Raw genomic sequence first — 144179 nt, forward strand, 5'->3', positions numbered from 1 at the left:
ACCCAGATTCTGTTATCTCAGGTCGTACATTCCTGGAGGAGACTCTCTCCCCTGGCCATGCAGAAAGAGACACATAGAGAGAACAGAGGATTTTCACATGGCAAACTCCTAAATCCCCAAAATTAGGATTTGATACAAAATGTCCACTTGTGAGGAGGTGGGACTGGTCTGTGGACACTTAAGGGACGGGTATGACGAGTGTTTAATTTGGTGACCTCAGAGAGGACAGAAAACACATAACTATATCTCGGAATATGTAAATTTCACAATTATGGGGTTTGCATCTAATTCTTGTATAAAATGAATGAGTAAAGATTAAACTATTTGTGAAATGATGTAATGTACCTTCGTCCACCAAGCCGTCATATTGGCTTAGCCCACTAAGGAACCTCCCCTATCATTTCCTTGTAACCATATCTACTGTGTTGTTTGCTTATGCATTTCTGTGATTATTTAGTTAGTAAATAAATGATTAAGACAATTGATGTATTGATGATTCATAGTAAAGGTTGGGTTTGTGCAGATAATCAACAATTCACGACGTTTGGAATGAGACTAACGTGAGGTAAAGAATAATTCATTAATTAGAAGACTAATTGATCAGATATTAAAATATCTGAAGAGTTATATTAGGAAAATTATAACTTTGTAATCTGAAGATTTTCCTTGGTGCCCCGACTTCCTAGTTAATTACATTTACATGATTTGTTTAATCACATAATAATAATTACAGAGAATTGATCTGATAAAATAACAGTCTTCACGTTAATGATGCCAAAGACACGACAGCACTGTACTAGCTACAGTAGATAGCTAACATTGTTGTTTTTAGCAGATCAAGCATTCTTTACTCTTCATACAGGCAATGCAGCCCGCTGCGATTCTTCTTTGGGAAATCTATCAACTTTCATTTTCAAAAATAGATTTGTCCCTGGATGTAAGGACCATCCCCGTGAATACTATTATCAAGGCGAGACCCAGACACAGACACAGGAGGCAGATGGTTGGAGTCTTACAATGTTTATTCATCCAAAAAGGGGTAGGCAAGAGAATGGTCGTGTAGAGGCAAAAGGTCAGAACCAGTTCAGAGTCCAATAGGTACCGAAGATTCAAGGTCAGATTCAAGGTCAGGGCAGGCAGGATGATCAAGCAGGCAGGAAAGTAGTCCAGAGTCAGGCAGTGGATAAAACCGTGAAGACTAGCAAAAGAGAATAGAAAAGGAGTACGGGGAAAACCACAATGGTTGACTTGACTAAAAATACAAGGCGAACTGGCACCGAGAGACAGGAAACACAGGGATAAATACACTGGGGAAAATAAGCGACACCTGGAGGGGGTGGAGACAATCACAGGGACAGGTGAAACAGATCAGGGCATGACAACTATGGTCTATGAGAAAACAACTACACTAAATTAGCTAGCTTAGTAACTAGCTGTTTACAGCCACAACAGAACCGCTGTTGTTATGGAGGCAGGTAGCCTAGCGGTTAAGAGCGTTGGGCCAGTAACCGAAAGATCACTTGTTTGAATCTCCAAGGTGGAAATATTTGCTATTCTGCAAGGCAGCAAGGCTTTTAACCCTCAACAACAACTGCTCCCCAGGTGCTGATGATGTCGATTAAAGTAGCCCCTGAACCTCTGAGTGGTTGGGTTAAACATGGTACACACAATTCAATTGTGCAACTGACTATTTTTTCAAATGCACCGGAAGTTTTTTGGGGTTCCAGGGTTCACTTCCGCTCCTCCTCAAAAAGCCATAAAAAAAATTATATAATAGATAGGTTAGCTGACAATGTCACAAAAACGATGTGCACGCTTCAATGGGGCATAAGTCCGTGAGTTGTTGTGATTCTGGATGGCCAGATAGCTACCAACAATGACAAACTGTCATGTGGGGAAACGTAAGTGACTCATTTCAGCTAGTTTCATCTTGTTCGATTGCATGTCAACGCTAATATGGCTAAAATTCGCTAGCTAACCAACAACTGTAACAATGCATTTGATAGACAACTAGTACTCATTGTGCAAATGTATTTATGTTTTCAATAAACATTGAAGATGAAATATAGTTTACATGTTGTTAACAATCTAAGCCAACCCTGTCTGTGTTGCCCCATAGTTGCGCACGTGTTGATTTTGTTGCTAAACAACAAACCCATCTTTATATAAGGGAATTCACTAGGGAGTTACGACAAGCAGCTGTTTTATTTGGAAGCTCAAGCCCGCCACCCCCAAAAAAATTATACAATGAAATGCCTCATGATTTGTCAAATCATGCACACTTAATCTGCACTTCAGTTTGATCTACTGCAGCCTATAACAACCACAGCTGCCTGGTCAGGGGAAACCTAGTGGTAATTTAATGTATTTAAATTCTTAGCTATGTATTTGTAGCCTAATATAGGCCCATTTATTTGTGTTCTGAGAAAATGTGAATGGGATCAAATTTGGTTTATATTCAAACTTCAGGTGGCTAACTTGTCCTTTTTAATCCTAAATAATTATTAACTGCAATTAATCAATCAACACAGTGGTGATGACATACTGGCTGTGTCTGAATATCCATACTTACGTCCTAAATAGTAGTATATTTGAGTATGCGGGGAAAAAAGAAAGTTTAATAGTATGTGAGATTTTGAAAATCAATTGTACTTTAAATGTCCGGATGTCATACGCATTTTGGCTTTGACAACAGCTGATGAATTAGATATGGGGACGTGCTACCAAAATCAACGAATAGCGGGAAACAATGCAATCGCTCGTGATGCATTCTCTGTATGCGAAAAATCTATATGCTTTAAATGCCAATATGTTATACTCATTTTGGCTTTTCATTCATTAGAATTCGCTGCACACTTTTGGGGAATTTCACAGCCGCAATGCATTGGAGGGGGGGGGGGGGCTACGAGTTGTGATAGATCTCTTCAATGAAACAACTTGGAAGATGGCGAATAGCGAAGATTCTGCGGTGGTGTTCAAATGTAAGTCATTTTTGTTCTCCTTAAAATGATCACTACTATTTAATCATAACGTTACAACTTTGAAAACAGATCTACAGCCTGCTGCCTTTAGCTAGCTAAGTGCTTTAGAAGGACTAGAAGTTATAACTGTTTGAACAGTAATGTTAGATACAGTGTTACTTGCATGCTGTTGAGCGACAACTTCATGTACTGAACAAAAATATAAACGCAACATGTAAAGTGCTGGTGCTGTGTTTCATGAGCTGAAATAAAAGATCCCAGAAATGTTCTGTAAGCACAAAAAGCGTATTGCTCTCCAATTTTGTGCACACATTTGTTTACATCCCTGTTAATGAGCATTTCTCATTTGCCAAGATAATCCATCCACCTGACTGGTGTGGCATATCAAAAAGCTGATTAAACAGCATGATCATTATACAGGTGCACCTTGTGTTGGGGACAGTAAAAGGACACACAACACATTGCCACAGATGTCTCAAGTTTTGAGAGAGCCTGCTATTGGCATGCTGACTGCAGGAATCTCCACCAGAGCTGTTGCCAGATAATTTAATGTTAATTTCTCTACCATAAGCCGTTTTAGGGAATTTGGCAGTACGTCCAACCGGCCTCAAATCTGCAAACCACGTGTAACCACGCCAGCCCAGGACCTCCACACCTCCACCTGTGGGATTGTCTGAGACCAGCCACTCGGAAAGCTGATGAAACGGAGGAGTATTTCTGTCTGTAATAAAGCCCCTTTGTGGGGAAAAACCCGCTCTGATTGGCTGAGCCTGGCTCCCCAGTGGGTGGGCTTGAATTCCAAGTGGGTGGGCCTGTGCCCTCCCCTCTGTGCCCCTACCCAGTCATGTGAAATCCATAGATTAGGGCATAATTTATTTATTTCAATTGACTGATTTCCTTATATGAACTGTAACTCAATAAAATTGTTGAAATTGCTGCAAGTTGCATTTATATTTTTGTTCAGTATAGTTAACATTAGCCTAGTTAGCTAGCTAGCTAGCTAGCTAGCTACTTGTAAATACTAGGGCTGTCACACCCTGATCTGTTTCACCTGTCTTGTGCTTGTCTCAACCCCCCTCCAGGTGTCGCCCATTTACCCCATTATCCCCTGTGCATTTATACCTGTGTTTTCTGTTTGTCTGTGGCTAGTTCGTCTTGTCTCGTCAAGCCTACCAACATGTTTTTCCGTACTCCTGTTCTCTTTAGTCCCTGTTTTCTAGTTATTCCGGTTTTGACCATTTTGCCTGCCCTGACCCTGAGCCTGCCTGCCGTTCTGTACTTTACGGACTCTGCCCTGGATTACGGACCTCTGCCTGATTTTGACCTGTCGTTTGCCTGCCCCATGTTTGTAAATAAAACTTATGTGATTCGAACTGTCTGCATCTGGGTCTTATCCTGAGTTCTGATAGTATGAACTGGCCATGACTGATCCAGCAGACTCGGACCAGCTCCGCAATGCCGTCTCCTCCAATGAAGCCACCATTGGAAACACGGGGAGTTACTTCGAGGTCTTATGGAAGGATTCCAGACCTTGGCAGAACACCATGACCATGCCTTGAATACATTGCTGGAGCAATTCCGCAGATTGTCTGTTAGGCAGCCAGCCATGACAGTAACCTCCCAGCGATCAGTAACCCCGCTGTCAGCAGCGTGTCTCTCCAGGCCTCCCCGGCTTCCCGAGAACCCCACTCACCTCCTCCGGAACGCTTAGCTGGAGAGTCAGGAACCTGTCGAGTATTTCTCTCCTAGTGTTCCCTCATCTTCAAGCTGCAGCCCTCGTCCTTTCCCTCGGACCATCTGTAAATAGTCCACCCAACTACCTCATCCCCATATTGTTATTTATTTTTTGCTCCTTCGCACCCCAGTATCTCTACTTGCACATTCATCTTCTGCACATCAATCACTCCAGTGTTTAATTGCTAAATTGTAATTATTTCGCAACTATGGCCTATTTATTGCCTTCACCTCCCTAATCTCACTAGATTTGCACACACTGTATATAGACTTTTCTATTGTGTTATTGACTGTACGTTTGTTTATCCCATGTGTAACTCTGTGTTGTTTGTGTTGCACTGCTTTGCTTTATCTTGGCCAGGTCACAGTTGTAAATGAGAACTTGTTCTCAACTGACCTACCTGGTTAAATAAAAAAATTATAAAAAGACCAGGTTCATCAGTAGGTACGAGTACTCTGGTGGGCCATACGGATAATTTTCCTTCTCCCCTTACTCGTATCCCTCTCCATGCCATCCTGCGGTGGGATGACCAGTCAAAATCTCTCCGTGTACTCATTGACTCTGGGGCCGATGAGAGTTTCATGGACACTCCCTGGTGTCAGAGCTGGGCATCCCCACTCAGCCCCTCTTCATTCCCATGAACATTAGAGCGCTGGATGGGCGCTCTATAGGCAGAGTCACCCAAAGTACAACTCCTATCAACCTGCAAGTGTCAGGGAACCAAAGTGAGACTATGCAATTCATGCTCATCAAGTCTCCTCAGTTACCCGTGGTATTGGAGTTATCATGGCTCCAGCATCACAATGCCCTCATCGACTGGACTGCTGGTGCTATCATTGGCTGGAGCCCGTTCTGCCATGCTCATTGCGTGAAGTCCGCAGCCTGCCCCGTGACGTCTTCCTGTAGGCTCAGAAGAAGCCTTGAACCTCTCCACCGTTCCCATGGAGGACCAGGACCTCCGGGAGGTTTTCAGCAAGGCCCGGGCCACTTCGCTTCCTCCACATCGACCCTATGACTGCATGATCGACCTTCTCCCGGGCACCACACCACCCCGGGGAGGGCTGTATTCACTGTCGGGTCCGGAGACCAAGGCTATGGAAATGTACATCGAGGACTACCTGGCTGCAGGGTGTATCCGTCCTTCTGCCTCCCCCGCTGGGTTCTTCTTTGTGGAGAAGAGGGACAAAACCCTCCACCCGTGCATCGACTACTGGGGCCTCAATGACATCACGGTTAAGAACCGCTACCCGCTACCACTCATCACCTCGGTTTTCGAGCCGCTCCAGGCGGCCACCATTTTCTTTAAGTTGGACCTCCGGATTGCCTACCATCTGGTGCGGATACGGGAGGGTGACGAATGGAAGACAGCCTTCAACACGGCTAGCGGACACAATGAATACCTGGTGATGCCATTTGGTCTGACCAACGCTCCTGCTGCGTTCCAGGCCCTGGTTAATGACGTTCTCCGCGACATGTTGAACCGGTTCGTGTTCGTCTACCTTGACGACATCCTCTTCTTTTCCTGCTCAGCTCAAGAACACGTTCTCCACATCCGACAAGTCGTCCAGCATCTCCTGGACAACCAGCTTTTTGTGAAAGCAGAAAAATATGAATTCCATCGCTCCTCCCTCTCCTCCCTTGGAAACATAATCGCTGCTGGTAATGTGCAGATGGATCCCGGAAAGGTGAGAGCGGTGGTGGATTGGCCCCAACCCACATCCAGAGTGTAGCTGCAACACTTCCTGAGATTTTCCCATTTCTATCGCCATTTTATCCGGGGTTACAGCACCCTGGCTTCCCCCTTTCAGCACTCACCTCTCCCAACATCCCATTCATGTGGTCCCCAGCTGCTGATTGGGCGTTCCTGGCCCTTAAGCACCGCTTCATCACAGCTCCCATATTAATCCATTCAGACCCGTCCCGTCAGTTCGTGGTGGAGGTCGACGCTTTGGAAGTCGGAGTCGTGGCTGTCCTGTCCCAGTGTTCTGCCCAGGACCTTAAGTTGCATCCCTGCACCTTCTTCGTCTTAACACCACAGTGAAGAATTACGATATGATAAATCGAGAACTACTAGCAGTGAAGATGGCGTTGGAGGAATGGAGGCACTGGTTAGAGGGGGCGGAACATCCATTCATTGTGTGGACGGATCGCAAGAACCTGGAATATCTCTGCACCGCCAAGCGTCTCAACTCCAGGCAAGCTCGATGGGCCCTGCTTTCACTCGGTTCAACTTTACCGTATCCTACCACCCGGGGTCCAAGAATGTTAAGCCAGATGTGCTTAAACACCGCTATAGTCCCGCTACACTCATCTGGGGAATAGAGAACCAGGTCCGTGATGCGCAGCGTTCGGGGGGGCCCGGCTAACCACATGTTTGTTCCAGACACTGCCCACTCCCCGTTCCTGGAATGGGCTCATTCTTCCACTCTTGCCTATGACCCTGGCTCCCATCGGACCCTAGCCTTTGTTCGACAATGCTTTTGTTGGCCCACCATGGTCCCTGACATCTCCACGTTCATCGCCGCCTGCACGGTCAGCGCTCAGAATAAGACTCCTCTGCAAGCTCCGACTGGCCTCCTTCAACCACTTCCTGGCCCTCACTGTCCCTGGTCACATATCAGGGACAGTGAGAACTTCGTCACTGGTCTCCCTCCGTCTGATGACAACACCACTATCCTTACGATGGTGGACAGGTTTTCCAAAGCTTCCCTTTTCATTCCCCTCCCCAAGCTACCCTCAGCCAAGGAGACATCCTAGCTCATGGTGCAGCATGTCTTGGATCCTTCGACTTCCGGTGGACATGGTCTCTGACCGTGGTCCTCAGTTCTCGTCCTGGTTTTGGAAGACGTTCTTCACATTTATTGGGTCATCAGCCAGCCTGTTCTCTGGGTTTCACCCCCAGTGTAAGGGCCAGTCGGAGTGAGCCAATCAGGACCTGGAGACGACTCTTCGCATCCTCGTCTTTGCCAACCCCACCACCTGGAGCCAGCAACTTGTGTGGGTGGAATACTCCCGCAACACCCTCTCCTGCTCAGCCACTGGTCTCTCGCCTTTCGAGTATTTTCGATGTGTTATCAGCTCCCGCTCTTCCCTGAGCAAGAGGAAGAGGTGAACATACCCTTGGCCCAGATGTTTGTCCGCCGCTGTCGCCGTACCTGGAAGAGAGCCCAGTCTGCTCTTCTCAAGACCACCTCCAGGTATAGACGGCAGGCAGACCGCCACCGGACACCGGCTCCCCGCTATCATCTCGGGCAGAGAGTATGGCTGTCCACTCGGGATCTGCCCCTCCTGGTGGAGTCCTGCAAATTTTCCCCCCGTTTTATCTGCCCTTTCCCCATCTCTAAGATTCTTATCCCCTCTGCTGTTCGTCTTCTATTTCCCCGCACCCTCCGTATGCATCCCACTTTTAATGTATCAAGGATTAAACCTGTCTCACAGCCCTCTGTCTCCTCTTTCTGTCTGCATCTGGGTCTTATCCTGAGTTCTGATAAGGGCTTGTGTTCAAACTGTTACAGGGTCTGATGACAATACCAGGCATTTAATTCAGTGGTGAACACGGCAGGAGAAATGCCACAAACAAAGGTTTTGAATAAGTCATGTAGTTAGTGAGCTCTCTTGACACTGCACTATGCACTGCCACTAGCTATAGCTAACGTAAGTAATGGTAGCCTACTGTTACATTCCTATTTTCCACAGCGGTGCTGGTCCCAATACTTCTCTTTTCTTCTAGTACTCCTGATTTGTCAAGTTGGTTTATCTGTGTTGTAATGTTCATGCTATGCAATATTAGTTTCTATCTCAACGGTTACAGCCTGACCGGGTCTAGGCTAGGTAGCTACAGTGTGCACATAACCTGTTGGTGAAAGTAATGGTAAGCTGCACTCGTTACTGTTTCACCTTGGCACTCCAAGATGAAATAAAGGATGTGGCAGTCTAGCTCTCTAGAGAAAGTTCACACAACTCTACTTTGCTCATGTTTTGGTGAATGCTCCTGTAATGTGGAATTTCTTATGTTTTTTCAGGATCTACTTGAAGGTGTGTGAGCTGGAAGGGCAGCTATCACCCGCATGGTTGATAAATAAGTGGGAGAACCGTAAGCAAAAATACACGGTACGCTACTGTATGTTATCTTGACATTTATTGCTGTGCTGTACTTGGCTAATAAAGTTCCCCTTTTATCTGAGAGCAACAATACTTTCCCATCTATTTCCTATGGTTCATTGGCACATTCAAGTGTGAAGATATACATGTCAGAAAGGTGCAAGTATTCCAGAGAAGTATACTGCAATTGGCATAATACCTTTTACAGGCCTTTACATGTAGCTAGTATGTTTGATGCTGAAAGCTATCCTTTTCCATATTTTTCAGGAGTTGAAAGCTCCCCCCACCGGAGTCAGCACAGAGGGAGGGGAGCCCACAGCCACTCCATTACCCCACCTGTCATCTCCTCCCTCCCAGAAGGGTCCAGATGTGGAGACGGGAGAAGGGGTGATTGCCAGGGAGGCACGCCTTATGTCCATTTTAGAGGCCCTGATTAAGAAGTAGTACTATGTATTTTGTATGTAGCTATTCAGTTATTTTTATACTGTTTTTGATTAAGTCCTTTTTTTTATCCCAAAGTGGATTTCTGTTTTCTCATTGAAAAGTGTTTATTGTTTGTAATAAACATTTACTGTTGGTGTGTTTTACTTTCAACATTTCAACATTCAAAAATGTACTCGCAAATCTGAGCTATGTTGTTGCAGGTGCATGGTAACAATGAGATAAGTTGAAAGAAAAAATAAACCTGCACACTGCTCTTGCTAGTATCACTTTTTTATTGAAGCTTACGTGTCGACTTCTTGGCCTTCGTCAGAGCTTTTTGCTCTACTAATATAAATAAACCATATTTTTATAATAATAATTTATTACATTTCTGTAGCGCTTTTCATAACAATCTCAAAGTGCATCAAAAGCAAAAAACAAACAAGCAATACATCATCAGTAGCCTAGTTGGCTAGGTCAACCAATAGAGGCCAGGTCTTTTGAGTGCATGCACTCTCCAAAGATGCGTGGCTCCCGAGAGGCACAGCGGTCTAAGGCACTGCATCTCTGTGCTAGAGGCATCACTACAGACCCTGGTTTGATACCGGGCTGTATCACAACCGGCCGTGATCGGGAGTCCCATAGGGTGGCGCACAATTGGCCCAGCGTCGTCCGGGTTAGGGGAGGGTTTGGCCGAGGTAGGCCGTCATTGTAAATAAGAATTTGTTCTTAACTGACTTGCCTAATTAAATAAAGGTAAAAAAAAGATGGAGAGGGACAGTTCATGGCTTGATCAGAGGAAGGCGGTTTGGGAAATGGTTGATGAAGATGAAGTCTGGTGACCTTGTAGAGGGCTAGCTACTCTGGGGACCAGCCCGAGTCATGTAGCCACTGGACTTTTCAGCTGTGTAGTGGCTGATTCAAATCATCTGCAAAAAAACATGCTCCAACTAGGAATTACAAGTCAAGAAACTTGGGCTTCATCCTAGAGCTCCAATATCTTTGACCTGAAGATTACAGACATTATGATTTTTCCCAATCTGAGCTCATTTTGTTTCCAAATTCCCAGTTGTAATGTTAAAAACATATTCGTTTTGTATGATCTACTATCAACATTGTAAATTTTTTTTGGTGGTGGGGATGGGCTTCCATAGTTTTACTTGGCTCAGTGCAGCCGGCAATTTCAGAATGTAACAGGCTGTTACTGCAACTTAAAGTAAAAATTCAATAAAACAAGTCTCTAATATTAGGAAAATGTCTGTACATTGTCTTTGATCTGCTATTACCATACTGTCGGAGTGTTGGGCCGAATGAGACAATTCTGTTCTCACTGCCCTGCTCGGAGGGGGGCAACTGTCGGAAGCATGTCAAGCCCTACTTCCGGAGGTAGCGGTAGAGACATAACAAGTTCGCAAGTTCACATTATTAAAAAAAGGGATAGCTGAGGGTATTCTCTCGAAACTTCTAGAGAATCTGTGTGAAAAAGGTCATAGTTCCTGACCAACAGGAGTCAGAGAGAAAAGAAAGTGAGAGAGAGACAGAAAAAAAGACAAACAGTGAAACCTAGAGAGAGGTAGATAAGTTAAGTCAAACCCCATGACTTCCAGTGAGTATGCAGCAGACTGGTCTAATTGGCTGAATCAGTTGTCTAGGTCACATTTTGGTTTTTGCCCAAGCACTACACAGCTGTTTCAAATAATCTAAGCTTGATGATGAGTTGGTTATTTTAATCAGCTGTGTAGTGCTTGGACAAAAAACAAAACGTGCACCCGGGGACTGCCACGCAGAAGAAATATCAGCACGTGCAGAGAAGCATGAGATTGAACTTCACTCAACTTTGTAGCGTTTTCCCCATTAGTTAACACTATCAACGTTTCCCTTTACTGTGGGAATTGTGATCGAATCAACGCAATATTAGCCACTTTCAATACAACATACTGAAACAAAAAGAACTATGCAAGACTTAGTATTCAAAACTAATTATATAAGAGATTTTGTTGTAGGCAGAACGCATCGGAGTAGGATTCTATTGCATTGACAGGCACGACTCAAGCACCTACTCTACAAAGACCGGTGCACCATAACCAATCAGAGTTCCAGTAGACCTATATGCACATAGACCATTGTATGGATATGCCATTCACTTTGAACTGAACTGTTTTTACAGCATCAGCGGTCGCTTGTTTTGAGATCAAAGCGAGAGCTACATGTAGTGACGTGTGCACGTTTGTACATTTGTTCATATCCTCTGCTAGTTAGTGAGTTATTAGCCCAGTTATAGATACTTTGTAGTCAGCAATAGGGGAGTGATTGATTCCTACAAGAGAACAAAACGTGTGCAAGTCAGTAAAGAGCTTTTTTTTGTCTTCAAAGGGCAGTGTTGTATTTTAAGACAGGCTTGCATGCAGAGGGTAGTATGCTTTGTCTGATTCTCTGTAATAATGGTATGGGAATAATAATGCATTTTATTTTGTAAAGTATTTATTTTGCATCAAACAACACAACATTTCAGTCACCTCGTTGTCTGAAGGACAGGTGGATAAACAGGTTAATGTCAAGCCCTGCATGCTTTTGGAATGTAGGCCTACATTGAATATGACACATTGGCTGCTACTGCAGGTTGAAAAATAGAACAGCTATTTCCATGTTAAAATGTTATTGGATGCATTTTCTCCATTGTTTTTGATGGTAGGCCACTCTGTTAGGCCTACATTACAATAAAATTGCCACAGTAGCCTACTTGACCACTGTTAAAACTAACTTAAAGCGGGTACAGCCTCAGTGTTCACAGTGAACGTGTGCCAGAAGTTTGCACTCAGCAGACCTGAAATTTGCTCAGTGATGAAAACAATTACAGGGAACATTGCTTCAAGGCATTTCTATTAAACTAAACTAACTCACCTCTAGCCTCATAGCTGAAATACTGACCTTTCTTAGTTAGCCAGCTGGAAACTTGACACCATAGAGATAAAAGTTTATATCTGACCGCAACCTTACCTTGGGGAGGTGGCAGGCATTGTGTGAGGGGTGGTCGGGGGGCTGTGTGAGGGAGATTTGGGCTGTGACTGACGAAGTGTTTACGAGCAACATTACTACACCAAATATGTTCTCTACATCTTCTTCTCCCTGTGATGCAATAATTATGGAAAAGTACCCATCCCAAGTCTCAGATGTCCAAGTGTACTTAAGGTTGTATTAATAGTAACTATTAATAACCAATATATTACCTATTCGTTCTGCTTTTCTAATAACCAATAAATGGCACATTCACATATAGTTGTACATTTGAATACATTTTATAATCCTCTGTGCATTTTCAGTAAACCCAAAACATGTCATAAAGAAAATGAGCACTTCTGGAACCAGTAGAGTGTGTAGCTTCACCCAGGTTTATTTACATGCGCACCATTTGTTATACAAACTAGATTACAATTCAAAATGGAATACACAGGAAAAATACCCACTAACATCAACATCGTCGAGAAGAAGCGAGTGTACTACAGGGGTCAAAGAGCAGAGGTCATAGGTGACAGCATGGCAGGTGAGGGGTGGGGCTAACGATGTGCAGAAGGTTCTAGGATCAAGAAGAGCTGTCATGACTAAAAGAGTAACTAGTGGCACTTCTGACTTTTTTTTCTGGACATGGGGGTAATTATTATTATTATTATATTTAACCTTTATTTAACTAGGCAAGTCAGTTAAGAACAAATTCTTATTTACAATGACGGCCTACCCCGGCCAAATGAGGACGACGCGGTGCCAATTGTGCGCCGCTCCATGTGACTCCCAATCACGGCCGGATGTGATACAGCCTGGTAATACTGTGTGTGTCTGTGTGTGGATGGCATGTGCCATCATTATGGGGCTAAACACAGTAGCAAAGAATGAATTTGTGGAACATCTGTTGTGGGCTGACTGGGTTCTTTCTCCCCTTCTCTGTCTGTCTGTATACTATAATACAGGGGCATTTCTATAAGTGGTAAGGTACAATGAAGAGTCATAGAAGTTCTAGGTTTGTTGGAAGTCACAGGTTCCAGAAAACAATGGGGTTAGAAGATTTCAAGTTTAGGGGATCTACTGGGACTCATAGAGATTCTCGACATTCCGAGAGAGCTGAGTGCACCACTGGTGTAGAACTTTAGGGGTTGGGGGTCATGCACTAAATTTCAGGTAGCACTGCTACAGTAGATTACCTACCCAGCCATGCACAAACACTCCTCTGCCTCAGCCTCCGGGTGACGGACATACATACACACGTTTGTTTGCACACTATTTTACAGGACAGACAGGCCAGGGCAACCCTCTGAGTAACTACCCCAGACACAGAAGGGGTACCAGCGGCCCAGATGCTGCTACAATAATGGTTTCCTGGTTCTCTATCTGCTTCAACAAAAGCATTGCTAATACTAGCGTAGTGTCTTCCCTCCCACCCGGCAAGTAATGTAAAGTTCTTTCTTCAACTCTACCTTCCGAGGCATCACAAAAAAACAAGGGTCAAGTACTACATGAGTATATAAGGACATAGACTGAGTATATATATATGCATTTCACACAATTCATAATGCATAAATACAGTACATGCATACAGAGGGGGGTGCTGTATGCGCCTTGAAGGATAACGAAGGATAACATATCCTTGTGAGATAAAATCAATAATTGAGATAAACGTCCACAGTCACACACACACGAACACACACTCAGGAGATACAGGAGAGACCTGTAGGAGCACCAGGTGTGTCTGTGAGGGGTGTGGGTGTGTGCGCATCATGAATTCCACATGAGAAGAAAAAACTATGATGACAAAAAATGAAACGAAAGGACCAAGTGAAGATTTTCCTCTTCTTCTTGAAAGGTCATAGTTCACAGGTTACAGGTTCACGACACAAGCATGACTTTTTTGCCAACAAAGGACATGTTGTTGTGTGTCCTACCATGGAGATGTGATCTAGGGTAATGTTAGGTATGGGCTAGCTCCCTCTTCCCCCTGAGTGATGGTATATGCAGATAATAACATGCCCCTCAAGCCCACAACGAAACAACAAGCGGAGTTAAAACACATATCCCTGCTCTTATTTTTCGCTATGTGTGTGTGCATGTGTGTGTGTTGTGAATTTGGCTGCCAGCATCACCTACATGTACATGTTTCAAGTAATTTGGCAATATACACAGATAGCTTATTGTTTTGCTCTAGAAAAACAAAATGGCTGCCAGAGGGGGTGGAGCCTGACTGTACAACCTCCTGGCCTCTCAGCGCCACCCTGCTGTTGCTACTTCTACGGCTACGGCTCAGCAGGCTGCGTAGGTAAAACGCACGGATTGCTAGGGCCTGGACTCAAACACTGTTTACATCAAAGCACCTTTTATGGTGTGTAAATGTACACAACGCAAGAACATAGGTATTCATTTTGGCTACATATGCTATACTACACGTCCTGGATGCAACCTTCCAATTAGCTAAGTAATAATGGCTAAACTCCCCCCTTCTCCTCGGCTCTTCCGTTAACTTGACTTTACATAGATCCATGACAGATTACTTTCCCCCCCTTTTTTTACAGTTACAGTCAAAGTCGGAAGTTTACATACACTTAGGTTAGAGTCATTAAAACTTGTTTTTCAACCAGGACGGTAAGTTGGTGGTTGGAGACATCCCTCTAGTGGTGTGGGGGCTGTGCTTTGGCAAAGTGGGTGGGGTTATATCCTGCCTGTTTGGCCCTGTCTGGGGGTATCATCGGATGGGGCCACAGTGTCTTCTGATCCCTCCTGTCTCAGCCTCCAGTATTTATGCTGCAGTAGTTTATGTGTCGGGGGGCTAGGGTCAGTCTGTTACATCTGGAGTATTTCTCTTGTCTTATCCGGTGTCCTGTGTGAATTTAAATATGCTCTCTCTAATTCTCTCTTTCTCTCTTTCTGTCTTTCTCTCGGAGGACCTGAGCCCTAGGACCATGCCTCAGGACTACCTGGTATGATGACTCCTTGCTGTCCCCAGTCCACTTGGCCGTGCTGCTGCTCCAGTTTCAACTGTTCTGCCTGCGGCTATGGAACCCTGACCTGTTCACCGGACGTGCTTGTTGCACCCTCGACAACTACTATGATTATTATTATTTGACCATGCTGGTCATTTATGAACATTTTAACATCTTGACCATGTTCTGTTATAATATCCACCCTGCACAGCCAGAAGAGGACTGGCCACCCCTCATAGCCTGGTTCCTCTCTAGGTTTCTTCCTAGGTTTTTGGCCTTTCTAGGGAGTTTTTCCAAGGGAGTTTTTCCTAGCCACCGTGCTTCTTTCACATGCATTGCTTGCTGTTTGGGGTTTTAGGCTGGGTTTCTGTACAGCACTTTGAGATATCAGCTGATGTACGAAGGGCTATATAAATACATTTGATTTGATTTGATTTGAATCACTCCACAAATTTCTTGTTAACAAACTACAGTTTTGGCAAGTCGGTTAGGACATCAACTTTGTGCATGACACAAGTAATTTTTCCAACAATTATTTACAGACAAATTATTCCACTTATAATTCACTGTATCACAATTCCAGTGGGTCAGAAGTGTACATACACTAAGTTGACTGTGCCTTTAAACAGCTTGGAAAATTCCAGAAAAAAATGTCATGGCTTTAGAAGCTTCTGATAGGCTAATTGACATAATTTGAGTCAATTGGAGGTGTACCTGTGGATGTATTTCAAGGCCTACCTTCAAACTCAGTTCCTCTTTGCTTGGGGAAATCAAAAGAAATCAGCCAAGACCTCAGAAAAAAAATTATAGACCTCCACAACTCTGGTTCATCCTTGGGAGCAATTTCCAAATGCCTGAAGGTACCACATTCATCTGTGCAAACAATAGTACGCAGTATAAACACCATGGGACCACGCAGCTGTCATACCGCTCAGGAAGGAGATGCGTTCTGTCTCCTAGAGATGAAGGTACATTGGTGTGAAAAGTGCAAATCAATCCCAGAACAACAGCAAAGGACCTTGTGAAGATGCCGGAGGAAACAGGTACAAAAGTATCTATATCCACAGTAAAACAAGTCCTATATTAACATAACCTGAAAGGTCGCTCAGAAATGAAGAAGCCACTGCTCCAAAACCACCATAAAAAAAGCCAGACTACGGTTTGCAACTGCACACGGGGACGAAGATTGTACATTTTGGAGAAATGTCCTCTGGTCTGATGAAACAAAAATAGAACTGTTTGGCCATAATGACCATCGTTATGTTTGGAGGAAAAAGGGGGAGGCTTGCAAGCCAAAGAACAACATCCCAACCGTGAAGCACGGGGGTGGCAGCATTATGTTGTGGGGGTGCTTTGCTGCAGGAGGGACTGGCGCACTTCACAAAATGGATGGCATCATGAGGAAGGGAAATTATGTGGATGTATTGAAGCTACATCTCAAGACATCAGTCAGGAAGTTAAAGCATGGTCGCAAATGGGTCTTCCAAATGGACAGTGACCCCAAGCATACTTCCAAAGTTGTGGCAAAATGGCTTAAGGACAACAAAGTCAAGGTATTGGAGTGGCCATCACAAAGCCCTGACCTCAATCCTATAGAACATTATTATTTATTTTTTTAACCATTATTTAACTAGGTAAGTCAGTTAATAACAAATTCTTATTTTCAATGACGTCCTAGGAACAGTTTTTGGGCAGAACTGAAAAAACGTGTGATAGCAAGAAGGCCTACAAACCTGACTCAGTTACACCAGATCTGTCAGGAGGAATGGGCCAAAATTCACCCAACTTATTGTGAGAAGCTTGTGGAAGGCTACCCGAAACATTTGACCCAAGTTAAACAATTTAAAGGCAATGCTACCAAATACTAATTGAGTGTATGTACGTTTCTGACCCACTGGGAAAGTGATGAAAGAAATAAAAGCCATTTCCCTCATTAAAATGCAAATCAATTTATAACATTTTTGACATGGGTTTTTCTGGATTTTTTTGTTGTTGTTATTCTGTCTCTCACTGTTCAAATAAACCTACAATTAAAATTATAGACTGATCATTTCTTTGTCAGTGGGCAAACGTACAAAATCAGCAGGGGATCAAATACTTTTTTCCCTCACTGTAAATAATTCGCTCTACTATTATTCTGACATTTCACATTCTTAAAATACAGTGGTGATCCTAACTGACCTAAAACAGGGAATTTTTACTAGGATTAAATGTCAGGAATTGTGAAAAACTGAGTTTAAATGTATTTGCCTAAGGTCTATGTAAACTTCCGACTTCAACTGTAGATACACACAAACGATACCAATCTCTCTGTATAGTATTTGGCTAAGGATAATTGTACATCATTATTATTTTTATTATAAGTAATTTTAAAACTGGGACTAATCAATCAAACTCATGTAAAATGAAAACAACAAAACCTGAAGTGCATAGCGTTATGTTTATGTCATCATCGCTCCTAAGGGGCTATGGAGTCTTGTCATTTTGGGAGGTGTGCGTGCGTAACGTGTGTGTGTTGTCACTATTTTAAATGCAGATATTGTCTCCTTCCTTCAGTTGAATCAATACTTTTTTTACACAAACAGGTGTGGTGCAGATACAGTGATGATGATAAAACAGGAATTTAAAACAAACATTAAACATTTAAAATCACTGAGTGAAAACAGAGGGAAGATGTTCAAGGTAACTCACCCCAGAAACCACTGTATTAGATTTCACACAACATTACTTTTGTTTTTGTTTATCTTTTTTCATTTTTCAAACAGGAATTAGTTCACTGTACATTACAACCTTGCTTGCCACATTTCCTGGTTTCCCATCCCAAAACCCCTTCAAATAAACAAAACACAGTCTCTCTCTCTCTCTCTCTGAAATCTTTACAATTAATTTTGTCCGGACTGGTATTTTCTCAAAGGAAGATTGCATAATTCTGAGATGAGCTTCTTGTGAAGATTTCACATAGTTTTTATTTTATTTGTTTGTTTTGCAGGAGGCTTTGAGTAACTGACAGCAGCGTCTTGTGAGTCTGTGTCTTTGAAATCATTCATGGTTGGTCAGAGTGGGAGCAAAGGTAGGTTTCTCTAGAGGAGGTCTTGTGTAAACAGAGGGTTTTTATTCCATGTTGTGCTGATGGCAGGTTTGGCAAAAAGGACATTTTGTGTCTGATCTTCTCATGCTTTACAGTTGGGACCTGGAGAGAGGGAGATACGGGAAATGACGTCAGATCTGAGTGAATGGGATGAATTTATAATCATAATTCAATATCAGACTATTACCCAGCAAAAATGTCCACATTGGCACTATGTGGGCCCAAATATTGTCCCCATGTAAATTTCTTGTGGACAGACTATGTAAACATAAATGGTACCGTAGATAAAGGGTGGTGTAAAGAGAGAGAGTGGAGCTTTTCGTTCCAGTTCCGATACTTATTCTATCTCTTCTCTTAACACGTATGGACCCAGAACTTAATTGAGTGTCTGACCAATTACGCAAGACTTCCCACATTGGGCCAATGCGCCTTTGCTCATTGGCTCCATGTTGGCCCCCAAGGCATTTGCCCAGTGAGGCCCAGTGTGGGTGGCCCATATCTAGTGAAGGCACTCCTCACTTTGCCTGAAGTAAGCCCATCTGTTCCCAGAAAACATGTCTAAATTGGCACAATGTGGGCCCAATGCAGGCATAAATATTGGGCTTCCAATGCACTTTTTCTATTTAAAAGAAATTCATTAAATTATAATTTATTTATTACAATTTAATAACTGTGTGGGCTAGCCTGTGTTGGGCTGGTGTAGGCTAGCCCATGTAGGGCTGGTGTGGGCTAGCCCATGTTTGGTTTGGTGAGGGCTGGCCCGTGTTGGGCTGGTGTGGGCTAGCCTGTGTTGGGCTGGTGTAGGCTAGTCCGTTTTGGGCTGGTGTGGGCATTGTGTGGTCTAGCCTGTTCCCACCTTGCCCACCGAATACCCTGGGCCAATGGGGTGGTTTTTTCTGGGTCATAGCTGACTAACAGTAATCCAAGTGACACAGTCCAAAATTACTTTCAAGGAACATGACAAATCAATAAACATGCTTTCACTATTCTCTGCTAGACAGCTAGAAACAGACAGAAAATCACATATTCCCAGTCCCGGTCCCGTGTGGCTCAGTTGGTAGAGCATGGTGTTTGCAACGCCAGGGTTGTGGGTTCGATTCCCGCGGGGGACCAGTACGGGGGAAAAAAAAATGTATGAAATGTATGCATTCACTACTGTAAGTCGCTCTGGATAAGAGCGTCTGCTAAATGGTAAAAATGTAAATGTAATATTCTCTCTCTCTTTGGCACTAATGGCAGTCCCAGATGTACACAGACAGTGACATGGACTCTGACCTGCTCTGCCACCTCCAGAGCGTGTCCTCCCTCTCAGCCAGGGACCCAGTTCTGAGGTCCCTGCTTGGTGCTGGTGAAGCTGCCAAGGTTGGCTCCGTTCAGGTTGGCCAGAGACTCAAAGTTAAAGTCCAGGCCATCTGCGTCCATCAGCTCATTTCTGATGATGGACTCCATGTCACACTCCAGGCTCCCGTTAAACATGTCCAAGTCTAGGTCAGTGGGAAAGCGGTCGGGGCCTAGTGAGCACATCCCACCACTGCCACCAGCGCTCCCATTCAGGAAGAGAGACGAATCAATCTGCATCATAGAGGATCCGTTGGAACCAAGTCTCAGTGGAGAGTGCAGGAGCTGCTGCTTTACGTTGGCCTCGTTGTTCAGGCTCAGACTCCCGTTCAGGGTCCTCAGGGAGCCGTGGGGGTGTAAGTGACCTCCCTGCCCTCCCTGTCCAGCAACCGTGGTCCCAAAGGTCATCATGGGGTCGCTGCAGAGCATGAGGCCTCGCCGGGAGTTCTGGGAGATGACGGCAGCGGCGCTGGCCTGTGACATCAGCGGATCGGACTGGGTCATCATGACGTCGCTGTGGCTGTGGCCCTCTGAGTTGAGCAAGTCCTGCAAGGTCTGGCTGCCAAAGCGGGAGATGCAGGAGAAGGACGTCTGCTTATTCTCCTGGATGGTCTGCATGGGGGCGGGCCGCAGGGAGGAACCCGCTGCGAGGGGCCCGAAGATGGAATTATTGTAGCCGCCGCTGCTTGCACCATTAGAGGGGGATGCAGCGGAGGGAGAGGCGGCTGAGGAGGTAGAGCCCAGCCCGGCAGGCTTGGAGCCAAAGCTGAACCCGGTGGATCCTCTCTGGGTGGTCGGTCCGGTTGGGTTGGGGGCCAGAGTAATATTATCCAGCAGCTCATCCATCAGGTCATCCGCCAGCCCGTTGTTCAGGTTCATGGTTCCTGCCAGGTCTGCCAGGCGAGGCAGCTCTGCGGGCACTGCCTTCCCATTGGGCGTGGGGGCGTTCCCGGGCGACAGCGCCCTGCCAGGGCTGGAGTATAGCATGGGCGACAGTGGCGGTTCATCGTCCGGCACCTCGTCCAGCTCTGGGTTGGCCAGGATGGGCGAGAGGCGCCCACTCAGCGTGCTGGCGTTGGAGTTGGTGCGTGAGCGGAAGTCTGTCCAGGCATCCAGGTCCTCACTGCTCCGTGATGTGGGGCTGCCCGGCCACTTGGAAAGCCCTGAGGGGCTGTCTCCGCCCCCCTCGCCAGCTGCCTGGAGGGCCGCCTTCTTCTTGGCTGCGCGGCCGCGGGCAGACTTGGTGTACTTGTTGCTGTTGTCCATGGAGACAGCACGGCGCCGGGGGGCCTTCCCACCTTTTCCTCCCTCCGGGTTTATCATCCACCAGGAACTCTTTCCCGTTCCCTCGTTCTGGACACGGATGAAACGACTGTGGAGGGAGAGGTTGTGCCGGATGGAGTTCTGTCAGAGAGATAGAAAAGAAAGAGAGAAAGAGAGAGTGTTAGAGAGTCCACTACAGTGCTCAAAATCATTGAAAAGTAATTAAGCAAACAATGCATGTAATCAGTATTGAGTATTCATATTATTTTTCATTTTCCAATCAATGATTGTATGAATCATGTTCATTAAGTCTAGGAACATTGATTTATAAACCACCCATTGAGTTTGTACTCAATGTTCTTTGAGACTAGCACTGCTAGAAGAATAAAGCTTTGACTGTTCATTCCCTGCTGAATGGAACACCACAGATAGCAACACATGAATAACATGCAGCAACAATTAGCGTTGATGTTCCTATTGTTCCCATTGTAGTGTGTGTATGTATTGTAGTGTGTGTATGTGTGTGTGACTTAGTGTGCTCTATTATTAATCACACACACACACACACACACACACACACACACACACACACACACACACACACACACACACACACACACACACACACACACACAAAGGGACCCCCGCCACGACAATACGTAACAGGCAGGTTTTGAAGTGTGTGTGTGTACTTTGCAGGGGGATTGTGAGTCATTGCTGGTGTGTATTGATCTGAGACAAGCTCCTTCATGTTCAGAACAGAGTTGGGAGACACACAGCAGGTTGTGCTTATTCATCATCAAATACTCAAACAGTTTGAGTTCTGGGAACTCAGTCGGGGTCTCAACTTACTGTTGAAAGTTAGAATAATAGAATACACAAGGTGCAATTCAAATGTTGGTTGTGCACTTAATTAGATCATATTAGCAAACTTTTTTAGATTGGTAAGTTAGTCTAGCGGCAAGCTATCTAAACTTGTAGTAAGCATGGTTCGAATTACTGACCGGGGTGGGGCCCATTGATCATCAGCTATCATATTAAAAACGGCAAACATTTTCCTACACCCTATGGCAAAATATGTAGAATTGCAGGAAATTAGCTGTAAAACTGCAACATTTTCTCTCCACCCCATGGAAAAATGAGTAGAATTACATGAAATTAACTTTAAAAATGTAAATGTTCTATGCTGCCATGAGGGGGGCCGCTAAAATGTTTTGCTCACAAGATTATGATTTCATAATGGTACCAATAAAATTAAAGGCACTATAATACCCTACCACTCACAGCGTCCACATGTCCATCGCGCCACACACACACACACAGAAGATAACACCCATCTATCCGTGGCCATGTGGATGCTTCAGCTGACATGCTTTCATATACAGTACCATGGCCCATTTATGATGGAGTAATGAACACACACTCTCTAACCTCACATATCATCACCGGACAAGGGAAGACTGTGCAAGAACAAAGCTCCAGACTCTACTGGTCTATTGGATACATCCTCTACTCACAGGATGAATGAACATAACTACTTAATGATGTGTGTTATGTGTGGCTTACACATAGAGTGATGGCTGTGCATGGTTACTCCACAAACAGTAAGTTTTATACCAAACATGTTTCAACACACAAAAATCTAGGTAATTTTACTGATTATAAATAGGGAGGCAACCCAAAAGAACTGAACACATTGAGGTACTGCAATGGATATTCATCCATGCCTCTTTCCAGTTTCTTTCCAAACATATGGTTCTCTATGGGCCCTGAGAGACACTGGGGTTTTGATATGTGACCCGTTTCAGGAAACTAGGCGTATGTCGCAAGTCACGACTTCACAGGAGAGCCATTTGAACGTTTACATTTTAATTTTAAATCAAAATGCGTTTTTTGGCAGAAATGCCTTCTGGAACATGTGAACTTTCATGTGCCTTAATAACAAACTTGCCACCTGTAAATACGAATACAATTGTTAAATTACGAGCGTAGTTAGTTTAGCCACAGAAAAAGCCAGCAACCTTCCCGCTAGCCATGATTGGCTGAGATAATGAGTGGGCTGGACATGCCGAGAGAGGAGTTCAGATTGGTCTGCCATATAGAAGGCTTCTGTCTATGTGAGCTCGTCAGTCTGTGTTGGTAATCCTGTCGAACACGGCTTTTTAAAACATGTATAGTGTAGTGGAGCTGCATGAGGAATTAGAGTATGATAGCTAAAGAGATGGACAAAACACCTGTCTCCGGATTACTTCTTCAAACTAAGGGCAACCGTGACATGGCTTCCGTGACAGGGAGACGCGTCCATCATGCATGATGATGTATATGGGTAAGATAGCTAGCTACATTTTCAGATATTACACATTTCTAATTTTGACAGAAAGTGGTTTAATTTCAAGCTAAATTGAACTGTTAGCTAGCTAGCTGGCTCCCTAGCTAACGTTACGTTTATGACGTTATCATTCGTATCCCAGAACCGTTTGCTTTGCTAGTTAGATCCTAATGTTGGCTAGCTACATGTCTTAAGCTAAAGTGTACAACACCCGATGAATATGGCCGGTGTCAGTAAACGTCGGCAAAAAAGCATAATGAAATTGTTGCCAGCAGAGCTTGTTAGGCTGTTTTCATGTTATCCAGTGTTAAACAAATCATCGGTCAGAGCGTCAAGTGTGTGCTCCAAGAGCGAAACGAGATGGGAGGGGCTAAAGCTTAAGAGGCTGTGAACGATGCTGAATGGTTGTAGACAAAGAAGAGCTCTTCACTAGATACCAAACATTCAAAGGCCATTTTCTCAAAAGTGAGTTTACAAGTTTATCAATTTCAAAGCAGAATTACTTTCCCATTGTTCCTCAAAAATGCAGTGCAAAATATACCATTTTGTAGCCGTGAGTCTCTACTTTTATCCAATGTAAAAAAACATTTCAAATTTTACTACATAATACCGAATCCAGGTGGTGAGTCACATATATAGATATAAACAACCTGAACACCATCCAAAACATATAATATGAAAGAAATGTATCTTTGCATGTTCTTTCTCTGCCCCAAAACAGAACAGATTATTGGGTTTGAAATCAGAGAGAGCCAAAGTCGTTTGTTTTTTTCTGGGAATCCAAATATTGTTTTTCCCAACCAATCTCCTCTTTTCCCTTCCTCTCTTACAGTACACTGACAACGTGGATTGGATTGTTATTCTGTTTGGAAAAATGTGTAACGTTGTGTGTAATGTTGCCTTTGAGAGTTGTGTGTGAGGGCAATAGCGGTACTGAGTATGCTTTAAATGCCAGGATGTCATATTAATTTCGGCTTTTCATCTAGTAGAATGCATTGCACACTATTGAGGAAGATAATTGTCTTTTCACACCCACGTGTTTTTGACAAACAAACGAATAGCAGGGAACAAGCACAATTGCGCATTAGATGATGCCTTCTCAGTATGGATGAGTGGCATGTTGACATTTGTTGCTTACTGCATACATTTTTACTAAACGGTAAGTTCTCAATAGTATGTACTATTAGTACACAGTATGTTGTTTTACAAAGTAGTAGGCAAGACTTCAGCCACGGTGTGTATATGTGTATGTGCGTGTAGGTCTGTCCTATGAAGTAAGATGAGGACAGATACCAAGGAAACCAGTGTTTACAGCCAACCAGCCAGCCAGGCAGCATCTCTAGAGGCATGACGTAAGGTAGCTTTATTACAGCAGCTAAAAACAAACAGCCCCAGAACATACACACTCCCACACTAAGTGTTTACAGCTGCTACGAGCTAAATGAATGAAGGAAGAACGCTTAAAAAATTATTGAAATAACTAGATACATGAATTTATTAAGAGGGTGGGGGTGTGAGCAGAGAGGGGGATAACATCTATGGAGGGAGCGAGAGGGAGAGGGAGCAAGTGAGGGAGGAAAAGAGAGGGAACAGAGTGAATGTAATCTCTGAGGTTCTCTCCCCCTGTAAACATATATCTACCAGCTCCTGACACTTAATACATTCTCACTCCTTCTCTCCCTTCTTTCCTCGCAACACTGGAACTCTTTAATATTTCCTCTATCCCCCCTCTCTTTTCTGTACCACTAAAAAGTAATTGTTAAGAGAGGGTGTAATGTGTGTATGTAAGTGTGTGGTTTGTGTGTGTGTCTGTGTGCTTGTGACACTGCAGTGAGAGTACAGTATACTTACTACACTTGCTCCTCTGGGTTATTCACAAAGCCCATTAAGAAAAATGAGACAGTAGCTCTGATTCATATCTCTCTCTCTCTAACTCTGTCTCTCTCTCTCATACACACGTACAAACACACACACCTAAACTAACTACACAAATACACCCGTTATCCGTACTACTGACACGACGCATAAATACAATGTATGACTGCACATGTATATACAATGCTAACAAATGCTCATGGCCTTGAACACACACACAGCCCTCTACAACATCTCCTCAGTTGTCATCTCATCCCAGGGATAGCTACACCGTTATTCCTCTCCTATCACGCCTGCTCCATACCTAATGTTTTAACTGACAGATTCTTATGTATGTACGTACATGTACATATATATGTACACATGTCTTGTCGTGTCCCATGTATATATATATTTACATATTTTCTTCGCATATCTTTTTATATATTTATTTTCTAAAAACTCAACCTCAAAACACTCTCCTGCAACCCGCCTCATCAATTAAAAAAAAAAGTATTATTTACCTCAAATCTGAAATTTGAAATCCTCAACAGAAGCTAGCCAGAGGTTAGCCAGAGGTTGGCCAGTTCACTGGCTAACGTTGGAGTTCAGCTGGCCACGGTTGGCGGTCATCAGCTATCCCTTAGCTCGAAAAGCTATCGCCAGTTTTGTACAGCGCAACTCTGACCAGAGCATACCGGACCTATTTTCTCTCCATATCCCCGGATTTCTACCGCAGGCTCTGGACATCTACACCTGGATCTTGCAGCTAGCTAGCTGGTACCCGAGTGACTATTGGCTAACGTCGGTCCCGGAGCTAACATCAATTATTCCGGAGCTAGCCAGCTGAAGAGTTCCATCAGCCACTCCTGGGCTACAATCACCTATCCGGAGCCGTTTTACTGCCGATGCGGAGCCCCATCGGGCCTTCACGACTGGACTACCGACATTATCTGCCCGAGGGAGTTATCCAACTGGCCCCTCCATCGCGACGTACCCTGAACGCCCATCTGCGGCCTGCTAATCGTTAGCTGTCTTATCGGCTGCTATCTGAATAGGTCTATCGGACAATTTTCTTGGACCACTATAACTATAACTATTTTGCCAATTGGACTGGTCCCCCCCTACCACATGGAACCCCACTAATCTACAGACAGAAACGCACTAGGTGGCTAAAAACAGACCTCCCTCCCTCCATCTTCTGCCAGCTTGCTACCTATGGCCCGGCTAGCTGTCTGAATCTCACTTGGACATTTATGATCACTCGGCTAAGCATGCCTCTCCTTAATGTCAATATGCCTTGTCCAAGGCTCTTCTGGTTAGTGTTTATTGGCTTATTTCACTGTAGAGCTTCTAGCCCTGCTCATTATACCTTATCCAACCATTCAGTTCCACCACCCACACATGCTATGACATCTTCTGGTTTCAATGATGTTTCTAGAGACAATATCTCTCTCATCATCACTCAATGCCTAGGTTTATCTCCACTGTATTCACATCCAACCATACCTTTGTCTGTACATTATACCTTGAAGCTATTTTATCGCCCCCAGAAACCTGCTCCTTTTACTCTCTATTCTGGACGTCATAGACGACCAATTCTCATAGTTTTTAGCCGTACCCTTATCCTACTCCTCCTCTGTTCCTCTGGTGATGTAGAGGGGAATCCAGGCCCTGCAGTGCCTAGCTCCACCCCTAATCCCCAGGCGCTCTCTTTTGATGACTTCTGTAACCGTAATAGCCTTGGTTTCATGCATGTTAATATTAGAAGCCTTCTCCCTAAGTTTGTTTTATTCACAGCTTTAGCACACTCTGCCAACCCGGATGTCCTAGCCGTGTCTGAATCCTGGCTTAGGAAGTCCACCAAAAACTCTGAAATCTTCATCCCTAACTACAGCATTTTCAGACAAGATAGAACGGCCAAAGGGGGCGGTGTTGCAATCTACTGCAGACATAGCCTGCAGAGTTCTGGCCTTACTATCCAGGTCTGTACCCAAACAATTTGAACTTCTACTTTTAAAAATCCAACTCTCTAAAAACAAGTCTCTCACCGTTGTCACCTGCTATAGACCACCCTCTGCCCCCAGCTGTGCTCTGGACACCATATGTGAACTGATTGCCCCCCATGTATCTTCAGAGCTCGTGCTGATGGGTGACCTAAACTGGGACATGCTTAACACCCCAGCCATCCTACAATTTAAGCTTGATGCCCTGAATCTCACACAAATTATCAATTAACCTACCAGGTACCACCCCAAAGCCGTAAACACGGGCACCCTCATAGATATCATCCTAACCAACTTGCCCTCTAAATACACCTCTGCTGTTTTCAACCAAGATCTCAGCGATCACTGCCTCATTGCCTGCATCCGTAATGGACCAGCGGTCAAACGACCTCCACTCATCACAGTCAAACGCTCCCTGAAACATTTCAGGGAGCAAGCCTTTCTAATCGATCTGGCCCGGGTATCCTGGAAGGATATTGACCTCATCCCGTCAGTAAAGGATGCCTGGTTATTTTTTTTAAATGCCTTACTCACCATCTTAAATAAGCATGCCCCATTCAAGAAATTTAGAACCAGGAACAGATATAGCCCTTGGTTCTCTCCAGACGTGACTGCCCTTAACCAACACAAAAACATCCTGTGGCGTTCTGCATTAGCATCGAACAGCCCCCGTGATATGCAACTTTTCAGGGAAGTTAGAAACCAATATACAGAGGCAGTTAGAAAAGCCAAGGCTAGCTTTTTCAAGCAGAAATTTGCTTCCTGCAACACAAACTCAAAAAAGTTCTGGGACACTGTAAAGTCCATGGAGAATAAGAACACCTCCTCCCAGCTGCCCACTGCACTGAGGATAGGAAACTCTGTCACCTCCGATAAATCCACTATAATTGAGAATTTCAATAAGCATTTTTCTACGGCTGGCCATGCTTTCCACCTGGCTACCCCTACCGTGGTCAACAGCACTGCACCCCCCACAGCTACTCGCCCAAGCCTTCCCCATTTCTCCTTCTCCCAAATCCAGTCAGCTGATGTTCTGAAAGAGCTGCAAAATCTGGACCCCTACAAATCAGCCGTGCTAGACAATCTGGACCCTTTCTTTCTAAAATTATCTGCCGAAATTGTTGCAACCCCTATTACTAGCCTGTTCAACCTCTCTTTCGTGTCGTCTGAGATTCCAAAAGATTGGAAAGCAGCTGCTGTCATCCCCCTCTTCAAAGGAGGGGACAATCTTGTCCCAAACTGCTACAGACCTATATGTATCCTACCCTGCCTTTCTAAGGTCTTCGAAAGCCAAGTCAACAAACAAATTACCGACCAGTTCGAATCCCACCGCACCTTCTCCGCTATGCAATCTGGTTTCAGAGCTGGTCATGGGTGCACCTCAGCCACGCTCAAGGTCCTAAACGATATCGTAACCGCCATCGATAAGAAACAATACTGTGCTGCCGTATTCATTGACCTGGCCAAGGCTTTCGACTCTGTCAATCACCACATCCTCATCGGCAGACTCAATAGCCTTGGTTACTCAAATGATTGCCTCGCCTGGTTCACCAACTACTTCTCTGATAGAGTTCAATGTGTCAAATCGGATGGCCTGTTGTCCGGGCCTCTGGTAGTCTCTATCGGGGTGCCACAGGGTTCAATTCTTGGGCCAACCCTTTTCTCTGTATACATCAATGATGTCGCTCTTGCTGCTGGTGAGTCTCTGATCCACCTCTACGCAGACGACACCATTATGTATACTTCTGGCCCTTCTTGGACACTGTGTTAACAACCCTCCAGACGAGCTTCAATACCATACAACTCTCCTTCCATGGCCTCCAACTGCTCTTAAATACAAGTAAAACTAAATGCATGCTCTTCAACCGATCGCTGCCCGCACCTGCCCGCCCGTCCAGCATCACTACTCTGGACGGTTCTTACTTAGAATATGTGGACAACTACAAATATCTAGGTGTCTGGTTAGACTGTAAACTCTCCTTCCAGACTCACATCAAACATCTCCAATCCAAAGTAAAATCTAGAATTGGTTTCCTATTTCGCAACAAAGCATCCTTCACTCATGCTGCCAAACATACCCTCGTAAAACTGACCATCCTACCGATCTTCGACTTCGGCGATGTAATTTACAAAATAGCCTCCAATACCCTACTCAATAAACTGGATGCAGTCTATCACAGTGCCATCCGTTTTGTCACCAACGCCCCATATACTACCCACCACTGCGACCTGTACGCTCTCGTTGGCTGGCCCTCGCTTCATACTCGTCGCCAAACCCACTGGCTCCAGGTCATCTACAAGACCCTGCTAGGTAAAGTCCCCCCTTATCTCAGCTCACTGGTCACCATAGCAGCACCCACTTGTAGCACGCGCTCCAGCAGGTATATCTCTCTGGTCACCCCCAAAGCCAATTCCTCCTTTGGCCGTCTCTCCTTCCAGTTCTCTGCTGCCAATGACTGGAACGAATTACAAAAATCTCTGAAACTGCAAACACTTATCTCCCTCACTAGCTTTAAGCACCAGCTGTCAGAGCAGCTCACAGATCACTGCACCTGTACATAGCCCATCTATAATTTAGCCCAAACAACTACCTCTTCCCCTACTGCATTTATTTATTTTGCTCCTTTGCACCCCATTATTTCTATTTTTACTTTGCACTTTCTTCCACTACAAATCTACCATTCCAGTGTTTTACTTGCAATATTGTATTTACTTTGACACCATGGCCTTTTTTGCCTTTACCTCTCTTATCTCACCTCATTTGCTCACATAGTATATAGACTTATTTTTCTATTGTATTATTGACTGTATGTTTGTTTTACTCCATGTGTAACTCTGTGTTGTTGTATGTGTCGAACGGCTTTGCTTTATCTTGGCCAGGTCGCAATTGTAAATGAGAACTTGTTCTCAACTTGCCTACCTGGTTAAATAAAGGTGAAATAAATAAAAATAAAGAAATAGACATATGTATGTATGTGTGTGTGTGGACACCAGTTGCAGCCAGAGCTCTGGAGCACAGAGGACTTTTTGTCCATCAGCAACATGTGGGAACAATTCATCACTGTCAGCAACTACGCTAGGAATCTCACACACACACACACACACACACACACACACACACACACACACACACACACACACACACACACACACACACACACACACACACACACACACACACACACACACACACACACACACACACACCATTTTTAAGAGGCTTGTATGAGATAGTAATATTCTAGTAATACTGAGCTCTACAGTATCTATCACTAGGAGTTGTTTAAGTTGTTTTCATCACCCAGCTAAGCCTCATATATCACTCTGGTCTGACAGGATAGCCTGGGTCATTCTGGCCTCATCTGTGACTTGGAAGAAAAGGTTGAGCGGTCTGTCCTGTCCTAAATCTCTCTGCCGGCCTCCAATCTCTCTACACCTCCCCGCCTATCCACTATTCTAACCCGCCCCACCTTCCCTTCTCCTCCCCTGCTTTACTGGTTCAAGCCAAGCCTGAACCATGCCTTCAGCCACAGGGGGTAGTGCTATCTCTTTCCTAAAAGACCTGCCCTACCCTCCGAGGTTATGTAACCCATGCACACACACACACACACACACACACAGAGACTGAGCGCTCTTCACACCCTGTATAACAGGAAGTGTCCAGGTCGTGAGGTGAACATCAGGCTGGGAGGCTGGGCGGGGTCAAAGGTGAGAGTGCACTGAGGTCGTTGGTAACTCCTCTTACACCATTACTCCGCCTCCAGACCTGCTCTGTCAGCACTGATTGCTTGGGTTCAGTGACCTGAGCCTCATACCTCTGGGTGTACTTTACCTCCCTTGCGTCACTTTACAGACAGACAGACAGACAGACAGACAGACAGACAGACAGACAGACAGACAGACAGACAGACAGACAGACAGACAGACAGACAGACAGACAGACAGACAGACAGACAGACAGACAGACAGACAGACAGACAGACAGACAGACAGACAGACAGACAGACAGACAGACAGACAGACAGACAGACAGACAGACAGACAGACAGGAGAGAGAGACTCCCATGTAAACCATATCTAATCTGAGTCATTGACCACTGTTGGGACAAACACACATACTGTACTTAAGTAATAAAACAGTAACAATCACGCTACAGTCGTGGCCAAAAGTTTTGAGAATGACACAAATATTAATTTTCAAAGTCTGCTGCCTCAGTTTGTATGATGGCAATTTGTAAATACGCCAGAATGTTATGAAGAGTGATCAGATGAATTGCAATTAATTGCAAAGTCCCTCTTTGCCATGCAAATGAACTGACCGTCTCCTAAAGTTGATTCAGCTGCGGGATCGGGGCACCACCAGTACAGAGCTTGCTCAGGAATGGCAGCAGGCAGGTGTGAGTGCATCTGCATGCACAGTGAGGCGAAGACTTTTGGAGGATGGCCTGGTGTCAAGAAGGGCAGCATAGAAGCCACTTCTCTCCAGGAAAAACATAAGGGACAGACTGATATTCTGCAAAAGGTACAGGGACTCAGCATTGGACTGCTGAGGACTGGGGTAAAGTCATTTTCTCTGATGAATCCCCTTTCCGATTGTTTGGGGCATCCGGAAATAAGCTTGTCCGGAGAAGACAAGGTGAGCGCTACCATCAGTCCTGTGTCATGCCAACAGTAAAGCATCCTGAGACCATTCATGTGTGGGGTTGCTTCTCAGCCAAGGGAGTGGGCTCACTCACAATTTTGCCTAAGAACACAGCCATGAATAAAGAATGGTACCAACACATCCTCCGAGAGCAACTTCTCCCAACCATCCAGGAACAGTTTGGTGACGAACAATGACTTTTCCAGTATGATGGAGCACCTTGCCATAAGGCAAAAGTGATAACTAAGTGGCTCGGGGAACAAAACATCGATATTTTGGTCCATGGCCAGGAAACTCCCCAGACCTTAATCCCATTGAGAACTTGTGGTCAATCCTCAAGAGGCGGGTGGACAAACAAAAACCCACAAATTCTGACAAACTCCAAGCATTGATTATGCAAGAGTGGGCTGCCATCAGTCAGGATGTGCCCCAGAAGTTAATTGACAGCATGCCAGGGCAGATTGCAGAGGTCTTGAAAAAGAAGGGTCAACACTGCAAATATTGACTCTTTGCATCAACTTTATGTAACTGTCAATAAAAGCCTTTGACACTTATGAAATGCTGTAATTATACTTCAGTATTCCATAGTAACATCTGACAAAAATATGTAAAGACACTGAAGCTGCAAATTTTGTGGAAATTAATATCTGTATCATTCTCAAAACTTTTGGCCACGACTGTATAATGAGAGAGAGATACAGGACTGGTCCTCTTAGGTCTGCAGGCTAACAACAAAAGGTGTCACCAACAACAGGTAACACACACACACACACACACACACACACACACACACACACACACACACACACACACACACACACACACACACACACACACACACACACACACACACACACACACACACACACACACACACACACACACACACACGATTCCTCACAAAGACCAGTCAAAAAAAAGCCCATGATTTGGGGGATTTTCACAAAATGTAATCCATAGAATAGTCCTTTGGAGGAAGCATTGTTGACATATAGTTGACATTTGTATCTAAAAGAGTTGTGCAAAAGAGGGATTAAGGAAAATAATGTTTGCGAGAAAGAGGAGAGATACATGCTTTTTATGAGTGTTTTATTGAATTTTCTGGTGTATTTCCTATGTGTAATTTGTGTAATTGTAAGATGCAGGGCTCGCTTGCAAATGAGACCTTGGTCTCAATGGGACTCCCTGTTAAAATCAAAGTAAATAATAATAACATAGAGAGAAGGTGCGAGAGAGACAGAAAGAGGGAGAGAGGGCTAACTGTACGTTTTTGACACGAGGTGGATTATAAATAAACTACAGACCAGGCGCTGATACAGAGGACAGGAGAGTTACGACAAAGTTATTTATATTGTAACCCTCCATGCACACGCACACACACACACACACACACACACACACACACACACACACACACACACACACAAACACTACACACACTACACACACCTCACACACTACACACACTACACACACTACTCCCAATTCCAGCTGCCCTGAGTTCTGGAGAGTGAAGAGAACATTCCATTCCATTCAACCAAATGTGCTCTTTCCCGACCTGGGCTGGGCATCACTCCACTTATTTGTGTGTGTTTAGGTTGTGTGTGTGTGTGTAAACTGGACAGACATCAAGAGGTCAGGATTGTGAAAGTGGTCACACTCCTCTATTATGGCTTTCTCCTCATTTTCTCTCTCTCCCTCTCGCTCGTTCTCTGTCTCTGCACATTGCATTTACATTTTACTAATATATTACATTCACACAACAATAGTCCAACCCACAAATAAGCCCACATGAAATAATGTACACATGAACAGGAAACTCTCAAACTGTCCACAGGTCTCTGTCACTCCAACAGGTTGGGCCCCTTTCTCTTTTCACAGTCCACAGGACATGATCCTTTAAGAATCATGGATCATTCTCCTGCCACTAAGAGGCCTGGCTAATGTGTGGGTCACACACAGGCATACATGCACACGCACACAGACACACACCCACTTTCCCGCCATTCATCCCGTCCTGAGCTCAGTTTTGCATAAGGCCACATGCTCAAAGACCTCTGTGTTTACCCTCCGTTTCCTCCAATCAGGACTGCCCTGAGAGGGGGTGTTGGCTGATCAAGCCCACCTTATCTAACCAATCAGAGCCCTAAAAATCAGGCATGGTCTGTCACATTGTCCTGGTGGCCCTCCTGTAGGTCAGTGTGTTTCATGATCCCAGTCACCTCGTTGCTGAAAACGTGCTTGACTTATGCTGTGGTGCGTTACTGCACACACCCACACATCCATTTACATTTCCATTACATTTTAGTCATTTAGCAGATGCTCTTATCCAGAGCGACTTACAGTAGTGAGTGCATACATTTCAATTAATGCAAAAAAATTAATTAAAAAAAAATATTAAAAGTGTTATTTTTTTTATCCATAAACAGAAATATCAACAGTGTGTGAATGTGTTCACAACATCCACAGCACAGTAAACATACACACAGACCGTATGAAACAAAAAGCTCCCTTACTTTAGATTCCTTCTGTATAGCACAGAGTCTCAAATATACCCAAAGCTGAGAGAGTCAGCTCCTCTCAGCAGTAGAGAACATAACGCACGGTATCCTGTGCGTTCATTAGTGTACGGTTCAGTATAGTTCACTACGGGACGTTACAGTTGGCCTTGCTGTGCTTTACCACCAGAGTTCCCGTACAGAATGTCCCACAGCCAAGGCCCTACCACACTTGCCAAGAACACACACAAGCAAGCATGCACTGATGGACGCACACACGCATGCACGCACTCACACACACACACAAACAAAGCCTGCAGATCATCTCCACAGATATAGAGAGAGACAGAGAGAAAGAGAGAGGGGAGAGAGAGAGAGCAAAGCGAGAGAGGGGAAAGAAAGACAGACAGAGAGGCAAACCAACAGACACGTGCACCAAAACAAACAGATGGCTTGCTTCAGATGTAGAAAGACTTGAACAAAGATATATTTATTCTGTCTCTGGAACAGTATGTTTCTATTATGAGGCTCATCCAACAGTTCTCTGAGCAAGATCTGCTCAGTGGCCATCCACAACTCCCACAGTGTTTAAATAAGTCAATATCGAGAGCGGTATTTAAAGCCTGTTAACTTCTGATGTGTGCGGGGTGTGCCACCTCCAGACCTAGCACCATGATGTGAGCTGGTGGTGTGAGTATACAGCCTGTCCTGTTTACTGACCACCACACCATCTATTTAAACATTTCACATCCAAAAATAGAGAGCTCGATCAGAGTGCAAATCAGCCTGGGTAATCATGTGATGGCCCTGGCCTATGAGTGAACTAAGAACACACACACACACACACACACACACACACACACACACACACACACACACACACACACACACACACACACACACACACACACACACACACACAGCACACACACATGTGTAATGGGACTTTTCAACATGGATAGTTGATTAATGAGATCTGTGGAGAGTGTTTATGTGTGTGTGTGTGTGTGTGTGTGTGTGTGTGTGTGTGTGTGTGTGTGTGTGTGTGTGCTCTGCAGATTCAGAGAAGCATGATTACTGTCCCATATGAGAGAGGGAGATGTAGATAGAGGGGAGAGAAGGAGAGCACTTCATATTAGGAGAAAAAGGGGGTGAGGTTTCTGAAAGGAAGGAGGGAGGGAGAGGAAGGGGAGAGAGAGGAAGTCCTACAGCACATCTCCGGGGGAGAGGGAGAGAAAAGAAGAGGAGGAGAGAGTTGTACAGTTTGTATAGTCAGGAGAGAGGGCCTCTACCATTTGGAGGGAGAAAATGAAGGTGGAAGAATATAGAGGGAGAAGTGAGGAAATGTAGCAGGGAATGCAGGAGGTCAAAGAAGCGAGTCAGTCTGTGGGAGGGTAGGAAGGAGGGAGGGTGTGTTTTTTTTAATGTGTTTAGAGGTTTACTACCACTATAAACACGGCTCTGCCCTGGCTGTTTCACACGTCTGTGTGCGCCCCATCCCTAAATACCGACCACCCTCCTTTCCCTGTACCCCCGCACTGCTTCTGATTTACTAACCGCTTCCCGAAAACGACAGCATTCCACCCCCCTCTGTGTCCTCTCATTTCTTCAACCATTCCCGGATATTAGGCCTTGCTAATGCCATCTCCCCCACCCACACACACATACTAAAACATACACAGCCACACACACAGTTAAAATATACAGCCTCAGTCACACACACACACACGTACACACACACACACATTGTTCAGCAACAGTGCCATTCTCTGACCCCCTCTCTGCGTTTCAGCACGTCCTCTCCATTCATCTTCATTATGTCACCCTCCCTGATTTATCCCTCCCTGTGTGTGTTTGTGGTCTTGTTCTTCTATCCTTGTGGGGACCTGAAATCCCCAAAAGTTGCATAAAAAATAGAAGAGCAAGGAAAATTCTCTCTCGTGGGGCCATTCCCCCCCCCCCCCCCCCCCCCACAAGGATAGAAAAACAAGTGTGTGTGACATTGAGGTGTACGGACTCTTTGATCGTGTGTTTCCGTAACACACTCTCCTCTCACCTACATCAGGTGCTTTCTTTGTCCAGGTCAGATGGAAGGGTAGCAACAGCTGAAGTAAGGTATGCTGATGTTTGGTTCAGTTCAGTTCAATGACCTATATAACCTCCAGTTAGCTAGTACTGGAGGCAGTAGGCCAGAACGCCTCAGTTTAGTTGTCTCTGTATTTAAAACATGAATAAATCTCTATGCACAACAGTATGTATTTGACTGGTGGTAAGTGTAGCTCCAGTGTGTAGGAGGATGCAGTCTTTGACGTAACATGTAGTGTATGCGTTTGACTGATAGCGGTATAGTGTGTGTGTTTAGGGGCTTGGGGTGCGTTCCTCTGATGCTTTAGCCGTGCTGGAGGCTGGAGGACCAGCTCATCTGGTAGAGATTAGTCTGGGGGCCCCTAGCTAGCTATCCTCCTGGGGCTCCGCTCTACTGTTACTGGGCCTGGTTCAGTCTAAAAACAGCCTGGACGTACAGAGTACACGAGCTAGAGCGACACACACACAAACTGAGAGATACGCACAGCTTTTTCAGGAACATGGTAAAGACATTATATTAATGAGAGGTTACCATAACTAAAAAAGTGTTGTCCTTGTTATCTGGTCATTTTCATTCTTGCCCACACCTAATGGCTCATAGAATAATTATCTATGTGAATGAGTTTCATCACATCTCTTTGAAAGATGGTTTATTTGATGCACACTCAGGTTTGACTGGTCTGAGGCTTTCTCTGTACATGTGAAATGTCACAGCTGTAATGTTAAAGGGATACTGCTAGCAGATACCCATAGACTTCCAGTCATTACACTAATGCTAGTTAGCATTGGCTCACGAATCTACCTCTTTCTTCATACTGGATACAGACATAAAAATGGTATCCACGAGTTCATCTGACTCTGGGGAAGAGTTGAACAAAGATATTGCCAAAGCCAGGAAAAAAATCCCTTTAAGTGTCAGTAAGGGTCACTGATGGCTGACTGGTTCAGTTTATCTCAAACATGCCTGACCCTGACCTACATTCACCCCCTGCACAATAACTTTCTGCTCCGTTTCTGTGTGTGTGTGTGTGTGTGTGTGTGTGTGTGTGTGTGTGTGTGTGTGTGTGTGTGTGTGTGTGTGTGTGTGTGTGTGTGTGTGTGTGTGTGTGTGTGTGTGTGTGTGTCTGCAAAGGCTCAATGTGTGCTGAGCTCAGCACTTTCAGGCCTGTCAGTTTCATTCCTCCCCCACACACACCAGCTGAGCAGCTGCAGGGGAGAGGGAAAACTTTGCAACAGCAAGCCTTTATCAGCAACACCCACGCACACATACAGCATTGTACATCCACGGCATTGTACATGCACACACACACATATATCCCGTTGCTGTCCCAGCAACAGTGGGCCTTTTCCTTAGTTCCTAGGCTACACCCTTCTGGAGAGGGTCACATGATTTCCTGTTCTACTGTGACTGAGTGCCGCGAGGTGAGGTGACTGTGGCTACTCTATTCCTTTTCCAAATTCCTCACCCCCTTTATCTCCATCTATCTTCATCCAACCCCCCTATTTTCTCCTCTCTCCCACCTATCTCCCTATCACTCACTTCCTTCCCCCTCTGTTCCATTCATTCCCTCTCCTCCATCCTAACTCCTCTCTTCTCCTCCCTCCCTCTCTCCTGTGGCTATGTGACTGAATCGGTTGGAGATGAAAGACAAGCTTCTCTCTCTGAGACCCAGTCTTAGAACCAAAGCTATTGTTCCATGACTCCATGACCTACTTCAGTACTACATACAGTGTGTATGCATATGTGTGTATGTGTATGCGTGTAGGCCACAAGGATCCATTTGCGTGTGAGCATATGTCTGTGTGTGTGTGTATGTGTGTGAGAGTCTTAGCTAAGCTTATTAATCACTGCCACATGACAGCAGAGAAAGCCATGTATTCCTGTTGTCGCTCCACTCTGCTAAGTCAGCTTATATCTGCAGGTCTCTCCGTTTATCTATCCATCCCGCACTTCTGAACTCTCTCTTTTTATATCACTCCACTTCTACAGCCCACACAGATGCTACTGGACTCCATATTTATTGTTACTGCACAATGTCTATTTATTTTTGCACTATCTATTGCACAATCCCCCGGCACGTGTAAATATCCTATTTTTATTCATTGAGCTTTTATTGTTATTTCATTGCACTGTGTACTCCATGTATATCATGTGTATATGACAAATAAACAAACTTGAACTTGATGTGTGTGAGTTTGTTTGAGAAAGGGTGCGTGTGTGTTAGTGTGTATCCCAAGAGAACTGTATGAACTGTATTTGTCCCTCTTCACCCACACACTGAACTTAATAACCCTTTGGTAGAAGGGCTAAATGATGGGGTATTCTGTCTCTCTATTCCCCAGGATTGAGAGGCTTAACCGAGGACACGGGAGGCCCTCTCCTCCATCCCTCTCTTTGTCCCTGCTCTCTCAGGCACTCACAGCTTAGTGACACTCTGCATCATTCAAGACAAAACAGACATGCAGATGCAGACACACACAACACACACACACACACACACTACATACTGTTCACGGTTATTATGAAACCCCGGCACATACATACACACACCACATATGGCTACACTTGCGTTCCTGAGCACACAGGCCCACACACATTGCTTCCCCCTTCCTCCCTCCAGTAGAGCTCTTTTCCCCACACACAGCACTTTGTCTTTATATTGGCCCACTATTAATAGACTGTATGGATCACACTGCCACTGGCAGCTTCCCTACTACCCCTCCTTTCCTCTACTCCAATCTGCATCCATCGTCCATAGCAAACAGGGCAGGTATTAAGGGTGTGAAAGTTTTATTTTCTGTTAAATAAAAAACATATTTTTATTAAACATTGACCTGTGTGTGATCCTTACCTCTCTCTCTCTCTCTCTCTCAAACACACACACACACACACACACACACACACACACACACACACACACACACACACACACACACACACACACACACACACACACACACACACACACACACACACACACACACACACACACACACACACACACACACAGAGAGATAGAGAGAGGTGACTGAAAAGCTTTGAGGCTCAGTGAATCTCAAAGAGATGTGTGCGAAGGCCTTGTAAACCGGAGACTAAAAAGAAAGACTGTAAAAAGAGAGAAAGAAAGCGCTGACAAGCTTTTTGACTGAGAGAAGGCTTTACAGACAACAGCTTCTGATGTGTAAGAGCATTGGGCCAGTAACCGAAAGGTTGCTGGATCGAATCCCTGAGCTGACAAGGTAAAAATCTGCCCCTGAGCAGGGCGCTGATGACATGGATGTCGATTTAGGCATCCCCCCGCACCTCTGATTCAGAGGGGTTGGGTTAAATGCAGAAGACGCATTTCAGTTGAATGGATTCAGTTGTACAACTGACTAGGTATCCCCCTTTCAACATAGACTTTGTTGCTGGAATGGTAACCCCTGAGTAAACTTTTGGTTGTCCAGACTGGGTTATCTCTTTTGTTCTATTTTGCTTTGTTTTCCTACAGTCAGACAGATAGAGCCTCAGAGTAAAAGGTTGCCATCAGGCCCTTTTGTATTTTACAGTAAACTGGGTCACTCTCTGGCTGACTAACACACTGAGTGTGTAAAGTCAGGATAAAGTTACCCGGTGCTAAGTGTGTGTGTGCCTGCCAGCCTACTGAAAAATACAACACCAGCCACACTGGGGGAGGGGTCTGTAGTGTGTGTGTGTGTGTGTGTGTGTGTGTGTGTGTGTGTGTGTGTGTGTGTGTGTGTGTGTGTGTGTGTGTGTGTGTGTGTGTGTGTGTGTGTGTGTGTGTGTGTGTGTGTGTGTCTTGGGTAGAAGGAGTAGAGGTAGCAAGGAGAATTTGGGTTAGTGTAAATAATTCAGCTCCCAAAGCTTAGCAGTACAGCAGGCAGCAGCCATGAACAGTCTGTCTACCAACTCCTTCTCAGGCACTTCACAAGAGGAGGGGGCTGTGCCATAAGGGGGACTGGGAGTAAGAACGCCATGAAAGCCATCTGGATGTTGCTGATTGGAGGAGGCAAAAGAGATCCCTGTGTACGGAATGTGGGAGAATGGATGTTTTTTTTTAATTTAATCTTTATTTAACTAGGCAAGTCAGCTAAAAACACATTCTTATTTACAATGACTGCCTACCAAAAGGCCTCCTGCGGGGGAGACTGGGATTAAAAATAAAACATATATAAAATATAAATATATGACAAAACACACATCACGACAAGAGAGACAGCACAACACAGCACAACACAATACATAAAGGCAGCAACACATGACAACACAGCATGGTAGCAACACAACAGAACAACAACATGGTAGCAACACAACATGGTAGCAGCACAAAACATGGTACAAACATTATTGGGCACAGACAACAGCACAAAGGGCAAGAAGGTAGAGACAACAATACATCACACAAAGCAGCCACAACTGTCAGTAAGTGTGTGCATGATTAAGATTTGAATGAAGAGATTGAGATAAAACTGTCCAGTTTGAGTGTTTGTTGCAGTTCGTTCCAGTCGCTAGCTGCAGCGAACTGAAAAGACGAGCGACCCAGGGATGTGTGTACTTTGGGGATCTTTAACAGAATGTGACTGGCAGAACAGGTGTTATATGTGGAGGATGAAGGCTGCAGTAGATATCTCAGATGGGGGGAGTGAGGGCTTAGAGGGTTTTACAAATAAGCATCAACCAGTGGCTCTTGCGACATGTATACAGAGATGACCAGTTTACAGAGGAGTATAGAATGCAGTGATGTGTCCTATAAGGAGCATTGGTGGCAAATCTGATGGCCGAATGGTAAAGAACATCTAGCCGCTCGAGAGCACCTTCACCTACCGATCTATAAATTATGTCTCCGTAATCTAGTATGGATAGATGGTCATCTGAATCAGGGTTAGATTGGCAGCTGAGGTGAAAGAGGAGCGATTACGATAGAGGACACCAAGTCTAGATTTAACTTTAGCCTGCAGCTTTTATATGTGCTGAGAGAAGGACAGTGCACTGTCTAGCCATACTCCCAAGTACTTGTATGAGGTGACTACCTCAAGCTCTAAACCCTCAGAGGTAGTAATCACACCTGTGGGGAGAGGGGCATTCTTCTTACCAAACCACATGACCTTTGTTTTGGAGGTGTTCAGAACAAGGTTAAGGGTAGAGAAAGCTTGTTGGACACTCGAAAGCTATGTTGTAGAGCATTTAACACAAAATTCAGGGAGGGGCCAGCTGAGTATAAGACTGTATCATCTGCATATAAATGGATGAGAGAGCTTCCTACTGCCTGAGCTATGATGTTGACGTAAATTGAGAAGAGCGTGGGGCCTAGGATCAAGCCTTAGGGTACGCCCTTGGTGACAGGCAGTGGCTGAGACAGCAGATTTTCTGACTTTATACACTGCACTCTTAGACACAACATTGCTTAGAATCAAGGGCAATGGTTACATCATTGAGGACCTTTAAGGTTGCAGTGACACATCCATAACCTGAGCGGAAACCAGATTGCATACCCCAGAGAATACTATAGAGATCACGAAAGCCAGTCAGTTGATTATTTTCCAACACTTTTGATAAACAGGGCAAAATAGAAATAGGCCTATAATAGTTGGATCAGCTTGAGCTCCCCCTTTAAATAAAGGAAGAACCGTGACTGCCCTCCAAGCAATGGCAACCTCCCCAGAAAGGAGAGACAGGTTAAAAAGGTCAGAGATAGGCTTGGCGATGATAGGGGCAGCAACCTTAAAGAAGAAAGGGTCTAAACCATCTGACCCAGATGTTTTTTTGGGGTCAAGTTTATGGAGCTCCTTTAGCACCTCAGACTCAGTGACTGCCTGCAGGAAGAAACTTTGTAGCGGGGCGGGGAAAGAGAGGAGAAGCATCGGGGATAGTCACATTAGAAGGGGTGGGAGATGAGGAAATGTTGGAAGGGCAAGGAGGCATGGCTGAGTCAAATAGGAATCCTGACTTAATGAAGTGGTGATTAAAGAGCTCATCCAGGTGCTTCTTGTCCGTAACAACCACATCATCAACATTAAGGGACATGGACAGCTGTGAGGAGGAGGGTTTATTCTCCAGGTCTTTAACCGTTTTCTAGAACTTCTTGGGATTAGACCCACAGAGAGAGAACTGCTCCTTAAAGTAACTAACTTTGGACTTCCGGATAGCCTGAGTGCACTTGTTTCTAAATTGCCTGAACGAGAGCCAGTCAGCCTGAGTATGCGTGTGCCGAGCCTTTTGCCAAATACAATTCTTGAGGTGGAGAAACTCTGCAAGATCACGGTCAAACCAGGGGCTAAACCTGTTTTTAATTCTAATTTTCTTTATGGGGGCGTGTTTGTTAACAATACCACTGAAAATATTAAAAAAGAATGTCCAGGCGTCTTCGACAGAGCTGATTCTATACCAATTTACAGAGGCCAGGTCATGAAGAAAGGCTTGCTCATTCAAGTTTTTTAGCAAGCATCTATGACAAATCAGGACAGGTCGTTTCACTGAGCAGCCATTACAAACACAGGCTGTAAAACAGTGATCTCTAAGGTCATTACAGAAAACACCAGACTGATACCTTTCAAGATTATTTGTGAGGATAACATCGAGGAGAGTACCCTTTTCTGGGTGTTTGGAGTCGTTCCTTATGGGATTGGTAATAATCTGAGAAAGATTTAGGGAGTCCCATTGCTTTAGGATTTGGTCAGGTGGTTTAAGCATGTCCAAGTTTAGGTCACCTAGCAGGACAAATTCAGACTTTGTGTAAGGGGCCAGGAGAGAGCTTAGGGCAGTTAGGGTACAGGCCGGTGCTGATGAAGGACGATACCACCCAGCAACAATCAACAAAGAGCTATTTGAAAGTGTAACGCTTAAAACCAGTAAATCAAATTGTTTGCGGACAGACTTGGTGGAGACAACCAAGCACTGAAGGTGATCATTGGTAAAGATTGCTACTCCCCCAACTTTGGAAGATCTGTCTTGCCGAAAAAGGTTATAACCAGATAGGTTGACATCAGTATTCAAAACACTCTTCCTTAAGCATGTCTCAGTAATGACCAACACATCTGGATTGAAGCTGTGAACCGACACTTTCAATTGATCCATTTTAGGTTACGAGAGCAGAAATCAGTGAAGCAACGATCAGAGCACAAGTCGGAATTGGGGCTAGCAACAGTACATGGGCCAGAGTGTACATGCACATTTCCAGATATCATCGACAGTAATACAATCAAGGCACGGCATAGGACAGTGAGAGCTCTGCAGTGCTGATTTATGACATCTGAATGTAGTTGTGGCCAAAAGTTTTGAGAATTACACAAACATTAATTTCCACAAAGTTTGCTGCTTCAGTGTCTTTAGATATTTTTGTCAGATGTTACTATGGAATACTGAAGTATAATTACAAGCATTTCATAAGTGTCAAAGGCTTTTATTGACAATTACATGAAGTTGATGCAGAGTCAATATTTGCAGTGTTGACCCTTCTTTTTCAAGACCTCTGCAAAGCCACCCTGGCATGCTGTCAATTAACTTCTGGGCCACATCCTGCCTGATGGCAGCCCACTCTTGCATAATCAATGCTTGGAGTTTGTCAGAATTATTGTGTTTTTGTTTGTCCACCCGCCTCTTCAGGATTGACCACAAGTTCTCAATGGGATTAAGGTCTGGGGAGTTTCCTGGCCATGGACCCAAACTATTCATCTTTTGTTCCCCGAGCCACTTAGTTATCACTTTTGCCAAATGGCAAGGTGCTCCATCATGCTGGAAAAGGCATTGTTCGTCACCACACTATTTCTGGATGGTTGGGAGAAGTTGCTCTCGGAGGATGTGTTGGTACCATTCTTTATTCATGGCTGTGTTCTTAGACAAAATTGTGAGTGAGCCCACTCCCTTGGCTGAGAAGCAACCCCACACATGAATGGTCTCAGGATGCGCTCACCTTGTCTTCTCCGGATGCCCCAAACAATTGGAAAGGGGATTCATTAAAGAAAATGACTTTACCCCAGTCCTCAGCAGTCCAATGCTGGGTCCCTGTACCTTTTGCAGAATATCAGTCTGTCCCTGATGTTTTTCCTGGAGAGAAGTGGCTTCTATGCTGCCCTTCTTGACACCAGGCCATCCTCCAAAAGTCTTCGCCTCACTGTGCGTGCAGATGCACTCACACCTGCCTGCTGCCATTCCTGAGCAACCTCTGTACTGGTGGTGCCCCGATCCCGCAGCTGAATCAACTTTAGGAGACGTCCTGGCGCTTGCTGGACTTTCTTGGCTGCCCCGAAACCTTCTTCACAACAATTGAACCACTCTCCTTGAAGTTCTTGATGATCCGATAAATGGTTGATTTAGGTGCAATCTTACTGGCAGCAATATCCTTGCCAGTCAAGCCCTTTTTGTGCAAAGCAATGATGACGGCACGTGTTTCCTTGCAGGTAACCATGGTTGACAGAGGAAGAACAATGATTCCAAGCACCACCCTCCTTTTGAAGCTTCCAGTCTGTTATTTGAACTCAATCAGCATGACAGAGTGATCTCCAGCCTTGTTCCTCGTCAACACTCACACCTGTGTTAACGAGAGAATCACTGACATGATGTCAGCTGGTCCTTTTGTGGCAGGGCTGAAATGCAGTGGAAATGTTTTTGGGGGATTCAGTTCATTTGCATGGCAAAGAGGAACGTTGCAATTAATTGCCATTCATCTGATCACTCTTCATAACATTCTGGACTATATGTAAATTGCCATCATACAAACTGAGGCAGCAGATTTGTGAAAATGTATATTTGTGTCATTCTCAAAACCTTTGGCCACGGCTGTACATCAGATGGCAACAAGATCATATTGTACAGCAATTTCATCAGGTAACATAAATACAAAGCCGGGGAGAGGTGGTTAGAATAGGATAGGAGGCCAAAAGTCTGTAGGATGTAGAGTTTTCAAGGAAAAAGAACAAGCTCCTCTCCCTCTCTCTCTCTCCTTCTGCTCTCTCCATTCTCAAAGGTCTCTCATTCTATGCCCCTCTGCTTTCCTCTTTCAAGGACTGCCCTTCTCCTCTACCCCTCTCCCACTCTGACAGACAGAGAACGTCCACTGCAGTTCCTATAGTGGTAAACAGTCTATAGTTTTCTCCAGTGATGTTCAGATTGCTGTGTGTGTGACTGAGACTGACTGACACACTGTACTATTGCACCCAGCAGTGCAGCAGGGCACAGCACATTGTGTCATTCCCCTCCCCCACCTTCCCTTACTTCACTCTCCTCCTCCTTCCTCTCTTCTCTTTAACCCCCTTCTTCTTTCCCCCTTTCCTCCTTTTGCCTCAGTCTCTCTTAACTCAGTTTAAAAAACGGAGAAGCTGTAACGCAGCCAATTAACACAACAGGCCAGTTCACAGAGCCGTGCAGAGGAATGGAGGAAGGGAAGAGAGAGAGGGAACGAGAGAGAAGCAGAGCTTACATAGCTACACACTGACCTACATACGTTTCTACCCAGCTGATTGAGTCTTACGCTGAGGCCTCCGGCCAATCATGGGCGGGGAGAGTGTGCCAGCCAGCCAATTGCGTGGGCCGCCCTCCACGGAGCTCTCACTGTCTCCGGAGTCTGTACAGTTTTCAGTAATCACACACGGAGAAAGAGTGAGAGAGTGCGAAGGAGAAATCTACAGATGAAAGAGGCAGGAAAAGAAAGGGAGTGAGGGGAGGGAGAGAGAGAGGTGGACAGAGAGGGGGAAAAAAAGACCTGGGAAGCTCAATGTAGCCCAGACAAACAAATATAAATGGATATTCCTCTCTCTTTCCCTCTCTCCCTCTCTCTCCTACGGCAGTAGTGCGACTGGCTGCAGACAGACAGATGAGGGCTAATTTGAGCTAATGCTAAAGAGTGGATTTACCACCCTATATCTGTCCCTGTTCCTTTCCCTGCCCACAGACTAAGCTAAGGCTAGCCTTTTCTGGCCTAGCACAGTCTGTGCCCTGCCCTCCCTGGGTCTTAGAGCTTTAACGTGGGCCTTGAAGATCATTAAGCCACACCAAAAATATCAACTATTAACAGAGTGAGCCAAGAATAGTTTGGGCTCTCATTAAAAACAGCTAGTTTAAATGGGTTCATGTACACTATGATGACAAAGTGGTTTGGTAGGTTCCAATCCGTACACATACCATACATTGGTTTCTCCATATCTATTCCTGGCATCTAGACCTTACTGACTGTGCGTATGAGTGTTTGTGTATATCTGTGTACAGCCCATGGGTACAGTAAACAGGTTATGGTGTGTGCGTGCAGACTGTATGCAGCCAGCTTGTTACATGACAAGGCTGTCTGTGTTTGGTGTTCAAAGTAAGCTGAGACTGACAACAGAAACTTCTGACTCATCTCACTGTGCACACATAGAGAGAGAGAGAGAGAAAGAGAGAGAGAGAGAGAGAGAGAGAGAGAGAGAGTTGCAGACAGACACACTGTACACAGATCAGTCAGCATAGAGGACACATCAAACAGCATGCTGGCTTGTCTCTGGATGGCATGGCACACTCTCTACACAGTACCCACACACACTCCTCAATGTTGTGAAACCACCACAAGACAGACTGGTATGGACGGTACTCAAAAGTCACACTGGGGCCCATAAGAGGTGGCACTATCACCTAATAACATCACTTCATTCAGTTTGTCTCTCTTTCTCTAGGCTATTTCCCTCTTTCCTTTGCCATGCCATCCCTCTTTCTGCCATTGTACAAATGTTTCTCTCTTACATGCTCTCCATCTCTTTCCCAAGCAAAATATTTCATTTTTATTTATTAAAACCTTGAATAACACTAAAACCAACATCCCTTTAAGCAGAGGCATCCTGTAATTGAAGCTGAATGAGATTGCAGATAAATAAAGAGAACCATCACAATGATAGAGAGTGAAGGACAGGACCAACAGTTTGTTGATGAAGCCAGTGTGCTGCTAGTTGAATAGGAGAGGTTTCATCTGGCTAGGCAGGGCAGGGGCTCCTCTGGCACGATATCTTGTTCTGTTCCCTTTTCTATTTACAAAGAAAAAAACAGGCATCTTTCTGCTGCGGCTACAAAAAAAGGCACAAAAGTCGGATAAGAAAAGGGTAAGAAAAACAAACAGAAGGAAGGGGAGGAGGGAGGGAGGGAGGGAGGGAGGGAGGGAGGGAGGGAGGGAGGGAGGGAGGGAGGGAGGGAGGGAGGGCAAAAGACACACTAACCCATATTTAAAAAGAGACTACACTAACTGTTGCACGTAAGAGCTCTCCATCAGGACTGACAACAATACACAATGCCACTGTGAAAGGGCAATCCTCTGCAACTGTAATGCACTACTACCGTAGAAGTGCCACTTTGCAAGTGCCAGCTTCTGTATCATGGTAAAAAACATCACGACAGACAGACAGACAGACAGACAGACAGAATAGAAACAGCTGGTCCCATCTGAGTCCATTAGAGAAGCCTTGGTATTACCGGGACAGTAGACAAGCTGGCCTAACAACAGGCTCCGTGTCTGGGTAGAACAACGTCCAATGTGCCTTGAGGCTCTGGAGCGATTTCATGCCCCCATAAGCAATGAACCCACACACACACACACACACACACACACACACACACACACACACACACACACACACACACACACACACACACACACACACACACACACACACACACACACACACACACACACACAGAGAGAGAGAGAGAGACAGACCCCTCTCTCCTTTCTCCCTGGAAGGGCTCTAAAATTGTTTTATTCATTGGTAGCACTGGTGCTCTCAACTTCAAAAAGTTAAGATCACCACATGAAATTTAGGAGACCCAGAAATAATTGTTTTAATTAATTGAGATACAGCCTATATTGGGCCTATAGGAATTCTATCTACTTTTGAAGCACATGTTGTGCCCTAGAAACTGTCTCTTTAAAAACATCAGGTTTGTGATGAGGACATGCAAGAGGACTGAATGACATGAGATGAGGACATGTCATTCATTCATTTCTATGATCATTGATTTCCTGAAGAAGCTATCCCTTTTTCCTTTATTTCTGTGCCTCCAAATGTTTAAATATATTGGTAAAGTTACCAGGTTGTTAGCTAGCTAGCCAATGAGGTAACATGACTGAACAAAGTTTAAACAAACGGTTAACGACGTCGACGTGCAAGTTTTTTAGATCTGCCCACAGCATGGTTTATGCAGTAGCGGTGCATGGGTAAAATCATTGGGGAAGCCAAGCTAGGGAAAAAAAGCCACATTTTAACCTGTGTGTTGTGATAATTGCATTGTTTGCTTTGTAACCTGTTAGTTCATATTCCTTGCCACCGTGATATATAGGCCTATGGCCGAGACAATAAGAAGACACAATGGCAGAATAAATTCAAACACACCTTTGTTTCATCACAGAGCAACATCTGTCCAGTGGAGTCCACAAAGCATGTAACAAACAGTTACATGACCTACAGCATGGTCAATCAAGTTAATGTTTCCAACATTTTAGGACTACTAAACAACTATTGATTAAGCCTACCGGAGAGTTACTGCAAGTCGCGAAGAAAACAGCTGCCTACACTATTCCAGCACCATTTCAACTTCAACATGTCAACATCATTAAATGACCTATGCTTAGTGACAACTAAAAGATTACAAAAACAATTTAGTCCAATCAACGTAAGCTAAATATCATGTGGCTGTCCATGGTACTGATTTATGTGTGTGTGTGTAAGTCTAAAAAACATGTTGACTCACCCTTCTTGTAGAGAAATGCCAATGCCATCCTCCTCTCTTTCATGTTGCCAAAACAGCCAACATTTGCCTACTACATCTAATTACATATTGAACATCCATCCTCTCAGACCAGATGCACAATATATGAATTCATGGTTGGATCAGAGTCGCGTTAAATCATTGGCCAGTACAGAGAATTAAGTAAAACAACAAGTCCAAATCCCTATCTCCGTCCATGGCTAATTTAGGAAAGGGACAATTTTAGCTAGCTAGCTAGCCACCCGAGGACAACAACACAACGAGATGCAACAATTAAAGTTTTTTTCTGTCAATGACATGTGATGTGATTGTTGTGAAGCCAAATCCAAACTGGCTTCCCCTTTTCTTGGTACGCCAGGACCATTTACAGTTGAGCTCACACAGTTTAGCTCAACGCAGATTGGCTATTATTGCATTTTTCTTTTTTATCAAGGGGGCCAACTACTCGCTGGCTTCCCTTGCATTCAATGCTACTGACAGCAACAATATCATACTCTTTTTGACCAGACAGCATCAGATAGATGGGCTACACATACATTTACATTTTTTTACATTTTTAGTCATTTAGCATACGCTCTTATCCAGAGCGACTTACAGTAGTGAATGCATACATTTCATACATTTTATTTCATACATTTTTTTATGTGCTGTTTCGCTCGCTCAGATGCTTTCTGTGTTGAGATACATTCAACCTCTTACAAATTTAAGGACAATTATGAAACACAGAGAGATGAAAGATAAATTATTTTATGTTTTATTTTCATTTTGGGGGGAAATCAATCATCCCTTGGCATCCATGAATACACGCCACTGGGTTTATGAATGTGAAATGCTGTCCCGGTGATCCGCTATAGGAAGATGAAAATGTTGCGCCGGTAATATGGGTCAGATCTTTTGACCTGGTTGCGCTAGAGGCAAGCCATGTTCACTGTAGTTAGTAATTGTGCAACCATGACGCTAACGAATCCCCACTCGTTTCTCTACGGCGCTCGGGAACAATGGTACAGCGAAGCCATAATTACAACAACTATTACCTGTGAGTTTTCTCATAGTCGCACAGTGCTCCAAAAATAAAACTCCTGTTCGCACGGAAAAAGTGTGACCTAATTGGTCAGAGCCCTGATTACTTTAGAGCCCTGATAAATTAATGAACATCCACCTGTGAAACGGTCGTTAAGAACGTTCCACAGCTCATCTGCGTGAACGTGCCTTAGGCATGCTGCAAGGAGGCATGAGGACTGCAGATGTGGCCAGGGCAATAAATTGCAATATCCATACTGTGAGACGCCTAAGACAGCGCTACAGGGAGACAGGACGAACAGCTGATCATCCTCGCAGTGGCAGACCACATGTAACAACACCTGCACAGGACCGGTACATCCGAACATCACACCTGCGGGACAGGTACAGGATGGCAACAACAACTGCACAAGTTACATCAGGAACGCACAATCCCTCCATCAGTGCTCAGACTGTCCGCAATAGGCTGTAGGAGGCTGGACTGAGGGCTTGTAGGCCTGTTGTAAGGCAGGTCCTCACCAGACATCACATCACCGGCAACAACGTCACCTATGGGCACAAACCCACCGTCGCTGGACCAGACAGGACTGGGAGAAAGTACTCTTCACTGACGAGTCTCTGTTTTGTCTAACCAGGGGTGATGGTCGAATTCACGTTTATCATCGAAAGAATGAGTGTTACACCGAGGCCTGTACTCTGGAGCGGGATCGATTTGGAGGTGGAGGGTCGTCATGGTCTGGGGCAGTGTGTCACAGCATCATCGGACTGAGCTTGTTGTCATTGCAGGCAATCTCAACGCTGTGCGTTACAGGGAAGACATCCTCCTCCCTCATGTGGTACCCTTCCTGCAGGCTCATCCTGACCTGACCCTCCAGCATGACAATGCCACCAGCCATACTGCTCATTCTGTGAGTGATTTCCTGCAAGACAGGAATGTCAGTGTTCTGTCAAATGAAAAACCAAAACCTTTTCCTGGGTTTGTGCAATGTCAGTAAACCCAGTCAGGCAACCAACCTCACATGGCTCATTATATTGCTGGCTCATGTCTCCTCTCCTCTCTCTCCAGGCATCATACTGTATCTCGCTGACCCATACTTGTGCAAACACACAGGTGCACTGAGGGCTCATAAGGATTAAGAATGACAACACTGCTCCTCTTCAGCTCTGGGGCATAGGAATATGACCTCTTCACCTGGACGGACCTACATGGTTTGGTAAAATTATGAGAAGCATGAATCCATATCCACAGGTTGAAGCCAATTTTGCAAGAGTAAAATAAAGATTCTGTCAGTTGATAATACTGTGAGCTAATTCAGAAGAAGTGAGGTGGGAAGGAGTGCTGATTGGTAGTCTTTCCGATTTTGTCTGGATCTCAATTTGCTTGTGGCTACATTGAACCACACAGCGATACATGGAATGCACTGAAGCATGTCAACATTGGAAACCCCAAACCTCCTCTCTGTTTTAGTGTTCAATGGCTGAGCACGGTTTCACAATGGCCCTCCTTCATCCCTTGAGCCCCCCACTGTCACCTACCACCCTCTCTACCTCCATCTCCACCCCCCAGCCCAGCACAATATCCTGGGACACTGTGGTTATTTCATGAAGAGAGGGGATTAGTGGTTAGAGCCTAGTGGGCCAGCCGTAAGACAATGCCTACAGAGCAGGCCCAATCAGTCTGTAGCTAACCCTGACTCTGACCCCCTGACTCCCAACCAAACAACCAGAGGGTCTGAGGAGAACCAAAACAACTCAAGACAGAGTACTACACTACTGGAGCTGTCTGAAAATCAGAACCAGAAAGTCGATGACATCATCATTCTACTGTTTTAACAACAGATATTAGCTAACTCTGGACCACGACCCAGACCTCCTTTAGAGATTATTAGTGTCATAAACATTTCACAAATAAACAGAACCTCTACTAAAAACAATCTCCCAATTTGAGGACATTACTATGTCTAGGTGACAAGCAGGTTAACTTGGTTTTAAAGGTCAGACCCAAACCTTGCGTATTGTCCTTGAGGTAGAAGTGGCCAGAGCCCTGATTACACAGATCTAGGATCATATTACCGTAAATTCCGGACTATAAGCCGCAACTTTTTTCCCACGCTTTGAACCTCGCGGCTTAAACAATGACGCGGCTAATATATGGATTTTTCCCGCTTTCACATAAAAAAAAAAAAAAAAAACATTCTGTGACGTGCTCAGTTTTTTGGCGGCATGAAGCTTTCATTAGACCAATGAAATTGCCGAACGGGTTAAGGTCAAACAGTGACGAGAGCGCCAATGAAAACGATCCAATATCGGATGAAGCAATTCTGAGGCTATTCAACTCCGACACCGAAGGAGATGACTTCAGTGGTTTCAGTGCACAGGAGGAGGAAGATAGTGACCAATGACTTTCTTGGTAGGCTACTGTTTACTGCAAAAAAATTTTTTTTTGTTACAAGCCGTGTTTCGTTAAAGCCTATTTATTTTTGTAACAAGCCGTGCTTCGTTAAAGCCTATTTATTTTTGTTACAAGCCGTGTTTCGTTAAAGCCTATTTATTTTTGTTACAAGCCGTGTTTCGTTAAAGCCTGTGTAAAGTTAATTTGTTTCAATGTACCGGTAGGCACCTGCGGCTTATAGACATGTGCGGCTTATTTATGTTCAAAAAAAAAAATAATATTAAATTCAGTGGGTGCGGCTTATATTCAGGTGCGCTCAATAGTCCGGAAATTACGGTACCCTACCGCCCCAATCCTAACTGCAAAATGAGTGGAACAAAACAATAATATTTGACCCTGTATCAGTGGTTAGAGCTAACTTCTGCCTAAACAGCCCTTAGCAAATCTGGGAGTGTGTCCACTGCTGTTCATTCAAAGGATGGATTTATATGGTCAGAGACAAAGTTATTTACATGTAGATGCAGACTTTGGCATGCACACACACACATCCAAGCGCACACATACACATACACCATAAATGGGAGGGTTGGCTCCATTTAGCGCCAGCCATGGCTTCCCACATGGAGGACACAAACAGTTATTCTAGCATAATCAAATTTTTGGAATTCTAATCAATCTGGAAAATCCTGAGCTGAGGATGGATGAGTGAAGGTCGTTCGGGGGAATGGAAACGGCAAGGGGCGCACCTCCATCACTCTTGTCTCCTGACCCACATGAATCACGGCAGCATTGGGGAACAACAGATACCCTCATCAGATCACACACAGCATTGTAACCCTACGCTGCTGCCAGAGAGAGGAGGGTGAGAGTGAGGGAGTGAGACAAAGCAATTATTTTCTGTGATTAGATGGCAGCAAAGCCATGTCTCCTGTCATTAAAGTATATTTTACCCTCGCACTCTGTCTCTCTCTCACACACTCTCCCTTCCCTTTCTCTCCCTTGGCTGGGTAATGGCAGCTAGGTGGACTGGTGTAATACGGAAAGACAGGCTCGGAAGAAAACAAATAAGCGTTTAAAAACCCAGGCTCATAGTGGCAAGACAAATTCTAAAATGGTAACTTAAATTGACTCAAGGACTAGGGATTGCTGGAACGTCGGAGTGTGAGTATGTGCCTGTGTCGGGGGGGGGGGGGGGGGGGTGTGTGTGTGTGTGTGGTGTGTGTGTGTGTGTGGTGTGTGTGTGTGTGTGTGTGTGTGTGTACCAGGGGGCTATTTGGGGCCCAAGCAGTAAGTGCCACTATTGGGTTAAACTCCAGATATTAAGCCCACCCTATACTAGTGTTAAGTTTGCCAACAAAAAAAGTGACAAATATTAATCAAACAACTATTTTTCTTTGGCAATTGATGAGATGATAACTGATTAAATAGACACAGGAAAAAAGAAACATTTGGTTGACGGAAACGAGACCAGACAAAATTATCTCTGTGACTAAAATCTAACTAGTAAGTGAACTGGACAATATGTTTTGAGAGATTTTCTGTGTTATTCGTTTGGTCCAATCAAAAGCATACATGACATTAGCAGAATTGTAAGGCTTTCTCATTGCAATGTTGGTATTGGTGGAAAATAAATTCCATGCCCAGGTCATTCACAACTCACGAGTCCCCTCTCTTCCCGGCAACCATTCTCCAATCTACTCTCCCGGTGGTACAAACTCCAGGTACAAAAAGGGCCTACGTGACGTTTGGAGCCACTTTACCTATAGTGTCGATTCAAACAAGACCGAATGCAACGTTTCCACAGGAGATGACAGTGTTTGTACCCACAAGATGACGGGGAAAATATTACCTACCTCAAGAGACATCTGAAAGCACATCATCCCAATATACAGTGCATTCGGAAAGTATTCAGACCCCTTGACTCTTTCCACATTTTGTTGCGTTACAGCCTAATTCATCAATCTACACACAATACCCAATAATGACAAAGCAAAAACAGGTTTAGACATTTTTGCAAATCTATAAAAAATTAAAAACTTATATCATATTTACATAATTATTCAGACCCTTTACTCAGTACTTTGTTCAAAATCAAATCAAATTTTATTGGTCACATACACATGGTTAGCAGATGTTAATGCGAGTGTAGAGAAATGCTTGTGCTTCTAGTTCCAACAGTGCAGTAATATTTAACAAGTAATCTAACAAATTCACAACGACTACCTTATACACACAAATGTAAAGGGATGAATAAGAATATGTACATATAAATATATGGATGAGCGATGGCCGTGCGGCATAGGCAAGATGCAATAGATGGTATAGCATACAGTATATACATGTGAGATGAGTAATGTAGGATATGTAAACATTATTAAAGTGGCATTTTTTAAAGTGATTAGTGATACCTTTATTAAATCCATTTTTTAAAGTGGCCAGAGATTTGAGTCTGTATGTTGGCAGCAGCCTTTCTATGTTAGTGATGGCTGTTTAACAGTCTGATGGCCTTGAGATAGAAGCTGTTTTTCAGTCTCTTGGGTCCCAGCTTTGATGCACCTGTACTGACCTCGCCTTCTGGATGATAGCGGGGTGAACAGGCAGTGGCTCGGGTGGTTGTTGTCCTTGATGATCTTTTTGGCCTTCCTGTGACATCGGGTGCTGTAGGTGCCCTGGAGGGCAGGTAGGCTGTGTTGGGCAGCGATTACAGCCTCGAGTCTTCTTGGGTATGACGCTACAAGCTTGGCACACCTGTATTTGGGGAGTTTCTCCCATTCTTCTCTGCATATCCTCTCAAGCTCTGTCAGGTTGGTTGGGGAGCGTCGCTGCACAGCTATCTTCAGGTCTCTCCAGAGATGTTCGATCGGCCTCTGGCTGGGCCACTCAAGGACATTAGAGACTTGCCCTGCAGCCATTCCTGTGTTGTCTTGGCTGTGTGCTTAGGGTCGTTGTCCTGTTGGAAGTTGAACCTTCGCCCTAGTCGGAAGTCCTCAGCACTCTGGAGCAGGTATTCATCAAGGATCTCTCTGTACTTTGCTCCTTTCAAATTTCCCTTGATCCTGACTAGTCTCCCAGTCCCTGCCGCTGAAAAACATCCCCACTGCATGATGGTGCTACCATCATTACACGACAAGTTGGAAATCTCAAATTCAACGAGTGGTTTGGAAGGAATCAGTGACAGTGGCTGTGTGGTCCCAAATCTGGGACTAAGGGGCTCTTTTCCAAATGTAAAATGATAAACATTCAACATTGGACCTGCTGTGAATGAAGCATGATTTGGTTATAATAGTTATATTGACTAACGTTAAGTCTGTCCTAGCTTGCTCATTGTCTTAATCGAAACAACGCATTGCCTCTTATCCACTTGTCGTCCCCTTATGCCGTAGTTTGTACATCTCAATATTCATTAGAAACCACATTTGTTTAACCTGTTAGGGCTAGGGGGCAGTATTGACACGGCCGGATAAAAAACGTACCCGATTTAATCTGGTTACTACTCCTGCCCAGTAACTAGAATATGCATATAATTATTGGCTTTGGATAGAAAACACCCTAAAGTTTCTAAAACTGTTTGAATGGTGTCTGTGAGTATAACAGAACTCATATGGCAGGCCAAAACCTGAGAAGATTCCATGCAGGAAGTGGCCTGTCTGACAAATTGTGTTTCATCTTGGCTCTTTTTATTGAAGACTGAGGATCTTTGAAATAACGTGACACTTTCTACGGCTCCCATAGGCTCTCAGAGCCCGGGAAAAAGCTGAACGATATCGAGGCAGCCTCTGGCTGAAACACATTATCGCTTTTGGCAAGTGGCCGATCAGAGTACTATGGGCTTAGGCGCGTGCCCGAGTCGACCGAATGCTTTATTTTCTTTCGTCTGTTTACCTAAACGCAGATTCCCGGTCGGAATATTATCGCTTTTTTACGAGAAAAATGGCATAAAAATTGATTTTAAACAGCGGTTGACATGCTTCGAAGTACGGTAATGGAATATTTCGAATTTTTTTGTCACGAATTGCGCCATGCTCGTCACCCTTATTTACCCTTTCGGATAGTGTCTTGAACGCACGAACAAAACGCCGCTGTTTGGATATAAGTATGGATTATTTTGAACCAAACCAACATTTGTTATTGAAGTAGAAGTCCTGGGAGTGCATTCTGACGAAGACAGCAAAGGTAATAACATTTTTCTTATAGTAAATCTGACTTTGATGAGTGCTAAACTTGCTGGGTGTCTAAATAGCTAGCCCTGTGATGCCGGGCTATCTACTGACAATATTGCAAAATGTGCTTTCACCGAAAAGCTATTTTAAAATCGGACATATCGAGTGCATAGAGGAGTTCTGTATCTATAATTCTTAAAATAATTGTTATGCTTTTTGTGAACGTTTATCGTGAGTAATTTAGTAAATTCACCGGCAGTGTTCGGTGGGAATGCTAGTCACATGCTAGTCACATGCTAATGTAAAAAGCTGTTTTTTGATATAAATATGAACTTGATTGAACAAAACATGCATGTATTGTATAACATAATGTCCTAGGGTTGTCATCTGATGAAGATCATCAAAGGTTAGTGCTACATTTAGCTGTGGTTTGGGTTTATGTGACATTATATGCTAGCTTGAAAAATGGGTGTCTGATTATTTCTGGCTGGGTACTCTGCTGACATAATCTAATCTTTTGCTTTCGTTGTAAAGCCTTTTTGAAATCGGACAGTGTGGTTAGATTAACGAGAGTCTTATCTTTAAAATGGTGTAAAATAGTCATATGTTTGAAAAATTGAAGTTTTGCATTTTTGAGGAATTTGAATAACGCGCCACGGGATTACACTGGCTGTTGAGTAGGTGGGACGCAAGCGTCCCACCTAGCCCATAGAGGTTAAGCAAGTCAGGCATATCAGCTATGTTTTTTACAAGGCAGTAAATGAGACTGAATGAACTGTTTCGCTGCCAGACAAGGCTCCGCTGATAGCCTGGTGTAGCAGTGGTAAGATGTTGGGACTGCTGTTGAGACAGCTTTATGTAGGCCCTAACAGTTTGTGGTCATTGTTTGTCACCGTTATAGTGCAATTAATGTACTGTTTAGTGTTGTGTTGTGGCTTTGCTGGCATGCATTCCACTTGTTTTTTTTGCCCCACCAAGATTTACATGCTTAAATCACCACTGGATTACAGTATAGCTACAGTATGTCAAGGGGTGTGTTTTTTTAATCTGCTGCAGAGTAATGTGTTCTTCTGCCAACTTGGCTGTTAGGAAGAGAAACATGCGATAGGATTTTATGCAGAAACACATGCTGGTAGGACACGTGCACATGGAAGTCAGTGATTTCTGTTTACTATAGGTTAATGAGGCAACTGAAAAATGTGATGTGACGGGCCTCCCGAGTGACTGCATCACAGTGTTGCGGCATCACTACAGCCTGGGGTTCGACCGTAATGAGCTACAGAGGGTAGTGCGTACGGCCCAGTACATCACTGGGGCCAACCTTCCTGCCATCCAGGACCTATATACTAGGTAGTGTCAGAGGAAAGCCCCAAAAATTGTCAAGACTCCAGACACCCAAGTCATAGACTGTTCTCACTGCTACCGCACGGCAAGCGGTACCGGAGCGCCATGTCTAGGACCAAATGGCTCCTTAACAGCTTCTACCCTCAAGCCATAAGACTGCTGAACAATTAATCAAATGGCCACCCGGACTATTTACATTGACCCCCCCTTTGTTTTTACACTGCTGCTACTCGCTGTTTATTATCTATGCATAGTCACTTTACCCATACCTACATGTACAAATTACCACAACTAACCGGTACCCCCTGTATATTGCCTTGTTATTGTTACTTTTTATAATTTTTTACTTTAGTTTATTTGGTCAATATTTTCTTAACTCTTTCTTGAACTGCATTGTTGGTTAAGGACTTGTATGTAAGCATTTCACGGTAAGGTCTACAACCTGTTGTATTCGGCGCATGTGACAAATAAAGTTTCATTTGAATTGATCCCAGACTGTGTCAAAACTGTCTGTGACCAGGAGTCCCATAAGCTGGCGCACAATTGGCCCAGCGCCGTCCGGGTTTGGCCCGGGGGCTTTACTTGGCTCATCGCGCCTGCAGGCTGACTTCGGTCGTCAGTAGAACGTTTTTTCATCCGACACATTGGTGCAGCTGGCTTCCGGGTTAAGCGAGTGGGTGTTAAGAAGCGCGGCTTGGCGGGTCATGTTTCGGAGCCTCTCGTGAGCCTGTTGGGGAGTTGCAGTGACGAGACAAGATCATTATCACAAAATTTGGGGAGAAAAAGGGGGTAAAAATGACAACAACAAAAACAAAAAATGGTGATGTGACTAAAATGTAAGGGTATTTAGTTGACTAAAATGGCCGACAGTTTTTGTCACTTTGACAATAACTAGACTAAATCCTTATACAAATGAAGACTTAATGATATTTCAGTCAAAATGACTAAGACTAAATCTAAAAATAGTTCAATAATTAACACTGCCCTATACCCATGCCAAACCATTCATTCTACACCCCATATTCCCCCTCCTCCAAACCCCTTTTAAACACCAGCACCCACCAGCCTGTGTGTAATTAATCAAATATGAGAATATGCTTGTCTAAGTGAAGCACTGGGGTGAGGACCACAGGAGTGTACCAGGGAAGTAGAGGAGCGGAGCAGAGTCGACCTCAGCATTGCGTGACTTGTGCACATCACACTGCAGAGCGTTACATCACTCACAGATCAGGGATTTAAAATGACACATTATTCAGACCTTCACCATGGCGCCACAGACTCACATTGCACAGACGCTACTTAGAGGACTGGGAGGGAAGGAGGGAGGCAAAAGAGGGAGAGAGAGAGAGAGATCATATCCAGAGCTTGCGTGAAAACACAACAGAGTGTGCATGCAAACACAAACACACACACACAGTGACAGGTTCAGAGGGGAAGGTAGTAATTTGAGGGTCATTAAAGGAGCCTGTGCTTCTCCTCACGGTAGGCCATGGTCTCTATTCTGCTCCTGCCCAGTAACACTTCCTGTTAAGCACTGCTTATTTCCTGTTTCATATAAACAAACCAGCTATAACTAGGAGGGGTGGACTGTATAGACTCCAAGACATATGTAAACAGGGTGAATTGAGACTCACTTGTTGAAACTGTTTGAGATGCACCATTTTTACAATTGGGCCTAAATACGGCAGCACAGTGATACGTCTCTGCTTGTTAAACCATGCTTGTTACTATGATTAAATGAATTAGAATAGATTGGACACACTGTAAGACCATGTGTCGTACATAGAGGGAGTGCAACAAGACACACACACACACACACACACACACACAGCTAGCCCCCTCATTTGGCTAGATGTAAAACAGTGAAGTGAGCAAAACAAGTTGTCCACCATAGCACTTCTCCTCACTACAAGCAGAGCCCTTGAAGTCTGCTGCAGCCTCTAATAAATGAAGATAAATCTCCTACAACTCTCTGTCTTTGCACTACTCTCCCATTGTTAATCTCCGTGACTCTCTTCCATCTTTTTGTTGTTGTTGCTATCGACCAAAATTAAGATGCATTCCAAAAATGGATGACAATAGTGTGTCTCCACACACACACAGAGTAAGGTTTTCCACCTGCGCGTGCCAGTCTAACCACATCCCTGTCTTTAGTGTAATCAGTGTGTGAGACATGATGGGAGTGATTGTTAGTGAGACCCTATCTGAAGCTTGGCTCCTTCACAGAGCACACAGATGGAACACACACACTATTGTCATCCATTTTTGGAATGCATCTTCATTTTGGTCGATAGCAACAACAACAAAAAGATGGAATCGAGTCATGAAGATTAACAATGGAAGAGTAGTGCAAAGACAGAGAGTTGTAGGAGATTTATCTTCATTTATTAGAGGAGAGAGTGAAAGTGAATGATTGAGAAGCAGCTTTGAACAGAGCAGATCAGAAGAGTGTGACATGGGTTAGAGTAGAGAGGATCGGGAACATTGGCCTGACGACTCACACTAAATTATTCATCTGTTCTGTCATTTGCTACATACTTTAGTCTGAGACTACCATCATTGAAATCATTTGTGGTGACGAGGGGTACGAGGGGCGTTGTACAAAACAAAGTCATCAGCAATTGGATCGTCTCTAACCAATGATGACATTTCAAACCACCGCTTTACCCACGTGTGTTCTGGCCCAACCCATCAGTTTCTTGACCAATCAGACGGCCCCGAATGTGTTCGCATTTGTTGAAGGGTCGGGGAGGTACTGTCACGGCTGTTGTAAGAGACGGACCAAGGCACAGCGTTTGTTGAGTTCCACATATTTATTTAAAGTGAAACTTCTTAACCAAAACAATAAACAAGCAACATAACGTGACTACGTGGTAACACAAGCACCAACACAAACAACATCCCACAAACACAAGTGGGAGAAATGGCTACCTAAATATGATCCCCAATTAGAGGCAACGATTACCAGCTGCCTCTAATTGGGAACCATACAAAACACCCACATAGAAATGTTGAACTAGAACACCCCCTAGTCATGCCCTGACCTACTACACCATAGAGAACCAAGGGCTCTCTATGGTCAGGGCATGACAGGTACTCAGCTCCAGACACATTGTGGAGAATAAACTAACGTACGAGGGTGTGGTGTTTGGCTGGAGAAAGGAGTCTGGGTAACCAGGCAAGGAAAAATTACTGCAGTAAAAATTATCCTTTTTAATGTGCCCTTGTCAGTCAGTTCAAATTGCAACAAACGGAGGGGGGGGGGGGGGGGGGGGAGACGACGACTCACATGCACTGTACACAAACGGTCAGCTCTGTAAATGTCAAGCCCTCTCACTACCTGACCTGTCAATAAGAACTCATCATCAGTAAGATCATTGTCCCTGCCCCTCTTCAGCCATACACCATCACGACAACACAATGACATTATAGGCCTACTCTGCTACAGAAACAACAGTCATTAACATAGATGTAAACTGTCAAATGGTAATGTAACATACAGCTTGTCCCTGGGGCAGACAATTAGATGGCACCATTGATTATAATGTGAAATAGAAAGTGGGTCTGTAATGTAGATGCAGGTACACTGTTCAGTGTGAAACTACTCAGAGGAGAAGGAGAAAGAAGCCCTGGAGCAATTAGTTCCTATAAACGAGTGCCCCTAACCCCCTCACCCCCAAAACACCCAGAGTCCCTTGTATTGGGGGTCATTGCCAAAGGGCAGCTGTAATACAGCAATTTGGAACAAAGGTTGTTAAATTTACTCTCTCCTCTCCCTCCTCCTTTATTTAATTTTGCTTTAAGGAGTCTTTACAGAGTTTCGTGGATTTCGCTCCCTCAGCCAGGGCGCACGCGCAAATCCTAATTGTTTCAAACTAGTGGTTGGTTACATTTTTCTTACAACCTCGTTATACCTATACTAGCGTCCCATATCATTGGTGGTTCTATGCTGCTGGTCTTATAGAAGCCATGACAATATGCTATCAACCTGTCACATTGCTAAATTACCACAGTGGCATTGCATTTCAATGCCTTTCTATAGAATAGACATTCATTGTTATTGCCTGTCTCTATGACTCCAGACTGAAAGCCATCAGCTTGTCTTTTGTACACAAACACTGACAGCAGAGGGGTGCTGTCAGCACCATAACAACCTCTCCAAAGCATACTCCCGTCCCATCTTCACAGAAAGACATCTGATAAAGGCCTAATGGCTTTTGTTCATCCCCTGCTTCAATTTTTCTCCCTCCCTCGATCCCTCCCTCCCCAAGTGGCATCCTCCCCCGTCTTGATAGGAGCACTAATAATTTTGGGGCTGGAGAATAAACACATACACCATAGAGAGGGAAGGGAAGTCCATTAAAATGATAATCACCATCTATCTCTGCTAGTTTATTAGGGTACGTTTTCATATACTGAATGCCCCCTGACCAAATGGAGGTTGGAGGTGAGGTTTGATGCAGTCTAGGACAGACATTACTGCAACTACTGCAATAACACAGTAATAAATGACTTCGTGACAAATGAATGGATGAGTTATAGTTTAATTGTACTTCAAGAATGATGTCCCCTCCAGCTTAATACAGCATACACACAACCCACACACACACACACACACACACACACACACACACACACACACACACACACACACACACACACGAATCCTAGAAAGTGGAAACTAGGTGAGTGTGTGTTTTCAAGATAATTAACATGTGTCTGGAATGTACTACACAGTGCATATGTAAGAACTGCAACATTGGGGGGATTTCCTTCAAATACATTTGTGTGTATATGTGAGTTTTTATGCGTGTTTTTATTTAGCAACAGTGTATGTACAGTGGCTTGCGAAAGTATTCACCCCCTTGGCATTTTTCCTATTTTGTTGCCTTACAACTTGAAATTAAAATGGATTTTGGGGGGGGTTGTATCATTTGGATTTACACAACATGCCTACCACTTTGAAGATGCAAAATATTTGTATTGTGAAACAAACAAGAAATAAGACAAAATAACTGAAAACTTGAGCGTGCATAACTAGTCACCCCCCCCCCCCCCCCACCACCAAAGTCAATACTTTGGTAGAGCCACCTTTTGCAGCAATTACAGCTGCAAGTCTCTTGGGGTATGTTTCTATAAGCTTGGCACATCTAGTCACTGGGATTTTTGCCCATTCTTCAAGGCAAAACTGCTCCAGCTCCTTCAAGTTTGATGGGTTCTGCTGGTGTACAGCAGTCTTTAAGTCATACCACAGATTCTCAATTGGATTGGGTCTGGGCTTTGACTAGGCCATTCCAAGACATTTAAAAGTTTCCCCTTAAACCACTCGGGTGTTGTTTCAGCAGTATACTTAGGGTCATTTTCCTGCTGGAAGGTGAACCTCCGTCCCAGTCTCAAATCTCTGGAAGACAAACAGGTTTCTCTCAAGAATTTCCCTGTATTTAGCATCATCCATCATTCCTTAAATTCTGACCAGTTTCCCAGTCTCTGCCGATGAAAAACATCCCCACAACATGATGCTGCCACCACCATGCTTCACTGGGATGGTATTCTCGGGGTGATGAGAGGTGTTGGGTTTGTGCTAGACATAGTGTTTTTCCTTGATGGCCAAAAAGCTCAATTTTCGTCTCATCTGACCAGACTCCTTTCTTCCATATGTTTGGGGAGTCTCTCACATGCCTTTTGGCGAACACCAAACATGTTTGGAGTATCTGTCCTATGGAGAGATACTGTCCTATGGACAGATACTCCAATGTCCGCTGTGGAGCTTTGCAGCTCCTTCTGGGTTATCTTTGGTCTCTTTGTTGCCTCTCTGATTAATGCCCTCCTTGCCTGGTCCGTGAGTTTCGGTGGGCGGCCCTCTCTTGGCAGGTTTGTTGTGGTGCCATATTATTTCCATTTTTTAATAATGGATTTAATGGTGCTCCGTGGGATGTTCAAAGTTTTGGGATATTTCTTTATAACCCAACCCTGATCTGTACTTATCCACAACTTTGTCCCTGGCCTGTTTGGAGAGCTCCTTGGTCTTCATGGTGCCGCTTGCTTGGTGGTGCCCCTTACTTAAAGGTGTTGTAGACTCTGGGGCTTTTCAGAACAGGTGTATATATACACTGAGATCATGTGACAAATCATGTGACACTTAGATTGCACACAGATAGACTTTATTGAACTAATTATGTTACTTCTGAAGTTAATTGATGCACCAGATGTTATTTAGGGGCTTCATAGTAAAGGGGGTGAATGCATATGCACACACCACTTGTCCATTATTTTTTATTTTTTAAACAAGTGTTTTTTCTTTCTTCATTTCACTTCACCAATTTTGACTATTTTGTGTATGTCCATTACATGAAATTCAAATAAAAATCTATTTAAATTACAGGTTGTAATGCAACAAAATAGGAAAAACGCCAAGGGGGATGAATACTTTTGCAAGGCACTGTATGTATGTGTGTGTTTGTTTAACTCCCTGCTCCACATAAATGACATAACTGAGCCTGAGAATGGACCTCTGCTCTGGAGCTGTTGAGGGGGTCTGAGCTGCCTGACTGCTTGTTGCATCAGGCTTAAGTAACACAGGGGACCAAAGTTCACTGGAGCAGCTCTAGGAACACAGACACACACACCTTAACCATACACACACCTTAACCACACACACACAAAGTCATATGCGCACGCACCCACACACACACACACACACACACACACACACACACACATACAGAGAGAGAGAAAAAGGCACACGCACACACACTTACCTGTGTTTCAGGCATTTTTACAGGCCCTATTTTGGTCTCTCTCGCTCTCCCTTTGTTCTGCCATACCATAGCTACACTTAGCACACATTTCAAGAGCAGCTCCAAACTTTGTGACGTACCTCAACTCCTCCATGGAGTTGAACAGAGACTAGAGATTTTGAAATTAAACTCCGACTTGCTATGCATGATACATCAAAAATGTACATTCTTAAACCTTTACTGTCCTCTATTGTTGCGTGCCTTTCTTTGTTTGCTGAAATCCATACTTTATCAAATACAACCACCAACTGTTTCCTTGTTGAGATTCAATTGGCACATGCACATTCGTGCTGAGTTGACATTTTAGAGCAACAACAATGAAGAAACAGTCAGTGGTTGTATTTGATTAACATTTTTTTTAAGTATGGATTTCAGCACAGCGACTTGAAGGAGTCAGAGGTTCATTTAAAAAACTCTAGTCTGCGATCAACTCCATGGAGGAGTTGAGGTATTTGGCAACTCCAAACTAGACCTCTCCCTCCAGACAGGAGTCAAGCTGTTACATTCCCTGTGGAGCAACCATAGTTTACCCTGGAATTGTTAGCAAGAAAGACTGACTTTCAGTGGCGTTTTTAGCAAGAAAATTTTGGTGGGGCAAACTCCCAAAAAATATATTTGGGATACATGCCAGCAAAGCGACTACACAACACAAAACTAAACAATACATGAATTGCACTATAACGGTGACAAACGGTGCATAAAGCTGTCCCAACAGCAGAGCTTTCTTTTCAGCACCATGGAGTGAATGCTTACCACCACTACACCTGGTTATCAGCGGAGCCTAGGCTGGGAGCAAAACAGTTCATTCAGCCTCATTTACCTCTATAGCTGATATGGCTGACTTGCTTAAAACTTCTTCAGGGTTGGTGGGTCCCCTGCGGGACGGTTGAGCTAACATGGGCTAATGCGATTAGCATGAGGATGTATGTAACAAAAAAAATTCCCAGGACATAGACATATCTGATATTAGCTAAAAGCTTAAATTCTTGTAAATCTAACCGCACTGTCTAATTTACAGTAGCTATTACGGTGAATAACATGCTATTGTTTGAGGAGAGTGCCGAGTTTTGAACATGAATTGTTAATAATAAACAAATTAGGCACGTTTGGGTAGTCTTGATGCAACATTTTGAACAGAAATGCAATGGTTCATTGGATCAGTATAAAACTTTGCACATAGACTACTGCCATCTAGTGCCCCAAATCTAAATTGCACCTGGGATGGAATAATACATTATGGCCTTTCTCTTGCACTTCAAAGATGGTACAAAAAAAAAACAAAAAAAAAACGGTTGTTTTTTTCTTTGTATTATCTTTTACCAGATCTAATGTGTACAAATGTGGTTTCTACTGACAATTGAGATGTACAAACTATGACATAAGGGAATGATAAGAGGATAAGTGGCAATCCTTAATTTCGATTAAGACATTAATGAGCAAGCTAAGACTGACATAGTCAATATAACTATTTGTTCAGCACATTTGAAATGTACAGCGACAGAAATCAGAACATGGGTCGTTCTTACAGTATTCTCCCTGTACACCAAGTCAGTACCGAAGGATAAATAAAGGGAGCATATAAGCAGACAATGAAAGCTCTTACTATATTCAATGATGACATTTCTCTAAAACAGGCTATAGGCTACATGTGCACCACCAAGTCAGAACAGTAGGCTGAATTATGCGGGGGAAAGGGACCAAATGGGCTACTAACAGCTTACTACATGACATACACTTAGTATTACTTGCTTAGCTACAGTATACACATGTCCCTGGCATATTACATCATTAATGCAGCAGCATACAATACATTTTTGGTGAGACAAAACCGCGACTCGTCAATGAAAGTACTTTTTGACAGTCCTGTCTGGTCCAGCGACGGTGGGTTTGTGCCCATAGGCGACGTTGTTGCCGGTGATGTCTGGTGAGGATCTGCCTTACAACAGGCCTACAAGGCCTCAGTCCAGCCTCTCTCAGCATATTGGGGAGAGTCTGAGCGCTGGTGGAGGGATTGTGCGTTCTTGGTGTAACTCGGGCAGTTGTTGTTGCCATCCTGTACCTGTCCCGCAGGTGTGATGTTCGGATGTACCGATCCTGTGCAGATGTTGTTACACGTGGTCTGCCACTGCGAGTACGATCAGCTGTCCGTCCTGTCTCCCTGTAGTGCTGTCTTAGGCGTCTCACAGTATGGATATTGAAATGTATTGCCCTGGCCACATCTGCAGTCCTCATGCCTCCTTGCAGCATGCCTAAGGCACATTCACGCAGATGACCAGGGACCCCGGGCATCTTTCTTTTGGTGTTTTTCCAGAGTCAGTAGAAAGGCCTCTTTAGAGTCCTACGTTTTCATAACTGTGACCCGTCTGTAAGCTGTTAGTGTCTTAACGACCGTTCCAGAGGTGCATATTCATTAATTGTTTATGGTTCATTGAACAAGCATGAGAAACAGTGTTTAAACTCTATACAATGAAGATCTGTGAAGTTATTTGGATTTTTACAAATTATCTTTGAAAGACAGGGTCCTGAAAAAGGGACATTTCTTTTTTTGCTGAGTTTATACATTTTTCTATTGTTTGCAAACTGATTTGTGACACGTATTGATGCTAAAATAGCATGCAAAACAGGCAACAGGTGGGGCTCAAAACATGACTGATTGGTCATCATTGCTGAATTTTTACATTTCCCAACTCACTAATAACTGTGGTCAATGACAGATGGATGATCTACATGACTGCACTAAATGTGATTGATTATCTACATCAGGAGTCTCCAACAGGTCAACCACGAGCTACCAGTAGCTCGCAGCTCACCTATGAGTAGCTCGCCAAACAATTCCAAAAGTACATGCAATTTGTCATGTGTTCCATGCCAAACTGTCATAAACAAATCTCAAAAGTAAGCTCTCCACAATGAATTTCAATAGAAAACTTGTAAAAATAGACAAGATCCTGGAGAGGTAAATACCTGTCTATTTATGGAAAAATTTCCCTGATTAACTCCTTAGTCATATCTCAGTTTACTCACTTACTTATGGCGCTGCCTACTCCTGATGATTCGTTTTTCAAATCATATACGAGCAAAACATATTTTGCTTTATCTTGGACGCTAAACCAGACAAAATAAAGCGTGCCTATCTATATAATGAATATGAATTGGGTGGGTTGAGATTATTAAATATAAAAGCACTAAACCTCTCTCTAAAAGCTTCATTTATTCAAAAGTTTTACTTGAACCCTAAATGGTTCTCAAGTAGATTACTAAGAAAAGCTCATCCAGATTGCCATGTCTCATTTGATTAATTGAAAATTATACTTTTTTCAAAGTATCACTCTTTTAAAACAAGCAGACAATTTCAATTTTATCCCCCTGAAAAGATAAAACAAATATTACAACAAATATAATGGCTGAAGTCAAATGTGCTGGTTGATAAAATACCTTTATTTATGGGAATGATGTTTGAAAAGGGTATTTTGTTCTTAAATTATATTGTAAATTGGAATGGTAGAGTTATGTCCTTCATGGAGTTATCAGAATTGTACGGGAAGGTCTGATCAATCCAAGAGCACAACCAATTGATTAAAGCATTACCCCAAAAATGGAGGAGGCAGGTGGCAGCGGGAGGAGGTAGGGACCTGGTCTGTCTGCCCAATATAAAGGATCAAAACTTGCGGAGAAATAAAAATAGCATAAATAGGAAAGCATTCCAGTTTCATTTGAGGACAAGGATGTTGACAACTGTGCCATACAGATTGCAAAATAGTTGGGAAGGGATTTTTGATGTACCGATTCCATGGTACAGGGTGTATGAGTTGATATATAAAACAACATAAGATTCAAGACTTCGTGCTTTTCAGCTAAAATGATTATATAGAATTCGTGCCACCAACAAAATGTTGAATATTTGGGGCATAAAATCATCGAAGCTCTGCAGATTTTGTTGTGAGGATACAGAATCAATAGACCATTTATTTTGGTATTGCCCTCAGGTAGCCTGTTTCTGGTCTCAGGTTCAGGAATGGCTGAAAATGCATAGCATTGACCTAAAATTGACCCTAGAAATAGTACTGCTAGGAGATCTGGAGAGACTGGGTGGGTCAATTACTAATATACTAATACTCTTAGTAAAAGTATTTATCTTCAACTCGCAATCTGTGGATTCTATTCGATTAGATAGAAATTGTACGTTAAACATCACAGCATAGTTGAAAGATATATGTTGCGTAGAAACATGAAGTGGGTGGCCAGCAGAGATAGGTGGGATGGGCTGAGGGAAGCTGAGGGTTGGGATGTGGAATTGGAGACAAGTGGGAGTGGAGTTGCTGTGCGGGAGATAGAATGATGTTCAAAGATAAAAGTAAAAAATAAATCAAAATAAAACATAATAAAAAGTACATTGGAATGACACTGAGGCAGTGTTTTTACAGCTAATGCTGGTTTGCTTGAGGCTGATGCCATGCAGGTGTTTGTACACATACATATACACACACTATCATTCAAATAAACGCATACAAGAACACACACATACATGTAATAGTGCCAGACATGCACACAAACATATACAGTTGGCATTGCGGTTATAATTTTAGTTGTCCTTGATGTCCTTTGTTTTCTTTTTATATATTTTTTTTTTGCATTGTTGTTTGCTGTTTTCTCCTGTCTTTTTCTTTTTTCTCTTTAGTTCATTCTATTGGTTGTTGGTGCATTGGGGGTTCTTGGGGTGGGGAATGGAATTCATTGTATCTTATTTTTTTTCTTCTTCTTGGGGGTGGGGGGATGTGGGAGGGGTCTCGTATGGTTGAGGGACAGCTATTGGGGAACTGTGGGGGGGATCTTGGAGGGTTCAGGTTAATGTTTTTTGGCCTGGTGTGAGATCTGTCAACGTGCCCTTGAGCAGGGCATTGACCCTGGATGCTTCTGTGTGTCGCTCTGAATGGGAGTCTGTTGGATGACTGGTGTGATGTAGTTGTTGAGCGGCTTCACTGCAAGTATATTTTATGTTTTGGATATTCAATTCAAAAAAAGTCCAAAACAATCTCACAAGTATCCAACACCGCAAGCTCCCAGCTACTAGCTAATCAAAACAACTGACATTATACCACCCCTGCTTAGCCACTATTGGCTTAAATAGCCAAACCTAACACAATATCTGCCAATTAATTTCCAGCAATATCGCCCGCCTGTATGTGTGGTGTGCGCATTTGTCTATCACTCCGTGTGTAGCCAGTTGATGTGATAACAGTCTTGTGGGTTGACAGAAATACTTTCCCCAAAACCTTCTCAATTAAATGTTAACTGCAAAGTAGGCTTACCAGGCAGAAGTACTGTATTAATGAGTAAGTATATAATTTGTATCTATTATTTGCTATTAGCAAACTTTGCCGTGACATGAGCAGCAGCAGTACAGAACAATCGCTAGACCAGCACATTCCTCACTCCCTAGACACACAATTAAATGGCCAGATGCATAATTAAAGGGGAATTACACTGATAAATAAATATGTTTGTTTTCTGTCAGACCAGCACATTCCTAAATAGATACCACCTAAAACAAAATATATTCTGATCTGATTTAACCATTGACACAGAATTTTGTTCTTTCTCTATGAACAATTGTAATTTTGAGAGTGAAAAAAAAATACAAACAAACAATCTAAAACCAGAAAAAATTAAACTGAGAAAACAGAATTTGGGAAAATATAAATCCCCCAAAAATCACAGATTTTAAATGGGCCCCCTTAGAGTTGTTTATTAACCATTATTTTTTACCAGGTATATTGACAGAAAACACTACTTTCTCTTGTACACAAAGGATCCGGGGAAGAGTTGCAAGGGAGAAGAAAAGAGAAGAATGTGCCTACTTGAAAGCTAGAAAAAAATGTGCAGCTTGTTACATACACTTTTTTTTAAAGTAGCTCTCATGCTAGAAAATGTTGGAGACCCCTGACATACATAATGCAAGTATGTTTTTTGGTACTCTATATGCCTATGCATGTGTCAAGAGCCTTGAATGGGAAAAATGTATCATTGATATCCTTCATCATAAGACATGACCCAGAGTCTGCTGAGTGACGTCATTCAGTGAGAGGAGAGAAACCAACAGGGATTATTAGGATCTGCTGAGCAAATCTACTAAACAAAGCTAGCTCTCCCGTCTGACCTGTATGAAACCTAAGATGACAAACTAACCACTCTGTCCTGGGCCCAAACTGACAGTGAAATCACAAACTGAAAGAGGGTGAAAACACGACGGTTGCCTTGTGAACACCTCCCACTAAAGCTGGGCTTTAGTTTCATTGGATGTTTTCCTAATGCCAGTAGCCATTCCATGTTGATACCTTAAAGCTGGTGTCGTTGGTTGTCTTATATTGAACTGTATTGGCCTGGCCGGCTGATTGATCTGTGTGATCGAAACGCAAGATTACAGAACTATAAAAGGCATAGCCATGGGGGATCATGTAGTAACGCCATCTATGTCCATGCATCCTGACTCTTCCAGTTTTTTTTAATGTCCACTGAAACATAAGCAACCTAACCGCCAGGCCCTCCATGCCCAAAATTCCATGAGCGGCACATAGGCCTACTCCAGCTGTAGCCTTTGCCGCCTGAGCACAGATAACTCATCCCCTCGTGAGAATATATGGTCTTTTTCGGCCAACGAGACAAGTTCCACGGGACCCTGACACAGTGAGTTTCGATCCATGACATCATGTGTCCCATCCCTCGGCACTTTGCGACCATAGCGTCCCCATTGAAGGTAGTCTTACCCCAGGCTGTTCACCCGAGCTCGCAGCATTCCAAGTCGTTATGTAATTCCCCAACAGCAGTTTTAACAACATTGGCAGTAGACCTACAGAAGCCTACTTGACCCAGAAGATCGTAGGCATTAGCCTAAGATGTACAAAACAAATATATAACTATAATTTTGAACTGACTGGCTGGCTGGAGCTGGTGCCATTGACGTTGATGGCCATGGAAGTGGCATGTTGTTCCTCTTCGTCGTCCTCTTCCTCGGGTATAATGTCAGTGTCGTTGCTCTCTGGTTACCCAGCATTGGACTTGGGTCGGGGCAATGGTCAGGTGCACAATCATGTTTTGTTCTTTACTCTTAAATGTTGATGAATTAATTGATTGATTGATTGATTGATTGATTGATTGATTGATTGATTTATGTAGCCTAATTGTATCAATCTCTGTGCGTCGTAAACTCATTTGGTTAAAGTCTTTCTAAATAAGCTACAGACAGTCCAGACTGCTTGCTGATACAAAGTTTCGTATTGTTTTTTGTTTTTCTCAATTCCAAATGCGGGAAATAGAGAGAGAGAGAGAGAGAGAGAGAGAGAGAGAGAGAGAGAGAGAGAGAGAGAGAGAGAGAGAGAGAGAGAGAGAGAGAGAGAGAGAGTGTATGTTTATAAACAAAGCCAGGGAACATCCAAAAGCACAAACTCTCTAGACATGTGTTTCTTGTTATTGTTTTGATGACAGGGGAAGGGAGGTGATGATTGAGGAGATGAGGAAAACGTTTGTGCTTACCTTCCACCCAGCTGAGCTGTTACTGTCACCTTTGTCTTTGAAGTATGGCACACATCTCACCATCCACTCATAAATCTGAGACAGAGTCAATCTCTTGTCTGGCGTGCTGCTTATGGCTTTGGTTATCAGGTCAGCATATGAGAGATTCCCCCACGCGTTTCTGCGCGACGAGGACTTCCGTGCAGTCTGCGCCCCCGGGCTGCTGGTGCTGAGTGTGCCAGAAGTGGCCGTGGGGGACTGGGAGGGGAGCGGGGAGCCACCATTTTCCTGTCTGGACAGCAGTCCTTCGGCCGTAGGGCTGTTGCTGTTCTGGTCGTCTGCTCCCAGGCTGGAGCTGGTGCCATTGACGTTGATGGCCATGGAAGTGGCATGTTGTTCCTCTTCGTCATCCTCTTCCTCGGGTATAATGTCAGTGTCGTTGCTCTCTGGTTTCCCTGAATTGGACTCGGGTCGGGGCAACGGCCATGTGCACGATCGTGGCCGTTTTTGTGGCTCGAAGTCTGGGTCTATGGCCACGTCCAACTCAGTGTGAATGCTGGGGGCTGGAACCTCGGCCATCTCTCCTTCAGTCACTCGCACGTCCCTGCTGCCCGCTGATAAGGTCAGTAGATAAGTAGTGGAGAGTTGTCAAATTCGCATTCCATGAATGCGCGCCCCCGCCTTTGTTGCTATTCCAGACCAGCCAGTCCCCAGGGTCACTATCAACTCCGCGTGAATTGAGAAAATCCTATAGTAGCAAAAAAAAAGCACCGCTATGCTGATCAGGATATATTTTAAACGTAGTACTCGTGGACTATTATAAATGTCTTAGTACCATAACTAATAAACGATAACTATTCTCCCTGGTTCCATATGCAAGCCACAGCGACTTTACATTTGACAATCGCAACAGTTCAAAACGGGTTGCTGCATATTCGTCGTATTTCTCCTCGCCTGCATATTCGTCGTATTTCTCCTCGCCTGGAGCAATGTTAATAACAACAGTACAGTGACTACAGTTCGTTCACGAGTAATCTACTGTGTAGCACGAGTTCGTTCATCAATGAGCGGATTACACACTCCTACCTTGCGCGTTCAAGATCAAATCCCGCATTGATGCAAGGCAACTGAATACACCAATTTGAACCTCCTTGTCAATAGCCACGGAGAACCTGGTAAAACGTCATCACACTGAAGCTGTCTGCCACGGATAAAAGCGTACAGTCACTGCGTGCTATGGTGATGGTAGCGATTCATTCCTGCATAGTCCTATCTCTCCTGTCATTGCTGCCATCTTGCCAAATTCCCTTTCACTCTCAAGTCCTTTTTAAAATTAGACTGGATACAGGAACGCTGCGTATTGTTCTCGGTGTGGCTAGAGAAAGGAAAAGGAACGGAAAGTGTGAATAATATCTCCGTTTCTCAAAAGTCGCCTTTACTGACGAACGCAGCTCAGTTGGTATGGAAAACGAAACGCCACATCATACTCTCGGTTACAGTAGGCCCGATCTCTTCTGCTGCACACATACACATATCTATCTACTTAGCACATTCCGTCATGTGACAGCCCTCAACAAGCTCAAAGTTATACAGCAACAGCAGCAATAGTGGTGGCTAGATAAGACTAACGTTACCACTGTAAAGGCCACCCCTTTCGCCTTTTAAAGAGACACCCTCCAAGATACAGTAGCCTATGTGCGCACAGGCATATCTAGGAAAGCAGTTTGTGGAAGGGACACATGTCTTGGCATGTAGAGGGATCCAGAAATAGACAGACAGATCATAAAAATAGTATTGTACAATGATAAGAACACAAAGAAATTCAACGGTGGATAGAGGACATTTACATTGAATTCCAAATAATTATATTGCTCCTTTTGGAAATATAATTCATAGGCTAATGACAAAGGCTACATTATGACAATAGTTGTTAAGGTATGGTTGACATATGTATCATTATTTCCACTTCCGCTGTGGTGCACTGTTACAATGTAACAACTGACATAGGCCTACACATGTGTAACAATTTAGGCATATGCAAGTAGGAGTTTATTTTCTTTGTGTTGGGTATTAGCCTATACTTCATTGATAACCTAAATAACATACATTCTACCAAATATTATAATAAAATAGTCTTTAAGTCAAGTTAAGTCATGTTATTTTAATGACAGTATCTTTAAAGTTTAGATCGCTTGTCCCTTTAATCCGTGAGCATGGGTGTCAATCAATGTGGACAGCGCGCGCAGAACACGCCCCCTTCAAACCAGATCGACCTCTTCAAACACATGACGTCATTAATTTTATAATCAAGAGAAAAGGGAAGAAATGCTATGGTTATCTGTCCTGTATGTGATACTTCGGAGTGGTTGCCCCTCCCCTCCCACCTCCCGCCTCCAAGACTGTACCAAAACACCAGCATTAGTCAGCCTACATCTTTGTTCCAGAGAAGATGTTGTGTAAGGTGCGCGTCCGCCTTGCAGGGATACGCGCTCTCGATTTATGTATAGGAATGCGCGCATTCCACCTGTGCGCAGTATTCATCAATGAATTCTTGGAACGGGTGGCATTGATTAGAAATGGATAACAATCCTATATACTAAATCAGACAAAACACACACATCCTGCAAGGCATTGGTTGTGTTATGGCTTTGAATTTTACATGGAAAACATCAACACCATTTCATGTATTATTATAACAAACGAAGTAGATACAAATGCATGTATACTGACTATTTCAATTGACTGACTTTCTTCTATGAACTCAATAAAATCTTTCAAATTGTTGCATGTTGCGTTTATAGTTTTGTTCAGTATACAAAAGTAACACAAGAACGAATGCACAAATGCACGTGTGCTCACATATAAACATGCTCCTCTTTGTTCCTCCTGTCCCAGCTATGTATATAAAGAGGAATGGCTGATACAGCAGTTTGGTGCCTGCAGTTAGCTACTGCAGTGGAAGGTTAAAGACACACTCCAGCTATATTTCAACCTTTCCTGTTGAAAAACAATATCCCAAGTATAAATACAGTAATGTACAACCACTTAAGGGTAAGAAAAATACATTTGAAGCAAAATAGTGTTTTTTTAGACAACTGCAAACTTCAAGGAGTTAGTCTTATGCTCTTATGTCATCGGCCTCCCCCCTTGCTTGCGAGAAGGGCTCTGACCCAACTTGGTACAATGTCTTTGGGCATCAGAGAGAGGAAAGGGACACAGGAGGTGGATGAATGAATGCTTCTGTAGGCTGTTCTTAGAGAAGAGAGAGAGAAAGAGAAAGAAAACAGGTGGAGAGATAGGTCAACACAGGTGGAGAGATAGGTCAGTGACAGTGTTGCCCACCCGGGGTGCATTCAAAATGATCACATCACAGCAATGTCAGATGTGTTGCCTATTAATGTGAGGCTGTGTCATTCATCTCAGGCCAAGGACATGTATACTGTAGCTGTTTTAAGTACGTAGTTCCATTGTCTCCTGTCACTTCTATCCCCCTTCACCTGAGATGCATTCAACAAGGCTCGCGGCTCGCTGCGAAGGCTCGCGGCAAACTGTTTGTTTTCAACAGAGTTGGTTCAACGTTTTTAACTGACATTACTCACCACATCACAAAGACCTCCATTCAGTGCCCCTAAGAGAGCGAACACACCAACAAGATTGTCGGTCTACAGAGTAGGGGGCCGTTTGTTTAAGTGCTCTCTGCGCTGTGTGTTATAGGGGTCACATACTGTCGGTCTATAGCAGGAACTTTGATGTGGGTGGGGGCCACAAAAAAACGGAACTCATCACGGGGGGGCCGCAGTGGCTCGTGGGTCCCCCACCTTGCGAGCAAAACATTTTAGTGGTCCCCCTCATGATTTCCTGCAATAGGGTGGAGGCAAATTATTTCAGTTTTTAATATGATAACTGATGATCAATGGGCCCCACCGCGGTCGATAAATCGACCATCCTTACTCTAAGATTAGATAGCTGGCCGCTAGACTAACTTACCAATTAGCTGACATGGGAAATTGCACCTTGTGTATTCTAACTCTCAACAGTAAATTGAGGCCCCTACTGACTTCTCAAAAAAAAAACTATTTTTTAAAGTTGGTCCGCAGGCCAACAAAATAGGGGCCGCGGGCCACAAGTTGCCCACCCCTGGTCTACAGGGTCACATACTGTAGGTGTACAGCAGGGGCCTACGCACTTAAAACAGCTATATTAGTGACTCTTTCTCCACCCCTGTGTGACATCCACCCCTTTATCTTGTCCCCTACTACAACCAGTCAGTGGCTAGTGTAATGTGGCTAGTGTAATGTTGCATACACAAAAGAGGGCCACCATTTATGTTTCTGCCTGATGTTTTCCCAAACATTGTAATGCTCTGATTGGATTAGAGCCCTCGGAATAGACCGTGATTGATTTTCCCTTAATTGAGAGTTATGGTGGAATAGACAGCTAACAAATGGACAGTAACACACCAAGACACAAACACATGCACGCAGAAGGGGCATGCACACACACACATTTACACAATTCCAGTGGCCTCTAGATATGTACCAGGGAGCTGGCACAAATACGATGATCATATGATCATAACATACCCAAACACTACACAGTACACACACTTTAAAACTCAATTTACTATACTGCATTAATACTGTGACATTGATTGCACACAATCTTATGCCAGGTGGCTCAGACTACAGGAGTCTTGAGGGCAGGAAGCCAAAATTGCATATGGTTCTGTAGGTGTACTGGGCACTTCACTGATACTGCTTCACTAAGACAGGGTAGGTTGGCCCATGCTGGACAGGCTATTGTGCACTAACAGGCTGACGTCATTAGAAGCGTTAACAACTAATCTTTGTCATCACTTACCCATCATTTGCTGCCATCTTGTGGCATAAATGTTTAAAGTCAGCCCAGCATTTCAGTCGGTTTCTCTCTTCAGCTCGTTCAAGCCATGCCTGCCATTTGAATGAACCTGGAGGCATCCAACACATCTAACATAAGAAAAAAAGTCAGGGGCATAGCCAGAAATGTGTTGGTGGGTGGGCCTGCAGAAATGTGCATGTCATTTTTTTATTTTAGTCATTTAGCAGATGCTCTTATCCAGAGCGACTTACAGTTAGTGCATTCATCTTAAGATAGCTAGGTGGGACAACATATCACAGGCATAGAAAATACATTTCTTCTCATTAAAGTAGCTATCAGTAGAGTCAGAGCTAGAAGGGGGGGGGGGGGGGGGGGTCAAGATGAGGAAGAGGATTATTTAAGATAATGTTTGATGAGGTAGTAATAAAAAATGTATCATTTAATTATTTGTTTTGGCTCAATCTGATTGAGTGGGCCTGGCAGGGCATTCCTATGTTCCTGAGTTAAGTAATACCATGTTTTGCCTTTGCAGTTTCATCCCTAAAAAGGCACAAGACCCCTTTCTTTTCACCTTTAGTTTATTAAACAGTAGGCGCAAATAAATCAAATTTAGCATTTTTACAGGGCAGATGGCTGGTTACATAAAGTATCAGCACACACAGTAAGTACATTGTTTATTTTCCAGTGGCACAATTCAATACCAACCACAAGGTGGTGGTAGTTATCCACTAAGAAATGCACTTTTCCGTCCTTTCAGCTCTCACCGATGTGGGTTGGCCCTTATCCTGTTCAGCTTAGCTAAATATACCTCCCTCTGTTTTAGGAAGATTAATATTGGGCTTGAATGAGTTTCTCGTTTCCCTGTCAGTTCCTTTTTAGGTACGTGAGGGGGATGTCAATAATAAAAACCAATTTATGGTCATTCTGGCTTCTGCTTTGCCGTACGACATTTACTGTGATGTGGCCTCTGCATCATACTTCTTGTGCTTCGCGGAGCAGGGCTGTTGTGAAGGAAATTGTCAAGGAAGTGAGTTTCTGTTTATACCGCCCACACCTACCGTTAACCAATCATGTGGAGCCCTCCACATTATTACAACATTTGGGAGGCGCACGACAATGCAGTACGGACCTTGATTTGGCAGCCGCAAGCCTCTGGAGGCGCCGCAATTGGTGTCACACCCGGACCACATTTTCTGATCAAGCATAAATCAGCTTTTAAAACCTGTTAAACTGACCCCCCCGGTGGCATTTTCTAAATTACGCATAATATTTTATACTACCCTCAAAGTAAATTTAGATTTCAAAACTATAAGTCTCATAATGGAGTGTCCCTTGACTGAAAATTTCCCTAATGCCCACTTGAAATGTTGGAACCCTTGGTGTACACTGGATAAAGCCTATGAAGTAGTAGACATTGATTGCTATATTGCATTTCGTCTTAGTATAAACTCTAATAGTGCCATTTATGACACCCAATATTTCTTACTCTTAGAGAGGTAAGAACTGTGGGATTCAGATAAAGGTGTCAAAAACAATTTGACTACTACAGAGCCTAGATACAGCAGACCAAAAACCCAGATATTTAAAAAAATGTGTTTTTCACAATAAATGTTTGTTTTTTTAAATCAGGGAGTGGGAGTGCCCACATTTGTCCCCACGTTGGGGAATTGTAACAAAGATGCAGGGAGTCAGGAAGCAGGTGCAGATGATGAGTTTAAACATGGAGCATTACAAAACAAGAGAAGCCTCACGTGGGCAGCGTTCCACACCTCTGTGCGCCGGAACTACTCGCCAACTGCAGGGCCTTGGTCTGGCTCGGAGTCCACGGAGCCAGGACCGGCTGATATCCCAAGATGCCCTGGAAGGGAGTCAGCCCGGTGGATGAGTGAAGGATTTCTTCCCGTATTCCGCCCAGGGAAGGAACCGGGCCCACTCCCCTTGCCGTTCCTGGCAGTGACTCTTTAGGAACCTCCCCAGCTCCTAATTGGTCCTTTCCACCTGCCCATTAGACTGAGTCCGGCACCCGGATGTGAGGCTGACCGTGGCCCCCAGCTTCTCCATCCCAGACAAACTAAACAACTTCTTTGCTCGCTTTGAGGACAATACAGTGCCACTGACACGGCCCGCTACCAAAACCTGCAGGCTCTCCTTCACCACAGCCAACGTGATTAAAATATTTAAACGTGTTAACCCGGCCCAGATGGCATCCCTAGCCGCGTCCTCAGAGCATGCGCAGACCAGCTGGCTGGTGTGTTTACGGACATTTTCAATCAATCCCTATCCCAGTCTGCTGTTCAAACATGCTTCACGATGGCCACCATTGTTCCTGTTCCCAGGAAAGCTAAGGTAACTGAGCTAAACGACTACCGCTTGTAGCACTCACTTCCGTCATCATGAAGTGCTTTGAGAGACTAGTCAAGGATCATATCACCTCCACCCTACCTGACACCCTAGACCCACTCCAATTTGCTTACCGTCCCAATAGGTCCACAGACGATGCAATCACAATCACACTGCACACTGTCCTAACCCATCTGGACAAGAGGAATACCTATGTAAGAACGCTGTTCATCGCTTACATCTTAGCATTTAACACCATAGTACCCTCCAAACTCGTCATTAAACTCGAGACCCCGGGTCTCGACCCCGCCCTGTGCAACTGGGTCGTGGACTTTCTGACGGGCTGCCCCCGGGTGGTGAGGGTAGGTAACAACATCTCCACCCCTGTGATGCTTGTGCCAGTGGAAGCCACTCAGCCGAGGAGGAGAAAATAGGATTCTGTTCTATTTTTCAAGTGTTGCCATCGTTGTTGACCAATCACAGTACAAAACGTAGCTTGCATCGTGATACATCAGCACCACAGGAGGCTGCTGAGGGGAGGATGACTCATAATGATAAGTTTGGAGCAAATGGAATGGCATCAAAAACATGGACACCATGTGTTTTCTGTATTGATACCATTCCTCTAGCTAGCTGGCTAACAGTGGAAACTGATAGTCACGTTTAACAATAAAAAATCATTGTTTTCTAATACTTTTTTGGATAAATAATTTCTGTTGCATGTAAATATGTTTTTATGCATGCTTATGGTGTTATAGCGATTATTTTTCAGCACGTTGATAATGTTTACTTATTTCATTGCTATGGTTACCGGCAACTGTCGCATTCGGCGTGTTCAAGGGGATCACCTTTGTCAAATTGGTGACCATCGTTGGTCACCGCCTTTTAAAGTGTTGCATCATGGTTATAAAAATTCTCTGACTTAAGACTACGTGTCGACTGCTAGAACTTTACAAAAATTATGTCATGCAGTTTTTGATGAAGTCTCCAAGTCATTGCAGTTGGAGCCATCACCTGCATTGTTGGAGGCACTATTTGTCAACCAATCATTAGGGTGTTTTTGTTTGACCCATGCGAATGTGGCCAAACACATGAATGAAACAGGAACCAACTTTGCTGCGATACTAAAGCTACAGGGGATACAAATGAAAGTGACCAATGAATTGTACACACTTCATGTTTTCAGTTTGTGAGTGTGTGATATGCAGGTTGTAACGGTTTTGACTTGAGGTTATCATTTATAGGGGTGCCAGGTAGGTTGTGCCTACCAGAGAAAATATTGTTTTCTCCTTTTAGTTTGGGAGGGAATGAGTCCCATCTGGTCCGTCAAGTCTACACCAATACAAAGGACTCATGTAAAAGTCAGGATGGAAATACACTTTTCATAAACCCTTAAAACATTAGAAAGAACTTACAAAACAACTGTATTCTTTCGCGTGGTTGTATTACAGTTTTTCTCAGTCGCTTTGGTGCATTTTTCACATCATCCCTAACATGTGCAAAATAATAAGTGCATTTCTCAGAACAATTTGTACAAACTGCAATATACAATAGATGTGTTTCTAAAGCTAGTCAGTCACTAAAAATCCTTAGTACATCTCTCAAAAGTAAATATTCATGCCAATGATCATGTCAGTGTCATCAGAATGATAAGTCATTGAGTCATTGTTCACGAACAAGGTCGTCAAAATGTTTAGGCATGTTGTCAATGGAACTGTGTACTTTGACAGTATTACCTGATGTAAACTTAGGCTACAGTTTGGATGACAGTTACTGTATTGAAAATGCACAAGGCTGCACTTCTATGGCATATATCAATTTCAACAGTACTATTTACATATTACTGTATGTGAGTTATTGATTAAAAGAGACTGGACAACCCAAGGGGCACAAAGGAAAAAAAACTAAATTAGAAAGAAACACAGGAAACCACCCCTAAGGCACAACTTTGCCCGCAGCACTGTTCTAGTGCTGTCTACACATCCAGACGTTCCTGTCTGTCGGCCCACATATTCTCATCCACATCACACCGGATATTTTCCCTTCCAATGCAACGTGGAAAGAATCTTTTGGAATGCCTTATCCATCCTCTGCAGGCGTCTACTATGATGTCCTCACATGCTGCATCCATTGCAGCCAGCAGGGTCATCTGTGTGTGTGGCTGACGATTGTACACCTTCCACCTCCATGCTGAAAATAACTCCTCAATTGGGTTAAGGAATGGTGAATAAGGTGGGAGGAATTCTATGAGCATCCTCGGGTGGGTCACAAACCATTGCCTTATGATGTTTGATCGATGGAAACTCACATTATCAAATATGACCATATACTTTGGCAAATCCTCTCTAAACAGACCCCTCTCATCATCAGGGATGAGAGCCCTGTAGAGAGTCTCTAAAAAGTTGAGTAGATGCTGGGTGTTGTATGGCCCTATAAGGGGGATATGGGTTAGGACACCATGCTCCGAAATAGCAGCACACATGGTGATATTTCCTCCCCGTTGGCCTGGCAAATCCACAGTAGCTCTGTGACCGATGATATTCCGACCCCGCCTTCTGCATTTGGTCAGGTTGCAGCCAGCCTCATCCACGTATACAAAGTTGTGAGAGGGTTCACTTGATTCCAACTCCATTACATGCTATATCCCAGAACACACAGTTGCATTTGTTTTGGTAAGGAAGAGTGACATAAAATGTACATATATTGCATGTTCCTTCCACAGCAATGGAAATGTGTGCAGTTTATGCTTACTGTACTATGTATCACTATAAAAATGTTGCTGTAAAGTAGTTACATAGATATATGTTTTACCTGTACATACTGGTACCGTAGCTCCATAACTCTGTCCTCATTCCTTTGGAATAGTACACGGTACAGCTGTTTCATACTAATCTGGTTTCTATGCAGCACCCTGTCGATGGTTGAGATGCTTTCAAAGACATCGTTGTCTTCTATAATGGTCCTTTGTATACTGCTGAAAAAAATAAAGGGAGCACTAAAATAACACATCCTAGATCTGAACGAATGAAATAATCTTATTAAATACTTTTGTCTTTACATAGTTGAATGTGCTGACAACAAAATCACACAAAAATAATAAATGGAAATCCAATTTATCAACCCATGGAGGTCTGGATTTGGAGTGACACTCAAAATTAAAGTGGAAAACCACACTACAGGCTGAGCCAACTTTGATGTAATGTCCTTAAAACAAGTCAAAATGAGGCTCAGTAGTGTGTGTGGCCTCCACGTGCCTGTATGACCTCCCTACAACGCCTGGGCATGCTCCTGATGAGGTGGCGGATGGTCTCCTGAGGCATCTCCTCCCAGACCTGGACTAAAGCATCCGCCAACTCCTGGACAGTCTGTGGTGCAACGTGGCGTTGGTGGATGGAGCGAGACATGATGTCCCAGATGTGCTCAATTGATTCAGGTCTGGGGAACGGGCAGGCCAGTCCATAGCATCAATGCCTTCCTCTTGCAGGAACTGCTGACACACTACAGCCACTTGAGGTCTAGCATTGTTTGCATTAGGAGGAACCCAGGGCCAACCGCACCAGCATATGGTCTCACAAGGGGTCTGAGGATCTCATCTCGGTACCTAATGGCAGTCAGGCTACCTCTGGCGAGCACATGGAGGGCTGTGCGGCCCCCCAAAGAAATGCCACCCCACACCATGACTGACCCACCGCCATGCTGGAGGATGTTGCAGGCAGCAGAACGTTCTCCACGGTGCCTCCAGACTCTGTCACGTCTGTCACGTGCTCAGTGTGAACCTGCTTTCATCTGTGAAGAGCACAGGGCGCCAGTGGCGAATTTGCCAATGTTGGTGTTCTCTGGCAAATGCCAAACGGCCTGCACGGTGTTGGGCTGTAAGCACAACCACCACCTGTGGAATTCGGGCCCTCATACCACCCTCATGGAGTCTGTTTCTGACTGTTTGAGCAGACACATGCACATTTGTGGCCTGCTGGAGGTCATTTTGCAGGGCTCTGGCAGTGCTCCTCCTGCTCCTCCTTGCACAAAGACGGAGGTAGCGGTCCTGCTGCTGGGTTGTTGCCTTCCTACGGCCTCCTCCACGTCTCCTGATGTACTGGCCTGTCTCCTGGTAGCGCCTCCATGCTCTGGACACTACGCTGACAGACACAGCAAACCTTCTTGCCACAGCTTGCATTGATGTGCCATCCTGGATGAGCTGCACTACCTGAGCCACTTGTGTGGGTTGTAGACTCCGTCTCATGCTACCACTAGAGTGAAAGCACCGCCAGCATTCAAAAGTGACCAAAACATCAGCCAGGAAGCATAAGAACTGAGAAGTGGTCTGTGGTCACCACCTGCCGAACCACTCTTTTATTGGGGGTGTCTTGCTAATTGCCTATAATTTCCACCTGTTGTCTATTCCATTTGCACAACAGCATGTGAAATTTATTGTCAATCAGTGTTGCTTCCTAAGTGGACAGTTTGATTTCACAGAAGTGTGATTGACTTGGAGTTACATTGTGTTGTTTAAGTGTTCCCTTTATTTTTTTGAGCAGTGTATTTCCCTGAGTCTCATGGCATTGTTTGCTCGGACCATGGTGCAAATAGCCTTCTCCTGTTGAGGTGTGAAAAGGCGTCCTCTGCCACCGGTTTGAGGTAATCTTGCAGTCCTATGTGGGGAAAAATGCAGTGATGCATCGCACACTTTTACATAGTTTTTGTCTATGCGAACACACATTTTACTGTAAAACATACAGGTGGGTGCATGTAAGGTGCAGTATGTATCTGTATAGAGTATATTTCTGAATGCTGTGAAATACAAGTGGACTACTGTAATATGAAGCATTGTAGGAAGTATACAGTATACAGCTTATATACAGTAACTGTGCACTGTACATTGGTGGACATACCTGTTCTCTCTTCAAAACTTTTGAACTATTGAGGACACGGTTGATCTCCCAATATTCGGCTGCACCCTTCGACCCGCCTCAGCCATTGTAAGGCCATGATTGACAACATGGTCTACAATAGTGGCCCTTATGTCATCAGATATGCGCCTATGTCCTCTTCTGCCTCTTCCTCTGTTTTGCCTTCCACCACGCATCCTTGCTCCTCTTCTTCCTCCTCTTGGCTGTTGACCCTGTTCGTTTCCTGGTCCATCCATTATTGGAAAATTGCAACTCTGTGTTGTGGTCTGTCTATATATGCTTGCCAATTGATTCTTCATGAGATGCACCTTTGAGCAATTTAGACAACTGGTTGATTGAACTAACACTTTACATTCCTTCATGAGTGAGGGTCAATTTCACCTGCACCATTCATCAATTCACGTTTTTGTACAAAAGGTCTAATAGAAATGTGTAAAACTATGCTTGACAGTTTATGACAAATAGTTCAACAATTTTGCATGTAATGGCTTATGCAAGGAACTAATGCCTAGATGTTTTGAGGGGTAAGACTATTCAACAGAGAACCATCTACTATATTTTGATCAACAGGACATGAGCAATTGAAAATGTGGAAAAAAGCTGACACTTGTACATCATCAATTGCAATATGTACAAAAGCAATTGCAATTTGTTCAAAGGAATAAGACATTGCTTTAATTATGTGCACAAGTGACTAGATGATTTGGAATTTGTACAAGTAGTATCAAGAATGGCACTTTTGATCTAAGAAATGCACCAAAGCGACTGAGAAACTGTAACAACATAAATGATCACACACACCACACACACACACACACACACACACACACACACACACACACACACACACACACACACACACACACAACAATAATGAGCTTTAAACAGCTCTAGTTCCTCCAGAAATGTCCTGTACCTCAGGCCTAAAAAAAAAAGAGTCCAGCCCGGTAAATAAGATCAGGGAACTCAAGTGACCTTAGTCACGCAATGTTTGTCCGTTCATCCTAGTGTAGCGTAAACCCAGTGTCAATCATACAATCAAAATAACAAATATTTTACCACACACACTTATAAAGCATATCAAATCTTAATACGTCCTCACAACTAACTACATAAATCATCACGGTATACATCACACCAAAACAAATGAAATACCGTATACAAAAAGGTTGTAGTCAGTCGGTCAGTCAGTCAGACAAGCCAATCCACCGACAGATCTCCAGCGGAGAAAGGCCACGAAAAACAACGGAGAGGTGTAGTCCACCAACGCAAAGAGTGGATCCGATCCTGGGTAGACTTGCTATTAGGCTACACAAAGCACACTTTTAAAGCAACACAACAAACGGAAGAGAGAAGCTTCAGAACTGAGGGTTGAACACATCCTCATTCACGTTTCCATCACAACCCCACTTTTGCGCAGCTGATGCTGGCTATTTAATTGGGAATTAAAGGGGAAGCGCCCTATTGGAAGGAGAAGCACTATTTAATTGAGAATTAAAGGGAAAGCGCCCTATTGGAAGGAGAAGCACTGAGACGGTTCAGGAAAATTCAGGGCCGTCACACACCCCCTCCCCTGGAAAAAGCCGACCATTGCCCTGGAAGGCACATCTTGGTCGGGGAAACCGAGAAAGGTCTCCTCCTCACTTTCCTCTACAAAAATATTCATTACTTTTTGGCGCTCACACTCCTCAGCCGAGGGGTCACAGGCCTTAACGCGAGAGACTTCTGGGTCTGGGAATCCGAGAAAAGTCTCCTCACTTTCCTCTTCAAAGATCTCCAGGACCTTGCGGCGCTCAATCTCCTCCAATTCCTCAGCCGAGCGGTAACAGGCCTTAAGGCGTGAGACATGGACAACGCGCATATCTTCCCCTGTGTCCTCTTTCACCACTCGGTAGTTCAAAGGGTCTCTCTGCTCCACAATCCTATATGGTCCTTGCCATTTAGGAGCGAGCTTGGCCGAGAAGAATTGTTCAGCTCTTGAATAAGGATGAGAGCGAAGCCACACCCGATCACGAAGCTGGAACTGCATGTCTCGTCTCTTCTTATCATAATTTCTCTTCTGCTTGAGTCGAGCCTGGATCATGTTCTTTGAGACAAGAGCTCTCAATTCGTGGAGATGGACTAGCTGGTCATAGCAAGCAGCGTCTGGAGTAACCTGCTGGGGCTGTAACACCATCTCCAAGGGTCCTCGGTGGGGACGACTCAGGTTCAGCTCTGCAGGTGTGACTCCAGTGGACTCTTGCACAGCAGAATTCAGGGCAAATCGAAACTCGTGAAGGTTCTTGTCCCAGTGTTTGTGCTGGGTCCCTACATAGGAAGCAACCATTGTCTTCAAGGTTCGATTAACTCTCTCAGTGAGGTTGGTCTGTGGGTGATAGGCCGTGGTCAACTTCTGTCTCAGGTTCCATCTTTGGCAGGTCTCCTCAAAGAGATCAGAGACGAATTGGGAACCTCGATCAGACAGGATGTAATCAGGCACTCCCCAGCGAGTCAGGATCTCTTTCGTAAGGATGTTAGAGACAGTCCTTGCTGTGGCCTGACGCAGGGCAAAGAGCTCCACCCACTTGGAATAGTAATCAATAAAAACAACCATGTACATATTCTGATTGGAGCTTCTAGAAAATGGACCCATCAAATCCACTCCTAACATTTCCCAAGGTCGGGTAACCACAGTTTGCTGCAACTTACCCGCAGGCTTTCTACCTTCTGGTTTGTACATTTGACAAACGTGACAGTTTCGGATGTGTGACTTCACATCCATGCTCAGATGTGGCCAGTACAGTAATGCTTGCAACCGCTTGTAGGTTTTGAACCTGCCCAAATGACCAGCTAACGGGTCTTCATGGAAATGTTGAAGCAGTTGAAGGCGTAGAGTTTCAGCTATGTACATTTGGTAGAGTGTTCTGTGAGGTAGTTGTACAACTCGGTAGACTTTGTCTTCAATGATGGTCAGCTTGGTGGTAGGATTGACCATCTTTTCTCCATCTTCCAGAATAGTCTGGTACAAAGCCTGTACTTCTGGATCATCCTGTTGGGCTTTCCAAATGGCCTCATCAGAGATGGGAAAGTCAGTTTTGGGTGAGTCTCGACTTCTTGACAGGACAGTAGCACATGTAAGATGAGGGCCACCATTACCACCAGCAGGAGCTCTGGATAAGGCATCTGGAACAGTGTTGTATTTTCCTTTCCTGTATTCTACTGCAAAGGTGAACTCATGCAACCGTAGAGCCCATCTGATGAGTCTGGTGCTTGGTTTATTGGTCTTGAACACCCACACAAGGGAGGAATGGTCAGTGACCACAGTGAAGTGTCTTCCCTCCAGGTAGTACCTCCACTTTTCCAAAGCCCAGACACCTGCAAGGCACTCTTGCTCGGTTGTGGAGTAGTTCCGTTCTGCTCCATTCAATGTTCGACTGGCGAACGCTAGCACTTCTTCAGTGCCAAGTCCAGTCTGTTGGACTAGGACAGCACCAAGTCCAACATCACTTGCATCAGTGTAAACAACAAAGGGGCAATCAAAGTTGGGATGACCCAAAATGGGAGGTGTGACGAGGTGTCGTTTCAGGGTTTCAAAAGAAGTCTGGCACTCTGCCGTCCATCGGAATTTCGCACCTTTTCGCTTCAATGCGTTGAGGGGGTTCTGCCATCTGGGAGAAGTTCGACACAAACCGATGGTAGCATCCAGCCATCCCAAGGAACCGTTGAAGGGCCTTGAGTGTGGTTGGGACAGGGAAATCTTGTACCGCCTTGGTCTTTGCAGGATCCACATGAGTGCCGTCAAAAGACACAATATGGCCAAGGAACTTCAGGGAGGTTTGGCAGAAGTTGCTCTTCCTCATGTTCAATGTCAGACCAGCTTCCCTTAGCTTGTCCAACACTGCTTGAAGATCTTGAAAGTGTTGTTCTCTGTTCTGGGAGTAGATAATTATATCGTCCAGGTAGACGAAACAGATCTTCCCTTTGAGCTCACCTAACGCAATCTCCATGAGTCTTTGGAAAGTGGCAGGTGCATTCTTTAATCCAAAAGGCATCACCTTAAAGGAAAACAAGCCCTCAGCACAGACAAAAGCAGTCTTGTCCTTGCTTTCCTGGTCCATATCAACCTGCCAATAGCCACTATTGAGGTCAAGGGTAGTGAACAGAAGCGCGCCAGACAATGACTTCAGGATCTCTTGGATGGTGGGAAGAGGATAGGCATCAGTCTGGGAAACCTGGTTGGTCTTCCTATAGTCCACACAAAATCTAAGACCACCGGTCTTTTTTGGGATGAGGACAACAGGAGCAGCCCAGGGAGAGGATGAATGTTCAATTATATCTTGTGTCAACATATCATTAATGAGTCCCTTTTGGATGATTAGCTTCGCTGGGGACAAACGATATGGCTTCTGCTTGATCGGCATTTCCTGTGTAAGGAATATTTTGTGCTTCAGGAGCCCGGTACGTCCCAGCTTTGAAGTACATACATCAGCGTTATTCTGCAGCTGTTCCAACAGCCTCAACTCCTCTGGCTGTTCCAGCTGAGCTCTTCTCACAGCCTGTAAAAGGAGATCATCAGAAGGATTATCGAGGGTTAGTGGTACAGGAGCAATGGCAGAGAAGACTGCCACATTTGGACCCCAATCATATAACTTTGTAGCTTCTGACTGGAAGAAATGCTTCTTGCTTGGATTGTATGGAAACCAGTAGCAATTGTGTGTGATATCAATCTGGACACCACTGAAGTTACATGAAATCAATTCCCAACACGACAGGAAAAGCAAGGTTCTTGGTTTGTAGGATAACAAAAGGAATCATATAGGAGTAGTTACACAGGCGGAACTCTACCTCACTCCATCCAAGTGGTCATTTAGGCTCACCATCAGCCAGATAGAGTGGACCTTCTGTCCACGGCTTCAAGTTGTATTGTGGACCTTTAACCTCCTTCCACAGTTTCTCATTGAGCAGTGTGTAGGATGACCCAGTGTCCAGGATGGCTCTTCCTGTCCATGGACCTATGGACAGGGGTACCACCAGTTGGTGCGGTATTAACTGAAAGGAAGGGGATGTCGATGGGGGGGCGTAGGCAGTGATTCTTGGGGTTTCAGCTCTGTTCAAAACACCCAGAGTAGGATGGTCGTTCCTGCGAAGGGAGTTAGGTGTGTTTGCCTGTTGTGATTTGTGGTTTCTGGAAGGGTTTACTTGATACGGTCTTGGACATGTAGCTGAAGAATGTCCCTTTTGGCTACATCTCCAACAGAACATGGGAGGGGTCTTGGCTGGAGACTCTGGCTGTTGTTGATGGTCTGGCTTGGGTAACGGTTTGGGTGTCTGTTTCTTTCTCTGTTCATATTGCTGTTGGCATTCTCTGTCCTTCTCGAACTGCTGTCCCAGGCGAACCAGTCCATCAACAGTGGTGACTCTTTCTCTGAGTTGACTGGCTAGTAGTGGGTTGATGTTCTTCAAGATCAATTTAATGACCTCTTCCTCCTCAATGCCAGGTGTCCACCTTCTGCACAGGGAGTGGTAACCGTATGCAAAGTCACGGATACTCTCTCTCTTTGCACTCGATTCCTGACTCTGTCTGCCAGCTCATCTGTGTAGTCCTCAGACAGAAATGCAGAGGAAAACTTGGCCTCAAAGTCAGCCCAGGAGGTAGTGGTGAGACGTGCCACATCCCACCAGTCTCGAGCTGTTCCATGCAATACATTCCTCAATGTGGCAAGGAGTTCTTCGTCAGCCATGGGATTGAGGGCAAGAAAGTCACGACATCTTTCCAGATACATTAGCGGATCAGGACTGTCATCCTTTTTCCCCAAAGGTGGGAAATTGCAATTTAATGGGCATCGCCCCCACATGACGTCTACTCAAATCACCATGAACAAAAGAGCTAGGAGGGATTGAGGAAGTAGAGGGTGAGGGAGTTATCGGACCATGAAAATGAACACCAGGATGCATGGTGGATTGCATCCTGTAAGGGGTGGCGGCAGCATGGCCTTGTCTTAGCTGTTCTGGCCAGCTTGGCCCTCAGTGGTCTGAACAGAAGTGGACACCAGAGAAGCTCTGTGCAAGGAGTTGTGCCTAATGGAGGCCATGTCAACAGACACGTCATCCAACATTTTAACACAATTAGAGAGCTCTTTCTGCAAGTGGTCTACAGTGTTAACCAGAGGAGAAAAAACAGAATTAACGTCCTTGAGGACCTCAGTGTGATGATGTTGTAGGCGCCACTGGAGAGTGTCGCAGTGAGTTGGGTTTGTTGGTAGTCAAACTGCCTGTCCATGGCACCAGTAACATCCCGTCTTCCACTCTGTGGGTTAGAGTGCTCAGTGAGTTTCTGAATTCCATGGCACTCTGTTGTTGCTCTTCACTCAGACATTTGAATTTATGGTGGATTAGAGTTTGGAGATGTTGTTGAGTCCGACGAATATCAAGGATGTCACCTTGAAGTTGTAAGACTACAACCTCTGGAGATAAACCAGACAATGGAGGAAGGTTGGGCGTCAGAGGGAGGGCTAGCTCAGTACTTCCACACAGATCCATGTCAATAAGGGAGTAACTGGTTAGACCTCCTGTGGCCTGTGGTCCAGACAGAGCATTCAGATTCCCAGGGCTCTGGCCCAAATCAACTCCATTAACATTATGATTTGAGATGTCGGCTCGATGGTCAGACTGGCCCTGTGTATTCCCATTGACAGGTATGATATGGATGAGCACATTTTCTTGGGGTGAGTCCATTGTTTTAATTCCACACAAAAGATTTGCTTTGGTTATTTCTCAATGTTGAGGTCCCATCTGGGGTGCCATTTTTTATGTAACGGTTTTGACTTGAGGTTATCATTTATAGGGGTGCCAGGTAGGTTGTGCCTACCAGAGAAAATATTGGTTTCTCCTTTTGGTTTGGGATGAGTCCCATCTGGTCCGTCAAGTCTACACCAACACAAAGGACTCATGTAAAAGTCAGGATGGAAATACACTTTTCATAAACCCTTAAAACATTGGAAAGAACTTACAAAAACAACTGTATTCTTTTGCGTGGTTGTATTAACAACATAAATGATCACACACACACAACAATATAACAATAATGAGCTTTAAACAGCTCTGGTTCCTCCAGAAATGTCCTGTACCTCGGGCCTAAAAAGAGTCCAGCCCGGTAAACAAGTTCAGGGAACTCAAGTGACCTTAGTCACGCAATGTTTGTCCGTTCATCCCAGTGTAGCGTAAACCCAGTGTCAATCATACAATCAAAATAACAAATATTTTACCACACACACTTATAAAGCATATCAAATCTTAATACGTCCTCACAACTAACTACATAAATCATCACGGTATACATCACACCAAAACAAATGAAATACCGTATACAAAAAGGTTGTACGCAAAGAGTGGATCCGATCCTGGGTAGACTTGCTATTAGGCTACACAAAGCACACCTCCCACTCGAATGCGTGCGTGCCAATGCTAGCTCCCGGTCGTGTCCTCAAAGTATTTTTTTTGCTAACGTACCTAACATTTTAACAGTTTACAACAAAGGAGTTTTTTTTTTATTTTTATTTTTTACCAGGAACGTGTCTCTCCGGTAAAACATGTACTTTGCCATGATTGTCAGTTATGTAGCTGCTCTACTGATAATCTCAGTGCGTCCTTGCTGGGATGACACAAATCTACTGCCGGAGAATATCTACACCAAACACATTGGTTCACCGATCCACCGGAGCGGACTATACACAGCATACCATAATGTTCTGAATAATGGCCAAGTCTACCTCGCTCCCTATTCCACTGAACCGCTTAGGCGTGACAAACACAAGTCCAACATTTATCGGAAACTGTTAAACTACCTGTTCACTACCCTGCTGCTCTCCGGGGATGTGCAACTTAATCCTGGGCCTAACATCACCGAGCCAGCGATACTCACCGGAGTGGAAAGCAGGGGATGGCCTCTCCACAGATCATCGCCGCTGTGGAAGTGGGTGAGTGCTATCGTCCCATGGTTTCTCTCGATTCACCCAGCTCCAGGATAGATTTGGACTCTTCAAACATACCCAAGCCGCTATATGCGACCCCTGACTTTGCTTCTGGTATGCAAGCTGTTTTAAGTAGTTCCCCACATCCAGTGCAAGCGGGAGGGATTGTTAATTCCGCTACCGAACTGCCCCTAATCAAAACGAAACAAAACGGCCTAAACCCAGCTGTCAGAAAACACAGAAAATGTAACTTTTTTCAATGTGTCAATCACTCTCGAGTCATCTGGGACCCACGGGCTAAGCCCAAGGGACTACTAGGAGGGCACTTGAACATTCGTAGTGTCATTCCAAAAAGTGATCAAATTCAACATCTACTCACAGACTCCAACCTTGACTTCCTCTGCCTCTCAGAGACATGGCTCCATACAAACTCTCCATGTGCTGCTTTGATTGTGCCTGGCTACAATGTTTTCAGGAGAGACAGGATTGAAGGAAGAGGAGGGGGTCTGATGATTTACATTAAAGAACATATCCGATGTAAACAAATTGAGTGGTCATGTGATAATGAACTAGAATGTATTGGCCTGAACGTTACACTGTCTCCCCAAATGTCCTTTACCCTTATTGGAATGTATAGACCACCTTCCACCAAAAGTGTGTTTTTTGATCAGTTTAATAACATGCTTAGGGAATGTGATTTTGGGAAGGAGGTCATCTTAATGGGAGATTTTAATATTAATTATGAAGACAAGTCTTGTAGGAAAACCCTCAAACGGATCACTAATACCTTTGACCTTACACAGCTCGTTAAAGGGCCAACCAGGGTGACTTGTTGCTCTAAAACACAGATTGATTTGGTGTTCAGTAATAAACCAGAGAGAGTGACTAAATCATTCAATATGGTTACTGGGCTATCTGATCATAATTTGACACTTATAGCCAGAAAGTTGTCTAAGAGCAGGTTTAAGCTCTCTACTGTTAGAAAGCCGGATCAACTAAGAATACCTAAGAGTGAATTAAACTATTTTGAAAAAGCAATTAATGGAATTAACTGGAATGACCTCTTGTCCTATACAGACGTGGAAGCTGATAGTGAGGTTTTTCTATCCACAATCCAGGCTACAATAAATGGTTTCCTAAAGAAAATCAAATCCAAACCTGGCCAAAAGAGCACTCTTCCTTGGCTAAATGGAGAAATTTGGAAATTGATGAAAGAACGAGATTATGCTCTAAAAACAGCCCTAAAATCCAAATTAGAGCATGACAGACGTAGGTTTACCATGTTGAGAAATAAGGTGATGAAAGAAATCTGACAGGCCAAGGCAAACTTTTTTATTAACATTATTGGTGAGGCAAAGGGAAATTCTAAATTGATCTGGGAGAATCTAAAAAAGTTAACAGGGAAAGACCATAGTAACACCGCAAAAAGACTAGAAATCATGGTGAATAACAATCTAACACAGGATGCAGTTGAAATAGCAATAGCCTTCAATTCCTACTTTATTGACTCTGTCAAGGTACTGACACAGAACCCCTCCACTGGTTTATTGGGCTCAGTGCTAGTGAATGACGCTCAACCTGTCTTCATCATAAGGGAGGTTTCTGAGTCAAAGGTGAACAAGGTGATTAGCTCACTAAAGAACTCTAAATCCAAAGATGTGTTTGGGCTGGACTCTACCTTTCTTAAAAACTACAAAGAGTCACTCATTGGCCCCATTACTAAGGTCACCAACACATCTATTGGTCTGGGGGTGTTTCCAAGGGTATGGAAGTCAGCCATAATAACGGCCATCTTTAAATCGGGCGACCCTGCTGATGTGAGTAACTACAGGCCCATTAGTATACTACCTGTAGTGTCGAAGGTTGTTGAAAAGTGTGTAGCAGAACAACTGATTTCCCACCTCAACAACAGCCCCTTCACATTACACTCCATGCAGTTTGGCTTCAGAGCGAAACACTCCACAGAAACGGCCAACTGCTTTCTTCTGGAAAATGTGAAGTCCAAGATGGACAAAGGGGGCGTTGTTGGGGCTGTGTTTCTGGACCTAAGGAAGGCTTTCGATACTGTTATCCATGAGATTCTCATCACAAAATTGTCCAAGTTCAACTTTTCCCCCGATGCCTTGAGATGGATGAAATCATACCTTGAAGGCAGAACTCAGTGTGTCAGAGTGAGCAATGAGCTGTCGCCCACTCTTAGCTATGATGTGGGCGTGCCCCAAGGGTCAATACTGGGGCCCCTCCTGTTCAGCTTGTACATTAATGATCTGCCTTCCGTCTGCACTGGGTCTGAAGTTCAAATGTATGCAGATGATACAGTGATATATGTGCATGCAAAGAGCAAACAACAAGCTGCACAAGAACTCACTACTGTAATGGTCCAGGTTACAAAGTGGCTCAGTGACTCGTGTTTGCATCTCAATGTGAAAAAAACAGTTTGCATGTTCTTCACAAAGAGGGCAACAGATGCTACTGAGCCAGATGTCTACGTGTCAGGGGAGAAGCTCCAGGTGGTATCTGATTTTAAGTACCTTGGAATCATACTTGATTCCAACCTCTCTTTTAAAAAGCATGTGAAAAAGGTAATTCAAATAACCAAATTCAACCTAGCTAATTTCCGATTTATACGAAATTGTTTGACCACAGAGGTAGCAAAACTGTATTTCAAATCGATGATACTCCCCCACTTAACATACTGCTTGACTAGTTGGACCCAAGCTTGCTATACAACATTAAAACCTATTCAGTCTGTCTACAAACAGGCTCTCAAAGTGCTCGATAGAAAGCCCAATAGCCATCATCACTGTTACATCCTCAGAAAGCATGAGCTCCTGAGTTGGGAAAATCTTGTGCAATACACCGACGCATGTCTTGTATTCAAGATCCTAAATGGCCTAGCTCCCCCTCCACTCAGTATTTTTGTAAAACAGAAAACCCAAACATATGGCAGCAGATCCACAAGGTCTGCCATGAGAGGTGACTGTATAGTTCCCTTAAGGAAAAACACCTTTAGTAAATCTGCTTTCTCTGTGAGAGCTTCCCATGTCTGGAATACACTGCCATCAGACACACATAACTGCACCACATATCACACTTTCACAAAATGCATGAAGACATGGCTAAAGGTCAATCAGACTTGTGAACATAATCCCTAGCTGTGTATTGCCGCTTTCCATGTTGTCTGTTGTCTGTAGCTTGCGAGGTGTGGAAACACTTTGTTTTTATGGATTTTGTCTTGTTGCTTTTTGTTCTATGTTGCTCTGTCTGTATGCTACATCTTGCTTGTCCTATGTTGCTCTGTCTGTATGCTATGTCTTGCTTGTCCTATGTTACTCTGCGTGTGCTCACTGTTCAATGATTGTCTATATTGTAATTGTTTTTAATAACCTGCCCAGGGACTGCGGTTGAAAATTAGCCGGCTGGCTAAAACCGGCACTTTTACTGAAACGTTGATTAATGTGCACTGTCCCTGTAAAAATAAAATAAACTCAAACTTTTAAAGCAACACAACAAACGGAAGAGAGACGCTTCAGAACTGAGGGTTGAACACATCCTCATTCACGTTTCCATCACAACCCCACTTTTGCGCAGCTGATGCTGGCTATTTAATTGGGAATTAAAGGAGAAGCACTATTTAATTGAGAATTAAAGGGAAAGCGCCCTATTGGAAGGAGAAGCACTGAGACGGTTCAGGAAAATTCAGGGCCGTCACAGGGTATAGAAAAGTTTAATTAGACATTTACACAGAAAAACTTTTATAAAGAATAGTAGCTTTGTTGGCACTGCTATGTTGATCTGAGCCTTGCTGTTGGAAAACCACTACAGTGTCCGACTTTCAGCTGTTGCAGATGCACCTTCCACAACTTCACTCGTCTACGGTCGGTTTCGTTAGGCTTACTGCTCGAACACACCCATAGACTGAGGGCTTGTGTGTGAAGGCCACTTTGACTAGAGGGACAAGTTGTGTAATCGGCGGGGTACTAGGTGATACTCCTTTGGCTGTCTGAAAAGCACTTTAGTTCTTATCTCCCTGACTGAAGGTCTGTTGTGAGGAGTTTTGGCTCATCACGTTATACTCCAGTCTAAAGGGGTAGAATTGATTGATCGCTCCTGCACCAATTGTCTGTGTTTTGTGAGGTATTTGGGCTTGTTTTATTGTACTTCAGCCTGAAAGAGAAGTTGTTGTTGGTTACCTGTCCCCTCTATGTGTTTTCAGGTCTTTAGAAGTACTTTACTGCGATCCTCACTTTGTGTGTGTAGTGTTAATGCGGTTCCTTTGGGTCCAGTACATCTCCGTCTGCATCTCGGTCAGTCTGGACTGAGATGGTCCTCTGGAACGTAAAGATCTCCTCCTCTGCTGTGAACAGAGACAGGTTGGTGGTCATGTTTGTGTCAACCCGATTGTTTGTGGTAATGGTTGTACAAACAGGACCGCAGAACAGAGTCATTAACACAACCACAACCTCAAACAGTGGGGTTAACACAACTACAACCATTACCACAAACATGACCACCAAGAGGGTTTAATACAAACACAGCCACAAACAGAGGGGTTAACAACACAACAACAGAGATGTTTATATCAAGGATTGTGTTTGTGGTCATGTTGTGATCTTGTTGTGGTTGGAGCGTGGTCCACCCCGCTCAGAACCAGGACGTCGAGTAGCAGGCGGTTGCGGTCGTCCTTCCTCCCTCCAGAGGAGCCTCAGCCAACAGAACCACCCTCACCTGGGACAGAGGGACAATGGAATCGTAACAACACTAAGAACTGCAGTGATTCAGTGACACCTCCTGTGAGAGAGTGTGGATATATAACATTACGGGGAATGCTATTACACGTACTGTACTTTCACAACAATACGGCACACCACAGTACAAATGTTGCTGTTTTAGAGCTCAGAGATTCTTGAAAGATGGGACAATCTCAATTTTTTTCGACAAATATTTGTCTTAATATTAACTAAATTTGATAGACCAAAATATCAGCTATCACACCATGTAAAGGAACAACATAATTTTTATTATTATAAAATGCAACTAACTGGACACCGTCAGACACCATACAATTATTGTGAAACAAGTGTTTATTGGCCTCGATTGTTTAATTCTAACATGATATGTAATACAAATCTTCAAACCTATTTTGTTTTGTTTTCTAGCACTATTAAATGCTCCAGGGCTAATTTCGTTAGCATTTTGGCATGTTTGTCTTGATTTAGAACATAAAACAACATTTATGTTACGGCTGTGTACGGGAGGCGAAGTCAGGTGCAGGAGAGCAGAGTAGATTTAACAGGCGCACTTTTATTCCGGTCAAAAAATAGGCACAAAATGACATCAAAGTGCCCAAAAGAAAACACGGATCATGAACAAAAGTATAGCGTGTGAACATCGCCCATAACAATAAACAATTACACGCAAAGACATGGAGGGGAACAGAGGACTAAATACATGCAGTGTGATTAGATAATGAAAACCAGGTGTGTATGGAAACAAGACAAAACAAATAGAAATATGAAAAATGGAGCGGCGATGGCTAGAAAGTCGGTGACGTCGATCGCCGAACACCGCCCGAACAAGGAGAGGAGCCGACTTCGGTGGAAGTCATGACAATTTATAAAGCAAACATTATCCATTAGGTCTAGCACAGCAAATTCTTCAATTATTTAAACATATGTTGCAGGACAGTGATTCAAATATTGTTCCGAATATTGACCAAAAACTATTGACTCCATCAGTGACGGAGGTGGCAGCAGATACTGAAAACAGACATTTTTTGTCTCTAAAAATAAATGTTCAATACAAACATTTGTAAAATATGGAAAATGATTAATTAGAAAATCCCCAATAAAAACATAACCATTCTATCAGATCTTTCAGCGCTCTGACGGCGTTGATGTTAGACAAAAATCTGACGGAGTTGATGTTTTTGTCACACCCTGATCTGTTTCACCTGTCTTTGTGCTTGTTTCCACCCCCCACCAGGTGTCTCCCATCTCCCCCTATTATCCCCTGTGTATTTCTACCTGCGTTCTCTGTTTGTCTGTTGCCAGTTCGGCTTATCCCGGCAAGTCCTCCATTACCAGCGTGTTTCGATGTTTTCTGTGCTCTAGTTTTTGTTTTCCTAGTCTTCCCAGTTCTGACCTTTCTGCCTGTCTTGACCCTGTTCCTGCCTACCGTCCTGTACCTGCCTGACTCTGATTTGGATTACGACTCTTTGGCTGCTCTTTGTACTATAATAAACTCTGAGACTCGTACTATCCGCCTCCTGTGTCTGCACCTGGGTCTTAGCCTGAGCCTTGATAGTTTTACAGAGTTGACAAAAATTGAAATTTTATTCTTCATTCAAGTGGTATAAACAGTAGCAATTTAGTTTTTCTCAGTTGCTTTATGACTCTAAAACCTTGCGGGCGCTGCTTCAGGGTGAGGGTGAGCATGGGGATGTGGCAGATAAACACTCTCAAACGCCTAGGCCATCTTGAGGTAGTGACTGGCATCCACTGGCTGGAACATACAGAGACAGGGATAATAAGCATAAACACATACAGATGCGTGCATGAGTTTACTATCAACCCACTCACACACGTATAGTACAATATGTATGTAACCTTTGTGAAGGTTGTATTTTGCCAGTATTGGGCTTTAACCCTGACAACGGGGTGCAACCCCCCAGTACATTTTCTCTGAGTGGAGTAGAACAAGAGATGAAGGCTTGGCCCTGTAACGGTCCTTCACAAATACATTGTACTACCCAGTGTGTGTCATGCTACGGGAGGGTTGTATCTGTCACACACGTGCACACATAATTCTAATTATTTTTGTATGTGTGTACACTCATACACTAGACTGTGGTATGACTTGGTGAAAGAGCAGCTATTAATGTTGTTAATGGTCCCACTCACGCATGCATAAGAGTATATAGAAACACTTATAGGCCAATGCTATTCTCTGCTCAACAACAACTGTCAACAATAGCCTGTAGTCATTGACATTGAAAAGAGCACAGAGGAATTATAATAGAATTGGAGTGGTTAGGAGGCGGGAGCATGGTCGAGAGAAGGGGGAACAAGAATGAGGAAGAGAAAAAAAGAGGTAGGCACAAACGGAAGGACACAGAATGAGGCAGAAAAAGAGAGAAAAAGTACAATGAGTGGATGAGATGAGGAGAGAGAGAGAAGGGGGAAGCGAGGGCAAAAAGAGTGAAAGAATAAGGAAAAATAAAGAGATATGGTTAGAAAGAGAAAAGGTAGTAGAGAGTAGTCAACAAATAGAGAAGAGAGACATACAACAACAAGCAGGAGAGAGAATGGAGTTTATTTTTTTATTTCACCTTTATTTAACCAGGTGGGCCAGTTGAGAACAAGTTGTCATTTACAACTGCGACCTGGCCAAGATAAAGATAAAGCCCAGCGTCGTCCGGGTTCAGTGTAGGCCGTCATTGTAAATAAGAATTTGTTCTTAACTGACTTGCCTAGTTAAATAAAGGTTCTATAAAAATAAACATTTAATTAAAAAAGGAAGAGAGAGAGAGCGATGAGAAAGAGTAATAAACATAGAGAGCAGATTGTTATGTAAGTAACTTACTCGATCACACAGTAGTTACCTGTCCCAGACCTGCTATTTTCAACTCTCTAGAGAGAGCAGGAGCGGTACAGATATTCTCAATGATCGGCTATGAAAAGCCAACTGACATTTACTCGAGGTGCTGACTTGTTGCACCCTCGAAAACTACTGTGATTATTATTATTTGACCATGCTGGTCATTTATGAACATTTGAACATCTTGGCCATGTTCTGTTATAATCTCCACCCGGCACAGCCAGAAGAGGACTGGCAACCCCTCATAGCCTGGTTCCTCTCTAGGTTTCTTCCTAGGTTCTGGCCTTTCTAGGGAGTTTTTCCTAGCCACCGTGCTTCTACACCTGCATTGCTTGCTGTTTGGGGTTTTAGGCTGGGTTTCTGTACAGCACTTTGAGATATCAGCTGATGTAAGAAGGGCTATATAAATACATTTGCTTTGATTTGAGTAGTTTGAAGGAACAGTCTGCGATGGTTCCACAGTCTTAATTTTCTGCCCTGAACCTTTAGAACCCTGGGACCCGTTACTACGGAAACACACACACACTCTTGAATTGATAAATTGACCCAATATATAGCATTATAGCTGTTAATAAACAGAAATAACAATGGCCACTACTTTAGCCTTAATATCACTGCCCCTTTACTTTACTACACACACACACACACACACACACACACACACACACACACACACACACACACACACACACACACAGAGAGAGAAAAGAGAGAGAAAGAGGGGGATAATAAAATATGAAATGAATAAAGCTGAAATGGCCACATCAAACGCCGCGAGGAGGGGGAAGGAGCTTTTCACTCCATCTCCAAAGAACGGGATGTTAGGCTTTAAACACAAACCTTAGCCTTTGAATGCAAGGTGGAATGAGTCTATGTGTGTGTTTTAACTCTTGTTCAGGTTAAGAGGGTTGCGATGTTTTTTTGTTGTTGCATACACTGAAAGACGAAGGCACTTCAAATCTCCTGATCACCAATGAGCAACGTTATTCATACTCTCTGTAGTGTGTGTGTGTGTGTGTGTGTGTGTGTGTGTGTGTGTGTATACAGGCAATGAGAAGAATAGGGCTCAAACTTAATCATTCTGGATTTCTCTACTCCTTTATCCATCCCTTTCTCTTTCACTGTAGACTAGTGTCCTTACTCTCTGTCCTTACCTTCTCTTAACTCACTCTGCCTTTCTCTGTCTCTCCTTTTCTCTATCTTCTGTTGCCTCTCTCATATTGCATGCAAACTGGCATAACAGTTGTGTGTGTTTTGTTAGGTTGATGTAAAAGTATCCTAGCTGCCATCACTCTGTGTACTTTGTACTCAGGGATTGTATAAATGGGAGGTGTGTGTGTGACTCCATGGATAGACAGCTCATGAGAACCTCTCGTGTTCAAAGTGAGGTGCCTCCACTCAGCACTGATCCTTCCAGTTGCGAGGGGGGAGAGGTTAGGGACACGTGAAAACAGCAAACTCCCACAACCACCATCATAGAGGGGCACTGGGGCTTAGAGTGAGTGAATGTGTGTGTGACCTCCATACTGTCCAACACAGGGCAATGGATGTACAGAGTGAAGGGAAAAGAAAGCACACACATCCAAGCATACATACGTACGCACACACGTAGTAAACACACTCATGTACGCACGCAGGCCCAATCACACACTCTCTTACATATAGTACAGGATCCCTGCTGTCTTCTCTAGTAGACCCCAGAGTCTAAGCCCATGGGCTGGCAGTATTCCAACATACAGAAAAACAAAACACATTGATTTGGCAATGTGTTTTGTCTTTGATTTGTCTGTACTATAGACCCCTGAGCTCCAAGGTGGCCCGCCACACACACACACACGAACGCAGGCAGACAGCAACACACACAGTAAAACATGCACACAAACAGACAGACGTATAACTAATATTCAGAGCAGCTCTTGAAGGAAAAGAGAAAGAAAATAAGAGCGAGAAAGACAGAGAGGGGGGGAAGAGAGACGTGAAGGGAACACAGTCAGTTATTTATAATCAGATGAGGAGGCCTTGTGGGTCATTACATGATTACCGTCTTGAGGGGTTTGATAAGTTCTCACTCCTTCCTCGCAGATTTCATCCACCCACGTACTCTACCCTTTTCTACACCCCCCCCCCCACCCCCCCCACATGCTAGGATGTTCCTCTCCACACTACTTCTCCACACAACCTTATCCCAAATTACACACCATCATATCCCATACTGTCCTCTAACTCAAAATCCTACACCACATTCTGAACATCCCTTTCCAATAAACAGGTAGTAATCCAGTCACTGTCAGCATAGCTCGCTACCGGTCAAAGAGCACTCTTGCTTGCTTGTTTTCTCACAGAGTCATGACAGACATGAGAATCAGAGTCTCTTTAGAGACACATGTAGCACATTTAACACATGTAGGTCCAATCATGTCATTGTCCAAGCTGTCCACCACTCTCTCTCTGGACAGCTGTTTAGCATAAAAACAGAGTTTTTTTCCTTTTGTCGCTCGCTCCTCAAAAAGTTGCTTTTGAGTTTTTCAAAGAGCGCGGTGCCATTGAGAGGCAACAAAAGCCAAGGATAGCTGACTACTGCGGCTTGATGAAGTCCACTCCCTCATTACCAATCGCAGGAAACATTTGATGCTTTTTTGTTTGGCCCAGAGAATTGACCAGGTCTCAAAGAACATGGGGTGGGAAGGCTGAAAAAGAGATGGGGGGGGGGGGGTAAAGGTTGTTGTCCATTCATCCATTTGTGTCTTGCAGCTTGTGTAGAGGGAGAGAAGAAAAGGGAGGGATAGATGGGTTGGGAAAAAGAGAGAGAGAAAAGAGAAAGCTTAAAACAGTGCTTTTATCTAGCCCGTCCTGGACGACTCTTCTGACATCAAAGTATTTTCACTAACTGGGGAGTGGGGCGGGTGTGTGTGTGTGTGGGGGGGGGATGTATTCAGTCCAAGTGAGGCTACATGGAGGGAAATAACAATGTGAGCACCCTAATTACACCTAATGATCTAGTCCCTTAAAGTGTGACTGCCTTGGGTCCTGGGGGGTTTGTTCCACAGGGTCGTTCTCACAACCTCCCCCTGCCTCGGCTGGTCCTCTTGGGAAAACATTTTTGAGCGCATGGTGACCCAGGACACCACTGGACCCCCCAGCTCCCCTCCTCCAGACCCCCAACCCCCAGCTGGAGCCTCCCTTCCGTACCCCCCACGACATGCAACTGCATGGGTAGGGGGTGTCCCAACTGCACCTGGCCACTAGGGGCTAGACTAAACCTCCAGAGAGGAGCAGACACTCACAGCAGTAGTCCTATAAGATGGAGCAAGGGAGGGAGGGAGGGAGATAGAGAGATTGGGAGACTGGAATGAAAAAACTGTGGGAAATGGAAGGAGAGAGAAATTAAATTAGATGAAAATGGAAAAGAGGGGAAAAGAGGAAAAAAGAGAGATGTGAAGACGAGAGATGTGAAGAGTGTAAAACCCCAGGGCTGTACAACTAATATTGTAGGGACAAAAAACAAAGACAGAATGTCAGTCAGAAAAGAAAGGCAAAAAAAAAAAGAAAAGACCATTACATTTCACCGATAGAATGTCCATGAAAGCAACAAGCAACAAGCAACAAATAGCAAGGCTATTTCTATCCCATCGCATTGCATTAGAAAACACATGATTTGTACTCATTGTTGTGAAAATAAAACCAGAGGCACATGGAGCATTATCGTTAGGTAACTAAATGCCAGAGGGACAATAGCAGTCATCAAACACCAATTTTCATTTACTGGGAACTCGTGGGCTGGCGACTCTTCAAACTCTCTACGTAGGTACCTCAACAGACGAAAGGCCTTCACATGAACAGAACCATTTCAGTCCTTCATTTTCCCCTTGGAGCAGAGCACGCTGCAACTGTGGACTTTTATTTAATACATTTTTTTTTACAAAACAGTACTGGCTACCATAGCAATCAGCCACCACAAAAGGACAGAAGACAGAAGTTTTATAAAGGTTATCATATTTTTCTGGCACCAACAGAGGGAGGGAAATAAATCCTGACCTTCAGCCTGCAGAGAGGGGCAACAGAAGGAGAGAAAGAGGGATGGGGAGAAGGAGGATAACAGAGGGGTTGAGGGAAAGAGAAAGAGGAGGGATAAAGGAAAAGGGACTGGCGAGAGGGACAGAGGGAGAGGAAGAGAGAGGACGGGGAGCCAGAGTAAGAAAGAAGAGGGAAGAAGAGAACGTTGGAGGAAGTGTAGCGTAGCTGTAGCCCTTTGAGTGCTAAGAGCAGTAGGAGGCTAGCGACCTGGAGGGGGGCAGCGGCCCCGATAGGGTAGCTAGCCGGAGGCAGAGGCAGGGTAGCTTGGCAGGGTGGTTCAAGGGTCCCTGGGGCCTATTTTCACAACCTTACTAATTCACTACTCTCACCCGTTCTCCCCTCTTCACCACACACACACACACACACACACACACACACACACACACACACACACACACACACACACACACACACACACACACACACACACACACACACACACACACAGACTCTACATCCAAAGTGTCAGACGGATGGAATCATTTAAGGGTCATCCAGTGGAGGCAAGGAACCACCCCCATCACACCCCACCATCCCTGGCTAACTTGGCAGGATGTCCACTGTGTGGAGGGGAGCACTGTGAATTTGTGAATGCTTTATCTCTAGTGGTTAGTGGTTGTGTTAACTACATAGACCAGTGGTAAAGGGTAGTCATCTAGCCCAGTGGTTCCTAAACTGTGGGGCGTGCGTTTTTTTTTTACCGAAAGGTTGCAAGATCAAATCCCCGAGCTGACAAGGTAAAAATCTGTCGTTCTGCCCCTGAACAAGGCAGTTAACCCACTGTTCCTAGGCCATCATTGAAAATAAGAATGTGTTCTTAACTGGCTTGCCTAGTTAAATAAAGGTAAAATTAAATTAAAAAATGAATTGTGTATGTATGTTCTAACACCCAAGTAACCCTCAGATTCAGAAGAGGGGTCCATGTCCTAATGTTTAACTCTACTATTTACAACCTTAGGAAAAAGGGTTCCAAAAGGGTTCAAAAAGGGTTCTTCAGCAACACCCATAGGAGCTCTGTGGAAAGGATTATACATGGAACTCAAAAGGGTAACCAAAAGGGTTCTACCTGGAACCAGAAAGGGTTCTTCAAAAGGTTATGCTATGGGGACAGCCGAAAAACCCTTTTAGGTTCTAGATAGCACCTTTTTTCTAAGAGTGTAGGTGAATGCCTATGAAAAGTGGAAGAATGTTTTCCCGCTCTCCTCTCCTCTCCTGCAAAATGCAAAATTATTTAGCAATTATTTATTATCATAGACACTACAAACACCTCACAATTATCTCTGGTGTTGCCAGGATAATGGTTCTACCTGCTTACAATAATGCTATTAAATTGCAAAGTAGTTTTGGAGCATCGCTAGCTTCCATCCATGGTACTGTCCCCCACCCCACTCCCCTCCTCACCCGCCTCACCCCCTCCCTCACCCTTTTCTCTCCTCACTTTGAAATGCAAGCAGGCTGGTTCATTCCCTCCACTCGCTCGCTTGCCCGTTTTTCATTCACACAGCCAGCGTTCGCCCTCTTTCTATCTCTCGGTATCTCTCTCTTACCCACCCCACTCCCCCTCGCTCTCTCTGTGTCCGTTTGAGTCTTTCACCATCGCCAGGTATGATCGAAGACAGCTTTGTGACACCGTGTGTGAACACTGTGTTTCTCAGGTAGAAAACCCAATTAAGAAAAACACACAAGAGCAAAATCAAAAAAGACACAGCGACAGAGGTGTGTGTGTGTGTATGAGGTGTGAGGTGGAGGGTACATTTATGAATAAATTAAAAAGAGGAGCGAAGAAGGGATGACTTAGTCTTTACCTTCAACGCGTCGATGAAAGGTAGGAAGGTGTCCCTCTGAAGTCTGTTTTTGTACAGATCTGAAAGGAGAGGGAGGCGCTGTGTTAGCGCTGCTGTTTAGCCCCCTAATAATGTCACTCTTCCGCCAAAGATTGGCACATAAAGTGGCTATTGATGAAGTAAAGGATGGGTGGGGATGCAGGACAAAAGGGCAGAGGAAAAATTGATTTCTCTACCGGCAGCAGCAGCTAGCAGCAGCAACATAAAATGTATTACATTCTCAAACAATGGTGGAGGGAGAAAGAACTCTCGCTTTTTCAGCTCGGACAATGTCCACAGACTCCCGTGAATAGATTTTCCAATTAGCTCTGCTGGAACAAATTACATCTGAAGTAGCATCCCTGAGAGACAGAAAAAAAACACACACACACACACACACTGGTATTACTATCCAAGTGGGGACCCTAAAATGTATTCCCATTCAAAATCTGATTTTCCCTAACTCTAAACCTAACCCTTAACCTAACCCTAACCCTAACCCTAACCCTAAAATAGCATGTTTCCTTTTGGGGATGGCGAAATGTCCCCACTTGTCAGAATTTTCCTTGTTTTACTATCCTTTTGATAGTAAAGTTACATAGTAAAGTTAGACCACACACACACACACACACACACACACACACACAGAGATGCAAACAAGCAGGTGTTGTTGTTGTTAATGTTTGGTTTAAGCTGACAGAAGTAGCAGCTAACAATGAAGTAAGACTTTACACGTTGTTAAAATACCTTCTTAGTGGAGAGGACAACGGTTAGATCTATACTACGCATAACAAGGTGTGTTGTTGTGAGGAGGCTCTTCAAGTGACGCTCCTATCAATGTGGTAATTGTTTCCCAATGGAAAAAGTCAAGCAACACATTAAAGTGAAGTACTTTTTTTATTATTGTGGATGGAAATCCTACAGCCCATATCTATCAATCCAGGTTGTATATGAGATGTAATATTAGATCACATTGAAATGTATAGTGGTCTGGCCTACAATGGGCCTGAGAGGCAAGCAGCTTCTAACCTAGAGTCACCACGGTCACCACAATCTCTAGTGTGTCAACCCTGAAATGAAGCATTCAGCCTGTCCTTTTCTACCTAAACATCCATTAACACTAGAGCATCAAAAGGACAGGCTGACAGCGCGACAACTGCTCTGCTCTAGCTTCGCAACAGCAAACAAAAACAAGAGCGTGCTGGGGAGCGTAGCACATGATTTCTAAGCAAGTTCCCCTTCAATCATATAAACCACTTCAGCCGCGTTTGATGGCCTAGCGCTATCTATCAACCACATAACCCACTTTAGCTGTGTTTGATAGCTTAGCGACATCTATCAACCACATAACCCACTTTAGTTGCTTTTGATAGCCTAGCTAGCGCCATCTCATGTGGAGATCAATAAAGGAGGAATCCTTTCCTTTCATGTCAGGTTGTCTCTGAGGGCTTAGTGTTCCATTAGCCGTCTAATTAAAAAACAAACAAGCGTCTCTTTCGAGTTCGCGTGGTCCGTCGCTTTGTTCTTAATGACTGGTAAATGTCAGACATGCTTAGCTTTGTATATGAGATAGAGAGAACGATCTCGGTTGCCATCAACTCAAAACCCACTCGAGCAACGAGACATTGACGACGTTAGTCCTGAGATGAGGAGAGAGCCAACGTCATGTCTTTATGTCTCCCTCCACTCTTACTTCCTCCCTCGCTCCTTCTCTTTCTGCACCTTGCTCACTTAGTAGTAAATGTAACATCACTACCCTGACAAAACGACAGCGGTAGAATCAACAAAGGCATAATGAGACTAAGAGAAAGAGAGGATGGATGGAGCAAGAGGGAGGGAGAGATTAAAGAGTTTACATGGCTCATGCATCAGATAATTTTATCCTGGGAGGGAGCAGTTCAACAAACAGAAAGAGGCCTAGTTCACCCCAGATTTCCACTAGATATCACAGCCACAAAGTCAGACTTCATAGTCACAAAGCCAAAATAATGTGCTTAATTTAAGGTTAGGGTTAGGCATAAGATAGCAGTGTGGTTAAGGTTAGTGTTAAGGTTAGGTTTAACATTTTTACGAGTTTTGCCCTAATTATGACCTTGTGGCTGTGTTAACTAGTGATGACACTCTCTCCCTCAGTGTCATCATTAGGGTTGTGTTCAGTAGAGAGAAAACATTTTGGAACGGAATGAAACAGGGAGTAACTTTTTCCATAAGAACACAGCATTTCATTTTCTGTTGCCAAGCGTTTTGCTACAGTGCACTGCTAAACACGACCCGATCTATTGACAGTCTCACTGACCTCTGGCTGCCATTCAGACATGACTTACAGCTTATTACTGTAACTGAATCCAAAGGATCAAATATGCATCCACATGATAGGGCACTATAACAGATATCTGATATCCTCCAGAAACAGTGAAAGTGAGAGAAACAGTTGTGAGTATAATTGAAAAACACAATAGAGTGGGCTATATGGAAGAGGAAGGTGAGCTTGACATGATGTGAAGTGAACAGGTTGGACTGGATGTGAATTGGAGAGGGAGGTACTGTAGCATGTGTGACTTTGTTCAACAGCATAATAGGAGGAAGGAGAGAGCTACATTGCTATACAAGCTGTAAATGGTGTAAGATTGTGATTGTGTGTGTGTGTACGTGTGCTAAACCAATTCAAGACACCAATACATTTCCCGAATTAGATCACAGTGCAACGATACCACAGTTGTGCATGAATAAAGTATCAATCATGTGAATCATATGAGTTGCGTGAATCAAAAAGGTGCAATATGAATGACAATGACATGGCATCTGCACTGTATTATCTCTGCCTCAGTACAGAGTGAACGGAGTGAATTGGCTTTGACCTAACCATCAGGGAGCCTATTGGAGGTGACCACCACCACTATGTGCCCTTGAGCAACGCACTTAATCCTAATTGCTCCTATAAGTCGCTCTGGATAAGAGAGTCTGCTAAATGACAGAAATATAAATGTACCCTAGTCCTGAACTAGGTCTCAAACAGCTGCTTCAGAATCATTGCTTCAGATAAGTCAGTCACCTGAGGAGAGTGATAGAGAGAGAATTTAAAGGCAACCAGACTACAATGTGCCTTCTCTTATGGCAGACGGGCATATGGTTGTGTGTGTGTGTGTGTACTACACTTTTGTATGTAGAGATGTAGTACTATTCTTTTAGGTGAGGGAGCGCACATTTTGTTTATGATGTCATCATTTTCTCAAATTTGGTACCGACAAGTTGAAGCATGAGTCAAAAACGATTCAGCTAACCATCCTAAAATGTAATTAGAAATAATGTGTTTTCAGTGTAACAATAATCTTATAGGCCTACTATACTATGATATTAGGTTATGTAAAATGAAAATGTATCATTATGTGATCTTGCTTGACATTGATTCAGCTTTGATCTAACTTAATTAAACGAGCACCGTTGTGAGAAGTGATAATCTTCTATTTGTAATAATAACAATAAGTGAAAAGTAGGTCTATTAAGCATAGGCAACAGATCTGAATGAGATGTTATTTAAAAAAATATATTTTTTTAAATAATAAATATAAAAATAAATTAAAAAGATATAGATGTACTATTGTAAAGTGGTTGTTCCACTGGATATCATAAGGTGAATGCAGCAATTTGTAAGTCGCTCTGGATAAGAGCGTCTGCTAAATGACGTAAATGTAAATGTTATTTTAAGAGATTGGAGCGCTCTTCGTGGTGCTGAAAGGACAGCACAAGGATCATGCAATGATGTTAAAGAAGTTGAACCAACTTGTGGTGTTGAAGGATAGCTAAAGGATAGCTCTGCGCATTTGTCCAGCTCAGGAACAAACAACAATAATTTGCAGTAGGCCTAATAGGTCAACGACTATGTGCTACAGCTATTTGTAGGCTAAAGCCTAATGTAAATACATATAGCTTAATATCATTGCACTGTTTGCGAGGAAGGCTTTATTGCAATTTCATTGTATTGTGTAGCATACAGTGGCAATAAAAAGTACAGTATGTGAACCCTTTGGAAATACCTGTATTTCTGCATAAATTGGTCATAAAATGTGATCTGATCTTCGTCTAAGTCACAACAATAGACAAGCACAGTCTGCTTAAACTAATAACTCACAATTATACGTTTTCACGTCTTTATTGAACATACCGTGTAAACATTCACAGTGCAGGGTAGAAAAAGTATGTGAACCCTTGGATTTAATAACTGGTTGACCCTCCTTTGGCAGCAATAACCTCAACCAAACATTTTCTGTAGTTGCGGATCAGACCTGCACAACGGTCAGAAGGAATTTTGGACCATTCCTCTTTACAAAACTGTTTCAGTTCAGCAATACTCTTGGGATTATCTAGTGTGAACTGCTCTCGAGGTCATGCCACAGCATCTCAATTGGGTTGAGGTCAGGACTCTGACTGGGCCACTCCAGAAAGCGTATTTTCTTCGGTTGAAGCCATTCTGTTGTTGATTTACTTCTGTGTTTTTGGTCGTTCTCCTGTTGCATCACCCAACTTTTGTTGAGCTTCAATTGGCGGACAGATAGCCTAACATTCTCCTGCAAAATGTCTTGATAAACTTGGGAATTCATTTTTCTGTCGATGACAGCAAGCTGTCCAGGCCCTGAGGCAGCAAAGCAGCCCCAAACCATGATGCTCCCTCTAGCATACTTTACAATTGGGATGAGGTTTTGATATTGGTGTGCGGTGCATTTTTTTCTCTACACATAGTGTTGTGTGTTCCTTCCAAACAACTCAACTGCAGTTCCATCTGTCCACAGAATATTTTGCCAGTAGCGCTGTAGAACACCCAGGTGCAGTTTTGCAAACTTCAGACGTGCAGCAATGTTTTTTTTGGACAGCAGTGGCTTCTTCCATGGTGTCCTCCCATGAACACCATTCTTGTTTAGTGTTTTACGTATCGTAGACTCGTCAACAGAGATGTTAGCATGTTCCAGAGATTTCTGTAAGTCTTTAGCTGATACTCTAGGATTCTTCTTAACCTCATTGAGCATTCGGCTCTGTGCTCTTGCAGTAACCTTTGCAGGACGGCCACTCCTAGGGAGAGTAGCAACAGTGCTGAACTTTCTCCATTTACAGACACTTTTTCTTACTGTGGACTGATGAACATCAAGGCTTTTAGAGATACTTTTGCAACCTTTTCCAGCTACAGTGGGGGAAAAAAGTATTTGATCCCCTGCTGATTTTGTACGTTTGCCCACTTACAAAAAAATGATCAGTCTATAATTTTAATAGTAGCTTTATTTGAACAGTGAGAGACAGAATAACAACAAAAAAATCCAGAAAAACGCATGTCAAAAATGTTATAAAATGATTTGCATTTTAATGAGGGAAGTAAGTATTTGACCCCTCTGCAAAACATGACTAAGTACTTGGTAGCAAAACCCTTGTTGGCAATCACAGAGGTCAAACGTTTCTTGTAGTTGGCCACCAGGTTTGCACACATCTCAGGAGGGATTTTGTCCCACTCCTCTTTGCAGATCTTCTCCAAGTCATTAAGGTTTCGAGGCTGATGTTTGGCAACTCGAACCTTCAGCTCCCTCCACAGATTTTCTATGGGATTAAGGTCTGGAGACTGGCTAGGCCACTCCAGGACCTTAATGTGCTTCTTCTTGAGCCACTCCTTTGTTGCCATGGCTGTGTGTTTTGGGTCATTGTCATGCTGGAATACCCATCCACGGCCCATTTTCAATGCCCTGGCTGAGGGAAGGAGGTTCTCACCCAAGATTTGACGGTACATGGCCCCGTCCATCGTCCCTTTGATGCGGTGAAGTTGTCCTGTCCCCTTAGCAGAAAAACACCCCCAAAGCATAATGTTTCCACCTCCATGCTTGACGGTGGAGATGGTGTTCTTGGGGTCATAGGCAGCATTCCTCCTCCTCCAAACACGGCGAGTTGAGTTGATGTCAAAGAGCTCCATTTTGGTCTCATCTGACCACAACACTTTCACCAGTTGTCCTCTGAGTCATTCAGATGTTCATTGGCAAACTTCAGACGGGCATGTATATGTGCTTTCTTGAGCAGGGGGACCTTGCGGGCGCTGCAGGATTTCAGTCCTTCACAGTGTAGTGTGTTACCAATTGGTTTCTTGGTGACTATGGTCCCAGCTGCCTTGAGATCATTGACAAGATCCTCCCGTGTAGCTCTGGGCCGATTCCTCACCGTTCTCATGATCACTGCAACTCCACGAGGTGAGACCTTGCATGGAGCCCCAGGCCGAGGGAGATTGACAGTTGTTTTGCGTTTCTTCCATTTGCGAATAATCGCACCAAAAGCTGCTTGGCGATGGTCTTGTAGCCCATTCCAGCCTTGTGTAGGTCTACAATCTTGTCCCTGACATCCTTGGAGAGCTCTTTGGTCTTGGCCATGGTGGAGAGTTTGGAATCTGATTGATTGATTGCTTCTGTGGACAGGTGTCTTTTTTACAGGTAACAAGCTGCGGTTAGGAGCACTCCCTTTAAGAGTGTGCTCCTAATCTCAGCTCGTTACCTGTGTAAAAGACACCTGGGAGCCAGAAATCTTTCTGATTGAGAGGGGGTCAAATACTTATTTCCCTCATTAAAATGCAAATCAATTTATAACATTTCTGACATGCGTTTTTCTGGATATTTTTTGTTGATATTCTGTCTCTCACTGTTCAAATAAACCTACCATTAAAATTATAGACTGATCCTTTCTTTGTCAGTGGGCAAACGTACAAAATCAGCAGGGGATCAAATACTTTTTTCCCCCACTGTATATGCAAGTCAACAATTCTTAATCGTAGGTCTTCTGAGATCTATTTTGTTTGAGGCATGGTTCACATCAGGCAATGCTCTTGTGAATAGCAGACTCAAAATTTGTGAGTGTTTCTTATAGGGCAAGGCTCTAACCAACATCTCCAATCTTGTCTCATTGCTTGGACTCCAGGTTAGCTGACTCCTGACTCCAATTATCTTTTGGAGAAGTCATTAGCATAGGGGTTCACATACTTTTTCCAACCTACACTGTGATTGTTTAAATGATGTACTCAATATAGACAAAAAATTATAATAATTGGTGTGTGATTAGTTTAAGCACACTATGTTTGTCTATTGCTGTCACAGCAATAGACAAACATAGTGTGCTTAAACTAATAACACACAAATTATAGTTTTTTTCTTGTCTATATTGAGTACATCATTGAAACAACTATATTTGATGACCAATTTATGCAGAAATCCAGGTAATTCCAAAGGGTTCACATACTTTTTCTTTCCACTCTACACGATGTATCATTTAAAAAATATATATATTTCACCTTTATTTAACCAGTGTCACATCTGCTCCTGCCACACCCCTTAGTGGACATCCGGTGTCTTCCTGACCTTCAGCCATTCCCCCAGTACAATCTCTCTCTCCCTCTCCCTCTCTCTCTGACAGGTGTGCTGGAGTCAGAGCAGACCCCACCAGCTGCAACCCGTTCCATAATCAAGACCTCTACAAATACTCAGTCCTGCCACTTCTACTCTGCCAGATCGTAATCTCCGTTCAGTCAGTCATGCTTCAAGCTATTTGTTATTATTTAAGATCCTGTATCCTGTTGTGCCTGTTTCCCTGCCTGACGCTGTTTATCCTCTCACTGCAGTTTTGCCGCTCAGACTCTGGTTCCTGTCTCCCGTTCCACATCTCACCACCCTGCTACCCTGTTCTGGATTCAGCTCACCATCACTCCCTTGGATTCCCCTCTGGACCTGTTTACCCTGTCCTAACCCAGCTCACTCCAACCTTAGCCTCCACATTTGGTTTCCTAAAACTCATCCGAGCTTCCCCAGATCTGCACTCCACCTCTCCCTGTGTTGCAATAAATGTCTTGGTTCATTCATCCCTGTTTCCTGGTCTGAGTCTGCTCTTGGGTTACCCTATGCTGCTCTGCCTAACAACCAGGTAGGCCATTTGAGAACAAGTTCTCATTTACAACTGCGACCTAGCCAAGATAAAGCAAAGCAGTGCAACACAAACAATACAGAGTTACACATGAATAAACAAACGTACAGTCAATAACACAATAGAAACAAATATATATACAGTGTGTGCAAATGAGGTAAGATTAGGGAGGTAAGGCAATAAATAGGCCGTAGTTGCGACGTAATTACAATTTAGCAATTAAACACTGGAGTGATAGATGTGCAGAAGATGAATGTGCAAGTAGAGATACTGGGGTGCAAAGGAGCAAAAAATAAATATGGGGATGAGGTAGTTGGATGGGCTATTTACAGATGGGCTATGTACAGGTGCAATGATCTGTGAGCTGCTCTGACAGCTGATGCTTAAAGTTAGTGAGGGAGATATGAGTCTCCAGCTTCAGTGATTTTTCCAATTCGTTCCAGTCACTGGCAGCAGAGAATTGGAAGGAAAGGTGGCCAAAGGATGAATTGGCTTTGGGGGTGACCAGTGAAATATATCTGCTGGAATGGGTACTACTATGGTGACGAGTGAGCTGAGATCAGGCAGGGCTTTACCTAGCAAAGACTTATAGCTGACTTGGAGCCAGTGGGTTTGTCAACGAATATGAAGCGAGGGCCAGCCAATGAGGGCATACAGGTCCTAGTGGTGGTGGGTAGTATATGGGGCTTTGGTGACAAAACGGATGGCACTGTGATAGCAAATTGGATGCAGTCTGAGTAGAGTGTTGGAGGCTATTTTGTAAATGACATCGCTGAAGTCAAGGATCAGTAGGATAGTCAGTTTTACGAGGGTATGTTTGGCAGCATGAGTGAAAGATGCTTTGTTGTGACATAGGAATCCAATTCTAGATTTAATTTTGGATTGGAGATTAATGTGAAGGACAGTATACAGTCTAACCAGACACATAGGTATTTGTAGTTGTCCACATATTCTAAGTCAGAACCGTCCAGAGTAGTGACGCTGGACGGGTGGGCAGGTGTGGGCAGCGATCGGTTGAAGAGCAAGCATTTAGTTTTACTTGCATTTAAGAGCAGTTGGAGGCCACAGAAGGAGAGTTGTATGGCATTGAAGCTCATTTGGAGGTTTGTTAACACAATGTCCAAAGAAGGGCCAGATGTATACAGAATGGTGTCATCTGCATAGAGGTGGATCAGAGAATCACCAGCAGCAAGCGCGACGTTATTGATGTATACAGAGAAAAGAGTTGGCCCGAGAATTGAACCCTGTGGCACCCCCATAGAAACTGCCAGAGGTCCTGACAACAGGCCCTCCAATTTGACACACTGAACTCTGTCTGAGAAGTAGTTGGTGAACTAGGCGAGGCAGTCATTTGAGAAACCAAGGCTGTTGAGTCTGCCAATAAGAATGCGGTGATTGACGGAGTCGAAAGCCTTGGCCAGGTCAATGAAGACGGCTGCAAAGTACTGTCTTTTATCAATGGAGGTTATGATATCGTTTAGGACCTTGAGCATGGCTGAGGTGCACCCATGACTAGCTCGGAAACCAGATGGCATAGCGGAGAAGGTACGGTGGGATTCGAAATGGTCGGTGATCTGTTTGTTGACATGGCTTTTGAAGACCTTAGAAAGGTAGGGTAGGATAGATATAGGTCTGTAAGAGTTTGAGTCTAGATTGTCTCCCCCTTTGAAGAGGGGATGACCGCGGCAGCTTTCCAATCTTTAGGGATCTCAGACAATACAAAAAAAGAGATTGAACAGGCTAGTAATAGGGGTTGCAACAATCTAGGCAGATCATTTTAGAAAGAGAGGGTCCAGATTGTCTAGCCCAGCTGATTTGTAGGGTTCCAGATTTTCTAGCTCTTTCAGAACATCAGCCATTCTGGATTTGGGTGAAGGACACACTGGGGAGTCTTCAGCAAGTTGTAGTTGGATGTGCAGAGATTTGACCGGGGTAGGGGTAGCCAGGTGGAAAGCATGGCCAGCCATAGAAAAATGCTTATTGAAATTCTCGATCATTGTAGATTTATCGGTGGTGACAGTGTTTCCTAGCCTCAGTGCAGTGGGCAGCTGGGAGGAGGAACTCTTATTCTCCATGGACTTTACAGTGTCCCAGAACTTTTTGGAGTTTGTGCTACAGGACTGCCTGTGTATTGGTTCCTAATTTCACAGAAAAGTTGCATATTGCGGGGGCTATTCGATGCTAAAGTAGTACGCCGCAGGATGTTTTTGTGCTGGTCAAGGGCAGTCAAGTCTGGAGAGAACCAAGGGCTATATCTGTTCTTAGTTCCATTTTCTTTTAATGGGGCATGCTTATTTAAGATGGTTAGGAAAGCACCTTTAAAGAATAACAGGCATCCTCTTCTGACAGAATGAGGTCAATATCCTTCTAGGATACCCGAGCCAGGTCGATTAGAAAGGCCTGCTCGCTGAAGTGTTTAAGGGAGCGTTTGACAGTGATGAGGGGTGGTCGTTTGACCGCGGATACATTACGGACGCAGGCAGTGATCGCTGAGATCCTGGTTGAAGACAGCAGAGGTGTATTTAGAGGGCAAGTTGGTCAGCATGATATCTATGAGGTTGCCCGTGTTTATGGATTTAGGGTTGTACCTGGTAGGTTCCTTGATAATTTGTGTGAGATTGAGGGCATCTAGCTTAGATTGTAGGACGGCCAGGGTGTTAAGCATATCCCAGTTTAGGTCACCTAACAGTACAAACTCTGAAGATAAATGGGGGGCAATTAATTCACATATGGTGTCCAGGGCACATCTGGGGGCTGAGGGGGGTCTATAACAAGCAGCAACAGTGAGAGACTTGTTTCTGGAAAGGTGGATTTTTAAAAGTAGAAGCTCGAACTCTTTGGGCACAGACTTGCATAGCATGACAGAACTCTGCAGGCTAACTCCACCCCCTTTGGCAGTTCTATCTTGGCAGAATATGTTGTAGTTGGGGATGGAAATGTCAGTATTTTTGGTGGCCTTCCTAAGCCAGGATTCAGACAAGGGTAGGACATCAGGGTTGGTGGAGTGTGCTAAAGCAGTGAATTAAACAAACTTAGGGAGGAGGCTTCTGATGTTAACATGCATGAAACCAAGGCTTTTATGGTTACAGAAGTCAACAAATGATAGTGCCTGGGGAATAGCAGTGGAACTGGGGGCTACAGGGCCTGGGTTAACCTCTACATCACTAGAGGAACAGAGGAGGAGTAGGATAAGGGTATGGATAAAGGCTATAAGAACTGGTCGTCTAGTGCATTGGGGACAGAGAATAAAAGGAGCAGATTTCTGGGTGTGGTAGAATAGATTCAAGGCATAATGTTCAGACAATGGTATGGTAGGATGTGAGTACAGTGGAGATACACCTAGGCGTTGAGTGAGGATGAGAGAGGTTTAGTCTCTGGAGGCACCAGTTAAGCCAGGTGAGGTCTCCGCATTTGTGTAGGGTGGGACAAAAGAGCTGTCTAAGGCATTTTGAGCAGGACTGAGGGTTCTACAGTGAAGTTCAACAATAAGAACTAGCAAAGACAGCGGTAGACAAGGCATATTGACATTAGAGAGAGGCATAAAGCAATAACAGGTGTTTATCAGGAGACCTAAGACAACAATGGGTAAAGGGCGATGAATGGGCAGAGCGGGTCAGTACAGGATCTGAGTTCGAGGCTGGGGCCGACAGGTAAACAAAATGAGGTACCGTGTCATTGAAACAGTCCAGGGGGCATCAGCTGTGTAGCCGAGTGATCATCGGGTCAAAAGAGCAGCAATAGGTGAGTTAGGGTGCCGGGCGGTAGTCACTACTACGCTAGGCGAGCAGGGGACACAGCGTTCAGAAGAACTAGTGGGCTGGGGCTAGTGGATGGTTCTTTGGAGACATTGTAACAGAATAGCCTGTTGAGACCACATCGGGCGATCACGTCGGCAGTCAAGTCGTGATGGATCGGCGGGGCTCGGCGTCGACAATAAAGGGTCAATGCCAATTGGCAAAGGAGGTATTGTAGCCCTAGAATTAGCTGGTACAGTTGATGTCGGTAGTTTACATAGACTTAGGTTGGAGTCATTAAAACTCATTTTCAACCACTCCACAAATTTCTTGCTAACAAACTGGTTTTGGCAAGTCGGTTAGGACATCTACTTTGTGCAAGACACAAGTAATTTTTACAACAATTGTTTACAGTGGGTCAGAAGTTTACATACATTAATTAAGTTGACTGTGCCTTAAACAGCTTGGAAAATTCCCCAAAATGATGTCATGGCTTTAGAAGCTTCTGATATGCTAATTGACATCATTTTAGTCAATTGGAGGTGTAACTGTGGATGTATTTCAAGGCCTACCTTCAAACTCAGTGCCTCTTTGCTTGACATCATGGGAAAATCAAAAGAAATCAGCCAAGACCTCAGAAAAAAAATTGTAGACCTCCACAAGTCGGGTTCATCCTTGGGAGCAATTTCCAAACACGTTCATCTGTACAAACAATAGTACGCAAGTATAAACAACATGGGACCACGCAGCCATCATACCGCTCAGGAAGGAGACGCGTTCTGTCTCCTAGAGATGAACGTACGATGGTGCGAAAAGTGCAAATCAATCCCAGAACAACTGCGAAGGACCATGTGAAGATGCTGGAGGAAACAGGTACAAAAGTATCTATATCCACAGTAAAACGAGTCCTATAATTGACATAACCTGAAAGGCTGCTCAGCAAGGAAGAAGCCACTGCTCCAAAACTGCCATACAAAAGATAGACTACGGTTTGCAATTGTACGTGGGGACAAAGATCATACTTTTTGGAGAAGTGTCCTCTGGTCTGATGAAACAAAAATAGAACTGTTTGGCCATAATGACCATCGTTATGTTTGGAGGAAAAAGGGGGAGGCTTGCAAGCCGAAGAACACAATCCCAACCGTGAAGCACGGGGGTGGCAGCATCATGTTGTGGGGGTACTTTGCTGCAGGAGGGACTGGTGCACTTCACAAAATAGATGGCATCATGAGGAAGTAAAATTATGTGGATATATTGAAGCGACATCAGTCAGGAAGTTAAAGCTTGGTCGCAAATGGGTCTTCTAAATGGACAATTACCCCAAGCATACTTCGGAATTCGTGGCAAAATGGCTTAAGGACAACAAAGTCAAGGTATTGATTAGAATGGCCATCACAAAGCCCTGACCTCAACCCTTTAGAAAATTTGTGGGCAGAACTGAAAAAGCGAGTGCGAGCAAAGAGGCCTACAAACCTGACTCAGTTACACCAGCTCTGTCAGGTGGAATGGGCCAAAATTCACCCAACTTATTGTGGGAAGCTTGTGGAAGGCTGCTCGAAACGTTTGACCCAAGTTAAACAATGTAAAGGCAATGCTAACAAATACTAATTGAGTGTATGTAAACTTCTGACCCACTGGGAATGTGATGAAATAAATAAAAGCTGAAATATATAACTCTCTACTATTTTTCTTACATTTCAGGTTCTTAAAATAAAGTGGTGATCCTAACTGACCGAAGATAGTAGGATTAAATGTCAGGAATTGTGAAAAACTCAATTTAAATCTATTTGGCCAAGGTCTATGTAAACTTCCCACTTCAACTGTATGTGGGCCTAGCTCGAGCCAACTCAAGACTAGCTGGTGCTTGCTTCGGGACAGAGGAGTTAGCTAACAGTAGCCACTCATTTGCAGCTAGCTTGCTGCGATGATCTGGTGTAATGATCCAGAGCGTGAAAGTGAGAGTAAGATATATACGAAAAAGACCGGCTATTTACATGGGATAAGACAACGACAAACACACACGTCCTACTGCTCCGCCATCTTGGATCATAAATCAACTTTGAGTTGATTAGCTTAAACACATGGTTACAATAGTGCAGTGGTCTAAGGCACATCTTAGTGCTAGAGGCGTCATTACAGACCCTGGTTTGAGTCCAGGCTGTATCACAACCGGCCGTGATTGGGAGTCCCATAGGGCGGCGCACAATTGGCCCAGCGTCGTCCGGGTTAGGGTTTGGCTGGGGTAGGCTGTCATTGTAAATAATCATTTGTTCTTAACTGACTTGCCTAGTTAAATAAAGGTTAAATTTAAAATTTAAAATTAAAGTGGGTGCTTCATTTTGGTAGTAGTGAAGGAGTAGCTAGCTAGTTACCTACTACGGAGTCCATGGACAGCGAGACACCTTGATGAGACCGCACTTCCTGCCTGCCTACGGACTTTCTCTCCCCGCTTGACCACCTCCCTCAGATGACCACTCAAGCCATGAACTTTGTAATGACTGTCCATCTCATGATGTTGTTTTTCTAAAATACTTGTCCTTTTTTTGTGTGCTTTGAAGAGCTGAAATTCTTTGAAAAGCGCTTTATAAGTTGAATAATAATAATAATCATGTATTATTACTATATTGTGTTTCATGGAATTTTAGTTGTAATTAAATAGAATTTATTTAGAATTTATCCAAATAAATTTTCCCAAATAATTTTACCAGCTCCATGTATTCTCAAATTGAAAAAAGTAAGGGAGAGCCGCTCCTGTTTGTGTGTGTGCGTATAGGTCAATATATGACAGCTGATTAGCGCCATGAGTCATTTCTATTCTCTCACCCTGGTCATGGTCACGGTCCGGTCACGGTCACACACACACACACACACACACACACACACACACACACACACACACACACAAAATCAACAATCCCTCGAGGTTGAGGATGATCTCTTCTTCACAGGTTTTTTGGGTGGCTTGCTTGTTGTGGATCCTGCTGTGGTTGAGCAGGCCGATAGTGGAGCCACAGTAGTCGCCAGGTGGATCTGTTTATAGCGTGGAGTTCCCAGTTTGTGTTTATGTTGCATTTTTTTAGGTTCGATTTCAAGTTGTCTTTTTATCTTGTCTTTTGTCCTCCTTGTGTCCCCTCTGCCAGTTGGTCGTAGATCAGTTGTTTGGGCAACCTTGAATCGCACTCGCACACACCACTACACCTGACTGCAAATGGTCACAAAGCGGATTTCTGTCGAGGATAAGTAGCTAAGCCAACGTGGTGAAGCTGAGCTAATCAATTAAACAGACAGAGTGAAAATAACGCCAATGAAAGCAAGAGACCGAGAGAACGAGAGAATGAGACAGAAAGAAAAGAATAACAAAAAAATGTAAGCAATATGAATTCGAGCAGGGGCCACAATGGCAAACAAAGCAACTCCACAGATGGCCGCACACAGGTGTGTGAAGTGTGTGTGATTGTGTGTGATGGATGTCACTTTGTGAAGAGGGCCCTGACAGCGTTATTGTCCATGAGCTGCTGCTGGCCCACGCAAGTACTCTACAGTCATTATCTATTAGCACTATGGAACAGCTGCCCTTTCCAGCTCCAACACCGAAAACTACGTGGCAGTACAGTGAATCAATCAACGCATCATGTCAAGAGGACATTGACAAACATATGAGCAACTGATTGAATGACTATCTTGCCAAAGAGTAAAACTGTACTGTATTTCCATTCCCCCCCAATATCTCTATGATCATTATAATCAATCTCCTTGGTCAAATCCACTCTAATGTATTTAATTAGGAATGAAGAAGTCCATGTAGAGAAGTACAGTAGGGTTGATGAACTTGTGGATAAAAGGAAGGGTATTCCTTTCATCTTATGGTCCCCTCCCCCTCCTTTCCTCTCTTTTACTTCTCCGGTTTCATAAAAACACTTATGACTGCCATACCCACAGCATAAGCTGCCTTTCTTAGCCTGGAGTGTCTTCCGCTTTCGCATGCTAACCCCTCTGCCCTCTGCCAATATATCATTAGCATCTCAGCTAAAGCCTTGATTTTGCTACAAGGCAGCAAGAGGCACTCTCCTTACAGCAAATTAAGGTGTGTCTGTGTGTGTGTTACATCCACATAAAGCAAAGGTGCTGGGCCCTATATACTCACTGAATAGGCCTAATTTCCTCCAGCCGCTGTTTTTTATTTTCATTTCAAAAGAATCATTTAATTATAACCTTTTATCAAACCTGTATTTGTTTATTCATGGGCCCTAAACACACCGCACACTCCAAGGGCTGATTTTGATTGCTGAATATGAAGAGAGGGAGAGAGAGAGAGAGAAAGGTTTCCAAGAGAAAAAGAAGAGAAGGGGGGGCTAACATACAGCACTTGTGCAACAGAAAAATGGTGCAACCGCCGCCGTAACCGCTGTCGATATTCAAATGAGCATCCAATTACTCTAGCGAGGAGTCAGTTTACTGCAACGTCGCACTTGGGTGCCAAATTAAGCCTCTTTTGATCTTACACCCCTTTATGTACACAACAACACAACCTATAAGTAAATTTCACAAATAGGCCTCACTGACTGGGGGTCTGAGACAATAAAAGCCTGAAGCGCTTTCTTCCTACTCTCTCACTCTTCTGTCTCTCTTCTCGGTCTCTTTCGCTCCATCTCTCTATCCCTCTCTCCATCTCAGGTTTCCTTCTCAATGGACAGTATTCATTAGGGAGACTTGGAGGGGGGCAAAAGTGGGGAAGGCTACAAATTACTGATAATGGCACGGTGCTAATGAAGAGAATGGAGAAATGTCATTAGCATTTAAGAGGATAAGATCCATCTGACCTGCTGCCGCCGCCAGTTGCTTTCCAGTGCCACTCACTTAAGGAAGCAGGAGAGTGCGACTGATACCCAGATAGCCTTATTTGCATGGCTGAGTGGAGGAGGATGCTGATTGGTATGGACCCTCAACCACCCCACCTTGTTCCCCACTCCTTTCCTCCCTCTCCCCGTCCTCTTGTTTATGCATCACAAACAATGACACACGTGTGCGTTGTCCATATTCGCCGGTAGCAACAGTCGACAAGCAAAGAAAGCAAAGCAGGATGCAAGAGAAGAGAGAGAGAGAGGAGCTGCATGTGCGGCAGTTTAAAATGTGAAAAGGCAGAATGGAAGGAGATGCTCTTGATCCACACAGATGCACCCTGAGAGTGATTAGAGAGATAGTGCCTATGGTGACCGGTGACCTTTGACACCCCCCCCCCATAAGGATGAATGAAAGCAATAGTCTTATTGTCACTCACTGAGAAGCAAGGCTATATGTCTCTCAATGTAGGTGGCACCTAGCTAGCATGTCAAAGAGCTAAAGAGCAGTTGTGATCTTATTTGTCCCAGTGAATAAATCATTACTGTTAGAATTGTTGGGAAGGCAACAGCAGTTATTTTAATGCTTTTAAGAGGTGCATATGATCCACAGTGCGGTTGCAGCTTCCTTGATATAATGAATAGCCATGTTAAAGGAGCAGTGCAGTCAAATATTTTCCATTTTTTCAGTGTTTTTCCCCCACACTGTGTCCCTGTTTCTTTTCACCCACACTGTGACATTATGATAATGCACTTTAGGTGTAAGAGCTGTTTGAAAATACTGCCTAAAATGTCAACTTTTTTGGCTGGCTGGGATTTTTTTACCACCTGTTGATGATAATATACCAATAACAAAGTTTGTCCTCTTTTCTGCCAATAACAGCTAGTTTTCAGGTTACACATCCCTCCCATTAGGCTCCTCCAATTAGCCCCCTCGCTCAGACCACTCCCAGACAGCCCTGGCAAAATGTTTGCTAAGAAGCTATTTCTGGTTATTTTTTACCCTTTTAATTGAAAACAATCACAGTAAGGTACTTAATTGTTACCTGGAAATGATTTGATATTGAGATAAAAACAGCTGCATTGGACCTTTAAACATCTCTGTTTCAGTGCCTGATTGTGCCTGAGTATGATCTCACACGAACCGCTAGGTGGCTACAGACCTGTTTATGTGAGTCTGAGGAGAATCATTACTAAGCCCTCAGATGGCTCTGTAAGCAACAGGAGAACATGAAAACATGCTTCAGAGTCATTAGCCTGAGTATGATAGCCTCCTGTTAATTAGTATAAATGAGATGTTAATGTTTTGAAGGATCTGACAATTCTGTCTACGTCATCCCCAATAAATGGCACAAAAACTCCACAGATGAATTTGCCAATCTATCTTATTAGTTTGTGCAGTTCATAGTTGTGCTGTTTGTTACCTACTGTATAGCTTGTTCTGTGTCCAAAAACACCTGCTTGAGTCACCTCAAGTCCTCCTCCTTCACACACACACATGCGAGCTCACCTGAAACTGTTCAAAACACAAGAGGCAGGTTTCATTGCTGATCTCCATGGTAACCGGCTAAATGGGGTCATAGGTGAACATTTTCTCTAGCCTTTGTTGAGGAGTGCTTTGTTTCCTTCGGTGGATCCCTTTAACAACGCTGCATAAGTGTCAGACACAAACATCTTAAAGCACACCCGCATCTGAAACGTATCTGCAGTAATTTAATTTATATGCATAATCAGAGTTAGGTAGGTTACTTTCTAAATGTAATACGTTAACCAGTCCAAAATTGTAATCAGTAATGTAACTTTTCGATTACATTCAGTTACTTTTAGATGACTTTCCCCTTAAGAGGCATTGGAAGAAGACAACAAATTATGTTACCAATTGAACGACATCTGTTGCAGGATAAACCAATGTTAAAGTTTACATAGCTAGCCATATATGGATGTAAAATGTTACTTTATGGGTTGGTTATGTAGGCTTTTTCTAACCCATCTGTCACGCCCTGACCTGAGAGAGACAGTTTGTTTCTCTATGTGGTTAGGTCAGGGTGTGGGTTGGGCATTCTATGGTGTCTATTTCTTTGTGTTGAGCCGAGTATGGTTCCTAATCAGAGGCAGCTGTCTATCGTTGTCTCTGATTAGGAATCATACTTAGGCAGCCCCCCCACCTGTAGTTGTGGGATCTTATTTGTGTGCTGCTTGTTAAGCCTGCAAGATGTGATGGGTGTTATCATTGTTGCTTATTTTGTGTTTAGTGTTCTGATTTAAAATAAATACAAGGATGAACACTTACCACGCTGCACCTTGGTCTACTCCTTTTGACGATGGTGACACCATCGCTTTCTACTACAAATATGTCACGTCCTGACTAGTATAGGGGTTATTTGTAGGTTAGTCAGGATGTGGCAGAGGGTATTTGTTTTATGTGGTTCGGGGGTTATGAGTATTGTAGAGGGGTGTTTTATGTATTACGGGGTTTTGATGTATGTTCTGGGTTTTGTATTCTAGGTTGGTTTTCTAGTTTGTTTATTTCTGTGTGGTCTGTGTGGCTCCCGATCAGGAACAGCTGTAAGTCGTTGTTCCTGATTGGGAGTCATATATTAGTTGCGTGTTTTCACCTGGGGATTTGTGGGTAGTTGATTTTGCACTGCTAGTATTCAGCATGTAAAACTGTCGGTTTGTACTTCTTTGTTTTCCGTGTTCACATTTATTTAATAAATTATAATGATGAGCACGCAACCCGCTGCGCCTTGGTCATCTCTACCCAACGACAACCGTGACAATATAATAATATGATTAAATTATATCTTTACATTAATAACCAAAGTCTATCAGAATTCCAGTCATTCCAATAAATGTTATACCCCTTGATCTTCAAGAATAGGACTTGGAAATATGGAAGAATAGAGCATGACCCCAAAACTAAGGACTTATTAGCCAGCCCTACTCTGTTGTTTATGATTTTGTTGTCATGGAGGACTGATTGGGCTCATTGATTTGAGTTCAAAAATAAATGCTGCGTTCATGGAATGGCATGCTTTGAGCACTACTGAAAAAGTGCTATTTACAAAAAGAATTTAAAGGGCAAATCCACAGATGAAACAATAACAAAATGTTCGCCCCACCTCTGTTTTGGTAAAAAGCTGAGGGATGGGTCTGGAGAAATATAACCACTCTCAGATTAATAGACAGAGCTATGGATGCAAGGACTGACCATCCATGATATCAAATTATAGTTTCAACCATGTTTTGTTTGTTTGCATTTACTTTGTTTACAAACATTGGAGTAAAACAAGATTATATTTTGGGTTCTCGTGGCGTGAAACAGTTGAACTAAGCTCATGAGGATTTTATAAGCTTTTCTCATCAAGAATCAATGGATATATATATATATATATATATATATATATATATATATATATATATATATATATAGTACCAGTCAAAAGTTTGGACACACCTACTCATTCAAGGGTTTTTCTTTATTTTTATTATTTTCTACATTGTAGAATAATAGTGAAGACATCAACACTATGAAATGACACATATGGAATCATGTAGCAACCAAAAAAGTGTTAAACAAATCAAAATATATTTTAGATTTTTTTCAAAGTAGCCACCCTTTGCCTTGATGACAGCTTTGCAAACTCTTGGTATTCTCTCAACCTCACCTGGAATGCTTTTCCAACAGTCTTGAAGGAGATCCCAAATATTCTAAGCACTTGTTGGATGATTTTCCTTCACTCTGCGGTCCAACTCATCCCAAACCATCTCAATTGGGTTGAGGTCAAGTGATTGTGGAGGCCAGGTCATCTGATGCAGCACTCCATCACTCTCCTTCTTGGTCAAATAGCCCTTACACAGCCTGGAGGTGTGTTGGGTCATTGTCCTGTTGAAAAACAAATGATAGCCTTGCCCCAGATGAGATGGCGTATCGCTGCAGAATGTTGTGGTAGCCATGCTGGTTAAGTGTGCCTTGAAATCTAAATACATCACAGACAGTGTCATCAGAAAAGCACCCCCACACCATCACACCTCCTCCTCCATGCTTCACGGTGGGTACCACACATGCGGAGATCATCTGTTCACCCACTCTTCGTCTCACAAAGACACAGCGATTGGAAGCAAAAATCTCAAATTCGGACTCATCAGACTAAAGGACAGATTTCCACTGGTCTAATGTCCATTGCTCATGTTTCTTGTCCCAAGCAAGTCTCTTCTTATTATTGGTGTCCTTCAGTAGTGGTTTCTTTGCAGAAATTCGACCATGAAGGCCTGATTCACACAGTCTCCTCTGAAAAGTTGTTGATGAGATGTGTCTGTTACTTGAATTCTGTGAAGTATTTATTTGGGCTGCAATCTGAGGTGCAGTTAACTTTAATTAACTTATCCTCTGCAGCAGAGGTAACTCGGGTCTTCCTTTCCTGTGGCAGTCCTCATGAGAGCCAGTTTAATCATAGAGCTTGATGGTTTTTGCCTACTGCACTTGAAGAAACTTTCAAAGTTCTTGAAATTTTCCGGATTGACTGACCGTCATGTCTTAAAGTAATGATGGACTGTAATTTCTCTTTGCTTATTTGAGCTGTTCTTGTCATAATATATGCTTGGTCTTTTACCAAATAGGGCTATCTTCTGTATACCACCCCTACCTCTTCACAACACAACTGATTTGCTCAAATGCATTAAGAAGGAAAGAAATTCCACAAACTAACTTTTAACGTGGCACACCTGTTAATTGAAATGCATTCCAGGTGACTACCTCATGAAGCTGGTTGAGAGAATGCCAAGAGTATGCAAGGCAAAGGATGGCTACTTTGAAGAATCTCACATTTAAAATATATTTTGATTTGTTTAACACTTTTTCAGTTACTACATGATTCCATATGTGTTATTCATAGTTTTGATGTCTTCACTATTATTCTACAATGTAGAAAATAGTACAAAAAAAAATAAGAAAAACCCTTGAATTAGTAGGTGTTCAAACTTTTGACTGGTACTAATATATATATAATAAGTCCAAAAATGGATTTAGAAACTACAGATTGCCCCTTTAAGTCTATCAAAAGTGTGCATGTTTGAGCATGTGTCTATTAAGCTGTTGGATTCGACATTTTGAACATTGAGATATTAAAGACATGATAGATCAGACGCATAGTATATTAAGGAGTGGAAGAGACTGGGTCTCTGTAGAAAGACAGATAGCTGTGGAATGTATTGGGTGACAAGAGGAGAGCAACGTGTTGATACAGGGGAGACGGACATCTGGATGGGAGAAATGTTGAGTTGCCTGAATTACAGCTGTACAGAACCTTTGGGAAGAATTAAACTTGGTTAAAGCTTATCTAGTGTCCGTGAGTTATTTACTCTGAAAAATAAGAACCTAACAAGGCCTATGGATTTTTTTTCATCAGCATGAATAAAAGCCCCACTTTTAGGCATGGATCCAAACTATGCAGCTGTTGCAAGAGCGCATTTTTCTCTGGCTGTCCACTGGTTTCAAAAACAATGATTGATAAGCAGCTTAAACTTCTTGAATTCAACCGTTATTGGTTCAAATACACATTTAGATCTGTGAACAGCCATTCACAACAACCACAATCCGCAAGTCGTAAATAGCTAAATGAGAGAGCAGCAGCGTGATTCACATCAATGCGCTATGTAGATATCAATAAAAAGTGATATCCGTATCACCGTAGACTACACCACTGCTGTAATCCTTACCTCCAATCGTTTATTCAAATTGGATAATCTTCTGATGCTGACAGCAGTCGCACCATTGGAATACATAGCTTGGACTGTAGCCTACAAAAGCCTATTCCTGCTCTTTTCCCGTGATCCATCAAGCACATTTGATGTGTCATCATAGTGGTCTCTGTCATGATGGCGCCAGAGGGGATGGCTGCCGTCTTATCGGCTCTTAAACAACCATGCTATTTTGTACGTTTTTTCACGTTGTTCGTGACCTGTATTGAACATAATGTTGCTGCTACCGTACTGCTACTCTTTAATTATTTGTTATTCTTATCTCTAACTTCTGTTTTGGTATTTTCTTAAAACTGCATTGTTGGTTAAGGGCTTGTAAGTAAGCATTTCACTGTAAGGTTGTATTCGGCACATGTGACAAATATAATTTGACTTCTGGTCAGACTTGCTCAGTTGGAACAAACTGAAATTTGCGCCTTTTTTCAATGCTGATTTGAATGTCATTGAGAAAACAGAGAAGTGTCAAAGATTTTTTTTGCAAACATCGTTTCTGAATTTAAAAGTAATTGTCGAAGTAATCATCTAGTTTTTCAAAAGTATCTGCAATCTGATGACAATATTTTTGCCCTTACATCTATTTTTATTTTTTTATTATTTTATTTCACATTTATTTAACCAGGTAGGCCAGTTGAGAACAAGTTCTCATTTACAACTGCGACCTGGCCAAGATAAAGCAAAGCAGTGCGACACAAACAACAACACAGAGTTACACATGGAAAAAACAAATGTACAGTCAATAACACAATAGAAAAATCTATATACAGTGTGTGCAAATGAGGTAAAATTAGGGAGGTAAGGCAACAAATAGGCCGTAGTGGCGAAGTAATTACAATTTAGCAATTTACACTGGAGTGATAGATGTGCAGAAGATGAATGTGCAAGTAGAGATACTTGGGTGCCAAGTAGAAGAAAAAAAATAACAATATGGGGATGAGGTAGTTGGATGGGCCATTTAAAGATGGGCTATGTACAGGTGCAATGATCTGTGAGCTGCTCTGACAGCTGATGCTTAAAGTTAGTAAGGGAGATATGAATCTCCAGCTTCAGTGATTTTTGCAATTCATTCCAGTCATTGGCAGCAGAGAACTGGAAGGAAAGGCGGCCAAAGTAGGAATTAGCTTTGGGGGTGACCAGTGAAATTTACCTGCTGGAGCACGTGCTACGGTGCGTGCAGCTATGGTGACCAGTGAGCTGAGATGGGGGCAGGGCTTTACCTAGCAAAGACTTATAGATGATCTGGAGCCAGTGGGTTTGGCAACGAATATGAAGCGAGGGCCAGCCAACGAGAGCATGCAGGTTGCAGTGGTGGGCAGTATATGGGGCTTTGGTGACAAAACGGATGGCACTGTGATAGACTGCATCCAATTTGCTGAGTAGAGTGTTGGAGGCTATTTTGGATTGGAGATGCTTAATGTGAGTCTGGAAGGAGAGTTTACAGTCTAACCAGACACCTAGGTATTTGTAGTTGTCCACATATCCTAAGTCAGAACCGTCCAGAGTAGTGATGCAGGACGGGCGGGTAGGTGTGGGCAGCGATTGGTTGAAGAGCATGCATTTAGTTTTACTTGCATTTAAGAGCAGTTGGAGGCCACGGAAGGAGAGTTGTATGGCATTGAAGCTCGTCTGGAGGTTAGTTAACACAGTGTCCAAAGAAGGGCCAGAAGTATACAGAATGGTGTCGTCTGCGTAGAGGTGGATCAGAGAATCACCAGCAGCAAGAGCGACATCATTGATGTATACAGAGAAAAGAGTCGGTCCGAGAATTGAACCCTGTGGCACCCCCATAGAAACTGCCAGAGGTCCGGACAACAGGCTCTCCAATTTGACACACTGAACTCTGTCTGAGAAGTAGTTGGTGAACCAGGCGAGGCAGTCATTTGAGAAACCAAGGCTGTTGAGTCTGCCGATAAGAATTTGGTGATAGACAGAGTTGAAAGCCTTGGACAGTTCAATGAATATGGCTGGACAGTATTATCTTTTATCGAGGGCGGTTCTGATATCTTTTAGGACCTTTAGCGTGGCTGAGGTGCATCCATGACCAGCTCAGAAACCAGATTGCATAGTAGAGAAGGTACGGTGGGAATTGAAATGGTTGGTGATCTGTTTGTTAACTTGGCTTTCGAAGACCTTAGAAAGGCAGGATAGGATAGATATTGGTCTGTAACAGTTTGGGTCTAGAGTGTCTCCCCCTTTGAAGAGGGGGATGACTGCGGCAGCTTTCCAATCTTTGGGGATCTCAGACGATAAGAACAGCACAGAAAAAAAATGTATGAAATTGTATGAAATGTATGCATTCACTACTGTAAGTCGCTCTGGATAAGAGCGTCTGCTAAATGACTAAAATGTAAAAATGTAAATGTAAGAAAGAGAGGTTGAACAGGCCTATAATAGTGGTTGCAACAATTGCGGCAGATAATTTTAGAAAGAGAGGGTCCAGATTGTCTAGCCCAGCTGATTTGTAGGGGTCCAGATTTTTCAACTCTTTCAGAACATCAGCTATCTGGATTTGGGTGAAGGAGAAATGGGGGAAGCTTAGGCAAGTTGCTGTGGGGGGTGCAGGGCTGTTGACCGGGATAGGGGTAGCCAGGTGGAAAGCATGGCCAGCCGTGGAGAAATGCTTATTGAAATTCTCAATTATAGTGGATTTATCGGTGGTGGCAGTGTTTCCTAGCCTCAGTGCAGTGGGCAGCTGGGAGGAGGTGCTATTATTATCCATGCACTTTACACTGTCCCAGAACTTTTGGAGTTTGTGCTACAGGATGCAAATTTCTGTTTGAAAAGCTAGCTTTTGCTTTCCTAACTGCCTGTGCATATTGGTTCCTAACTTCCCTGAAAAGTTGCATATTGCTGGGGCTATTCGATGCTAATGCAGTATGCCACAGGGTGTTTCTATGCTGGTCAAGGGCAGTCAGGTCTGGAGTGAACCAAGTGCTATATCTGTTCCTGGTTCTACATTTTTTTAATGGGGCATGCTTATTAAAATGGTGAGGAAAGCACTTTTAAAGAATAACCAGGCATCCTCTACTGACGGAATGAGGTCAATGTCCTTCCAGGATACCCAGGCCAGGTCTATTAGAAAGACCTGCTTGCTGAAGTGTTTTAGGGAGCGTTTGACGGTGACGTTTGCGGTCGTTTGACCGCAGACCCATTACGGACGCAGGCAATGAGGCAGTGATCGCTGAGATCCTGGTTAAAGACAGCAGAGGTGTATTTAGAGGGCAGGTTGGTCAGAATGATATCGCAAATCAAATCAAATGTATTTGTCACATACACATGGTTAGCAGGTGTTAATGCAAGTGTAGCGAAATGCTTGTGCTTCTTGTTCCGACCATGCAGTAATATCTAACAAGTAATATAAGCTAACAATTTCACAACAACTACCTTATACACACAAGTGTAAAGGAATGAATACGAATATGTACATTAAAATATATAAATGAGTGATGGCCGAACGGCATAGGCAAGATGCAGTAGATGGTATAGAGTACAGTATATACATATGAGATGAGCAATGCGAGGTTTGAAAACATTATATGAAGTGACATTGTTTAAAGTGGCTAGTGATACATTACATCAAGATGGCAAGATGCAGTAGATGGTATAGCGTACAGTATATACATATGAGATGAGCAGTGTAGGGTATGAGAACATTATATAAAGTGCCATTGTTTAAAGTGGCTAGTGATACATTTAATTACATCAGATGGCAAGATGCAGTAGATGGTATAGCGTACAGTATATACATAAGAGATGAGTAATGTAGGGTAAGTAAACATTATATAATATAAAGTGGCTAGTGATAAATTGATTACATCAATTTTACCATTATTAAAGTGGATGGAGTTGAGTCAGTATGTTTGCAGCAGCCACTCAATGTTAGTGATGGCTGTTTGACAGTCTGATGGCCTTGAGATAGAAGCTGTTTTTCAGTCTCTCGGTCCCCGCTTTGATGCACCTGTACTGACCTCGCCTTCTGGATGATAGCGGGGTGAACAGGCAGTGGCTCGGGTGGTTGTTGTCCTTGATGATCTTTTTGGCCTTCCTGTGACATCAGGTGGTGTAGGTGTCCTGGAGGGCAGGTAGTTTGCACCCGGTGATGCGTTGTGCAGACCTCACTACCCTCTGGAGAGCCTTCCGGTTATGGGCGGAGCAGCTGCCGTACCAGGCGGTGATACAGCCCGACAGGATGCTCTCGATTGTGCATCTGTAAAAGTTTGTGAGTGTTTTTGCTGACAAGCCGAATTTCTTCAGCCTCCTGAGGTTGAAAAAGGCGCTGCTGCGCCATCTTCACCACGCTGTCTGTGTAGGTGGACCATTTCAGTTTGTCTGTGATGTGTACGGCGAGGAACTTAAAATGAGGGTGCCCGTGTTTACAGATTTGGGGTTGTACCTGGTAGGCTCATTGATCATTTGTGTGAGATTGAGGGCATCTAGCTTAGATTGTAGGATGGCCAAGGTGTTAAGCATGTCCCAGTTTAGGTCACTTAACAGTACAAGCTCTGAAGATAGATGGGGGCAATCAATTCACATATGGTGTCCAGGGCACAGCTGGGGGCTGAAGGTGGTCTATAACAAGCGGCAACAGTGAGAGACTTGTTTCTGGAAAGGTGTATTTTTAGAAGTGGAAGCTCGAATTGTTTGGGCACAGACCTGGATAGTATGACAGAACTCTGCAGGCTATCTCTGCAGTAGATTGCAACTCCACCCCCTTTGGTAGTACTATCTTGTCAGAAAATGTTATAGTTAGGGTTGGAAATTTCAGGATTTTTGGTGGCCTTCCTCAGCCAGGATTCAGACACGGCTAGGACATCCGGGTTGGCAGAGTGTGTAAAACAAACTTAGGGAGGAGGCTTCTAATGTTAACATGCAGGAAACCAAGGCTTTTATGGTTACAGAAGACAACAAATGAGAGCGCCTGGGGAATAGGAGTGGAGCTAGGCGCTGTAGGGCCTCGATTAACCTCTATATCACCAGAGGAACAGAGGAGGAGTAGGATAAGGGTACGGCTAAAGGCTGTAAGAACTGGTCGTCTAGTGCTTTTGGAACAGAGAGTAAAAGGAGCAGGTTTCTGGTGCGCGGAAGAATAGATTCAAGGCATAATATACAGACAAGGGTATGGTAAGATGTGAATATCGGAACAGTCCGATATGCTCTAGCCTCTTACATCTAGACGTTCCGCTAGCGGAACACCTGCTCCAATATCCAATGATAGGTGGCGCGAATGACAAATTCCTCAAAATACCCAAAACGTCCATTTTTCAAACATATGACTATTTTACACCATTTTAAAGACAAGACTCTCCTTTATCTAACCACACTGTCCGATTTCAAAAAGGCTTTACAGCGAAAGCAAAACATTAGATTATGTCAGCAGAGTACCCAGCCAGAAATAATCAGACACCCATTTTTCAAGCTAGCATATAATGTCACAAAAAACAAAACCACAGCTAAATGCAGCACTAACCTTTGATGATCTTCATCAGATGACACCCCTAGGACATTATGTTATACAATACATGCATGTTTTGTTCAATCAAGTTCATATTTATATCAAAAAACAGCTTTTTACATTAGCATGTGACGTTCAGAACTAGCATTCCCACCGAACACTTCCGGTGAATTTACTAAATTACTCACGATAAACGTTCACAAAAAACATAACAATTATTTTAAGAATTATAGATACAGAACTCCTTTGTGCAATCGAGGTGTCCGATTTTAAAATAGCTTTTCGGTGAAAGCACATTTTGCAATATTCTGAGTAGATAGCCCAGCCATCACGGCTAGCTATTTTGACACCCACCAAGTTTGACCATCACCAAACTCCGATTTACTATTAGAAAAGTTTGATTACCTTTGGTGTTCTTCGTCAGAATGCACTCCCAGGACTGCTACTTCAATAACAAATGTTGGTTTGGTTCAAAATAATCCATAGTTATATCCAAATAGCGGCGTTTTGTTCGTGCGTTCAAGACACTATGCAAGGGTGACGAAGGGTTACGCGCCCGACGCGTTTCGTGACAAAAAATGTCTAAATATTCCATTACCGTACTTCGAAGCATGTCAACCGCTGTTTAAAATCAATTTTTATGCCATTTTTCTCGTAAAAAAGCGATAATATTCCGACCGGGAGTGGTTGTTTTCGTTCAAAGAGAGAGAAAGTAAACATGGAGTCGACTCGTGCACGAGCCTCAGTCTCATAGTACTCTGACCGGCCACTATCCAAACGCGCTAATGTTTTTCAGCCAGGGCCTGCAAAGCCACGATTCAGCTTTTTGCCGCCTTCTGAGAGCCCATGGGAGCCGTAGGAAGTGTCACGTAACAGCAGAGATCCCCTGTTTTGGATAGAGATAATCAAGAAGGCCAAGAAATGGTCAGACAGGGTACTTCCTGTACAGAATCTTCTCAGGTTTTGGCCTGCCAAATGAGTTCTGTTATACTCACAGACACCATTCAAACAGTTTTAGAAACGTTGGAGTGTTTTCTATCCAAAGCTAATAATTATATGCATATTCTAGTTTCTGGGCAGGAGTAATAATCAGATTAAATCGGGTATGTTTTTTATCCGGCTGTGAAAATACTGCCCCCTATCCATAACAGGCTAGACAGCTAGCAAGCCACGGCTAGCAGGCTAGCAGATGGGCCGACAGGGGACATCGCGATGGAGGAGCCTGTTGAAACCCCCTCGGGCGGATTACGTCGGTAGACCAGTCGTCCTGTCGGCAGCAAAAGGCTTCCAGGCCAATTGGCAAAATAGGTATTGTAGCCCAAGGAGTGCCTGATGGATCTCTTCAGCTAACCGAGAGATGGGCCTAGCACGAGGCTAGTTCCTGGCTAACTGGTGCTTGCTTCGGGACAGAGACATTAGCCAGGAGTAGCCACTCGGAGAGCAGCTTGCTTGCTGCGATTATCCAGGTGAAAAGGTTCAAAGCTTGCGGAAGGAATCCGGAGATGTGTAGATTTGTTGGAGAAAAATCAGTCCGGTATGCTCTGGGTTGAATCTCGCTGTGCAGACTGCAGGAGTTGACTTGGTCTAAGGTTAGCTGATGACCGCTAGCAGTGGCTAACTGACTACTAGCTACTAGATAGTTAGCTGGCTAGCTTCTGTTGGGTGTTCCGGTTCTAAAGTATAGAAAATAGCCACATGTAATCCGTTACTTCACAACCCTGTTTATAATGCTACACAATTTTAGTATTGCATTAGGACCAACAGAGAGTCAGGTAATGATAGAATACAGAATGTATGGGAGGTGTTTGACTTGCTCAAAGTCAAGCCTCTGATAGCTGTATATGATAGCTGTATATTAAGAGATAGGAGGTAATATACTAGGATAATAAAAAATAATAATAATAATAATAAAAACTTTTGTGGATGTCCAACATGAATCCGTTGAAATGGACCCTTTTCTTACGTCCATTATAAACATGACAGTGGAACATATCCATGAGCATGGTCTTTCCTGTCCCTGGAATTCACCTAAAAAAAGAGACAAAAGAAACATATGGATCATAAAATATTGCTAACAATATCTGAAGAAAGCATGAAACAACATGGCAATAACACAAGTAGTCAGTAGTCACAGGGTCAGCATCAAACAGAATGTAAGTAAGTGTTAGAACTGTCAGATAATGTGTTATAACCTGTAGATAATGTTTTAACTGGCAGATAATTAAGTGATAATACCCGAGAAGCCGGTGTTGGAAGATATATTGGAACGGGTGTTGTTAGGTCAGACGAAGGCTCAGTCTTTTTTTTCTGTATCTATGGACGCGACCCAGTCGTTCAGTCTTTTTGTTCTGTATCTGTTGACACAACCCAGTTGTTCACTCTAAACATTCCATTGCCATACTGGCTGGCAACGTGGTTGCTAGCTAGCCAACTACGGCTAACTTACTGTCACGTTAAACAGTGCAGCTAGATTACAGCAAAGTAGCTGCATTTGAGTTTGTTTAAGCTGTTTTCTAGTGACATTTATTTGGATACATCCATAACAATGAGCTAATGAGGCAGGATTTCGCCTGGCATAGAAAATGTGCTCTCTCGTCAGGACACTATTGTTCAGAGGAGCTAGCTAAGAACACAGCTAACACAATGACTTCAAATTGAAGCTGGAAATACAGAAAACTAGCTGCATTTCATTTAGTTTTACCTGTTTTGTGTTGATATTTCTTTGTATATATCCATAAACATGATGCTGATTCATGATTTCGACTGGCTGAAAAAAGCTGCCTACCTGTCTCATCCCGACTCCCGACACGTTCATTACTATGCGACAGCTGGAGATCGAATTTGAATATTGAAACAATGTGTAAAATGTTGGAGACAGACATTAATGTTTATACAAATCTCTGCTGTTGAAAAATAAATGTTAGTCTAAAAGAAATGTGAGATAATGTCTACATGCTTTTTATAGTGGAGATCAAGTTTTTTAAATTGCCTGGCTGCAGCTGATGAGACAGTGGATTGCGCAGTCAAATGAAACGGAGAAAATAGGCATTTTAACATCATAGATTTAGCCAGTGGTAATTTGTGGAATAGACAACGGCTAGAATGTGACTTTAACCAATCAGCATTCAGGATTAGACCCACCCATTGTATAATGTGTTATAAGTTGCAGATAATGTGTAATAATGTATCTTACCAGCATCACCGTGGATAAAGAACCCTCTGGGGGGGGTCTCCTCTTGTGAAAAAAAAGATTTTGAATGAGAAGGGTCATATCGAGAAAGGGATTCACTGAATATATGAATGAATGAATTATTGTTTAATCAAATTACATTAATAAGTATAGGCCTATGTAACATAGACTATTCATTACCATATCATTGTTTTAATCCATAATGAGTCAGGGCATCAAGCCACTAACTACTAAAGTATGGATTCCAGTTCTCTAGACAACTAGCCTACTGCAGCTGATCAAGACAAAGGACATCTAATCAACAAAACAAGACAGGTTTCCCATGAAGAAAAGCATCAGCAGAACAATTGTGTCAGACAAAACAGGGTTTGGAGTGTAGAGAGCGGTTCATATGAGGTCTAGTGGAGTTCAACAAACTCACTGGGTTGAACTGGCTAATTGTGATACTATGTTGAAGTGGTGTGACGGTGGCAGTTTTCAGTCATTCCTGAATTGTCAGGATTTTATCTAACAATCACATAGTCATCAGCCCACCATTCATTTGTCACGATGTCCCTGTTTGGTACTAGGTTGTTATGGAAAAATAGATTTTGTTGTCCTCAGTAAACTACCTCATAGATAAATAAAGTTCCTTTTGACCTGAAAATGGTTTTGGAGTGGATTTCATTATGTCTGCAATTCAGCAGCTACATTAGTCAGTGTCAACTGCCCTTCATGAAGCACCAGACTGTCATATCTCAGGACAATGGTGAAAAAAACATCACTCCCTCCGTTTCCTCCACCCTCCCATCTCACTTTTCGGTCCTCTCCTTCCCTCCACATCCTGTCCTCTGCTCTCCCTCTCTCTCTCCCCTTTCCCTCCCTCCCACGCTCCCTCCCTCCCAGTCCAGTCCTCCACTGGGGTGAAATGCTGGAAGACAGTGTGTGACTTCTCGCTGACTTTCCAAGCTGTTCTCTGGCACCGCGGGCAATGTAGGTAAATGTCGACGGTGGCCTCGGCCATGTTGTAATGTTATGGTAGAGTGGAGAAGGACAAGGAAGGCCGGCAGCCCTCTGCTCTGAGTTCAACCAGTTATTTTCACCTGGCCCGCTCTCATCCTGCACCGGCCCTGGAGTGTAGATTAGCTTACGTGCAAAGAGTACACGTCAACACATTAGTGCCGGAGGTTGGGCTCTTTGTTATAGACCCTGTTTTTACATCAATGAGGAATTTTATAATGGTTGGAACAACTGGTAATACTGACCAAGGCCTAGTAGAAAGGACAACCAGTCCACAAGGGCCAATCTGACTTGAATGGGGTGGATCCTTCGTAAACACTGTGTCATTGTTAGCCACTACAAAAACACGACACATTGGGTCAATACTAAAGGGGAATGGAAACACTAGGATTTAGAACGGCAGCTAACTAACTGTAATTCGCCATATTGGTATTGTTGCGTCACTGGCAGGAGAGAACATTTTGGAACTCCCAAAAATGGCTGAATTTACCGAGTAGCTCCGAGTCTGAGAATGAGTTTATTACAGAGAATGAAATAATGTTAGTTAGGGAGCCAATAAACCTACTGAACCCCTTCATGTTTGCGCCGATCGTTGCCCCAGATCAAACAGTTTGTTCTCGATGCAGTAACTACACAGATATGCCGCCTGAAACACCTCAGCTAGAGGGTCGGCATGTGTGTTGTAGAGAGATGGTGGCAGTGCAGCACAAAATCCCAGTGGATGGTGGCTGTATTACATCCAGTCAGAGGTTCCTGTCAGTCTGTCTGGATGGCAATGTATTTATTGGAGGTGTCACTAATCCTTATGAAGGACTTCCTGGTAGAAGAGGTTCCTCGACAGGTCAGCAGCCGATATGCCAGTTAAATAGTTGGTAACATTTTGCTAGATTATATATTATTTAAGGTTAATATCAATAGTGGGTATACAGTTGAAGTCAGATGTTTACATACACCTTAGCCAAATACATTTAAACTCAGTTTTTCACAATTCCTGACATTTAATCCTAGTAAAAATTCCCTGTCTTAGGTCAGTTAGGATCACCACTTTATTTTAAGAATGTGAAATGTCAGAATAATAGTAGAGAGAGATTTATTTCAGCTTGTATTTCATCACATTAGCCTATCATCACGTATTTCATCACACTTTCATCACATTCCCAGTGGGTCAGAATTTTACATACACTCAATTAGTATTCGGTAGCATTGCCTTTAAATTGTTTAATAATAAGTATCCGCCCCATTTTGTAAAAATGTTCACCTATAATGACCTACCCAAATCTAACTGCCTGTAGCTCAGGCCCTGAAATAAGGATATGCATATTCCTGGTACCATTGGAAAAGAGACACACTGAAGTTTGTGGAAATGTGAAAGGAATGTAAGAGAATATAATACAATAGATCTGGTAAAAGATAATACAAAGAAAAAAACAACCGTTATTTTGTATTTTTTGTACCATCATCTTTGAAATGCAAGAGGAAGGCCATAATGTAGTGCGAATGGCCTAGTACATCACTGGGGCCAAGCTTCCTGCCATCCAGGACCTCTATACCAGGTGGTGTCAGAGGAAGGCCTAAAAATTGCCAAAGACTCCTGTCACCCTAGTCATAGACTGTTCTCTCTGCTACCGCACTGGGTGGTTGAAGATTATGGGGATATCTATGCTGACTGGGTATTTAGAGATGCTTGGCCCATGTTGACTGACCTCTGATGTTTGGTATTCATCCGAGACAAGGAACTCAGTGCTGTCATCATCATCATCATTCTCTTCGTGAGACCCATCACTCAAAGGCTCAGAGATTTAAGTGTCTTCAAACTCTTGAATGGCTTAATTGCAATATAGAAATGCAACTTGGGTAGCTTGACTGTCTCAGATTGTGCCAATGGAAACATCAGCTGGAATTGTGTTTTGCTTGAAGTCCCACACCTCAAACACAAAGTCAGTCTCAAGGCCTTTGCTGCATTGTCCGTTGGGGAAGAAAATAACCCTTTCCACTTTCACTGTCTCAGTAACTCCTGCACTGCAGTCCGTAACTACCTTTCTGGTGCCTCCTCCTTGCTTTGCTCGGACTTGTTTGGTCTGCTTGATATCAATGTGAATCCACCCTACTTCAATACTGTGAGTGCTTGATCTTACTCTGGTCTGCTTCCTTTGAGCTGAGAGGGTTGGGGTTCCTCTTCCACATTGCTTTTTTAGTTTCAGCTTTTCCTTAAGTTTTTCAGCTTTTTCCATAAGCTTTTCAAAATGCCCAAATTGTTGTTTTGAGACTGGCTTTTGACTTTGGCAGAAATTGACGAGCAATCCTGTCTCCAAGTGTAGATGGCCATATCTGAATCTTCCATGAGCAGGACAACATCTTTGTAAATCTGTGGAGAAAGAAAATATGATATAAAATTCTAAGCATTGAAAATAGTGTACATTTTCATTTCATTATTTTATCGTCATTACACTGCCCTGATGTGGATAACTGCATAGAAAACAACTTCTGAAAGTAAAATTTGCTTTGAATACTGACAACACAGTAAATCAATGGCATAGGTCATTTCAGCAGACAAGAAATACTAACCAAAACGGACTGTCTTACATTATTATCATGCAGCAGGCAGTGACGATACAGTTTTTACCATAACATGAACTCATAATGAAGAATACTTAGAGCAACTATATCCCTCCAAATTGTTTAAAATATGCAATGGTGGTTATCGTAAGTTAAATGTAAAAAATAAAAAAGCTATCAAGAAAATGCAGTGGCAAGAACACTCCAATAGATGGCTTCATAGTTATACATTGCTGTACATAAACAAGGTGCTTAATTATAATGAAATTCACTTAAGTACTTTATACAATGGTGTAAAGTACTAAAATACAAATACTTTAAAGTACTAAATAAGTAGTTTTTTGGGCGTACCTGTATTTTACTATTTATTTTTTTGACAACTTTTACTTTTACTCCACTACATTCCAAAAGAAAATATGTACTTTTACTCCCATACATTTTCCCTGACACCAAAAAGTACTTGTTACATTTAGAATTCTCAGGCAGGACAGAATTATGGCCCAATTCACGCCACATATCAATGTAATGCGTTGTCATCCCTACTGCCTCTGATCTGGCGGACTCACTAAACACAAATACTGCATTCATAAGTGTTGGAGTGTGCTCCTGTCTGTCACAATTGAGTACTTCTTCCACCACTGTACTTAAAGGAAAAACTATAATAAGGTTGGTAGCATCATGAAAATTGTTGTGGAAATCTGTTGCAGCTCAGGTTGACTGCAAAATCCACAATGCAATGATCTCTCTATAGGCTGGCTGGCTGACTAAATAGCTAGTAAGAAATAAACCAAACTTAGCTACATGCAATAGTTCCTCTGTGGAGATGGGAGAACCTTCCAGAAGGACAACCATCTCTGCAGCACTCTACCAATCAGACTTTTATGGTAGAGTGATGAATAGCTTAGCAACTACGTGACACAGCTTGACAACATGAACGCAATTGGACGACAGTCTGCTGGGTTTGGCATTGTACTTTCCTTCATTCACTGTATTTCTATCTCCTTTCTATAATACCTCTGGCAACGGCACCATGCTATGCAGCCTGGACTAAAGAGGCAGACAAATAAGAAAAATGTGCTAGACCCTCTGATAAATTACACATTTCTAAAGTTAGGAATTTGGAAAAATATATGATCAAGGGTTCATTCAAGAGAAGACATCCTCTCGAGTTATGACATCAGCCAGTATTAAATTCTGACATGTATGAAAGACATCTTCGCGATCTAAAAGTCGTATTCCTATTAACTTCCAGTGTAGTGAGAGCAACTTTATCACAGTGCTACGTCATACCGGATGGATTTCGGCCTGCCTTAACGCCAATAACTCAGATACACATGAAAACATGAAATGACCCTAGGAATCGATAGAACTTCACTCGGAGATGCACAAAAACAATATAACATTCAAAATGGGTCAACCTTTCCTTTAAGTACATTTAAAAACAGATACTTTTACTCAAGTAAGTAGTATTTTACAGGGTGAATTTTACTTTAGTCATTTTATATTAATTAAGGTGTTTTACTTTTTCTCAAGTATGACAATTGAGTACTTTTTCCACCACTGTGTGTGTGTGTGTATGTGTGTATACACTGAACAACATTTTTACCGCAACAGACAACAATTTCAAAGATTTTACTGAGTTACAGTTCACATAAGGAAATCTGTCAATTGAAATAAATTCATTAGGCCCTATTCTATGGATTTCGCATGACTGGGAATACAGATATCCAACTGTTGGTCACAGATACCTTTAAAAAAAAGTAGGGGTGTGGATCAGAAAATCAGTCAGGATCTGGTGTGACCACCATTTGCCTCATGGTGCGCGACACATCTTCGCATAGAGTTATTCAGGCTGTTGATTGTGGTCTGTGGAATGTTGTCCCATTCCTTTTCAATAGCTGTGAGAAGTTGCTGGATATTGACGGGAACTGTAACATGCTGTCGTACATGTCGATCCAGAGCGTCCCAAACATGCTCAATGGGTGACATGTCTGGTGAGTATGCAGGCCATGGAAGAACTAGGAAATGTACAGCTTCCAGGAATTGTCTACAGATCCTTGCGACAAGGGGCTGTGCATTATCATGCTGAAACAAGAGGTGATGGCGGCGGATGAATGACATGATGACAGGCCTCAGGATCTTGTCAAGGTATCTCTGTGCATTCAAATTTCCATTGATAAAATGCAATTGAGTTTGTTGTCAGTAGCTTATGCCTGCCCATACCATAACCCCACCGCCACCATGGGGCACTTTGTTCACAGCAAACCACTCGCCCACACAACGCCGTACACGTCTGTGGTTGTGAGGCTGGTTGGATGTACCTCCAAATTCTCTAAAATCACGTTGGAGGCAGCTTATGGTAGAGAAATTAACATTCAATTATCTGGAAACAGCTCTGGTGGACATTCCTGCAGGCAGCACGCCAATTGCACGCTCCTCAAAACTTGAGACATTGGTGGCATTGAGTTGTGTGACAAAACTGCACATTTTAGAGTGGCCTTCTATTGTCCCCAGTGCAAGGTGCACCTGTGTAATGATCATGCTGTTTAATCAGCTTCTTGATATGCCACACCTGTCAGGTGGATGGATAATCTTAGCAAATGAGAAATGCTCACTAAGAGGGATGTTAACACATTTGTGCACAACATTTTAGAGAAAAAAGCGATAAAGTAATAAAGTCCGAGAAGTTGGTGTTTGAAGGATATATTGGTATGTTGTTAGGATATATTGGTGTGTTGTTAGGCCCGAGACGAAGCCAACATATCCTCCAAACATCGGTTTCGAGGGCATTATTGCTTTTAAACAACAGGTACCAAAATATTCAAATAATGATTGACATGTTTTAATAAAAAAAAATATTTGGATTAATTTATTCATACTATTTCATCCTTCCACTAGATTTCTACTGACGCGACCCAGTCGTTCGTTCTAAATGTTCTGTTGCCATACTGGCTGGCAACATTCTTATCCCTTGCTTGCCACAACTATGGCTAACTTACAGTCACGTCATAAAGTGCAGCCAGAATAACAGCAAAGTAGCCACATTTGCATTTGTTTAAGCTGTTTTCTAGTGACATTTATTCGAACACATTCATAACAATTAGCTAATGAGGAGCGATTTCGCCTGGCATAGAAATGTGCTCACTTGTCAAGACACTGTTGTTCAGAGGAGCTAGCCAACAACACAGCTAACACAATCACTTCAAACAGAAGCTGGAAAGACAGCAAACTAGCTGTACTTCGTTTCGTTGTATACTGTGGCAATTTTCTTGGTGCCAGCAAAGCCAGTACACAACACATCACTAAACAATACATTGATTGCACTATTACGGTGACAAACGGTGCCCACAAACTGTTAGGGCCTACATAAAGCTGTCCGAACAGCAGTCCCAACATCTTACCACTGCTACTCCAGGCTATCAGTGGAGCCTTGTCTGGCAGCGAAACAGTTCATTCAGCCTCATTTACTGCCTTTTAAAAAACCATGGCTGATATGGCTGACTTGCTTAAACAAATGTGGTTTCTAGTGACAAACTATGGCATATGAGGACGACAAGCGGATAAGAGGCAATCCGTAATTTCGATTAAGACATTAATGAGCGAGCTAGGACGGACGTAGTCAATATAACTATTTGTTTAGCACTTTTGAAATGTACAAAGACAGAATTCAGAACATGGGCCGTTCTTACAGTGTTCTCCCTGTACACCAAGTCAGAACCATAGGATAAATTAAGGGGGCATGGCATATAAGCAGACAATGGAAGCTCTATCAATATTCAATGATTACTAATGATTATTTCTCCAAAACAGGTTATAGGTTAGATGTGCACCACCAAGTCAGAACAGTAGGTGAAATTAAGAGGGGTAAATAGACCAAATTATTAGGGTGAGGCACATGAGCTACTAACATCTTACTACACAAC

At 43.6% G+C, this 144179-nt stretch overlaps 1 protein-coding gene and 1 long non-coding RNA gene across 2 annotated transcripts; one reads left to right on the forward strand and one right to left on the reverse strand.

Annotated features, from left to right (window-relative positions):
* Positions 1–12608: 12608 nt before the first annotated feature.
* Positions 12609–73883, reverse strand: foxo3b (forkhead box O3b). The gene is made up of 3 exons (XM_014145259.3): positions 72271–73883; positions 19567–21033; positions 12609–18393 (listed from the first exon to the last, which is right to left on the reverse strand). Exons 1-2 carry the CDS (start codon positions 72826–72828, stop codon positions 19600–19602), a joined length of 1992 nt encoding a protein of 663 aa, XP_014000734.1. The 5' UTR covers positions 72829–73883; the 3' UTR covers positions 12609–18393; positions 19567–19599.
* A 17919-nt stretch (positions 73884–91802) lies between these two features.
* On the forward strand, positions 91803–114027 carry LOC145860892 (uncharacterized). The gene is made up of 3 exons (XR_014380650.1): positions 91803–92308; positions 113227–113337; positions 113432–114027. It is a non-coding gene; the product is annotated as an uncharacterized LOC145860892 (long non-coding RNA).
* The last annotated feature ends 30152 nt before the right edge of the window (positions 114028–144179 follow it).

Source organism: Salmo salar, chromosome 15 (genome assembly GCF_965601325.2).
Source record: "Salmo salar chromosome 15, fSalSal1, whole genome shotgun sequence".
Classification (NCBI taxonomy): Eukaryota; Metazoa; Chordata; class Actinopteri; order Salmoniformes; family Salmonidae; genus Salmo; species Salmo salar.

Coding starts and splice junctions, on each gene's coding strand:
- foxo3b (XM_014145259.3), bottom strand. CDS start 72,828: ATGGCCGAGGTTCCAGCCCCCAGCATTCACACTGAGTTGGACGTGGCC. Junction 21,034..72,270: donor ACAGCTCAGCTGGGTGGAAG/GTAAGCACAAAC, acceptor TCTCTCTGACAG/AACTCCATCCGGCACAACCT.